The 144,179-nt window shown below is 47.5% G+C and overlaps 2 protein-coding genes and 1 long non-coding RNA gene across 13 annotated transcripts in view; all 3 read right to left on the minus strand.

Moving 5' to 3' along the window:
* Positions 1–2,338: 2,338 nt before the first annotated feature.
* EPHB2 (EPH receptor B2) lies at positions 2,339–119,398 on the minus strand. Of its 11 annotated transcripts, none has more exons than XM_081016043.1 (16): positions 119,013–119,398; positions 93,678–93,742; positions 82,237–82,921; positions 46,718–46,873; positions 45,698–46,033; positions 31,361–31,485; positions 24,239–24,308; positions 23,003–23,111; positions 22,210–22,316; positions 19,666–19,791; positions 18,605–18,852; positions 16,221–16,436; positions 12,246–12,467; positions 10,308–10,501; positions 9,299–9,454; positions 2,339–8,954 (listed from the first exon to the last, which is right to left on the minus strand). In XM_081016043.1, exons 1-16 carry the CDS (start codon positions 119,101–119,103, stop codon positions 8,846–8,848), a joined length of 3,015 nt encoding a protein of 1,004 aa, XP_080872169.1. In that variant the 5' UTR covers positions 119,104–119,398; the 3' UTR covers positions 2,339–8,845. The 11 variants fall into 11 exon arrangements, with proteins under 11 accessions (XP_080872169.1, XP_080872166.1, XP_080872165.1 ...); XM_081016040.1 differs by having other exon boundaries at positions 19,666–19,788; positions 22,210–22,274; positions 24,239–24,401; XM_081016039.1 differs by having other exon boundaries at positions 22,210–22,274; positions 24,239–24,401.
* Positions 119,399–133,455: 14,057 nt separating this feature from the next.
* LOC308482840 overlaps positions 133,456–144,179 on the minus strand; it is a 380,605-nt gene continuing 369,881 nt past the window's right edge. Inside the window, exon 3 of the long non-coding RNA XR_013989449.1 lies at positions 133,456–133,667. This is a non-coding gene — a long non-coding RNA (uncharacterized lncRNA). The remainder of the gene's footprint in view (positions 133,668–144,179) is intronic.
* Positions 143,038–144,179, minus strand: part of C1QB (complement C1q B chain) — a 3,886-nt gene continuing 2,744 nt past the window's right edge. The window contains exon 3 of the mRNA XM_081016284.1: positions 143,038–143,894. Coding sequence (XP_080872410.1) covers positions 143,323–143,894 — 572 coding nt within the window. The 3' untranslated portion in view covers positions 143,038–143,322. The remainder of the gene's footprint in view (positions 143,895–144,179) is intronic.

The raw sequence follows: 144,179 nt of genomic DNA on the forward strand, positions 1-144,179 counted from the left end.
CAGTGTGGATAATAGCCAAGAATAGTGAGAGATGGAGTCCAGCAACATCATGAGAACCACAGCTCCCCCCCCCCCCGCCAGCCCATGAGCAGCACTTCTTTTCCCAGCATTCCTTTCCCAATCCCATCTCTGACATCTGTGCTCATGGTCAGCCATGGGAGAAGCTGATTCAGACCATGTGCATCAGCTGTTGGGAGTTGAGGCCTTTGAAAGGTGCCTCCTTAGAAGCAAAGGCCAGGGCTTTCTTCTCCACACCTTGTTCCCAAAGCACACATTTGTCACCCGCTTTTGCCAGAAACTGCTGATAGGTCACACTTCCCCTCTTCCACTTGAATTAAAGTGGGATGGCACATTCCAATGTAAGTATGCAAAATAAGATTTACCTTGATGAGTGATTTTGCCATATGTCGCTGTGTTCCACTGTGAGTCCGTGTCCTGCATGGTGGCCATTGTTTGGAAGCAAGCCAGCAAGCCCAGATTGTTAACTCACACAGAGATGCAGGGCGCTTTCCTTAGAGGGCAGATGATCCTGATGTTTGTCTGCCTCAAGAGTGATCAAACTGTCTCATCCCACTTAACACAACAGAGCTAGCCTAATTAACACCCAGAGCCATGAATGATGCAACAACCAGACTTTAATTTGTTAATTTTCTCCATTCTCACTGTGCTCTTATAGCCATTTTCTCAAAACAGCCCTGAGCGTGCCCAGGGCTGGCATGGAATTTCAGATTTAATCTATTTCCAGTCTGGTTTATTGAATAATTGCAATTAGAGGGTCCTCCCCTACACTTGTGGGAGTGGGAGCCTCCTCTTGGGGAGCTTGCGCTTACACAACTCAATGTTTCGGTGAAACTTTCCTCAGTCACCTTCCTCCAACACAGGGATTGAAGGTGACTTGCTGCGAGTCGCTGCTTCATGATCCTGTGAATTTTCACACAAGCGGTACAGCTGCAGTGGGGAGAGGGCAGTTTCTAACTCACAAATCAGAACTGTGTTGAAGGGAGGCAGCAAAGTTCTGACTGGTGAGGGAGAAACTTTCAGGCTAAAGAACCAGGAAATGGAGTGCACCTCAGGCTACGGCAGCTGAGTTTCTCGGATGGCTGCCAGAGACCCAGCAGAACCCAACCTTGAGTGCTGCCCAGTGACACAAACAACGCCACTCACCACCCTCCCTGACAACCCCTGACAGCATTTTAGCAATGAAAGGGGGGCAGTGCCACTTTTGAATGGAAGCTACTCCCAGTTCCCATCTACTGCGGCTCCCTTCAGTTGTTGGGGGCAACCAACCCTTATCAGCCCCAACAAATGTGTGTTGGTGAAAAGCTGCTATAGCTTTGTGCGCTCTGTGGCTTTCACAGGCTGGGTTTTATAGACCAGGGTTTCCTAAACTTGGGTCTCCAACTGGTTTTTTTTTTTTGGACTACAACTCCCATCATCCCTAGCTAGCAGGACCAGTGGCCAGGGATGATGGGAATTGTAGTCCCAAAACAGCTGGAGACCCAAGTTTGGGAAACCCCGTATAGACTATCTAGAAACTGGGCATTGTGAGGAGAGGCAGGACTGAGATTTGGATATATGCTTCAAGGTCCAGACTATGGGAAGTCCCGAAAAATTAATAATTATAATTTGGATGATAATTTGGTCTTTTTTATTTTAGTTTTTTTATTTTAATTGGATTATGATTTGATATGTTAATTGGATGTTTTTTATTGGAAAATTGATAAAAATGATTTAACAAAAAAAGAGAAAGAAATTGGGCATTGCATTTTGAGTAAACAATGATGGCAAGATAGCCCCCATAGGTGGGCACCAAGCTTCTCTCTTAAAGGGGACACCACTAGGTGCCCAGTAAGGAAGGCCTTGAGTGGCAGCATGCCTGGATCAGGGCAGTGAAAGGCCCCTTTGAGACCCTTCACCAGTGCCCCAATCCCACCCCCACCCCACCATGCAGTGATGAGCACTAAGGGGCTCATTGCCTTCCATAAAGGGAGGATATATGCAATTCAAATCATATAAAACCAGGGCTCCAGTCTTTCCATTTCTAGCTCTGCCTACTTTTACCTGTGCCCTTACCTGCCTCTGGCATGTGGAAGCTTGCCCAGAATGGAATGTGACCTTCAGGCTGAATTCTAGTCCCCCCCCCTCCCCCAACCTTGGTAGGCTTATGGGGAGTGAGGCCTGCAGGCTCCATCAGGCAGGACTGCCTAAAAGCCAGAGCCATCCCCAAGCTTCACTTCCATTCTGCATGGTTATCCAACGAGGCAGTCGACAGACGGCGAACAAAGAATAAGAGCCCGCCAGTGAGTGCTTCAAACTTTTACACTTCACATTTATTTTGAAAAAAAAGTCTTCTTAAAAATACTCCTACAAAGGCATCGGAGCAGCAGATTTTGTTTCCTTTATAAATACATCTGGTTTATTATTATTATTCATTATTATTCTTTCCTCCCCAGCAACATCAAAAGATGCATCATGGAGCCAGGAGAAGGCCCTGGTCGGAATGGAAGACACCCCCATGTGAGCAGGGCTGGAACGCCACTTACCTATTCACATTTTCTAAAAAATACAAACATGGTCAGGGGAACAGCAAATGTCTCACACCCAAGGCCATGGCCCATGGGCAGGTGGAGACTGCGCAGGCATTCTGAAGTAGAGACCTGTGCAGTAAATGGGTCACCACTGAGCAGGGAGAAGAGGCTTGGAAACTGAAGACGTTGCTCTGAGCCAGAGCTGAGGTGCAGGGCTGCAGGGTAGGGGTGGAGTAGGAGAGAACCCAAAGTGGCAACAAACACCCGGCCAGTTTGGTTTTCATCTTGAGACTGGTGATGGTTGGTGCATGGGGATCTTCTGGGGAAAAAAAGATCCTTTAGCTGTCATTCCTGCATTGCAGGAAGTTGGACCAGATGACTCCAGATGCTGCTGAAGGAATCATTCTTGATGCTATGACTTTTTTCAGGGCTGTTTGTTGCAGTTGACCTCTTCCCTCCTACATCTGCTGTTTTTTCAGTAGTGTTCATTTCAACCTCTTGGTTGGTTCCAGCCAATCAGGAATCATGCACTGGATGCAATGATACTAGCCAATCAGGAATCACAGACTGGATGTGAACTATGGTAGCCAGTTGGAATGAGTGATGGGCTAATGTCGATTGTGGTTAAATGAAACCTTTCAGAGCCAGGGAAGTGCTTCCTGTACTGTTCACAGGGACACATCTAACCTATCAAGCAGCACTGCAAGAAGGGAAAGATCTCTCAGAAACCACCCCCAATGTACTCTCTTTTAATCCTGATACTGTTGTAGGTGAAACTGTCACCTGCTGTTCTAACCCTTGCAGTAAGAGATCTCCCAACTTGGTGGCAACAACAGTGGTGTTTCCAGTTGTCTTTCTAGCAGCATTAGAACACAGGGGCACTGGAAGCAGCAGGCAGGGGTCTTTCCTAGCCCTGCCTGGAGATGCTGGGGACTGAACCTGGGACCTTCTGCATGCAAAGCAGGTGCTCTACCCCTGAGCTACACCCCATCAGCCGGTTTCATCCTTATTGGATTGGGCATGGAACTTAAAAACCAAAGTCTACCCCTGGAACTGGTGATGGGGCATGAATCAAAAGACGTCCAGCTGGAAGAGGACAGCAAGTATCTGAGAACAAGGCCAGGCTGCATCAGTTGCTGCAGGGCCCACCCAGAATTTAAAACAGTAGCCATCTACAGTTATGGCCTTCTAGATGTTGCTGGACTCCCATAATCCCTGACCACTGGCCCTGCTGGCTGTAGGGGCTGATAGGTATTCACCAATATCTGGCTCCTCTTTGCTGATCTGTAGAGCATGGAAGTGTACACAAAACTGAAAGGGGGCACGGACAAGGCAGCCTGCAAGAGCCAGACCAGAGCCTTCTAGCCTGTTTCTTTAGGCAGCCCAAGGCCTCTGGAAAGCCTGTTCTCATGAAAGAAAGGCAAAGAAGATGCTGAGGTCATTGAGTCTTCCTGGAAGTCACAAGAGGGACAGGCTGTAACCCCAACTTATAGGTATGATTCCCCAGTAGAAGGAATATAAACTGAGGATGAACCCAATCTGACCTATGTCTATTCTTTCAGCATCTAATATTTTCTTCCACCCTTTGGGTAATTAATCCATCATTATCCTCAGCAGTGTGAGATGGCACCATAGGGAAATGGCTCCCATGCTACTGGGCATGTGTGAAGGGTGGGGTTGGGCAGCAGAGACCAAGATCTAACACAGGGCTGGGGAACCTGCAGCCCTCCCAATGTTGCTGGGAGCCAATTTCTATATCCCACAACCATTGATCAGGCTGGCAAGGGCTGCTGTATATTGTGAAACCAACAGCACCTGGAGGACTCAAAGCTTTAATGCATAAAAGAAGACCAGATGAGAAGAAGCACCTGGTTCTGAAACCCAACACACAACTCATTTGTTCCACTGAATTCAGTGGGACTGACTTCTTGAGTTGGCGGGTATAGGATTGCACTGCAAGCTGGGTTTTTTCATGGGTAGAGTTTTAAAGCAGGGGTGGTGAACTGGATCTGGCTAATGGGCTGGATCCTTACCTCCCCATCCCACTATGGGTCAGGTTTGGCAGGTTGCAGGCAGCCTGCCCACCTGTCAATCACCTGACATCAATGCCAGGCAACCCATTTTTGCCCATGTGGCTTGAAAGCAAACTGTGTGGGTATAGGCACTGCACTTCACCTGCCCTGATGATCGGCTGATTGATAACAGCAACACCCCTTGCTTCCAGCCCAACCGCATCCTTATCTGCCCCACACCTGACATAAAGTATATCATCGGATGTAGGACATGTGAGCATAGCTTGATCAAAACATCCTAGGGTTTCAAAACCAGAGACTGGTGGACCTAATGAAGCTAGCTAGCAGAAGCTTCTCCACCCGTGTCTTAAACCAAGGAAGTTCCATTCCAGTTCAGTTACTGTTCTGCTTTAAAAAAAAAGAAAATCACAGTGAAATATTTGAGCGTTCTATCAGACTTTTGCATTTAGGAATTGCTTTTCTCTGCTCCTCTCTCCCAGCAGCCCCAAAGTGCTTGCCTTTGATATGCAAATCCTGGGGCCCTACTGAGAAAGTAGGGCTTTCTGACACAACACGCCACCCCTCTCCACTCCTAGCCCTATCACAGTGTCCAGAAGTGCCAGGGCCCGGGGCCTGACGATTTATTGCTATCTTCAACAGAACGCTGCCAATCCAGTTTCAGCTCCAAGATCGCTAAAAAAAACATGGCGACGGCAGAGGAAGGTGGCGGGCATGGGATGAAGAGAGGGTGGGTGCTGGCTCAGCGTGTTGGAAGAAATCAGAAGGGTGACTCAAGCAGTTGCAATGGGGTGATGCGGAGCGACAGGGCAGCTCTGGTGCATTAAAGGCAAGCGCTGTGCACGGAACAGTCCTGATTCTGAATTCTGACACCACACTTGAAATACCTGCAAAATAAGTCTCTCTGCTGGCTTAAGGACAGATAAAAGACGAGTGTGCATGTTTGCGGGAGGGAAGCACAGTCGAGGAGAAAGAGGGGAGATTTCCAGGATCTGGTGAGGTCACAATGAAATATCTAGCATAGATGGGTGAGTCCCATCTCATTAGAACAATGGAAGAAATGAGACGAGTCTCCATCAGCCCCCTTCTCTTGAAATCGTAGTCTGCATTAGGCGTGCTGCGGGTGGACTCTCTCACACACACAGTGAAATGGCTCAGGTAGATGTGTGTGTGTTGTGTTGTGTTGCCCGTCTGCTGGTGAAGACAGCTCCCCTGCCCTCCCTCCCGTGATACCAGCAGCACCCAGTGGAACAAGACTGGGCCTTCGTCAGGAGGGAAGGGTCAGGGCAGCTTTAGTGCAAAGATACGTCAGGTCCTTCCCCCTGTGCAAAGGAGCTTGCACAGAAAAACAGAAGGAAGGCAGCGGAGCACAAAGGCCAAGGCTGGCTCAGGTTCCAGGGGATAGCTTGGTGTGGCCCTAAATGGGGATGGCTTGGAATGGGACACCCTGCCCCACCAACCAAAGGGATGAAAGCTACCCATGGCATTGTAAGAGCTCTTTGCTCTGTACAACCAAGCTACACCTGATTCTGTGATAGCTGTATGGGATTATGACAGATTTCAGGACATTGAAATCTGTTTCTCCCTGCCATGCGCACACACCTCTGGCAAGTCCACAAGATAGTATATGTACTTCTGCCAGCATTTGTATTTATTTATTTTTTAATCAGCCCAGGTAACCTACCTACAGCAGCCCAGTTCAGGAGTAACAGAAAATTGTGGCTTTCTGCCATGCGAACAAGCTAAGGGTTGTATCATTCCTTTTCTCCTTTCCTCTTTTCTGGTCACAAGGAAGAGATCAGATGTTTTTGATCTATTTTTAACCAAGGCACAGTTCCCCACAGTGTCCAAACTCAAGGACTGAAGGTTTGTTTAAACTAGGATTTAAGAACAAACCAGGATCTGAAAAAATGTTTTAGTGCTGGTTGATCTCATTAGCTCTACTTTAATTCTTCATGACATCTGAATACTGGAAACCATGATTTGTTCAAAGCTGAAAACCAGGAGTCACCTAGGACTCTAACCTTATTTTATGCAGCCTCTGACATCTCCAGAAGCTGCCCCATTCTTCTGCCCCATCAGAGTTCCCTTCTTCCTGTTTGTTTTTTTCCATTCTCCCAGAGTTTCCCTCTCCTTCAGTGTAGATTCATTACCATCTGTGCAATATTTAATTGACAAAAAATAATTCTAAGCTTTTATTTGGGGATACGTTTTATTCTGGATTTGTCTTTAGTCTGGATCCCAGATAGTTTTCTCTAAGGTGAAACAAACCACAGTTCTCTAAAGTTTGGATATCATGGGGAATCATTACTACTTTAAAATTAGAAGCCAAAGTTTACAAACTCCTTCTGATTTGCTTGAAAGAGGAAGCACTGCTCATTCATGTAGCAGATGTCTGCACTTTTCCATTATCCCTGAACCAGGCCTTTGTCTCTCGAACCCGGAGAAATGAAAATTCTGTGGAATTATTGGTACTGCTGGTTATCATTACCTTCCCCTACAGAAATAAGAGACCCTGAGCTAAGCAGAGTGACCCTTTCCAACCTGTGACCCCCCTGACAGTGACATGGTGGGTTTCCAAACTATTCACAACTTTCCCTGTTCTTTGAACCTTCAGAAGGACAGACTGAGTCAATGAGGAGAGACCTTCTGCAAGGTTAAGCTCCAACCAACAGTCCTTCTCACAACCTGCCAGAGCTTGGCTGTGGCAGGTCTGAGACCCACAATACCACCCATGTGCTGAGCACCAGCTGGGCTCCAACTTGTGGCTGCCGAGACTGAGATATGGGGCTTTGGGCTGGAGGTTAAAAGTCCTGCCTTGAGCCTTTCCTGACAAGGCTACAGGCTCCCCTGTTGTTGACCTTCCTCCACTTTTGTTTCCAGTCTCCTGAGGATGCTGAAGGACAGTTGAGGGTGAGTCAGAGGACTTCAAGAACCATTGCCCCATGCTCCTCCAGCCCTTAGATGTTTCTTCACTCCCAGCTGAACTTCTCAGTTTAAGGCCCCCTCGGAGCAATTCCCAGGTTGGTATCATTTTTGAAAACTATCACAACATCTCTGCACGAGGTTCAGCAAGGGGTTCCCAATATGAAACAGCAGACAAGCCAACTAACTTTGAGACAACTGCTAAGGGATGACAAAAGACTTAGGAGCAGCCTGGCAGAACAGGGGGAAGGGGTTAGAGTGTGTCCGAAATGCTCATGGCCCCCTGGGAGTGCTCAGCCAGGAAGCTGCCCAGGAGGAGACAACAAAGTGTCCCTGGGAGAGAAGAACAGTGGATTTGCCATCCTGTTTTCTTTTTTCTTTTTGTTCAAACAAAACAACTCGGCTCCCCCCAAAATAATAATTCCCCCCTCCCCCCACATCCCATTGTAAACAAAGTAGAAAAAGATGGAACAACGACAACCAAATGGAAATGCACATCAAATCTACAACATACTGCATGGAACAGGACGAGAGGGGCAGGGAGTTTCCCGCCGGAAGCAGGTCATTGGCAAACCATGAAGCCTTCTCAAATGTCTTGTGCATATTGATATGTAGGAGCTGCCACCGGGAAGTGCAGCACGCAGAGCCTCTAAGAGGCACCGCTTGCAGAAACAGTCCCAGCGCAACAGAGACCAAGACCTCCAAAAGCCCCATGACTTTGCTTTCCCCAGTGTGGGGCAAAGATTCTCTTTCGTACAGAGGAGGAGGTATGGGTGGGTGGGTGGATGGGTGGGTAGGTGAGCTTCGCCCGGATCCAGTCCTTCAGAGGAAAGGAAGTTAAAAAGATGTGTCCATCTCTGAAGTCTGTGACTCTAGAGGTGACCCCATTACATGGGTGGAAAGTTTGCTGGCGCTTGTCCCCTCTTCGGTCCGCAGATCTGCTGGCTGTTGTGGGAAGGGGAGGGCATGCCCAGCAACACTTGTAGGGACATGCAGTTTTGTAACCTCCCCCCCTCCCTGAAGACTTTCTGGTCCACTCTGTGCCCCAGGAGGTCCAACTCGTGCAAAGGAGGGCGAAAGGGTCCCTCTGGATCCCTCCCCAGCTTGCTTGTCTCAGAGCCCTTAAAGAGAAATCCACTGCGGTTCTGTTTCATTTTAAAACATCCTTCTAAATAAGAGTCCTTCCTCTTCCCTTTTTTTTCTGGATTCTTGAAGTCTGCAGCATCTTTGCCCTGTGGCTGCCCCTTCCCTGTAGCTGCCGTCTCCATGGGGGAGCATTAAGACCCGCCCAAGGGCTCAGACACACAGGGACAAAAGGGGAACAGGACCTTGAGGAAGAGGTGTGTGCAAGTACCCAGCTTCTCAAACCTCCACGGACTGGATTTGATTCATCTGTGCTCGCATCACCTGGATACTGTTCAGGATTTTCTTCTGGTGCCCGGCTAATGTGACCCCTACTCGCAGGATGTCCCTAGGAGAGGAAAAAAACCCACAGCAACAACAAGAGAGAAGCATTAGTGGTGGCAAAAATTGGGGGCACTGCACACTATTATAGACTCAGTCATAGGATCATAGAGTTGGAAGGGACTATGAATCTCAACATGTGGTCCCCCATCCAGTTTGAAACCATACTGGACCCTGCTTAGCTTTGCTAAGTGGTCAACCAAATGCCTTCTTGGGAAGCCTGCAAGCAGGACCTGAGTGCGACAGCATCTCTCCCCACTTGTAATTCCCAACAACTGGTATTCAGAGGCATTGCTGAGAACATAGTCCTCATGGCTAGTACTCATCCACCTCTTCTGCCCTGGAACTTACTCCATGTTCATTTGGGACACCACGTCGAAGTTGGTGAAGCCAGCACTGGCAAAACTCTCCTTGTACTGCCCCATCTTGATGGCTTCAAGCCACTCGTCCACGGTGTTGAAACTGGAATAGTCTGGAATGGTGCGGTCCAGTAAGGGGAGGTTAATCCTGGAAGGGGGGGAGATCGCAACAAATGAACAGAAGAAAAGATCTGGATTTGTTTGGCATGGAAGAAACCCACACTGATCATTTTCACAAGGGAAGTGCCGTAGCACCTGCTTTGCCTGCAGAAGGTCCCAGGTGTAATCCCTGGCATCACCAGGTAGGGCTGGAAGACCCTCTTGGTTCAGGGGGATTATAAGACCTGGCCCACATTCTTGGAAACTCTTATGATTCAGGGGCCATGACGTGCATGGTGGAGGACTTCAATGAGGACAGGTCCCAGGCTACTTTCTCGGGGGAGAACCTCCGGTGCTTGATTTGGGACCCTTGTGGTCAGGAAATGCAGCTTGGCCACCACCCTGTGATTCAAAAGACGAGTCTCCTGCAGTGGCTCTTTCTTGCAAAAGGCAACAATGGCAGAAGAAGGCAATGGCCCTTTGTCCAGCCAGGTAGTTTCCTCCTCCCCACCCGGGAGCTGGAGCCTGACACACTCCAGGAAGGATCAGTCTGCATAAGGCTTCAGTTGGCTCTGGCTCTCTATCCAGAGGTCTTCTCTGGCAGCTGCCTTGCCAGGACCCCTTGGAGCTGTCCAAGGTTCTGTAGGCTCACTGCTTGACATGGACTCCTGACAACTGGACAGCACCTGCCTCCCTTGTGAACCTCAAGCATCTTCAGCACTCAACAGTAAAGCACTGCATGTGGACATCCCTGACCCAAAGTGCCAGCTCTGGGAAACCAGAAATCCATTTTAGCTTGGGTAAAATTCTGGAGCACCTTTCCCCAACCTGCTGCCACCCAGAAGATGCTGAACTCCAATTCCCATAAGCCCTAACCCCCATTGTGTGCCCTGCTTTCCTACCCAGAGGAAAGGGGTGCCATGGCTTTCAGGCTGTTTGGGTTCCGGATCATCTTGTCTAAGGTGTTGACAATCTGTCCAAATTTGGGCCTGTGGTTACGGTCCTTCTGCCAGCAGTCCAACATGAGCTGGTGCAAGGCACTGGGGCAATCCATGGGTGGCGGCAGCCGATAATCTTGCTCAATGGCGTTTATTACCTGCAAGGGGGAGAAAAAGCCCACATACATCTTTTTGTCCTGTAGATGCTGACTGCTAGCCAACCGGTGATGGCTAAATGACACCGTTCTCATGGAAACAAATGCGACTTGAGAGTTCATTCACAGGTTCAGCCACAGCTTCCCCCTCCTTTATTGTCTGAAGCGGCTCATTAATTGGCCACGTCAACAGACTTAATCCACATCCAAAGGGAAATATTGCCTAAGCATCCATCGGCCTTGACGTCTGACGGCCAAGGCTGCCGCTCCCGATCCGTAATTGGGGATGTGACAATGCACATTATGCACATGCAAATACACACACATGAAATTGCCCCCCCCGGAGCTCCTCTCCTCTCCCCTCCCCCACCTGCTACGCTACCGGCACAAATGCCCTGCTCGAGACATGAGCGGTTCTCCCCTCTGCTGGTGTTTGCAGCCCAGGTCGAGGAGGCTAATAGGGGGTGAAGTTACTGAATGCTCTGCCCTTGCTGGAAAGATCACTGTCAATTAGCCAGCAATGGCTTCTGGGGTGGAGCGCTCCAGGGCTGGAGGAAGAGCAGGAGCGCAGAGCAGAAGGAGCCCGCCAAGGAGATAGGCTGGGAGCTGCTACGAACTGAGGCAGCTCCCTGAGACAATCATGTTCCTACAGGGGCAGGGATTTGACATCAGACTGAGAATGACAGCAGTCCACAGGCTGAGACAGAATGCCACCCTTGGCTTATGATTATTATTAATACCCGGCTAGTCCTTAGACTGGGACTCAAAGTGGCTTACAGACAAAAATACAAACCACAGATAAATTACAAAAACGTATAAAAGGCCATCATTAAATAATAATTAAACCTTGATAGAATTAAAACAATGTAAGGGGTAAAGGTAAAGGAAAAGGGACCCCTGACCATTAGGTCCAGTTGTGACCGACTCTGGGGTTGCGGTGCTCATCTCGCTTTATTGGCTGAGGGAGCCGGCGTACAGCTTCCAGGTCATGTGGCCAGCATGACTAAGCCGCTTCTGGCGAACCAGAGCAGCGCACGGAAACGCCGTTTACCTTCCCACCAGAGCGGTACCTATTTATCTACTTGCACTTTGACGTGCTTTCGAACTGCTAGGTTGGCAGGAGCTGGGACCGAGCAATGGGAGCTCACCCCGTTGCGGGGACTCGAACCACCGACCTTCTGATCGGCAAGCCCTAGGCTCTCTGTTTTAACCCACAGCGCCACCCGTGTCCCAATGTAAGGGGGGAATCTATCAATATGCAGATATTAAAAACAGCACAGCACTATTAAATGTCCTTTCCTAAAAAACAAAACAAAACAAAAAACAAAAAACCCCCACCTAACTATTCAGTATAAGGCTTAATAAGTCATAACCAGCACTTTGAATTGTCCCCAGAAACAGACTGGCAGCCAAGTGGATTTTCAGCAAATCCCTGCCAGACCTCCATTCAACCTCTGCTGAAAAACCTCCAAAAAGGAGAGCTGACCACCTTCTGGAGAAAGTCTGTTCCACTGTCAAACAGCTCTTACCATCAAGAATTTCTTCTTAATATTTAATCGGAATTTCCTTTCTTGTCATTTGAGTCCATTTGTTCAGGTCCTACCCTCTGGAGCAGCAAAAAACCATCTTGTTCCATCTTCCATGTGACAGCCCTCCAGATATTTGAAGATGGCTACCCTATCATCTCTCAGCCTTCCCTTCTCCAGGCTAAACATACCCTGTTCCACCAGCAGTCCCTCATACTTACATCTTGGTTGGTCATGTCCCAGTACGGCCGCTCTCCATAGGACATCACCTCCCACATGACTATTCCGTAGCTCCACACGTCGCTTGCAGAAGTGAACTTTCGGTACTGGATGGCTTCCGGTGCTGTCCAACGGATCGGGATCTTTCCGCCCTGTAGTGGGGGTGGAGCACAGGGTTTCTCGCTTGGGTTGCTTGCATCAGCCCCAGCCAAGTGGAATGACTGCTAATGGAGTCAGTGGGGAACAAGTAAATAAGAGTTAGCCCTAACCAACTTCTTGTAAGGAGGCTAGTATGTTGGCATAGGTCCAGTTGCACCTGCACTCATACCTGGCAGCAGCGCAGCACCATTAATGCAAGTGCAAGTCTCTCATCCCCTGACTCCTCAGTTGAATATTTCACCGGTTGGTGAAGTGATAGCATTCAATGTGGGCCACTGAGTCCAGGTTTCTTCAAGCAAGCAAGGCTACCACAAACCTAAGAATCCTCTCCATAAGATACTGGTTTTAAAACTATGGGAGTCACTCCATATATGCTCACTTGATCGCTTCGATTGGCAGAACTGGCACCAGCACAGGTGAAGCATAATACCCGTTCCACATTGGTAAGAAATCATTATTTTAATGTGGAAAAACCTACACACTGGAACTCAGTCAGCTGCCTTCATCAGGGCTGGACCACCCATGAAGCAAGGTAAGTGTCAGGGACTGGGCAGAGGAGGAATGGTGGAGACCGCCTCCCCATCCTGACCCTTCCTGGGAGGAGGAAGAGGAAGACAGTATAGATTTACAACAGTGGACTGAGGGAGGTCAAAGCTCAGAGGCAGATGAGGGGGAAAGTTGGGAAATAATGGGAGAGAAGGAGGAGGAGGCAGAAGTGGAGTAACAGCTGACTGACACGGTGTCATTAGAAAGCATCCCAGACCCTGCATCTCCCAGAACCTGGCGAGTCTTAAAAGTAGGAGAGCAAAGAGCTCAAAGACAGAGGGCACATAATAGCACCCATAGAAGTGACAAATGAAGAAGTGGGAGAGAGGGGTGTGTGTGAAGATTCACTTGGGAAAACACCATTAGCCAAGAAGTTGGGTTCAATAGCTTCTCTCTGTAAAGATTGAAATAAAAAAGGATGGTAAGAAACCTTTCCTTGTCTTTATACTTTCCTGAGCAACCAGCCGGGAGCCACTGACAGCATCCTGACAGTAAGGTGAACGCTTCAGGCGGCAGGATCTACAGGGACAGAAGCTCCCAATGTAGATCTTTATAGCCCCCTTGTTCCTGATTTAGACCTTCACTCGCCCCTTCTTCCCTAGTGGGGAAAGGGGTGCCATTTTGCGGTTTGCCTCTGGTGCCAAAATGTACTCTTTCCAGTACCTGCAAGAATTTTTTTTAAAAAAGAGAGGCATGCCTGCACAGACATGTAGAACATGGATGTGTATTTTGATCTGTTGCTGATTTTAGCATTTGAATGTTTTAAAGGGTTGCTTTTGCGCTTTCCACCGATAATTTCATTTTATTCTCTTTGCGAACTGCTTTGAGGTGCTGTTTTTATTTTTACAACCAAGCGGTGCATAAAGTTTATGAAACAACAGTGAATAAATACAATGAGAAGGGAGATTTCGAGGCACGAGAGCAAGATAGAACTCCCATGTTGAGATGCAGTCTGCCTTTGAAAACCAAATACTTGTGGGGGGGCACCCCCTTTCTGCCCTGTTGGTAATGCTCTCCAGTGGCAACAAGTTGGGTACCGCTAGATACAGACATACTGAACGAGGCAGATCTTTGCTCTCCACCCAGAAGGGTTTTCCTCCCCCCACTCCCATATATTTCCTTATTTTCAAGGAAGGTCAGGAAAAATTAGGTTGCCTGTTTTCACTGTACCAATCCAGTTCTGTGACAGCACAGTGCCAGACCCCCACCCAGCGCTGTTTGCACCGACCAAATAAAAAATGCAACGGGAGAGGCTTCATTGCCAGCATCAGTGATGCTTCAACAGCCTCGCTGATCATCAAGGAGGAAGAGCCATGAATTCTTAACACTGCCGTGCTGGGTTTGCGTTAAGAGGCCTTTGGCGAAGGCCATTTCTGTCTGCTGCAGAGAAAAGTCAGATTCCTGTGGAAGGTTGACCCAGATAAGGTGCCCCGTGACCCTTCCGACTCATCTCTATAGAAGAAACTTCTTGTGTGTGTGTGTCTTCTCCCCTGTACATGATTGGGCTGAGTAACTCACGTCACGGGGAGACGTCCCTGGCCTTCCCAGAGTCCTCTGATCCACTGTGCCAACTCTAGAACCAGTTTTCTTTGTGTGTTTATGGGAAACACTTCTTGAATCATTTGCCCCAGAGCAGGGAACCTTTTTGGCCACACGGGTCAGATACTCACTAGGATCGGCCTTGCAGGCCAATTTCGACAGGTGGGGGGAGCCGCCCACCTGCTAACCACATGACCTTACAACTGCGCCATGTGCGAGGTGCTGCTAAATGAGAAGTGTTTCCCACCCCCCCACATCGTTTTAGCAGACCTCCATGGGGGTCTCCCACTAAAGCGATGAGCTGGAGATTCTGAGGCACACCTGTTCCCAGCTCTTTGTGGACAATCTCACTTAGGTCCATTACTCTGAGTAGAACTCAGTTGAATAGCATCAGAATAGAAGGCCCGTGATGAAGCGGTGGCAAGACAATTTCGCAGGAGGGGAACATAGAAGAGAAGAAGAAGAAGAGTTTGGATTTAATATCCCGCTTTATCATTACCCGAAGGAGTCTCAAAGCAGCTAACATTCTCCTTTCCCTTCCTCCCCCACAACAAACACTCTGTGAGGTGAGTGGGGCTGAGAGACTTCAAAGAAATGTGACTAGCCCAAGGTCACCCAGCAGCTGCATGTGGAGGAGCAGGGAATCGAACCCAGTTCACCAGATTACGAGACTACCGCTCTTAACCACTACACCACACTGGCTCTCTCGAGTTTGCTGGATCAGGCCAATGGTCCATCTCACCCAGCATCCTGTTGTTATGGCAGCCAACCAGCTGTCTGTGGGAAGCCAGCAAACAAGATTTGAGCACAAGAGTGCTCTCCCTTCTCCTGCGGTTTCCAGCAACTGGTATTCAGAAGAATTTCTGCCTCCAACTGTGAAGGCAAAGCAAAACCATCATGGCTAGCAGCCATTGATAGCCTTCTTCTCTGTGAATTTAATCCTCTTTTAAAGCCATCCAAGTTGGCCATCACTACCTCTTGTGAAAGTGAGTTCCATAGATTATGCACTGCATGAATAAGCCCTTTCTTTTATCTGTCCCAAATCTTCTGATTTTCAGCTTCATTGCATGCCCATGAGGTCTAGCGTTTATGAGAGAAAGGGGCTGGGGGAGGTTTTCTCTATCCATTTAAGTGTGCTGCATGTTTTTTCTCCCAGAGATTGACCACCCACCTGACCACCTATCAGGGACTGGACAGAGGAGGAATGGTGGAGACCGTCTCCCCAGCCTGACCCTTCCAGAGAAGAAGAAGACAGTTCAGAATTACAACAGGGGTTTGAGGGAGGTCACAGCTCGGAGGTAGATGAGGGGGAAAGCTGGGAAATAATAGGAGAGGAGGAGGAGGAAGAGGACACACTGGGGGGAGGTGACAGCTGATGGACACAGTGTCTTTAGAAAGCATTCCAGACCCCCCCTCCCAGAACCCGGCGAGCCTTGAAAGTGGGAGAGCAAAGGGCTCAGAAGCAAAGGGTCCTCAGCACCACCCTTAGGGCAGTGATGACGAATGAGGAAGTGGGAGAAAAAGGGCGTGGAGAGTCACTTGGGACAATGCCATTATTTCAAGAGGCTGCGTTCCAAGCCTCTCTCTGTAAATATTGAATACAAAGCAGGTGGTAAGCACTTTTCCTTGTCTTATCCACCCCTGGCAACCTGCCACCTGCCACCAACTTGGAAACCACTGAGTTCCCCCTCCATACTGCCTTCACCCCAGAGGGTTTCCTTCCTGTGTCTTACCAGGGCGCTGGTGTAGGTGGGATCCGAGGTGTCATCTTCCAGGAAGCGGGAGAGGCCGAAGTCTGAGACCTTGCAGACGAGGTTGCTGTTGACGAGGATGTTGCGAGCTGCCAGGTCACGGTGTACGTAGTTCATGTCGGCCAGGTACTTCATGCCAGCAGCAATGCCCCGTAGCATCCCCACCAGCTGGATCACAGTGAACTGCCCATCGTTTTGCTGCAGGGTAGAAGAGAAAAGGGCCAGCAGGGTCAAGCAGGGATCAGGATTGGACAAAAGGGGGTTTCAAGGAGAATTCAGGCCACCAAACCACCTGGCTAATCACCTTGGCTCACAGAATCAGAATTGTAGAGCTGCAAGGGACCCCAAGAGTCATCTAGTCCAACCCCTGCAATTCAGGAATCTTTTGCCCAACGTAGGACTCGAACCCAGGACCTTGATATTAAGAGTCTCATGCTCTTATAAATATATTATTTGCAAAAGAAGCTGCACAACTGTGAGCTGATCCCCCCCAAAACGGAGCTTTCCCCCTTTCCTCCTCTAAAAACTAGGTGCATCTTATAGTCAGGTGCGTCTTATGGAGCGAAAAATACGGTATATATAAGTCTATAGAACAAAATATATAAAAAACAAACAGAACTGTGGCAATAACAAAGACAATCAAAAATTTAAAAAGAAATCCTCATGATAATTTATCATATTTTTGGTGTGAATTTGTCCTATTATACACATTTATGTAAGTGGTTTTGACTGAAATACACATTTCTGCAAGCCCCTTTCCTCAATTTAATGCATTTCATAGAATCGTGGGGTTACAAGGGAACCCAAGGGTCATCAAGTCCAACCCCCTGCAATGCAGGAATTACAACTAAAGAATCCCTGATGGATGGCCACCCAGCCTCTGTTTAAAAACTTCCAGTTAAGTAGAGTCCACCACTTTGCAAGGTAGTCTGTTCCATTGTCAAATAGCTCTTACCACCAGAAAGTTCTTCCTAATGTTTAGCCGTAATCTCCTTTCTTGTAATTTGAATTCCCTGGTTTGGGTCCTCCCGTCAGGAGCTGCAGAAAACAAGCTTGCTCTGTCTTCCATGCGGCAGCCCTTGAGATATTTGACGATTGCCCCAGAGACCTGAGCAGGTTGCTGCTCTTCGAGGGTTTTGCACCAATCAGGCTTAGTCAGTTAGTTCCCTATCCAGGAGGAAATCCTGTCTGACGACGTTATCGTCCAATATGCAGGAAACAACATATGCAACAGCTGCTCCTTGGGGAAGGAGGCTAACTTAGTGGTAGAGCATCTGCTTTGCATGCAGAAGGTCCAAGGTTCAAGCCCAAATGACACCTAAAGTAGGGCCAGGAGAGACCTTGGCTTGAGATCCTGAAGAGTTGCTGTCACTCATGTGTAGACTGAACCTGATGCGCCATAGGAAGTGACAGCTTCCTCTGTTTCTATGCTCTCTTTGACTGCACGGCCTGCTTCCTACCACTCAGCTCTTAATACACTTGGTGGAGTGAGAGAATAGAGCAGCTGCTCTCAACCTTGAGTCCCCAGATGTTGTTGGATTACAACTCCCATCATTCCAAGCTAACAGGACCTGCGGCCAAGGATGATGGGAGCTGTAGTCTAACACTATCTGTGGACCCAAGGTTGAGAAAGGCTGGTACAGATTAAGGATCCACATGGGCGGGAGGTAGCAAGGAGAGGGGTTAGATTGCTATTTGTATGATCTTGTACAGCCCTACATGGAGGTGGGTGAGCGATCCATTTGTAAATTATGCTTAATGCGAACAGGGGGCTGTCTCCAACTAAGCCCTACTCAGAGTAGACCCATTGAAGCGAGTGGACCTAAGTTAGCTACTAGCATTAGGAGGAACCCAGAGACTTTGTATGTGTGGATGCAACATTGATTCCATTTATTTTGTTTAGCTGTTAATGATGTTTACATGTGGAATTTTAATTGTATTTTGGTATTCGATTTACATTTGTAATGCTTTTCTTCAATGTTTAAGCACCTGCTTTGCATTCCCACTAATTATGCTGCTTTAAATGTGCTTCTCTGCTCTCTTTTTGTATCCGATTCTCATATGTAGTATTTCATTTTGATATTTTGAAATGTTCAATTTGATCAGTTAAGAAATGTTGCAGGTGGGATAGAAACGATTTAAACGGATAAAAAAAAAGGGGAGTCAACGTGATGACATATTTAGCCCCTTTTCGGCAGATACACAATTCCAAGTGTGTGTGTGTTTGTCTCTGTGTGTTTGTCCCCTGCTTTTGTGCATCTCTCTTCCAGGTCTTCAGAGAGGTTCACAAAGAGGGCAGCTGCTTCCATGAGGAACCTCTCCCCAGTCATTGAACCCACTCCCAGCCCTCCCCATTAACTGCGTACCCGTAGGAAGGAATCCAACGAGCCGTTCTCCATGAATTCAGTAACGATCATGACAGGGGGGCTCTTGGTGACCACCCCCTCCAGGTGGATGACGTTGGGGTGGTCAAACTGGCCCATGATGCTGGCTTCACTCAGGAAGTCCCGCCGCTGCTTCTCGGTATAGCCAGATTTCAGCGTCTTGATGGCCACAAAGCTCTCCCTCTTGCCTGGAAGCTTGAGGTGGCCACTGCACACCTCGCCAAACTCCCCTGGAGTGGAAAACAGGGTGTAGGAAAAAAGAGCGCCCTAAGTTTCTGAGCTTTGGGAGTGGGTGGGGGAGAGATAGTGGTTACCTCTCACTGTTCCCCATTTCCTCGCACCCACCCCCAGTTCAAAAGCAAGGCATGATCCCTCCCTCGGTCAGAGCCACCCACGGGATGGTGAGGCACCCACAGAGACTGGTCCTAAGGCTGCGCCAAGCACCTTCCCTCATTTCTTAGCATCCTTGGATTGTAGAGTTGGAAAGGACCCAAAGAAGCATGTAGGCCAACCCAAGCACATCCCAATAAAATGGGGGCATTTATGCAGTTTTGACAGAGATGGGGAGAGCATTTGGGGGGCGGGATTGTTGAGAAATTCTTTGGCGCTTTTCCTGGTTGTTGATTGTTATTCCACCGTCCAAAAAAGGGAATGTCCCAAAGATAGCAATGTTCTGAGTCATTTTTGGAGAAATGGTGGTCCACAAAAGAGGCGACCAGTTTATGAAGCAGCTGCCATTTTCCTCCAAAATGCTTGTTCTATATCTGAGATATTCTGAATGTGTGGGGTGGGGAATGGCTGCTGCTGAAGAGAGCTCCACTACCATCTAGGGAGAGAGAACCCCATCTCTGCCACCATTCATCCATCAGCTCCACCTGAAATGGCCCCTGTCCCACTCTTGATTTTCAAGATGGAAGTTCAACACTGAGGATTTTCGGCATGGCCCCAGCTGGGTGTGCAACTCTGCCACACCCTCCCGTCGACACACTCTCCCTGTGACAGTTTGGGGTTGCAGCACAGGCAGTCCAAGGGCGGGGACTTACCTGCACCAATCACCTGCTCGATTTTGACACACGAGATGTCAATCTCCTTTGCAAACTCCCTGACAGCCTCATTGGGGTCTTCGTAGGTGAAAGGGTCGATGTAGATCTTCATGCCGGGAGTCACTGCTCAGGGGTGGAAAAGGGCAGAGATGTGTATATCTATCTGTCTCTGTCTCTCTGTGTGTATTCATTCAGCACACTTAAATACCCAGCCCAGCCCCAAAGAGCTCAGGCCAACTGTCCTGTTTCTCCCACTTTACAACCTTTGGCACCCTTCCAGCACCCTTAACAAACTACCCTTCCCATGATTCTTTGGGGAAAACCATGAGTGTTTAATGTGGTTTAACCACAGCAATTTAAACATGCAGTGAAAATCAAGCCAAAGCAGCAAGATGAACCAATTCTCCCCTGTTGCCAACCAGTTCTCTCCCTTCCCATTCTGACCACCACAGCACACTGCCTTTATTGCAAATGTGCAGCGATACCTGGAAGTGTCTGCATGAGTCTGTGGTCAGCCTGTATGAGGAAATGCTTATGCACAACTCAGCTGTGTGCCTCTGGTGGATCAACTGATATGGCATCTATCACGGTGGGATCGTTGCAGGGTCAGGAAACAAGCCCAGGGTAGCAATTGCTCTTATTCTAAAAGGGTGATCCTCGTTTTGTTGGCAGGGTTGAGACATGGGAAGTTCTTGCTGCTGTACGTGCTGGGATTGTGTTTATGTCAATGCATATTGGAATCCAGTGGCTTTTGAACTCGGCACCATCACCGCACCAAAGATCTATCTGGACCCCCAGGTTGTGCTTACTTCCAATATTTATGGGAGATTTCCTTCAATTTAACAAAGCAAGATATATTAATAACTCATTTGCTAACAGCTGCTTGTTCAGTCGTGGCTCAAGGCAGGAAGGACCTTTCTACATACTCCATTACCAACTGATTTCAAAGAGCCTTCTTTACAGGGCCATCAGAGAAATTGACCCACAACTCTGGGTTCTCAGACGAGAAGCAGACCTGATGGATTTTGTGGCTTCTTGCAGCTTATTTAATGACAGTCACACACACAGCAAATCCTATCAAAACATGATTTCATCTTGCACTGTTTTTGATTTTGTGAGTTTTTGATCTGCTGATTATGTCTGATCTTGGATTATTGCTGCCGTACTGCCTCTTTTTGCCCGATTTCCTTTTTATCTTTCGTCTCCTTACCTTATACCTGACCATGCTCAATTCCCCCCCCCCTTGTTGTTGTCGAATTGTTGAAATAGTCTGTTAGTTATATAAAAACAGTTTCAAAATATATTTAAAAAATAAACTGCTTTTATACTTGCTTTGCTATTTGACTGTTCCATTTCCCTCCTTATTGAAAGTGGGGTACTTGGCGATTGCATGTGGAGTAGGGGCTCTAACTACCTGAAGCTAGTATCAAGTTTTCTCATTTATACAGTGCCTGTGTGTAAAAGAAGAAGAGAGAGACACTGTTGGGTCAGACTAGCAGATGTAGCGAGGTCTGGGGAGGAGGTAGCGATGCCTCAGACTGGGGCTCCAAGTGACCAGGGCCCAACACTTGATCCCTGCACCACTAATGCCCTTTCAACTGCAGGTCTGGCCGACTGTGCCCTATACTTCAGAGGTAGTACCAGCCACCCTGAGCTTTGTCAGCTGATCAGCAAAGGCCAATCCCTGGGTGGCATTTAGCTACGTTCTGTCCCGTCCTCCCCCCCCCCCGCATGCATGATGCTGTCCCCAAATCTGCTGAGATTTCAGGAGCCTTCATGGAGAGGGGAAGCAGAGATCATTCCATTGCACAATAACAAAACTTTATATTGATGGAACAATTTGCTTAGTGCTTTGTTGAATTCATCCCCCCCCCCCATCCCGGACTACAACTGCCATGCAATGCCCTGGCCTCAGTGGGTCAGGAAATCATTTATGGTGTGGGGGCTATGATTTCAGCCAGGGGTGGTGGACCTTCCTCAGCCCAAGAGCAATGGTCGCTTCTGGGCAAGCTTCTGGTATCAAGCAAGTCAGTGGTAAGTGGGCCTCTCTGTGGCCCTCTCTGGTCTGTGTTTTCTGTCCCCAGACTGTTCCGAGACACACCTCCATTTCTGGTGCCCAGCTCCATCCTCCACTCCACCCTATATCTCTGTCCTCTGCTCTACCACCAGAAGCCTGGCTCTTATGGAGACCTGGCTGACAGCTAGGGACTTTTTCATGTGCAAAGAACAGCAAAGTGTGGACCTAGAGGCTGGAACATTATTTGGAATATGCTATGAAGGAACTCTTCAGCCTTGGCTCTCCTAGATGTTGCTAGACTACAGGGCCCATCACCCACAGTCAGCATAGCCAAGGGATGATGGGCCTTGTAGTCCGACGACATCTGGGGAGCCAAGGTTGAAGGAGGTGGCTCTAAAGAATGCCTTCAAATGATGGGCAGGGGGCAGAGGTCCGAAGGCACTGAGGCAGACCAGGAAACAACCTCCCCTCCCCTCCCCTCCCCTCACCCCACCTTTGGGGCTTTATGCCCATTGGAGAGTACATACTGTGGCCGCTGGTATAATGCTGCAGCTTGTCGGTGTACTCGGAGTCTGCACGCTCAAATCCTCGTCTTCTGGAAGGAGAGCACCGGGCTGAGCGGGAGGCAGATGGACTAGCAGAGCAGGGGGGCAAGGCTGGGCTTCAGCTCACAGCCCAGAGGCACAGAGCATCTTTCCCGCGCCCCTCCCAGCCTGGAGCCCGCCCCTTCCCCCCTTCCAAGTCCCTCCCTCTCCCGGGAGGCTGCATCTGCACTGGGGTGCATATGGGGCAGCCGTTCAATTTCTACAGAGGCTGCACATACAATCTGCACTGTCTCTGGGGCCAGAGTGGTGCCTGTGTTAAGCATTCACAGGGAAGCAATCTGCACCAGCCACCTCTCTCCCACAAGGTTTTCCGACCCACCCTTGGACCAGCAAGAGCCAACCATCTCAGAGCATTTTCTACTGCTGCTTCTTTTAGGAATATAATAAGCTGCCTCTGTCGGTCTGGCCCAGTATTGCCTGCTCTGACCAACAGAGGCTCTCCAGGGTCCTGCCTGGAGATGCTGAGATTCAAAACTGGGACCTTCTGCACGCAAAGCAGAATGCTTTAAACCTGAGCTAGCATACAAGTGGTTCCTTTCAGACTGGCACCACTTTCCTCTGCAGCACTGGTTTCTCCGTTGTGCATTGTTTGATACAAGAGCTGTGAAACGGGAGCAGCGCAGTGTCTCTTATAATGCCTGCTGGATCTCTCCCAGCTTCCCTCCCTCCGCCCAACGATCCCCTCCTGCCTCTCCCAGTAGCAAAAGCTCCCTACCTGTTGCAAACAAGGACGATGACCACCAGTGCAATGAGGAAGACGAGTCCTGCAGCCGAGGAGCCAATGATGAGCGGCAGCTTCTCCTGGATGCTGGTTTGGTACTCAGCTGTGAGGAACAAGAAAGAAGAACAAGGTGGGGTTTACTCCTCGGTTGGATGAAGGGGGCCCAATCCCAACCATGGTTGGCACTGAGAGGGAGAGCTAAATCACTATGCATGTGAAAAGTGAACCTCTGTAATTTGCACATCCTTAAACAACAGGTGAAGAGAAACACAGCCATCCTTTGAAATTTGCACTTTTCTGAATTTTGCAGTGCAAAGTAACGCATGTAAGATCGCGTATCATAAAATGCATATATTGGTGACCAAAAAAATGTGTACAGGTAACTCACATCTTAGGCAGGGGTTATGTTCTGGTGATGGCACTTATATGCAAAACCATGGATACTCAAACCACCTCCTTGGAACCACTTAAGTATTGATGAATTTTCAAGACGTCTTTTGAAATATCAATCAATCAATCAATCAATCAATCAATCTTTATTACGGTCCAGAGACCCAACAAATCGTTACAAAGCAATGCACAATTCAGACAGTCTACCTCCAGGTTAAACAAGCATTTTGTTCAGACTTAAAGATTCTTGGTTGGACAGTGTTCTCGAAGCCACAAACATGAGTCTGACCAAACTGCGGGAGGCAGTGGAAGACAGGAGTGCCTGGCGTGCTCTGGTCCATGGGGTCACAAAGAGTCAGACACGACTAAACGACTAAACAACAACAACAACAAAGATTCTTTTGAAATATATTTGCTATTGTTTTGAGAGACAATGGAGTGCGCATCTGAGGGTGAAGCCAAATCGCTGTGTCAGCAGCACTGAAGCAACATCCCCTTGGTGCAAGCCTGGGCAGTGCTGTAGAGGTCCTGGGCTGTCCAAATGACAAGACCCCCCTCTCGGCCTCACTGATGTGGTCCAAAGGAAAGCAGAGCAATACGTTTGGCACCAGGTTGGCTGCAGGAGATGCCAGAAGGAGGCGTACAAGGCGCCATCCAGCCATCTTAAGGACTCTACTCCAGATTTGTGTAGGGTTTACTCCATCGCCTTTTCTTCTCCTGAAGATACTGTATCTTGCAAGGCAGTGGAGGATATATATGTATGAAACGGATATGGAATCATGGAGAACTGAGCTTAAGATTCCCTAACTGGCGCAGGGAGTCTTCTGCACCATATCTCACCTTCGGTCATGGTCTGGAAGTACATCTTGCCGCTGTAACGCCCATAGCCTGCCACAGTGCGTGCCCGCACCTGGAAGACGTAAATGGTGCCAGCTTTGAGGTTCTGCACCGTCACAGTGTTGGTGGGGCTCTTAACTGCCGTGGCGTTGAACTCGCTCAAATCCTGCCAGGCAAACAGATGCCAGCTGATAAAACAAAACCTTCTGGGCACCCCCCACCCCCAAGATATATCACCCTGGGCCTCTTCTAGGTCAGCCTTTCACAACTTGGGTTTGCAGCTGTGTTTTACATTATTATATTTACCATACTCATAGTGATTCTATGTCATTTTATATAATTAACACATGCATTTATTTTTGTTAAGTCGCTGTTTTATATGTATTTATTCTGCACCACAGTACTTTTTAAAAAAAAGATTCCAAAATTTGTATACAAATATTTATGCCCATTGGCTGAACTATACTAAGGATAAATATATATACTCCTTGGTGTGTGGAGTGCTGCAGGGCGCAATTCTCTCCCCGATGCTTTTTAACATCTTTATGCGCCCCCTTGCCCAGATTATCCGGAGCTTTGGGCTGGGCTGTCACCAATATGCTGATGACACCCAGCTCTGTCTGCTGATGGATGGCCACACCGGCTCGGCCCCGAACACACTGACCAGATGCTTGGAAGCTGTGGCTGGATGGTTTTGTGGGAGCCGATTGAAACTAAATCCTTCGAAGACAGAGGTCCTATGGCTAGGTCGGGATGGCATGGGGATAAGGGACCAACTCCCTTCTCTTGCAGAGGCCCAATTAGTGCCATTGCCTTCCGTTAAGAGTTTGGGTGTAATCCTTGACGCCTCCCTTTCCATGGAGGCGCAAGTTACAGCAACAGCCAAGGCAACATTTTTCCACCTTCGCTGCACCAAGCAGTTGGTCCCTTACCTTTCCCGCCCCGACCTGGCCACAGTGATCCTTGTGACGGTCATCTCCAGGCTTGACTACTGTAATTCGCTCTACGCAGGGCTGCCCTTGAAGCTGTCCCAGAAACTCCAGCAGGTACAGAATGCTGCAGCGAGGCTCCTCACGGGGTCTCTGCCATGGGAGCATATTCACCCAGTGCTTTTCAAGCTGCACTGGCTCCCGGTGGAGTAAAGGGTCAGATTTAAGGTGCTGCTTTTGACCTTTAAAGCGCTTCACGGCCTAGGACCCTCGTACCTACCGGACCGCCTCTCCTGGTATGCCCCACGGAGAGCCTCAAGGTCCATAAATAACAACACCCTAGTGGTCCCAGGCCCTAAGGAAGTTAGATTGGCTTCAACCAGAGCCAGGGCCTTTTCAACTCTGGCTCTGGTCTGGTGGAACGCTCTGCCTCATGAGACCAGGGCCCTGCAGGATCTGATTTCTTTCCACAGGGCCTGTAAGGCAGAGTTGTTCCGCCTGGCCTTTGGCTTGGAGCCAATTTGATTCCCTCCCTCCCTCCCTCTCTTTCTTTTTTCTTTTCCTTCTCCTCCTGCGATGAGGCTACATTTTAATATTTTAATGTTCCATTATTTTAATGTTGTATTTTATTTTTGTTTTTAAGTTGTAATCATTCATCTTGTTTTTATTATTGCTTGTAAGCCGCTCTGAGCCCGGCCTTGGCTGGGGAGGGCGGGGTATAAATAATATATATATATATATATATATATATATATATATATGAATGATACCGTAATTATACTAACACATGGTTATTCTGTGCTATTTATATAACTGCTGCAATACTGTCTGTGGTTTTGCATGTATTAAAGTTTGTAACAATATGCAAATTATCTATTTATATAATAATAATAATAATAATAATAATAATAATATCCCATCCATCTAGTTGGGTTGCCCTATCTATATCTATATCTATATCTATATCTATATCTATATCTATATCTATATCTATATCTATCTATATCTATATCTATATCTATATCATCTATATCTATATCTATATCTATATCTATATCTATATCTATATATCTATCTATTTCTATATCTCTGTCTGTCTATCTATCTATCTATCTATCTACCTACCTACCCAGTGCTCTCTTTCTAAAAAACATGTTTAGGAGTGCTTTCATTTTGACTCAAGAAAACCACCACTTTATAGTTCAAATCAGGAAAAATAAATACAGTAAATGGACAAAAGTACAAAGATTCACAAAATGTTTAAGGGTATGCTTACCTCTGAGTACCCCCAGAAAAACGCTCTCTCTCTCTCTCTATCATCTATCTATCTATCTCTATCTATCATCTATCTGTCTATCCATCCATCCATCCATCTATCCGAACATCCCCTCACCTGAAAGTCCTTCGACTTTCACGCCACCCTCCTGAAAGTCTCCCCCTAATATTTACATGGGAACAAACATCTGGTGAAGGAGGTGGTGGTTCAGAAGAGACACCCCCCTCCTGACACACTGCACCAGCCCTGATTCTGCCACTCTCTCCTGGCTTTGCTGCGGAACAAGGACAGAGCAAGGCAGAGCCAGGGCACCCGTTTATGCAATATAGGTCAGGACCTATTTATCGGCTCAAAACGGTGGGCTCTCCTCCCCCTCCCCCAGCTCCTGCTGGCCTGAAGGGAACCAAAATATAGGTCATCTGGAGGGAACAGAGGATTAGCCCTTTCCTCTGCAAATTGAAGTGTGGGGTGCGGGAAGGACATTTGTGACTTCATGTAATCATGGAGTTTTAATTAGCTTTTTTCCCTGATACATACACCCCCTCTTTGATACACACGCAATTCCTCACAACTGGGGAATGAAAGAGATTGTGAATCCCCGTCATAAGCATTTCTGTCTGCCAACGATTCTTGCACCTGACTCATTCCAACTGAAGAGTGCCTAACTCAATCTGGTTTAAAACTGCATGATTTTTGTAGAGGAAATAAGTTAAGGAATTCATTGAAGAAGAACAGGGTATTTATAATCATCGCAGGTGTCCGTGGAGGGGATATATTAATGGAAAATGTCTAGTAAACCAGACTGGTTCCTATTGTAGACACAAAGTCAGAAAAGCTAAAGCACAGAATGAACTCAGGCTTGCTAGAGAGGTTAAAAGCAACAAAAAAGGCTTTTAGGGGTATGTTCGTAGCAAAAGGAAGAACAAAGAAACAGTGGGGTCACTCAGAGGAGAAGATGGTGAAATGCAAACAGGGGACACAGAAAGGGCTGAACTCCTCAATGCCTTCTTTGCCTCAGTCTTCTCCGATAAAGAAAACAATGCCCGACCTGAAGAATTTGGAGCAAATGATTCAAGCAGAGGAAACACAGCCCAGAATAACTAAGGAGATAGTACAAGAATACTTGGCTAGTTTAGATGTATTCAAGTCTCCAGGGCCAGATGAACTGCATCCAAGAGTATTAAAAGAACTGGCAGATGTGATCTCAGAACCACTGGCAGTCATCTTTGAGAATTCCTGGAGAACAGGCAAAGTCCCGGCAGACTGGAGGAGGGCAAATGTTGTCCCTATTTTCAAAAAGGGGAAAAGAGAGGACCCAAATAATTACCGCCCAGTCAGTCTGACATCAATACCAGGGAAGATTCTGGAGCAGATCATTAAGCAAACAGTCTGTGAGCACCTAGAAAGGAATGCTGTGATCACCAATAGTCAGCATGGATTTCTGAAAAATAAGTCATGTCAGACTAACCTGATCTCGTTTTTTGACAGAATTACAAGCCTGGTAGATGAAGGGAAAGCAGTGGATGTAGCCTACCTTGATTTCAGCAAGGCATTTGACAAGGTGCCCCATGATATTCTTGTAAAGAAGCTGGTAAAATGCGGTCTTGACTATGCTACCACTCAGTGGATTTGTAACTGGCTGACTGACCGAACCCAAAGGGTGCTCATCAATGGTTCCTCTTCATCCTGGAGAAGAGTGACTAGTGGGGTGCCACAGGGTTCTGTCTTGGGCCCGGTCTTATTCAACATCTTTATCAACGACTTGGATGATGGACTCAAGGGCATCCTGATCAAATTTGCAGATGACACCAAACTGGGAGGGGTGGCTAACACCCCAGAGGACAGGATCACACTTCAAAACGACCTTGACAGATTAGAGAACTGGGCCAAAACAAACAAGATGAATTTTAACAGGGAGAAATGTAAAGTATTGCACTTGGGCAAAAAAAATGAGAGGCACAAATACAAGATGGGTGACACCTGGCTTGAGAGCAGTACATGTGAAAAGGATCTAGGAGTCTTGGTTGACCACAAACTTGACATGAGCCAACAGTGTGACGCGGCAGCTAAAAAAGCCAATGCAATTCTGGGCTGCATCAATAGGAGTATAGCATCTAGATCAAGGGAAGTAAAAGTGCCACTGTATTCTGCTCTGGTCAGACCTCACCTGGAGTACTGTGTCCAGTTCTGGGCACCACAGTTCAAGAAGGACACTGACAAACTGGAACGTGTCCAGAGGTGGGCAACCAAAATGATCAAAGGCCTGGAAATGATGCCTTATGAGGAACGGCTAAGGGAGCTTGGCATGTTTAGCCTGGAGAAGAGGAGGTTAAGGGGTGATATGATAGCCATGTTCAAATATATAAAAGGATGTCACATAGAGGAGGGAGAAAGGTTGTTTTCTGTTGCTTCAGAGAAGCGGACACGGAGCAATGGATCCAAACTACAAGAAAGAAGATTCCACCTAAACATTAGGAAGAACTTTCTGACAGTAAGAGCTGTTTGACAGTGGAATTTGCTGCCAAGGAGTGTGGTGGAGTCTCCTTCTTTGGAGGTCTTTAAGCAGAGGCTTGACAACCATATGTCAGGAGTGCTCTGATGGTGTTTCCTGCTTGGCAGGGGGTTGGACTCGATGGCCCTTGTGGTCTCTTCCAACTCTATGATTCTATGATTCTATGAGGGTCTTTGACGAGCCAACATGACAGTGAAGAGGCATTGAAGATTGGAGTGATCATTCTAGGATACTATGGCAGCAGACCAAGCTGTATTGTAAGTTTTGAATAAAATTTATATTTTAATTTTATATGCATAAGCTATTTATATAGTCAGATAAAAGCTATTTTTAGGACTTGAAATTAGTGAGTTGGCAGCAGAGGCAGACGCTATACCCTTCTGTTTATCTTTTTTGCTGCCTGTTTTTCGAGATTCTGAAAACAGTGACAATCACACTTCCCGTTGCTGGGAACACCATTCATTCATTTATTCTCTCATAGGGCTCCACAGTGAATGCATGAATCATTGCCCTCACTCTCAGTTGGCTTTGGAATCATCATCCCATGGAATCATCATGAAGCCAGATCAGAGCAAGGGCACTAATTTCTGCCCTCACTGTTGAGCTGTGTTGGGGGAACCTTTCTCAGCCTGACAGCCACTTTCCATTCTGGGTAACCTTGTAATAATAACAATAACAATAAATAATAATAATAATAATAATAATAATAATAATAATAATAATAATTTATTTATACCCCGCCCATCTGGCTGGGTTTCCCAAGCCACTCTGGGCGGCTTCCAACAAAACACTAAAATACAATAACCTATTAAACATTAAAAGCTTCCCTAAACAGGGCTGCCTTCAGATGTCTTCTAAAAGTTTGGTAGTTATTTTTCTCTTTGACATCTGGTGGGAGGGCGTTCCACAGGGTGGGTGCCACTACCGAGAAGGCCCTCTGCCTGGTTCCCTGTAACTTGGCTTCTCACAGCAAGGGAACCGCCAGAAGGCCCTCGGTGCTGTGTAGAGGTCACATGACGGTGGTGAGTGAGGCCAGAGGCAAAAGTGGAGAAAAGCAATAAATATAATATATACCTTTGTACAACAGGATAGTTTCTAAACACACCGCTCTCTATCCTGTATCCAGACAAGCAAGAGGCATGCTCAACATTCAAGGACACATTCCAGCCAGAAAAAAGACTCATGAGGTATGAAGCAAGACTGGTGAGGGATATGGTTTGGGGAGAGTCCTGGGGGACCAAATAGAGAGCCGTTGAGGGCCACATATGGTCCTCAGGTTCCTCCTTGTTTGCACATCCCAAATTTTGTTAGAAATGTCCCCCACCTCCAAATTTCATAGCTGCCCAGCAGAATGAGGAGTTTGGCGGAGAGGATTTCAGCTCAGCACTAATCAGGGTGGAGGAGAGAATGAGATGCAATTGCATGTCAAGTGAAGTTTGAGGAGAGGGCCCAGAATGGGTCCATTTCCTTTCCCCCTCCTCAGCTCCCAGTATGAGGCTCAGAAGTGGCTCTCCAGAATAAAACCAATGTTGTTCTTTTCCAGAAAAACGCAACACACACATTGACAGTAATTGTCAGTTTTCCATTTCAAAAAAGAAAAAGGAGAGAGAGAGAGAGGCGTTTTCCCAGCGGGAGACGATTCAAAGCCTCTTCTAATGCCAGAGCTCTAGAGGAACTCGAGAGGCTCACTTCAAAGAAACCCTGTCGGCAGATTCACTAATGCAGAGATCTTACTGGAATTTGAAATCCAGCTCTGTGTCTGGTGCTCAGGTGCAACATCAAAGTGAGATATGGGAGACAGTTTGAAGGTGTATCTTCCCACTTATAACCAACTAGGCCAATTAGGTTTCTTATTGGACCAATGTATTTGACCCAGAGTTCATAGACGCTTCCTCCAGCTCTTCCTCCTCCACAGCTGCCTCATACTCCATCAGACTTATCGGTCCATCTAGCTCAGCGGTTCTCAACCTGTGGGTCCCCAGATGTTGTTAAACTACAACTCCCATCATCCCTGAGCTCTGGCCTTGCTAGCTAGGGGTGATGGGAGTTGTAGTCCAACAACATCTGGGGACCCACAGGTTGAGAACCACTGATCTAGCTCAATATCGTCAACCCTGACTGGCAGCAGTTCTTGGGGGTTTCAGGCAGGGGGAACATCCTCTGTCCTTCCTGGAGAGGCTGTTGAGGACTGAACCTGGGACCTTCTGCATGCAAAGGGGATGCTCTGCCTAAGAGTTGGGCGATAACTGGTTTTCAACGTTGCAATTTTTAACAAGCTAGCTGGTCTCTCGACTGGAACAGCCATGGCAAGTGGTCTGCCAGAGAGTGCCAGCAGTTTGGTCCCTGATGACTCTCCCTGAGGAGAGTTGGATGTATGCCCCAACCCATGCCCCTCTGTCCCCTGGTACCTTCTCATAGTATTGCAGCTCATAATCCAGAATGACTCCGTTGGGCTGGTCGGGCTGTGACCACGAGAGGGTGATGCTGTCCACCGTCCGACTCACCTGGTGCATGATGGACACGGCCGAAGGGGCTGTAAGAGAAAGAGGTCCGTTGCCTTAGCCAATGTGTGATCACTGCCCTGCAGGAAGGGAGACGTTTCAAGGAAGCTCCTCTATATGCTGACGCCACATCAAACGCTTATTGACCTACAAGCAATGGCTCGGCATCTGCAAGTGTCACCATAAGTCACCATAAAGGCATTGCTGGTATCAATCCCGTGTCAGTGAACTGGCATGTCCCATGAGCTCCTTCCCCTCTCTCAACAACTTTCCTGTGGCTGTATGTATTTCCAACTCTGCAAGGAGCTGTCCAGCCTGGACTTTTGCCTTGTTGCCTGAACTTCTTGGGCCGAGTTCAAGGTGTCACTATTAATAATATAAAGCCTTTAACAGCTTGGGACCATTTTTCATGCGAGATCGCCTTACCCATATATACCCACTCGACCACTGTGGAACTGGCACTGTAACCAGCATTCTGCATTTGCAGGAAATAGATATTCTACCATGGCAGCAACTTTGGAACTCCCTGCCTATTGACACCAGGCAGAAACCTTCGCTGTACTCTTTTTGGCACTAACTAAATTCATTTTCGTTCACGCAAGACTACCTAGAGATGGAATTTTGCTGGGTGTTTTAATCTAGTTTTTGGCCTACTGTTGATTTTAATTATTTTTGAATGTTTTAAATAGCTGTTTTTAACTGACAATTTTATTGCCTTATTCTGTTTGTAACCACTTTTGTAACCAGATGGGCGGGGTATAAATAATAAATTATTATTGTAAATTATTATTATTATTACTTTGAGGTTTTGTTACAATAAAGCATTATATGAAACCATACCCTCCAACATTTTCCCAATGAAAATAGGGACATCCTATTCCATAATAATAATAGCAATGATTTTATTATTTATACCCTGCCCATCTGACTGGGTTGCCCCAGCCACACTGGGCGGCTTCCAACATATATAAAAAAACAATGAAACATTAAACATTAAACAAAAACCTTTCCTATACAGGGCTGTCTTCAGATGTCTTCTAAAGGTTGTAATTAACTTATCTCCTTGGGTTTTTTTGCAGGGGGTGGGTCGCATGACTCCATACCCTCCAACATTTCTATGATGAAAAGCAGGACATTTCAGGATCAAACCAGAAACCGGGACAGCTTCTGTAAATCCGGGACTGTCCCTGGAAAATAGGGAAACTTGGAGGGTCTGTAAAACTTGTCAAACAATAATAAAAAAATACCCTTGTGATGGGGTTGGGCTAGTTGAGCACATTCCTATTGACTCCTTCATGCCTTTGGTAAGCGACAGGTACAAAATACCTGCGTAGGGTGTATGGTTGTGGTGATGGATGAATTAACCCCACAGCAACCAAGAGCCCAGCCCCTGAATAGTTTTTGCACTTGTACCTCATTCAAGAGCCCTGTGGTGAGAGCTCATTGGTTGTGTTGTTGCCACAAAGGTGTCTCAGTCATTTCCTTCAAGTTTTGTTCAGAACTCCTGTCTGATCAGGTTGGAATACTGATTCTCCTCCTCAGCAACTCCCTTTACTTCCTATCCTTCACTAACACAGGACAACTTCGTACAGCAGGATGTGATCCAGGTCGGGTGTGGGGGGTGGGTGGGGTGGGGGGTGGAGTTCTGGTGTCTTGGAAATGAACACTAATTTGTGGAAATGGGCTGTGCTATGCTCAGGGCAATTCATTACAATGAAACTGACATGTCTCAGTTGGGAACTGCCAGCCAACTGAGAACTGTGTCAGGCAAATGAGAGAACAAAAGGCCCCTTTTGTAGCGGCTTTGTGGCCCCCACCGGGTGACAGGGCTAGATGGGGAGGGGAAGATTACCTAGTCCTGTTGTTAACTAGGCTGCGTCTCACATGTGCGATGTGTCTGAGTCAGGGATGTTGGCAGAAGTCCAAAAACCCTAACATAAACCTAGGCCACCTACAGCTACCGCTCCACAAAAGTTGCCTCTTAGTTAAAAAACAGCAACATGGTGGCTACCAGGAAGCCGCCACCGTGGGGACACTGAGGTGAGTGAGAGACTGCCTCTCTGATCTTCTGAACATGATGAGTAAGGACATTTGGAAATTTGAAAGCCTGGATTTTCCTCATTCAAATTTCTAGGTAGCGGAGCATTCATGACCATGTTTGTCCTAGGACAAGCATGGAGAACGTTCTTTGATTAAAAATAAAAAAATATTTTTTATTAATTTTTCATTAATAACAATCCAATGGAGGCCACATTAACACAATGCCAAATCACAATACAATCAAAAGAGCCAATTAAACAGTTCCGAATTAAACATTTTTGGATGACTTCCCGTGTTCTGGCTATTAGGAGTTGATGATCCTGCACCAATTCTCTTAATTAGTCCAAGTTCTCCAAGCATGGAGAACCTTCTTAGCAGCCACATTCCTTTTGGGGAAACCTTTTGAGGACTGCTGATGCTGGGTGGGGCCTGGTGGGGAAGTAGGCAGAGCCCACTTTTACCTTCGTAGAGTAGGCTAGGTTCTACACATTCTCACACACGCCCATCCAGACAAGCAAGAGGTATTACTAGTGTTCAAAAACATATCCCAGCCAGGCCAAAACACTTGAGGAGGGTGGAAATTGGGGCCAGGGAGGAGGGTGGCTGGGGTTGGCATGTAGCCTAGGAAGAGTTCCAAGGATCAGATAGAGAGGCTGGATGGCCACAATTGATCCACCCCTGCCCAGGGAGGTTGGGTGAAGACAAGCGCACTTCTGCTGCTATGCGAAAATGTTCCTCTTCCAACAAGTTTTGGGTTGATTAATATCCTACAGCCTTTTAAATGGGTCTATGGGAAGGGGGAGTTATTGTTTTGCTTTAATTATTTACTTGTGTCTTCTTTTGTGTTTTATTCTGTGAACTGCCCTGAGATCTTTTGATGAAGAGTGGGATGATGATGATGATGATGATGATGATAATGATAATGATAATGATAATAATAATAATAATAATAATAATAATAATAATAATAATAATTTGGGAGGCAGTTAAATTCTGAGAGTTCTTTGAAACAGGAGATGTCTTATCGAGATGATATGTGGGTTTTCATAAGTCCACAGTCCCCAATGCATATATTTCTGAGCCCAGAGATAAGAGTTTTGGTGACAACTCAAAATTTCATGAAGACATCAGGAAGAACATAAGAAGAGCTCAGTTGGGTCAGGCCAAAGGCCCATCTAATCCAGCCGCCTGATCTCGCAATGGCCCACCAGTTGTCTATGGGAAGCCTGCAAGCAGGACTTGAGCACAACAGCACATATCCCCACTTGTGAAATGATATTCAGAAGCTTCCTGCCTCCAGCGGTGAAGATACCTATCATGGCTAGTAGTCACTGATATTTGTCCAACCCTCTTTTTAAGCCATCCGACTTGGTGTCCATCACTACATCTTGCGGGAGCAAATTCTCTGTGTGAAGAAGAGCTTTCTTTTGTCTCTCCTGGATCTCTGAACATTGGATTCCTTGGATGTCCCTGGGTTCTAGCGTTATGAGAGAGGGAGAAAAACGTTTCTCCATTGAGAGTGTTGGAAGGAAGAATTCTGAGCATGCGCACACAACCAAGTGTTTTTGAGTATCTCAGAGAGCGACGTGAGCTGAATCACACATCTTTGGAGCTGAAACAGCTTTTCCCTGGGGGTCAGCAAGGTTAGGGGTTGGAGAGCAGTATCATGGCTTGGTTTGCTGGAGTCATGGTGTTTGTGTGTGTGTGTGTGTGTCTTTCCCAGCACATTTGCAGTGACACACTTTGCTTGCTCCTGTCTTCTGCTCTGAGTACCCCGTGACCTGGATTAGCAAGGGTGAGGGTGGCTGGACGATGTGTGAATGGCCTTAGAACAGGGATTTGAACCTGATTGTTATCTGATCTTTTGTTTTCCTGAAAACTGCCCAGCACTGACATTTAAATGCTGATTTATTTATTTACTTTTTTAAAAAACAGAAGCTTGTTTAGGAGAGAAAATGCTGGTCTGTCCAATTCCAGACAAGGGACCACCCCAATGGGCCATTTCTCTACAATCTAATTGGTTCCCTCCACCCCACTTTTGCACAATCCATATGGACATAGGAAGCTGACCTATATTGAGTCAGGCCACTGATGTATCCAGCTCAGCACGGTCTACACTGACTGGTAGTGGCTCTTCAGGGTTTCAGGCAGGGGGGATTCCTAGACCTACCTGGAGATTCTGGCGCATGATCCTAGGACCTTCTGCATGCAAAGCACACCCTCAAGACATGGGAAGCTGACCATTCATCTATCCAGATCCATATTGCCTACACTGACTGGCAGCAGCTCTCCAGGGTTTCTAAAAGGGACACATTTCAAGCCCAATTATTGATTCTGGAGAACGTGGGACCTTCTGCATCCAGGACAAAGAGCTGGCATGGTCCTCCAGAAGCGGCTGAACCCGCCTCAGCCCCAGGCACCATGGCCAATGACCAGAGAAGATGGGAGTCAGACTCTTGATACTCTGCAGCTAGTGAGAAAGAAACTACTGAACTGTGATGCTTCAGGGTGAAGCCATTAGACCATAAGATCTTGCTGGATCAGGCCAATGGCAAATTATTATTATTATTATTATTAGTAGTAGTAGTAGTAGTAGTATTTAAATTTATATACTGTCCTTTATCAAAAGATTCCAGGGCAGTGCACAACATTAAAAACACATTACAGAACATCAGTTATAAAAAAACATAATAAAAAGCATACTGACAGACAGCCTAATAATAAAACGGCCATCATAATAGCGGTTCTGTTTAGTCCAGCATCCTGTTCTCACATTGGCCAGCTAGGTGCCTGGGGGAGCCTGCAAGCAGGATTTGAACACAAGAGCACTCTCCCTTCCTGGAGTTTCCAGCAACTGGTATTGAGAAGCATTGCTGCCTCCTGAGAATAGCCGTCATGGCTAGTCACCTTGGATAGCCCCTCTCCTCCATGAATTTGCCCAGTCCCCTTTGGAAGCTTCCCACGTTGGCGGACACCATTGTTGGCTATTTGCAGATTAGCTGCGCTGCAGAAGGCGTGCTGGGGAGACCACACATTACAAGGAACACAAAAACTACTTTTGCTAGGTTTTAATAACAAAAACAAAAACTCCTTTTACACTAAATATACCAATAAGCATGACCCATCCCCCAGGGTACTGAGAGAGCTAGGTGCTGCTCTTTATATACTATACCCAACAGCTTAATTAACATAACTTAACAGCACCTGCTATACTGCTTCACAGCTGTAAAACTAGGTCACGTTATTTGCTCTGGCCCTTAAAGAAATACACGTCTTGTGGAACAATAATGAACCTTCAAATTTAGAGAGACCATTCAACAACCATTGCTTCCTGATGGAGTGAGTTCCATAGTTTAACTAGTGTGAAGAAGTGCATTCTTTTCTCTGTCCCGAGTCTTCTAATGGGGGCATCCCAAGGGCTGGAAAAAGTTGCTCTGAACTGAACAGATCAGCTAATACAGTGGTACCTCGGGTTACAGACACTTCAGGTTACAGACACTTCAGGTTACAGACTCTGCTAACCCAGAAATAGTGCTTCAGGTTAAGAACTTTGCTTCAGAATGAGAACAGAAATCGTGCGGCGGCAGCGGGAGGCCCCATTAGCTAAAGTGGTGCCTCAGGTTAAGAACAGTTTCAGGTTAAGAACGGACCTCCAGAACGAATTAAGTACTTAACCCGAGGTACCACTGTATGGGGAAGAAGTTGGGGGAAATCGAGGCATGGGGATGCCTCCTCCTCCCCCCACATGGCTCTCCATCCCGACCCCCCCCCCCCAGCTGCAAGACAAGGAAGCAGACAAGCCGCCTCTCTCTTGCCGCTCCTCTCATTGTGGGTGGGTTGGGGAAGGGAGCTGGCGGTGGGGGTCAACTGACATGTTGTCTGGGACGACCCTGGACCACATGCTGGCCATGAAACCACGACCCGTCTCCAGTTTCCCCTTTCATGGCCTGAAACTCTGCCAGCGCCAATCCATTTTCACTGTTCCTCTCTCTCCGTCTCTCCCTCGCTCTGTGTCAGCTGCCAGGTCTGCGGAGCAAATCTGGTCCTCGCGAAGGGGTCTCCCTCCTGCCCACCCACCCCCTGCCCGCAATCAAAGGGTCTCCTTGGGCTGACGGGGCTCAGCCGCCCGGCTTGGGTTACGTGCAGCAGAATCAGTCTCTGATCACAGTAATCCCCGTAACTTGTGTTGAATCACAGGGGCGGCTGAGCCCACCGAAACCCCCTCTCTGTCCCCCACCCCAAGAGCTCCGAGGAATGAGACGGGGCAAGGAGGAAGGACAGAGCAGCTGGGGGTCTTCCGGACTCCCCCCACCCCAGCTCCAAACCTTCACTCAAGCGTTCTTCCCCCAGCATCAGGTTACCGTTGGCCACCATCAAGCCAACGGGGGAATTCTGGTATTTTCAATTAACGTCCGGCAGACACGGCTGTGCTCTGAGGTCAGGGTCAGAAATGTCTCGTGGGAGGGCGGCTGCGTGTGGCTGGGGGGTGGTTGTGGGGGGATAGGGAGGACACACAAAGCTGGACTAAGCAGATTCAGGTATGCAGGCTTCCCTTATCACTGGAAATGGAGCTTTTAGAGAAAATTCCAAGGTCAGGACGGATGGACCTGCTCATTTCTCTGGGTTTTCAAATTTTCCAGGCTTAACTCCAGTTCCTCCCAATTTTGCATTGCTTTTTTTTTTAAAGACTGCATAAAAATTCACCCACATTTACATTTGCATTTTCCTAAAATGCACATTTTTGGGGGGCAAGGCATACATATTTTTGCAAGCTGTTTCTCCTAATTAAAATGCATTCACCATTAGGCACATTTAAGTGCTTTCCTATTCCCAAATAGATGCTGTTGCATACCAAGTTTTGGGCTGGAGAAAAGCATTGCAAAAGTCCAAACTTCCAAGGACAGCTGTTGTTTAGATTCCCCTGTTGCTTCTGGAAGCATGAGTGAAAATGCAAACTAAGCCAATTTTCCCTCCATCCTCATTTCAAAGCCAGAAGTGGAAATAGTATAATAAGAAGAAAATCTTCCTAATCACCTGACTTGTCCACATCAAATGCTATTCTGTCTTCGGGGCACAGAAATGTCACGGCTGTGGGTTTGAGTCTCACGTTGGGCAAAAGAGTCCTGCAATACAACGAGTTGGGCTAGATCACTCTCTTCCAACTCTAAAATTCTATGATTCTATGAAATACTTGGAGTCCCTGTACCTTGAAAGGGAGTTTCAGAGATGAGGGGCCCAAACTAAAAAGGCCCTGTTGCCCATCACCACCCACCTTCTTCCAGATGTGGAATGGCGGGGGGGGGGGAGAGATGGAGCAGGGACAGAGTCTTATCTCAATTGTGATAAGTGTTCTTGAAGGAGCAGGCAAATTTCTAGACATCCTTTTCACAAGCCATACATAGAGGAATCTGCGCACATACACAACCCCACAGACTGCAATCTTATGAAACCCACAGATCGAGCCTTATCTGGGCATTCAAACACCACCAGTGAAAGTGTGGGGAGGGCATAGGGGGTGCCCCTTATGTCTCCACCTTTTGTGTCAGCCCATTCCTCCTTCTTAAGTGGGAAGGACTGAAGGTGGTTTCTGAGCGCTTTGGGATGAATGTTAGCATTGCTATACATCTGGGAAATCCCTAACATGTCCTGTTTTGGGGGGCCTACATGCCCATCCAGGGGTGGGGATGAGGATTTTTACAATTGTAAGCAAAAGTCCAGCTCAGGCTCTGTTTAGGGCTCAGAGGTAGCCTGAAAAAAGCTCAACGACTTTGTTCATCTGGAAATATGGCAACCCTACGAATGCAGTTAAAACCTTCGGCCCGACCAGGTGTTCAGAGACTTCAAATCACAATCAGCTGAGTGCTGCTAGAACTTAGGTACCCAGGCTATTGCTTGTCAGGTGTTTTGGATGACAACTCCCATCATTCCTGGTTATCGGCAGTGGCTGATGGGACTCACAGTCCACAACATCTGGAGGCAAGCCCTGTGTTGGAAGCCCCATTCCTGTTTAGCATGCCAAGGTCTCCTCTGGGCCCAGGGACAATTTGGGACAGGGCTCACACCCTGCTGCCTTCTTCACGTGTTCACTTTGACCACATTACGCATCACATGGACCTCAAAATTTCTGTGCCTGGTGCTTCTTACCAGATGCTGCCCAGCAGCCAAGGCTGGCAGATGTTGTTGGACTCCATCCCCAGACAGCATAGCCAATGGTCAGAGATGAGAACCTAAGGAGATCCTGTTTGATCAGGGCAGTCCAGCCTCCTGTTCTCACAGTGGCCAACCAGATGCCTGTGGGAAACCTGTGAGCAGGATCTGAGCACAAGACCACTCTCCTCTCCCTGTTTGTTTCCCACAACTGCGATCCAGAAGCATTACTCCCTCCAGCTGTGGAGGCAGGGCATAGCCATTATGGCTCGTAGCAATCAAAAGCCCTCTCTGCCTGGAAATGTAAAGAAAAGGACGGCGATTTTTACCACATGTGGTGGTCATATGACAAAATGAAAGATTTTTGGGAATTGATCTATAATGAATTAAAAAAGATGTTTAAATATACTTTCCCAAAAAAGCCTGAAGAACTATTGCTAGGTTTGATGGGAGAGGATATTAAGAAGACGGACCAAAGACTGTATTTGTATGCTACGACAGCAGCTAGAGTCTTGATAGCCCAAAAGTGAAAAACACAGGAGATACCGACTGTAAAGGAGTGGCAGACAAAGTTGGTTGAGTACGCAGAACTAGCAAAACTGACACATAGAATTCGCAGTCAGGAGGAGACAAAGTACCAAAAAGAATGGCGTAAATTTATGGTTTATATAAGTGAGAACTGTAGAAATTTGAAGACGTTAGCAGGACTGAAATAAATCTTATGTCATGGTTTAGTCCTTTATTAATGAAACTGTGAATTAAAGATTGGAATAAGAAAACCTGTGGAAGGGAAGGACGGAAGTCAACAGCTCTATGGAGCATAAAGTAGGATACATGTAAAAAGACTTGATGTTTCTGTTTGTTGGTGTTGGTGTATTTAAAATGAAAACTTAATAAAAAGCATTTAAAAAACAAAACAAAACAAAAGCCCTCTCCGCCATGAATTTGCCCAATCCACTTTTCAAGTTGCCCAAGCTGGTGACCATCCCTGTCTCCTGCAGGAATGAGTTCCATAGTTTAACTATGAGCTGCATGAAGAAGTGCATTCTTTTATCTACCCAGGAGCTTATTCTGGAACTCAGAGGAACTTATTCTGAGCAGAAGTTAGATTTTTCCAGGGGGGATTCTCCTCCAGGGCAAGGGACCTGCTGGAAGAAGGCAGCGTGGGCAGAGCAGCATGCCTCTGCACTCAGAGAAGACAAAAGTCTCGGCCTGCCTCAACCTCCCTCAGCGCCATCATTCATGATCGCTGCTGCCAGACCCTCTTGTTGTTGTTCGAGCGCCATGCTGGATGTGTGTGTGTGTGTCTTTTCCCCCACAGCTTCTGTTTCCAGCTGCTAATGATGAACATCAAGGCTGCCAGGCTGTGGAGAGAGCTTGCGAAAGAATCCTGCCTCTAATTACGGGAGAATTAGCGAGCAGACAGTTACTGTTTAGCGCTAATGAACAGATACATTAAGGAAGGCGTCGTGCCCGGGCTGGGAGCCTCAGCTCGACGCATAATAAGGCCGAGCCGAGCAGAAACACGCAGGGGGAGCAGAGGCAGAGCGGGAGGTTTCCCCGTCTTCCTCTCTCTCTCTCCCCCCGCCGCCTCCACCGCTACCCTCCCTGCCACGCCTTCCCTCCCGCCAAGGTGCGAATGTTCACAGTTGCTGTAATAAAGTCGCAACCACGTTGCTTAATTACAAGGGGTGAGATCTGAGCATGCAAGAGGCAGGCCTGACAGCTCGCCTGCTCTGGCAGCTCGCAGAGGCAGCCCCAACAAGCGAGAGAAATTCAGGAGCATGTCAGAAGTTCGGCCTTTTGCAAATCCCAACATGCACTGGCCAGACCCCCCCACATATTGCTTTCAACTAAGTCCTACTCAGAGTAGACCCACTGAGGGAAAATAGACCTGACTCATATCTATTAATTTTAATGGGCCTAGTTAGGTCCGACTTTGTATATAATCTCAAGGCTTTGATCCTAACACCACTTACCTGGGAGTAAGCCCCACTGAATTCAATAGGGATTACTTCAGAGCAGACAAGGGGTTAGGGTTGTGCTGCAAATGCCAGGATCAGAATTTAAGGTATCCCCAAGATTACACACTTCCCAAATGTTCCAATGGAGTTCTCCAATTTTTATTTTTAATTTTTAAAGGACCAAAATGTGGTTGAGTGGTAACGGTGATAGATAGCAGGTGTCAGTTCACAACCCACCTTTGCCAGCATGGTGTTTTTGAGAGAAAGTGTAGTGTAGTGGTTAAGGTGTTGGGTTCGGCTCTGGGAGACCAGGGTTCAAATCCCCACTGAGCCACGAAACTCACTGGGCGATCTTGAACGAGGCACAGTCTTTCAGCCAAACCTACCTCACAAGGTTGTTGTGAGGATAAAACAGGGAGGAAGTGAATCATATATGCTGCCTTGAGCTCCTTAGAGGTTAAGGTGGGATATAAATGGAGCAAACAAATAAATAAGTGTGTTTTGAGAGGAAATAAGTTTTAAAGAACGTATTTGAATACCTATTTAATTGCAATTTTTCACACACACACACACATCAGGTTAATGCAGAAGTGAGTCAGAATGACTGCTGCTAAAACCTATGTGAAAGTGGGGCTGTATGAGATGCTATTCCTGCTCCAAGTAGATCTACTGAAATTAATGGCTGTGATTGATTTAGGTCAATTAATTTCAGTGGGTCTACACTTTGTGGAAGTTAGCTGGATGCTGGCAAGAGTTGTGGACAATCCAAACGTCCCGGGAGAAATTCAAGTGTGGAGAACTTTGTAACCATTCCTAAACATTTGCACAAACCAGCATAGTGTCATTTCTCCCAGGTGCTCGGTATTCTGAGAATCCCATCTTTCCTGGGGGGAAATAAGGCTCAAACAGACAAGATGTTAGTCCTCAAGATTTGGGGGGGGGGGGGAATGCCTCCTTGGCTTGGCCAGCCTCTACGATACACCAAAGTGTGTGTTTTCTTGAAGCATGGGAATCTATCACCTGAATAACTGTTGTGAGCCTGTCAGTATTTGTAAATGCATGGTTGATTCAGATGTTATGATTAGGATTCTGCACACCTACCAAGCCATGCTATGTAAACAGAGGTGTGGGCAGTGCCAGATTTACATACAAGCTAAACAAGCTATAGCTTAGGACCCCACTCCCTTGGGGGCCCCTAAAAAATTTAAAGGAAAAAAACAACTGGATGTACATTTTCGAAATATAAGATAAAAAAACAAATAAAATAAAACCTACATACAGCAACAGTGTTTTGTGTTGTGTAGGCTCCTATGATGTAAGTAATGGGCCCTGCCTGCTAGCCTGCTCCCTAAAATATCACTATTAATATACTTCTTAATTGTATTTCACTATTAATATACTTCTTAATTGTATTTCAGTTCAACAATTACTTTGATAAAATACATATTTTGTTATGTGCAAATGGCTTTAGATACCTATTAAGGCCATAAATTACCATATAGCATATATTCAACACAATAAACAGCGACAATTTATTGTTGACAAAGGACAGCTGGACATATAAAGGGCCCCATTACCTTCAGTAGCTTAGGGCCTCATCAAACCTAAATCCGGCCCTGGGTGTGGGCCTCTAACGGCCAGTCCGAAGGAGCTGACTTTGTGTCTCGGTAAGGGAGATGAAGAAGACCCCAGAAGATGCTATTTTCTCAGGGGCAGAGTTTTCAAAATATCCACCTCCTCGGGGAGCCGGCAGAAAGGAGGAAACTAGAGATGGCGTTTTCTGCAAATCCCAGTGCCTAATTTATATGCACAGATCCCCCCCCCCCGCACTAATTTCTATCTTGCTCCTTGATCTTGACAAAAAAACCCCTCATTTCCACACACACACATACTCATAATATTACACCCTTATTATGTATGTATACATTCAAGGTTTCTTAAACGAACCAGCACATAAACAGATACACTCAATGAGGCGTATAACTTTATAATCAAACACATATGTATTAATGTTTATAGAATTACGCTGCAGTAATACAGTGGACGTGGTTATTTTAAATGTGTTGGGTTGTAGCTTACTCGGAGAGACAATGCCCCTGTGATTCTGGACAAATAGAAACAATAGAGCGTGTGCTTCTCCAGTGCCTATATTATAGAGACATTCATATTAGCCTCATCTCCCCACTGCTCCATAAGTACTCAGGGCACACAGAACAATTCTATACCTCCCTGCTACAACATACAATTTTGCCAGATTCTGCATAGCAGCACTCAAAATCTGTTGGATGACGATCTGTCCCACAAACTAGATTTACTGCATACTCCTATCTGTAAATTAGCTATAGTCTTTTATATACTAACCTTTTACGCTCTTCCACATCTGTTTAATGCTTCTAATGCTTCTTTTAGATTATTTCAGCTTCTTTTAGATTCTTATAGTCTTTTAGATATACCTTCTGTTTTAATAATTTTTAGCTTTCCAAAAAGGTTTTACAGACATGAAATGATTGTACCCCACCCTAATTATGCTGATCTATGACCATAGTAAAGATTTGATTTGATTACTTAGATTCATTGAAATCAATGGGATTTACCCTGCGCAGGACTAGCATTGGCTTGTACCCTGCACACAGTAGACCTATTGAGGTTAATGAACATTCCTAACTTGGGTTTGTTAATCTTAATGGGTCTATTTGGGGGTATAATTTTGCATATAGTTAGTCAGACTTTTAAAAAACCCAGCAATCTGAGTGCTTACTTGCAAGAAGTGCTTCAAGGCAGTCAAAACTCAATTAGGTCATATAAAGCCATTGAAAACTGTTTTCTCCTTTGAGGATTGAAGAATACATTGGATTATAGAAAGTAGAATAGTTGGGTGTTACCTTGGACTGGATGTTTTGAATATTTTTCTATATATAGCTGACAAAAAGAATCAGAACTTCTGCTTTTTTCTCTCTTGCCCCTTGTCCCTTTTAATATTTTTTTCTTTGTGTTTTTATTTAGATTAATTTATTTTATCTTTGATAGTCTAAAAAAAATAGGCATTTGATACCAACCTTTGTATATCTTTTTCCCCAAAACCTTAATAAAATCTATTCCTCCTCCATCCCTATAAAAGAAACAATTTCTTCTGCAACAGGTTCTGGGGGCTAAAGCATATGTAAGAAACAGATTTGGAAATGGGAACAGAAGCTGAATCTTGGACTCAGGGGGCAAGTTAGGGCAAGTTTCCCTATAAAACTATCTCTACCAGCATCATGGAAACCATGCAGAAGATACTTCAGAAATGATACTTAGCCCCAGTTAAACTTCCATACACCCATAGGCATCCTTATGGGTATCTATGTGCTGGCATGGGTGTAGGGAAAGAGGCAGATATAGGCATTTTGGTGGACATGACCAAAAGTGGCAGATTTTGCGGAACACGTATTTAAATTTAAATAACATTTCACATCAGTATATCACAAAGTCTTCAGAACAGTCTTCTTCAAACCTGGCCCTCCAGATGTTTTGAGACTACAATTCCCATTATCCCTGACAACTGGTCCTGCTAGCCAGGGATCATGGGAGTTGTAGGCCAAAAACATCTGGAGGGCTGAGTTTGAGGAAGCCTGCTTCAGAACTTGCATTACTGGATCTCTGTTTAAATAAGAATCAGGAGTTGGTGGATAAACCACCAATTGGATTTCTCTTAATGGCAGCAAATATGGTTATAATCACATCTTAGACTTAAAAGGTGCAACTTGAACACTTGGTACAGGGGAGTATGGTGTATTGCCCTTATGGAAAAATTGACTCACAAATTAAGACTGCCAAGAGGAACAAAGCACAGAGATACCTGTACGGGAGAATGGCGGAGCTTTGTTTCATTCACAAATTCTCCCGAAAACCCAAGACTGGTTCCAACAGTCTGTACTAAATTGTGGATCACACAATAAGGACCTGTTTTATAGATGTATAATGTTACAAGTTGCCATGTATGAACGGAAATACAGGTTTTCATATTTTGGGGGGAGGAGTGTCCTCCAAAGAAGTAAGTAAATAATAAAAACAAGAAGAAGGAACATGACAATGGAATGGAACAGATCCTTACCAGCTTGGTTGGTGGTGATGTTGACAGAGGCAAACTGGGGCGAGAAGGGGCTCTGGTCAGTGACGCCGTTCACCGCCTGTATCTCAAAAGTATACTGGGTGTGGGCCAGCAGGTCGCTGATGTAGACGCGTTGCTCGGCCAGGCCAAGCTGGCGCGGTGCGAATTGGACGTTGTCCCCGCACCGGGTGCATGCCCCCCGACCCGAACCGCAGCTCTTGCAGATGATGTTGTAGACCAGGTCCTCGCGGCCCCCTGAGTCCCGGGGCGGACTCCACTCCAGCATGAGGGAGGTCTCGTTCACGCTGGAGATGACGGCCTGTGGGGCCGACGGGATTGCTGCGGGAAGGGAGGAAATGGGGAGGTAAGATGGTGCAGGACAGCAGGGACTTTCAGGGCTGCCAGAACTTTCCTAAGGCTACAGCCATTAGAGGCTCTGTTTTGCATCCCAAATGTTTCGCCCTGGCTGGAATGTGTTTCTTCCACTCTGATACTGTTTCCCTGGATAGAGGATACAGAGGCAGGTGTGTGTGTGTGTGTGTGTGTGTGTGTGTGTGTGTAGAAAGCAGCCTATTGGATAAAAGTAGCATTTACACTCATTGCTTCCTGGCATCTCTGGGTAGGCCGGTGAAAGACTTGTGACCGAAACCCTGGAAGCTGCCACTGATACTGAGCTAGATGGACCAATAGTCCATGCCAGGGGTCAGCAAACTTTTTTCATCAGGGGGCCAGTCCACTGTCCCTCAGACCTTGTGGGGGCCAGACTATATTTTTGGGGAGGATGAACAAATTCCTATGCCCCACAAATAACCCAGAGATGCATTTTAAATAAAAGGACACATTCTACTCATGTAAAAACACGCTGATTCCTGGACTGTCCACGGGCCGGATTTAGAAGACGAATGGGCCAGATCCGGCCCCTGGGCCTTAGTTTGCCTACCCGTGGTCTATGCCCACAGGACCCTGAAGGATGAGGTATACCGCCCTTCTAGACTTGCCCCCTCCCCTTTGTGGGCAACTTACTGGTGCATGGCATGTCCAGCGGATCAGAGTCTGAGCGGTAGTAGTTGTTGCGGCAGACACAATTCGTGGCTCCTTCTGACGTGGTCCGGCTGTTGATGGGGCAATGGATGCAGCCCTCGTCCCCCTGGCTGGCTTTGAACGTCCCTGAGGGGCATCCTGGAAAAGGAAAAAGGGGATGGGGAGAATCCTATTAAAAGCAATGAAAATACAGGGAGGTTTGGAAATCGGTGAGGGATGGATGGATCTGCCAGTTTTGATTTCTCTCAGAGTCTCTTCTTCTGAATCTTCTGTTCGGTTCAACACATTTGGGCAGAAATTTGCATTTAGACAAAAAAGCCATGAAAACACATCAGCATTCTAGTGGAAATTTCTCCGAATAAACAGTTCTGCCTAATATGCACAATTTCGCAAGGCTTTTTGTATGACATTTCCCCGAAATATATTCATTTTTGAACACACTCTTCACTGGGAGAGCTGCACCGCAATATTCGGAGACAAAATCTTGAAGGATATTCACGATTTCATTCACGTTTCGGTTTGAAAGCTGCCAGTTTCACATTAAAATGCAAATGGAAGTGAAATTCTCTCCCGTCCCATTGTGGGCCTTGGGGGTGGTGCATGTACATGCTCAGGAAACCCACTTCTCTGAAATGGCAACATTGCTTGCTGATATAGTCCGAAAGATTTATAAACTGCTTAATCTAAGGAGCACACGCTATAAAATTATAGCTAAAGCACGGCTAAAAATTGACAGACTATTAAATAGCCCATATATATATGTAAACTGGTTAATATTGAAATAATAATCTGCACAACTTTTAAAACAAATATACGCAACTAAATTGCTGAAATAACAATAATAAATTAATAGTTTTCAGCATGCATCTGACATGGCATTGTGCAGGTGCCTGTTTCATGTCCAGAGCCAAGGAGTTCTAAAGTACAGGTAAAGGTAAAAGTAAAGGACCCCTGGATGGTTAAGTCCAGTCAAAGGCGACTATGGGGCTGCAGTGCTCATCTCACTTTCAGGCCAAGGGAGCCGGCATTTGTCCACAGCCAGCATCCTGGGTTATGTGGCCAGCTTCTGGTGCAATGGAACACCGTGACAGAAACCAGAGCGCACAGAAACGCCGTTTACCTTTCCACCACAGCAGTACCTATTTATCTCCTTGCAGTGGTATGTTTTCGAACTGCTAGGTTTGCAGGATCTGGGACACAGCAATGGGAGCTCACCCCATTGCGGGGATTCGAACCGCCGACCTTCTGATCAGCAAGCCCAAGAGGCTCAGTGGTTTAGACCACAGCGCCACCCGCTTCCCTTAAAGTACAGGTAGTGGCATACTAAAACATGGACTCCTTGCAAATGTGAAATGAACACAATGTGACGCTTGGAAAAGCACCAGTTCTGAGGTGCAAAGTGGTTAAACAGCAAGGGCGGAATTGGGTAATCTTTGGGAATATGGTGCCCTGAGAGAGGCCACAATTTGGTGCCCCCAAATGGATCTTCTCAGTTATGGGTCTGCTCAATTTGGCGCCCTCCTGGCTCAGTGCCCTGTGCTGGGGAGCCGCCATCACCGCCCTAAATCCAGCCCTGCAAATAGGCATGGGTAGGACAAAGCAATCTGCTAAGGAAACTGATCCTAAGCTGAAGGGAAATGCATCACTTTCTCAAGCTGCAAGCCTCTTTGGTTTCAAATCCCGGATTTATGTGTGTTTTGTGTCTGCATGCTTCAGACCCCCATATTTCTGAACTGGAGTGCCCTGACAGATCCTAGAACTGCCCGTTCTTCTCTCTCTGTCTCACTGTCTCAACTGCCCCCCCTTGTATTTTGTCTGGGGAAAGAGTTCCTTCTGCGTAATCCGAAGCATCGCTCATTCCCTTGACAATAGAGGCAGCTCCAGTAAAAGCTATCACCTTACCTCTTTTGTATCTCTCTCAGTCCCCCACCCTGTTCGCAGAAAGACCTCCTACCACAATCCCATTCTTCAAATATCCAAGATTTAGGATGGAGCTCACAGCAACCCCTCCTCTAATTCTTGTGGCAGCAGCAGCTGGGAGGTAAAGTTGAGATTCTTAAGTCACCAGCCCCCTCCCTCCACAAACTCCAGGCTGTTCCAGAGCAAAGGACCCATCCTAAGGCACGGGAGCTGTGGGCTTTGTCTCTCCTGAAACAGCTGCAAATCCAGCCCCTCTCCTTTTGCTCCAGTCTCCGTGGAGTTTTATGTGTGGGAGGGACATAGCTCAGTTGAAAAGCATTTGCTTTGCCAGAAGAAGGACCCCAGTTCAATTTCACACACACACATCCCCACATCTCCAGGTAAAGGCTGGGGGAGACACCTGCCTAAAAATTCAGACAGCTGCTGCCAGTGTAGACAATATTGAGTTAGATGGACCAATGGTCTGATTTGGTATAAAATGGATTCTGATATTCCTTTGTGTTTGTGTATGTTTTAGAGCTGGGCGATATATCATCCATAACCAGTTTCAAGTCCATATCATGATATTGGTTTCATAATTTTTGACCTGGCAATATATTGAGAATCATGATGGCGGTTCCCCCACTGTGAGAAGTGAGGTTACAGGGAACCAGGCTTCTCGGTAGTGGCGCCTGCCCTGTGGAACGCCCTCCCAGCAGATGTCAAGGCAATAAACAACTATTTTACTTTTAAAAGACAACTGAAGGTGGCCCTGTTTAGGGACGTTTTTAATGTCTGATGCTGTATTGTTTTTAATATTCGGTTGGAAGCCGCCCAGAGTGGCTGGGGAAACCCAGCCAGATGGGCGGGGTATAAATAATAAATTATTATTATTATTAGTTGTGTTTGTGTGTGTGTGTGTGTTTGTGCTATGCAAAAATCACAATGTGGGGGTAACCATGAAGCCAGACAATGCCTCTACATAGCTCCATTGTTATTGCAGACATAGTACATCCCGATGCTTAGATGGTGGTATATCACAAAGTTGAAAACCACATATTGCCCAGCCCAAGTATGCTTGTGTGTGTGTGGGGGGGGGGCTCTTTTATCTCACTGTGGTTCCTGCCCGTTTACATAGCTACAGCCAGGGATGTAGTGTGGGATGTGCCAGAGGGGCTTTGACCCTGGGTGCACCAATTTTGAGGGGGTGCGAACCAGGTGTGGCCTGGTCTCCTCTCCACCTGCCATGGGCTGCATTGGCTGGCCAGGCTCCCCCCCCCCCCGTGTGGGTGGGTAGGTGGCTCGATGCAGCCCCACTTTGCTCCAGTGGTGGTGGTGTCAGTCTGGAGGCACTGAAGAAGAGGGCAGGCTGTGATGTCTTGCAGGAGAAAATTCCACTGTATAACTATGCACCATGTAAGGAAGTATTTTCTTTTGTCTGTCTTGAAACATTCAATATTCTAAAAAAACCCAGAGGCTTTTTTTATTAGGAATTGTAGGTGCTGATATTCCAAGGGAGCAGAAAAGACTTTTTATGCATACGATGACAGCCACACAGATGCTATTAGCATCCCTACCAGAGTCCCTACCAGAGAAGAATGGCAAATTAAACTGATGGACTATGCCAAAATGGCAAAACTGACCGGAAAGCTCAGGAACCAAGAAGACCAAAACTTCAACAAAGAATGGGGGAAATTTATAATTTATCTTGGAGACCACTGTAAGCAGATGAAAATGTTAGCAGGATTGCAACAACCCTTGTAATGTAGCAAGAATTGTGGAGATAATGGAGTTATGTAAAATATGGACTATTGAAAAAGATGCAGTAGAAAAGGTTTAGTAATAGGACCCACAAAAGGGAAGATGGGAAGTTCAGAGATTTGGAGGAATCTTTAAATGTGGATGTGTATGGTTGTATTGTTATAATTTAATATTTGTAAAACCAAATAAAAATTATTAAGAAAGAAAGAAAGAAAGAAAGAAAGAAAGAAAGAAAGAAAGAAAGAAACATCTAATATTCAATATTGGATGACCCCAAGTTCTTCTTCTACAAGGTAAGGATGAAAAGTTTTCTTTCTCTATTCCGTGCATGATTTTATATGCCTCCACCCCGTCCCCTCCTTGGTTGCCTTTTCCCTAAACTGAAACACATTTCCTCCTAAGGCAGCTGCTCCACCCCTTGATCATTTTAGTCATCTCTTTTTTCTGACCCTTTCCCAACTCCACAATATCCTTTTCTGATGTGTGGCGACCAGAGCTGTACACTGTGTTCCAACTGCGGTGGCACCACAGATTTGTATAAACAACACCAACATACAGGGAGGCCAAGGGATCCTTCCAGTTTCCAGTATTTGTGGCTATGGTGGATCCTGCCTCCGAAGTCACGTGGGCTAAGTGGGGTCCTGTGAAATCTCAGAATCCAGCGGGTGATTGAGTGGGAGGTCATATGGCCCTGTGAGACTCCCCCTCCTTCCCTGCAGCCCATCTATTCCAGATGACATCTCCTTGACACATTCCAATAGACCAATAGACCTTGCCCAAGAATGTCTAATTACTGAGGAGGAAGAAGGGCGGTGGTAATGGTGGAAGCCACATTCTGGATCCAAATAAACCAGAACCACCAACAACAAAAAAGACCCTGATGGGAAGTAATGTTTCATCCTTTGATCTCAACATAAATCTTAAGGCTCCCATTGTGGAGAATCTGGGGGGCAAGGATTAGGGTGGATTTTCTTTCTAATACTGAACTTATCCATCTACTCACCTGGTTGGCCAGGTACAGGGAACTCCTAGGGACAAGGGAACTTTGCTCCCCACTCCAATAAAATATTTGAGGAGGCTGGGGGTCCCCAAAGTTGATGGGCACTGCCATTCAAATGGTGTATCTTGCGATCAATTACGTGGGGCAGTGCTTGTCATGGCTAAAAATTGGCCACTGTTTCTTTAATGCTAAAAGAACTAAGTCAGCATGAGTCAGTGGCCTACAATGACTCATGCAGCCTTTCACCTAATTGTGCCTGTATATATAGAGTGGTCAATGTTAGTGTTGGGTGTGGGTTGGTTGGTGAAAGCTGGTAGTGTTGATGTGTGTACAGTTGGTTGGTCGTTTTGCAGATAAAGACTTTTAAGAATAAAAGCAGAAAATACTCTGCGAAGACACTCTTCTCATGGACTCTTTTATGTTGGCAAGGGTCCGAGGACCAGGCTGAGGAGACAAAGGAAGTCAGGACCTTTGCTTTTTCCAAACACTGACAGGGCTTACCTGGACACCCCCCTCCCCAATATTGGCGCCCCTGGTTATTACGTTAGCTTAACATCTTGTAACCCTGGAACCACCTACATAAGGGCAAGTCTGCTGCATCTGACCAATGGCCCACCCAGTCCAGATCCTGTTTTCACAGTTGCCTGTGGCAATTTCTTGGGCTTGTTTTTCTCCTGTGATCAGATGAGGCACTACTGTGCAGGTCAGAAAACTGCCAAACAGGTTTGCAGAGCCCAGAGAACGTTGCATTCGTCATGTTTTACTTATCTCTACCATAAAGTTGTTTCTTCTTCTTCTTCTTCTTCTTCTTCTTCTTCTTCTTCTTCTTCTTCTTCATCATCACCTTTTCCCAGGAAATGCTTGTGACCATTTGGGCTGACAGCCCAAAAGCTACTGGTCCCTGTTCAAGCTGCAGATACTGGTGTGCAAAGCCCTATACAGGATTGTCTCACCCCTAATACATTGTGTACTGTGGGCGAGGGTCTCATTTCCACTCCTTCCAACAGAGGCGTCACACGCTGCCAGCAGTTTGGCACTGAGAACTTTGCACCAGCTCTTGCTTCTGGGCCAAATTCAAGTCCCTGGTTATGTGCCGTTGGCGAGAAGAGTGAGGAATGGGAAGGAGAGCTGGTTTTCATATATGCTTTCTTGAGAGAAGGAGTGAGAGGGAATGAATGTCTCCTGGGCAGGGTCAACATGCCTTTGGAGGTGAGCTTCAACATATTCATAGCAAACTCAGCTAGCCTATATGGTTTGTTTTTTGTTTTTTGCAGGAACTACTTGGCTATAGAACTGCATTGCAAAACTAAGACAAGTGCAAATTCTGAACGTTGACTGAGCCTCAGTTTACACATTGTTTTGGAAAGTGCAAAGGAGGTAGGTTCATCTTTAAACTCAAACTGAATTTAATTTCTTCACCATCTCTACTGTGGAGGGTGGGACATCTACAGACATGAAGGGAGCTGCATTAAGCATAAGCACATTTTAAGAATAATTGTTTCAAGATTTTAACATTATTATTAGGTTTTATTGGTGGCTTTGGCTGTTTTAAACATTGATGCTTTGCTAATTTATATGAACGTTTTATGTCCCATCAAAGAGTTTTCTCAGGGCAGCTTCTATTTCAAGTGCTGCCTTGTGGATCTAGGTTGCCAACTGACCGGGGTGCTGGGGCAGGAATGAAACTGATCTGGCCTGCTCTTCAGCCAAATATTTTTGGAACTCCCTCTCTCCTAATCCTGCCAGCACAGCCACAGTGTCAAACTGAAGAAACTGGCAGCAAGTGTCCTGTCATGCATGGCATGGGAAAAGTGGACAGAGAAAAGCTTTTCTCCCCCTCTGATAACACTAGAACGTGTGAACATCCAGTGAAGCTGAATGTTGGGAGGTTCAGGACAGATGAAAGGAAGGATTTATTTGTGCAGTGCATAGTCAAACCAAGGAACTCTCAAACTAAGGGCTATCAAAAGCAGTTGGAGACAGCAATGATTCCGAATACCAGTTGCTGGAAACCACAGGAGGGGAGACCGCTCATGTGCTCGAATCCTGCTTGAGAGTTTCCCACTGTGAGAACAAGATTCTGGACTAGATGGGCCATTGGCCTGATCCAGCAGGTTCTTCTTATGCTCTTATGTCATATACAGGATGTCCGCCCCCCCCCCCGCAAATATTTAAGAGCCTTCTTTAGAGGGTTTGGAAGTCCAGAGGTAGGTTTGTGTGTGTGTGCTTTTTTCAGCCCCAAAGGGGCCATATTCTCTCATGAGCCATGTTCCAAGGCCTGCACACCTTTGTTTGCTGAACTGGGCTTTTGGAAGAAGAGGGACTGCAGCAGAACAGAAACAGCACTGCTCCCGATAAACACAGGGCAGAATGGAAATAATACCTTCTCCCCTTCCCAAACATGGGTCTATTTTGGAGCCTGCACTGTGTCCAAATTCCATGCTGAATTGGTTGACTTGTAGAAAACCACTTCCAAGGTGGGTCAAAGGCTGCCTCTTTTCTTACTGTTATTTTATCCCTAGAGCAGCAGCTTTTGGCCAGAGAGATGCACACCAAAGTGCCTTCCCCTGGGATGATGGATACTAAAGATGCGTGGTTGGCCCTTCACACTGAAAGAGATTGTAGATGGCTGCCCTTTTGGAACTTGTGGAGACGCAAGCGACCGCTGCTGCTTACCACGTAAGTCTGGAATGGAGAAGCTCTTGCAGCCCAAGGACCAGATTCCCTAATGGACAACCTTCCATGAGCCACACACCAGAGATGGGGGGGGGCAGAGGCAAAAGTGGGCAGAGCAATAGATCTGAGGCTTTCTTTCACACTGTGGCTTGCATTCCAGCCATGCTGACAAGGCTTGTCAGGCAAGAGGTATCATTCACAGTTAAAAGAGACATTGTGGCTGGAAAAGACACCCAAGAACACCCACATGTATGGCCAAAGGAAGAGTCCTGGGGGCCAAACATATTTGCCTGGAGGGCCACATTTGATCCCTGAACCTAAGTTTTCCCCACCTGTGACATAACTAGACTTAGCTGCAATGTACAGCCTTCCTCTCCAAACCAATTTGATTATGTTTCCCCCCTTGAAAATTGGTAAAATCCCACTCCTCAGAAAAAGTGAATGAGGTGGCAATGGTGGGGAAGGCGGGAGAAGCAATTTGCCACAGCCCTCCTCCAACACCATCTCAACCCTAATCTTGATCCATGCAATGGTACCAACTCCATCATGCATTGCCTTGTATAACTTCATTGCAAGCAATGAGAGAGAGAGAGATGGTTGTGCTGCCAGGAAGCTTGCTGATCCAATGAGACGATGGGGAGACCACTGGTCTTTCCTCGTTGCAGACAGCTGCATATTATTCATCCCACATGACCAGCAGATGGGAAATGGCCATTGGCAGCAAACCACTGACCACATGATCTTTCTTCCTCCTTCCCCAAAGTCTGGATTTACCTGGCCCTCCCTTGTTGCAGCATGAAATTGGGCAGCTGGAATAAGTTGCAAGGAGCAAGGTCTGTGCCAGTGAGATTATCCTTCTTCCTACATGGCCTTGATCCTAACCCTATTAAGGATGATTTCCAAAAGACATGGAAACAGGCAGTGATAAACATGACAACAACTCTAGCTCTCATACCACAGAATTCTACTCAACATGGGTTATGGACAAGCTAAAAAACCCCATTAAATAATGTGTGGAAGACACAGAACGCCAAGCAGATCTAGCCAGGTCCCCGAAATTCCTAATTAGTGAAACCAGGAGATACCTCATCGCCCAAATGCCATATAAAACTAATCTTGATATTCCAAAACAGAGAAGGGCTTTCACTCTGACCCGTTGTCAGGCTTTCCCTTCAGCTATCCAGGAAGGCCGTTTTAGGAAGACACAGTACGAGGAGAGGAAATGAAGACCTTCCAAGTGTCCCTATTTTCCAGAGATGTCCCTGATTTACAGAAGCTGACCCGATTTCTGATTTGATCCCAGAATGTCCCGCTTTTCCTTAGGATATCCCTATTTTCAATGGAGAAATGTTGGAGGGTATCTAGTTATCTGACTCCCAACCCATCTGAACGCAGCCCTGTATAGGGAAGTGTTTTTTTTTAATGTTTAATGTTTTATTATGTTGTATATATGTTGGAAGCCACCCAGAGTGGCAACCCAGTCAGATGGGTGGGATACAAATAGCAAAGTTCTTCTTATAATTATGGAATGTAAGGTAAAGGTAAAGGGACCCCTGACCATTAGGTCCAGTCGTAGCTGACTCTGGGGTTGCAGCGCTCATCTTGATTTACTGGCCGAGGGAGGCGGAGTACAGCTTCCGGGTCATGTGGCCAGAATGACTAAGCTGCTTCTGGCAAACCAGAGCAGCGCACGGAAACGCCGTTTACCTTCCCGCAGGAGTGGTACCTATTTATCTACTTGCACTTTGACGTGCTTTCAAACTGCTAGGTTGGCAGGAGCAGGGACTGAGCAACGGGAGCTCACCCCGTCACGGGGATTCAAACCGCCGACCTTCTGATTGGCAAGTCCTAGGCTCTGTGGTTTAACCCACAGCGCCACCTGCATCCCTCATTATGGAATAGAATGTCCCTGTTTTTGTCAGAGAAATGTTGGAGGCTATGGAAATGCCCATGTGGCTCTGGGCAACTGGAAACAACAGAACATGCATTTTTTCACTGCCAATTCCATACAGACATAGGAGCTAGGTTCACCCTGCCTATACAGTAGTACCTCGGGTTACATACGCTTCAGGTTACAGACTCCGCTAACCCAGAAATAGTACCTCAGGTTAAGAACTTTGCTTCAGGAGGAGAACAGAAATCGTGCTCCAGTGGTGTGGCGGCAGCGGGAGGCCCCATTAGCTAAAGTGGTGCTTCAGGTTAAGAACAGTTTCAGGTTAAGAACGGACCTCCGGAACAAATTAAGTACTTAACCCGAGGTACCACTGTACTATACAAATTCCCAGGATGTACATAAAAACTCTGTATCTCCCTACTACTCCAAGATGAAAACTCAAATGTCACATACTCAGCTGCTAGATTTTGTGCTGCCATGATGGACATCTGTCAAAGGATGGTTTGACAGCAGGACCTGTGCTGCTTCACGCTCCCTCCCTTATAGCCGCTTTTAGCTGCTTGTCTTTTGTTTCTGTTTTAAATTGATGTGAGTTATAATCACTTTTAACTGTTAGCTTTTATCTCTTTCCTCTTTAAGTCTCATGTGCTTTATTTCATTCGCATGTTTTTATCTTATGCTGGTCTGCGACCGTAATAAAGTTTGATGGTGATGAAGGTCTGTGCCAGCAGGGGTGGGGAGTGAGGAAGAAGCAACTCCCAGTATCTCTTTAGCATTTGGTTAGAAACCTAAGAATCCCAGCTGCCTGTTCAAATGAGAAATGAATCTCCTAGCTCTCATGATTATTATTGCCGACAGCAAGCCCATATGCTGAATCAGAGGTGGCAAACCTTTTCCAGCCTAAGTGCTGCATTTAGCATCTGGACAGCCTTCTGAGGGCCGCATGGCCGTGATGGGCAGGGGCAGAAGTAGGCAGATGAGGTATATTTTTACCTTTGTACAGTAGGCTTGTTTCTACAGACATTCCTACCCCTCTCTCTGTCTGGCACCCAGGACAGGGAAAAGGCATGAGTTCAAAGGTGCATGGCTTAGGAGGATGCATGGCCTGGGGAGAGACTTAAGGGCCAGGTGGAAAGGTTTGGAGGGCTTCCTTTGGCTTCCATGCCCAAGCTTCCCCACCCTGGCATTAAATCAAAACACAAATCAAACAGAAAAATTGGGTGCTGTTCCCAGATTTCCTGCTGCATCCCCCACCTGCCCTTCTTCATTTTTTAAAAAAAAACAACTTTACTTATAATGTTGCTGGACATGCTTCAAAATGCAGTGCCAAGGATATCCTGCCCAGCCACAATATGCTCAGACCTAAATTTGCATCTACACATATAAACCAGCACCTGCAAAACAGTGTGCCTATACATGCTTATGGGATGGTGGCCTGCATTTTTCTAAATGTCCAGTGATGAATTTCCAGCCAAATCCCAAAATTAATGTCTGGCATAGAAGCAACTTACTGAGAATCACTTTCACGGATTCTCAGCCATTACTATAGATCATGTTCTCTATTGCAAACCTTTGGCTCAACCACTGTGCTAATGTCCTTTTCCATGTGGCTGATTCTTCTCTGTCTGTTTCTCTCTCTCTCTCTCTCTCTCTCTCTCTCTCTCTCTCTCTCACACACACACACACACACACACACTGCACACATGATTTGTAGTATCCTTTGAAAGCAGAATTTTGGAAGAAGAGCAAATTATGTAAGATATATGCATGACTGGTTTTTTTTAGTAAAAAAAATTCTGGACACATATAATGTCATGGTTGTTGTTGCAACTGTTAGTAAAGTCACTTAAATAATACAGATGGAGTCCAGAAAGAAATTAAATCCTGAGCACACTTTAACAAGGGAAACTGAACCAAAACTGAACCAAAACAGTGTAAAATTTGAGGAGAACGGAACAGAGAGGTTTTGTCTTTCTTATGTCAGGCCTTGTACATAGCAGGGAGACATTCAACTGAACAAACAATGGGGAAACTCCCTCAGAACTACGCAGCCAAACAGGGCACATTTCATCTCAGCAAACATCATGCCGCTCCATCTGGTTGCTAAGCAACACCTCCTCCACCACCCTCTTAGGGTGAATTGACCTGTTGATAGCAGAGCTGACCCTTACATTATAAACTGAATGATCCTTCTAGCTGCTCCCGCCTCCTCCCTTTGCACGGAGAAGAGAAACTTGAAGCTCGATGAAGCTCTGAGGTCAAGGTCTGGCTCATGAGCCAGATAACAGCAGCGAGAAACCTTTCTTCCATATACCCAGATTTTAAGCAATAGCTTTCAAGTCGGGCCTTTCCCATCATTTCTGAAGAGCTTTCCACATTTGCGGTTATGAATTCCAGAAGCAGAGCATCACGCTGGCTCCGTGGACCACATGGGCTGCGGTTGGGTCCCTGCCATGTGGCTCATGCTTCGCTGTGTGCTCCCCACATCTGTGCAGCTGCGCTGTGGCTCCAAATCTTCCATTTTTATCCAATGGAGCCTGGAACAGGCGCGGTGGGGGAAGGGGCAGGAGAGAGAAGAAGCTACTCATTATTATATGTTCCAGGTCCGAGAAGTCAGGGTTTCAAGGAGAAAAGTGCAAAGCAAGAGATTCTTTCCCAAAGCCGCCTGAGAGGTTGGGCAGGTTCCTTCTCATCTCCCAAGCAAAGCTACTCTGCTCTTTAGAATATATCTATGGGTGAATCAATCCATTTCATTATGTGTGTGTGCGTGTCAATTTTATTTTCAGTTTATCAGTCTTACATCATACAAGCATCAAATAAAAATATGAATATTCTCTTCAATTCCCCCTCCTCCCTTTCGTGGTTCCTTCTGTTGAGAAGCATCTCCTTTCTAACTCCATTTTTTAATTTACTCCTTTACATTTCCTCAATCAATAACCTTGACTGTGAATTTTAGATTAATCCTGCTAATGGGTTTAATTGTTAACAATGTTTTTTCAAATAAATGACACATTTCCCCCCCATTCTATCTTAAAAGAATTTCAGTTTCTCGCCGTTTCTCTCTTTTTCCCAATCTTAAATTCAACCCTCCACGTTTCTGCATCATTATTTTTTTTTTTAAACCCCCTGTAAGTTTTCCTGTGAAAACCCCTTGGCATTTTAGTGTGAATTTTTCCTGACACATTTTTTAATGCAACTTTTCCAATAGACACATTTTGGCAAAGCGTATTTCCTCTAATGCTTGTATTTCCCCTAATATAACACATTTCTGTATGTTATTTTCACTCATCATAGAAGCAAAGTGTCGAGTCGGAAAGGACTCTAAGGGCCATCTAGCCCAACCCCTTGCAATGCTGGAAATGCATGTGTTTTGACCAACACCTTCCCCCTAGAGCGGGCGTGTTTTTTCTCTCTCTACTTACTACTTGGCAAGAGAGCTGCACCGAAAAACCTTGGAGAAGCGCACAGCAGTGTGTTTCAGTTTGCATCCTGCTCCGGAAAGCACAACTTAGGCAGGCTCGCCTTTCAATGCAAACTCAATTGAATTTCTTCCCTGCAGTACTTATGTAAGGTAAAGGTAAAGGTAAAGGTAAAAGGACCCCTGACCATTAGGTCCAGTCGTGACCGACTCTGGAGTTGCGGCACTCATCTTGCTTTATTGGCTGAGGGAGCCAGTGTACAGCTTCCGGGTCATGTGGCCAGCATGACTAAGCCACTTCTGGCGAACCAGAGCAGCACACGGAAACGCCGTTTACCTTCCTGCCAGAGCGGTACCTATTTATCTACTTGTACTTTGATGTGTTTTGAACTGCTAGGTTGGCAGGAGCAGGGACCGAGCAACGGGAGCTCACCCCGTTGTGGGGATTCAAACCGCCGACCTTCTGATCGGCAAGTCCTAGGCTCAGTGGTTTAACCCACAGCACTATCCGCGTCCCTCAGTACTTATGTATTGTGTCTCAATTGGGGAGATGGTTCTCCACCACAGTGCAAAATCTAGGAGGTCTCATTCCCATCTCTTAAAAGTCTTTATAAGTGGAGCTTTTGCCCTTCTTCCTGGCCCGATTCCGGAGACAGGGGATAATTCCTGGCCAGCTGCTCTCCAGAAGGAATCCCCACATCTTGTGAGTTTGTGGGGCTTTGTATGAACTGTTCCTTAAAAGCTTGCATCTATTTCCTGGGCCTGGCCACTATTAAGCAGAGACCAAAGTCAGAGAAGGGAGTGGGAGACATCAAAGTGGAGCTGATGAAAAGCTGGATCTCCTCCCCGCACTCGCCAGACTATATCATAAACCCTTCTTGATTTAACTAGTGTTAAAACAAAGATAATCTTATCTCGGGGGGCTTTCTAAAAGAGAGACGCACGGCCTTTAAAAGGATTGTAAACCTGACAGCATGCCACCCCCAGAGACCAAGAGCGGTTTGGATCTAAAAGGAAAAATGAGTAATTTCACAGAGGAAAGGGCCCTTGCTAGGAGTCTGCCCCTGAGACAAGGCCGAGTTAAGAGCATGAAGATGGAGAGAAAGAGAGTCTGCAATGGAGCAACATGGTGTCAGGAATCAAAAACTATGTTCTCTAACTGTCCTAATTTAACCCATCTTCTTCCTGGCACCTCTTCTTGTTTTGCCCCTTTGCTTTGTCTTCTCGCATTGGGGGCTGATGCCCACTGGAGCTGGAGGGGCAGAAGGCAGGGGAGGTCAACAGTAGGCGCCAGCTCAGGCCACATTCAAACCACACATGTGAAGTGCACAGATGCCACTTTAAACAGTCATGGTCTTCCAGACCCTCCAAGTGTCCCTATTTTCCAGGGATGTCCCTGATTTAGAGAATCCCTGTTTCTGATTTGATCCCAGAATGTCCCACTTTTCCTTAGGATGTCCCTATTTTCATTGGAGAAATGCTGGAAGATATGAAGTTATCCGACCCCTGAGCAGTCTGATGGCAATCCTGTATACCAGGGGTGGCCAACTCCCAAGAGACTGCAATCTACTCACAGAATTAAATACAGTGGTACCTCGGCTTAAGAACTTAATTTGTTCCGGAGGTCCATTCTTAACCTGAAACTGTTCTTAACCTGAGGCACCACTTTAGCTAATGGGGCCTCCCACTGCCGCCGTGCTGCCGGAGCACAATTTCTGTTCTCATCCTGAAGCAAAGTTCTTAACCCGAGGTACTATTTCTGGGTTAGCAGAGTCTGTAACCTGAAGCGTCTGTAACCTGAAGCGTATGTAACTCGAGGTACCACTGTACTGGCAGTGATCTACCCCCATTTTTGGGGAGTTCAAGGCTAAGCTGTTGGCCATTTTTGGGAAGAAAGGGGAACAGCCACTTGCCAACAGGTCTCTGGGGAAACATACAGCCTCACTGAGTTAACTCCGTCTTCCATTCTGCAGGTCGTGCAACAATGGAGGGCGGGGATGGATTCTCTTTTACCAGCACTAAGGAAATGGACCCAGCAATCGACTGCTGTCTACCAAAACCTCCTAGGGATCTATCAGTAGATTGTGATTGACCTGCTGGACATCCCTGCTGTATACCAAAGGGGAAAAAATATAATATTTAATGTTCTATTATGTTTTTATATATGTTGGAAGCTGCCCAGTGTGGCTGGGGCAACCCTGTAACATGTGTGGGATATAAATAGTAAAATTATCATTATGGAATGGGACGTCCCTATTTTAATCGGAGAAATGTTGGAGGATATGGGCTTCCCCCAACGATTTCTGGAAGTTGTAGTTCATGACTGGTGTTGCGTGTTGTTAGGAGGCCCCTACTCCTCTCCAAGATCCACAGTTCCTAAAGTGGTCTAACAGTGATAGAATCATAGAAGTGTACAGTTGGAGGGGTCCACGAGGGTCATCTATTCCAACCCCCTGCAATGCAGGAATATTTTGCCTCATGTGGGGCTCAAACCCATGACGCTGAGATTAAGAGTCTCATGCTCTACCAACCGAGCTATCTCAGCAGACAACACCCCAAGCATAATTTAGCTGGATGCAACCCTATGTTCCCATGATCACTAACTCTGCAGCCTTCCTGGCTTTCGCTCTCAACCACTCTGCTGCGTTCAGGGATAAGTGCACTAGATCAAACTGTTCCATGAGCCCTTCAGGACTGACTCACCTCAAAGCGATCCACATGGCTTATCTCTATGGCACAAGAAACTTGCTTTAAAAGGGGAGGGGAAAGGAACATAAGGACCTTCTGGGACCTTCTGCACTCAAAGCAGATGCTCTACCACTGAGCTATGATCCCAGACTCTCCAAGTGTCCCTATTTTCCAGGGACAGTCCTGGATTTACAGAAGCCATCCCAGTTTCTGATTTGATCCTGGAATGTTCTGCTTTTCCTAGGATGTCCCTATTTTCTCCAAGAGTAGGGAGTCATCCAACCCCAAGCCATCTGAAGGAAGTCCTGTATAGGGAAGTTTAAATTTTTGTGTGTGTGTGTGGTCTAAACCACTGAGTCTAGGGCTTGCCGATCGGAAGGTCGGCGGTTTGAATCCCCGTGATGGGGTGAGCTCCCGTTGCTCTGTCCCTGCTCCTGCCAACCTAGCAGTTCGAAAGCATGTCAAAGTGCAAGTAGATAAATAGGTACCACTCCAGCAGGAAGGTAAACGACATTTCTGTGTGCTTCTCTGGTTTCGCCAGAAGCAGCTTAGTCAAGCTGGCCACATGACCTGGAAAGTCTGTCTGTGGACAAACGCCGGCTCCCTCGGCCAGTAAATCAAGATGAGCACCACAACCCCAGAGTCATTTGCAACTGGACTTAACTGTCAGTGGTCCTTTACCTTTTTTATATATGTTGGAAGCTGCCCAGACTGGCTGGGGCAACCCAGTCAGATGGGAGTATTATTATTATTATTATTATTATTATTATTATTATTATTATTATAGTACCTTGGGTTACATACACTTCAGGTTACAGACTCCGCTAACCCAGAAATAGTGCTTCAGGTTAAGAACTTTGCTTCAGGATGAGAACAGAAATCGTGCTCTGGTGGCGCGGGGGCAGCGGGAGGCCCCATTAGCTAAAGTGGTGCTTCAGGTTAAGAACAGTTTCAGGTTAAGTACGGAACTCCGGAACGAATTAAATACTTAACCCAAAGTACCACTGTATTATTATTGACACCCCTATTTTCATCAGGGTATGTGGTCCTTCCCCAAACTGAACTTCATTAACTGAGTGTCCCAGGACAGAATGTACACATCTGGAACCCTGGTTTGAGGAAGCAGCTTGTGGGGAAGAGGACTTATAGAGTGGTCAGTGACGCATTGCCAAAACCAAGGAAATGCATCATCAAAATAGGGGGCAAAAGAGGACAGGGATCTGCGTAAAACTGGCCCATGTACAAGCTATAAGCCTGGAAATAATAGCTGTGTTTTAAATAGAAATCCAATGCATAGAGGCTAGAGCGTTGGACTTGGACCTGGGAGACCAGGATTCAAATCCCTGCTTTCCTTGAGTGCTTGTTGCCTGGCTTGCCTGGATGATGCCTGGGGAGGTCCATGTATTGGGGTTTCGTGCAGATGCCTTTGACTTTTGCAAGACCGACTGTATGCAGGTAAAGGCACATCCCTTGCCCTGCCCACTTTTTTGCCTCTGACTCCCACCCATGCCCAGCATGTAGCCACTGGAATGTTGCTCTCTAAGGCAATGTGGCCCTGGGGCTCCATGGCCATTAGACAACACCGATTTGAGAAAATCAGGACGTCTTTACTGTGCCTTATTAAAGTGCTTGGAAGCTGCTTTGAGCTGATTTTACAAAGAAAAAGCGGGGTATACATTTTTAAATAAATAAATGCGGTAGAATGGAAGGATTGGAAGGATTAGCGGGGGGTAGGGGGGTTAAGCCTGCCTCCCCACTTCCTTCTTCTGCAACAACATTCCAGTTGTTGCGCTTCAGCCCCTGATCCCGAAATTAAATTAAAACCGTGACAGGGACAGTTGATTAAAGCAGAATGTGAGACTAATTAGGGGTTCTGACACTGGAATTGTCAAGATCAGTGCTGTTAATTAGCTGCTCGTTAATGTCAGCTCCCTGTACTATACGGGAATATTTAGTCACTTTCTGTAAGAAAAACCGTCCCGGGTGAGAGGGTGAAGGGGGAATTCCTACAGGGGCTTTTAGCTCAGAAGAAAGGGCAATTGAGGAACCTTGCATAAAAGTCCACTCATGGCTTGCATACAAATGCAGGTCACAGAAGCCCATCGGACGTTTTCCGCAGAGCAACACAGCACTGGTGTGGGAGATATTTGGTTCCACTCACATTTATGGGCAAACCTAATTCGCACTTTCCAACACAGTATGACAACTAACACATCATTCAAATTTAACTTTTGCACCACACTTTGCTGGTCTGTGTCTGAGCTTTCCCCTCTCCCCACCAGCTTTCTCCAGGAAAACCCACTCTTTAGTGTAGAATCGGAGCAAAAGGAGATTCGGGGTTTTCATGAATTGCTGTTTGCTCTGAATCAGGATTTGTGTGGAGGAAGGAGAAGGGGGGGGGGGATGGACACCTGTCAGACGTGGACCTGACCTATGCCTAGAAGTGTGGAGCAAAAGTAACTGTAGATGAGCCCTGAGACATCATCATCATCACCATCATCATCATCATCATTTATTTGCACCCTGACCATCTGACTGGTTGCCCCAGCCACTCTGGGCAGCTTCCAGCATATATAAAAACACAGTAAAACATCAAACCTTAAAAATATTCCCTATACAGGGATGCCTTTAGGTGTTTCTTAAATGTTATGTAATTACACAGGGCGGGCGCTACTACCAAGAAGGCCTTCGGCCTGGTTCCCTGTAGTGTTACTTCTCACAGTGAAGGAACTGCCAGAAGGCCCTCGGAGCTGGACCTCAGTGTCCAGGCTAAACGATGGGGGTGGAGACACTTCTTCAGGTATACTGGGCCGAGATCATTTAGGGCTTTAAAGGTCCATACCAACACTTTGTGCTCAGAAACATACTGGGTCTTTCAGAACTGGTGTTATATGGTCCCAGCGGCAGCTCCCAATCACTAGTCTAGCTGCCACATTCTAGAGTAGTTGTAGTTTCTGGGTCACCTTCAAAGGTAGCCCCACATAGAATGCATTGCAGTAGTCCAAGCGGGAGATAACCAGCGCATGTACCACTCAGGCGATACAGTGCGCAGGCAGGTAAGGCCTCAGCTGGCATACCAGATGGAGCTGGTAGATAGCTGCCCTGGACACAGAATTAATCTGAGACTCCATGGGCAGCTGTGAGTCCAAAATGACTCCCACACTGCACACCTGGTCCTTCAGGGGCACAGCTACCCCATTCAGAACCAGGGAGTTCGCTACACCTGCCCGCCTCTGCCCCCAGAAACAATATTTCTGTTTTGTCAGGATTCATCCTCAATCCATTAGCCGCCATCCATCCTCCAACCGCCTCCAGATAGCAACTCTTGGAAATATTCATTTCTCCCAATTTTGCATTGCAATTCTCCAGCCAAGTGATGTGTACAGAAATACATATGCTGGGGTAAAGTGTGCATAAATTAAATAGCATACAGAATGCATACAGAAATTGCATGGCAATATATACATATATATTGCTCTTCCTCCCCTCCCCGCCCCCACCTTTCCCAACACACTGAAGGTGCTAATCCTGTTAATGAAAGCGCATTGGCCTCCGCAAGATGCTTCTGCCCAAACTGGGGAAGTGGGTCACGCAGGACAAGGGGAAGGGTGCCTGCGTGTGTCAAGCCCTCTGCTGAGATCAGGTGCCTTGCTCTCTCCCCTGTGGGGTTAAGTCTCCATCGCTATGGCAACCGCACAGCTTTCTCTTGGCCTCTCACCTTGCCCCATCGGGAGTGCCAAGGGAACAGATGGGGAAAGGTCTGTGGTTCTCCCCACCACCACATGCATCAAATCGGCCCCGTAGCCGAGCAAAAGCTGTTCTAGGGACAAGGTCTGTGTGGGTCCAGGACATTGAGGGTTAAAGCCAGAGAGGTCTGGAGCTGTTTCTTGCTGCTTTCTCGATACTCCCTTCCATCATACTAATACAGAGCTCAGACGCCACACCTCCATTCGATTTTGGTGAACAGCCAGTGGGAGTTTTATCAGCAAACATATCTACTCAGAAGCAAGTCCTATTAAAATCCAATGGATCTTACTCCCAGGGAAGTGGATTTAGGGTTGCAGCCTCAATTCATCAGTTTCCCAAATGCAGTACAGTGGTACCTCGGGTTACATACGCTTCAGGTTACAGACACATCAGGTTACAGATGCTTCAGGTTACAGACTCCGCAAACCCAGAAATAGTACCTTGGGTTAAGAACTTTGCTTCAGGAACAGAAATTGGGCAGCGGTGGCGCAGCAGCAACAGCTGGAGGCCCCATTAGCTAAAGTGGTGCTTGAGGTTAAGAACAGTTTCAGGTTAAGAACGGACCTCTGGAACGAATTAAGTACTTAACCCGAGGTACCACTGTAATAACATACCAGAGTATTAGTAAAGTTCACTATCACGGACTGGCTGGATGCGGGGGGGGGGGGGGAGGAACCAGTTGGGGAACTCCCAGGGGACGAAGGCCCAGATCCAAGGGACTGGTGATGCGATGGCAATGAGTGATCTGAGGGAGAAGGAACAGACTGGGAGGTGGAGGTGTTGGAAGCTGAGGAGGCAACGGGGTTTAGTGAGCAGGAGGAGGCTGTGGAAAAGAGCCATCCAGAAGCAGAGGCTGGAGAGGAGGTGGGCCAAGAGGCAGAGATGAGCCAGGCTGGTGAAGGAGCCAGAGCATCTTTCTCTCCTGCTGTGACAAGCTCCCCTCCCCCTGGTCTCCCAGAACCAGAAGAGGTATGAAGAGGGTAGAGCAAAGTCAGGCACAGTGGCAATGACTCAGACTGCTTGGGAAGGACCTGGGTGAGGAGAGGACTGAGGGAACTGTGGGAAGACGGGGACCTTCAGTCCCCACAACTGCCTCATAGGGGCAAGATCTACCAGGACGCGTTGCTGTGCTCACTAGGCCTGGCCTCCTGAGTCAACCTTGTTTCCTTGAATAAAGAGTTCACTTCACTGACGCCGTGTGATTTATTGCTGACCTGCTTCTGGCACTGGCCCTCATTCTTGGGACTTTTCCCACACATCCCTCTCTCCAGGCTGCACCCCTCACTGCTGCTGCTCCAGAATGCCCTCAAGTGTTTTCTGGCTGGCTGGAACGTGTCCTTTATCCATGCTAATGGCTCTCACTTGCCTGGATCAAGATGTTATGTCGCCATGAGTAGCGTGGCTCAAATGCAATCCACTGTGAGAGTCTCCTCCATTACTCCACCCATATTGGCCTGTGGTCTCGCCCGCTTTTGCCTCAGGTGACACACAACCCTCACATGTGGCCCTGAGAAACATGTTCATGACATAATGCAGCCCTTTAAGTGAAAAAGGGTCTCTGGCAGTTTCTCTTTGTTGAGTGGGATGGAGCTATGAATGGCAGCTGGAAGATACTTTATGCTGAGGGGAAAGGGATGCAGTAGGGATGCATGTGATGAGTTGATAAAAATACATTTTATTGGATAGCAAGTTTCTAACACCATTAATAAAACAACACTGGTTTCTTCTTTAAAATTATCCGTCTTCGGGACGCTGAGTTCAGTAATGGACACAGTTAAGAATCTTGCATATTTAGTGTGTCTTCTGAACTGGCAGTGTCCTGGCTCTGGTCCAATGTTTACCATAATTGTGCAGTTTCTCTTATAATTTGTTGGTCCCTCGGTGATTTTTGCTGATTAAAGCATTTTTTAAAGTTACTGATTAAGCATTTGCGAGGATATCGCTATGTGCCAATATTGCAACACAAGCCGTCTCGCCCAGCTTCCTCCCCTCCGACAACAAGCAAGCAAAACATCCGATCTGGAGTCCTCCTTCGCTGGAAAAATGGCACGTGTTGTCCAGGTGTCTCACTGTACCGGAGACAGGAAAAGTCCCATAATTTAATTGATGAGTACAGAGCGTTATGTTTAATGTCCTGATAATGTGTGGCAGTTCCAAGATGTCTGGGATATTAGGAAGCATCACCTGTGGTTGGGTGATAAAGATATTAAATTCTTCTCTAACTGAGGGTCTTTCTCTGGATATAGATGTATGTAAAAATGGATTCTGATTTTGCTAAGTGCTTTGTCTGTGCATGTGCCACGCCACTAAGAAACAACTGAGGTGTGGGGGGGCACTAGGGGGCGCATTGGAAGATGGCCGACAATACCATCTCTCCGACCCACATGGGGTAATTAAGAGGCTGTTATGGGAGTAGGCAGCCTCCCTTGTTGCCCCAAGAAAATGGGGAACACTGCCCTTGCCTGCTGTGCCCATAAATCACCCCCTAATTCGAAAGAAGGGGGTGAGGGCCCTAGGCAGAATGCCCCCGTGTGGACCTCGGCTCTCCTGGACGCTGTCTCTGATCGCGCACTAGCTGCAGCAATTTGGAATAATTAATTACAAAAGAAGCAAATGCACATATTTCAAGTGAAGAAGGGGAGTGAAGTCTGCTAATTTATGTCAGTGTTACCCAACCTTGGGTCTCCAGCTGTTTTTGGACTACAATTCCCATCATCCCTGACCACTGGTCTTGCTAGCTAGGGATGGTGGGAGTTGTAGTCCAAAAACAGCTGGAGACCCAAGGTTGGGAAACACTGATTTAAGTGACCTCTGCGAAAGAAGACGACGGGTTGGAGAAACAGGAATATTTTACGATGAAGATACACCAAAGGCTGGGTATGTTGACAACGGGACTGAATGGGGGGGGGGAACCTTTTTTACTTTCCTTCTATGTGATTTACAAGAACCCCTCCTCATTAGAATCGTTGGTTGAACTGTCCCAAGCAGGATGATTAAGGTCTGTGTGGAGATAAACTTTAACCAAAAGCATGCTTTATGGAGATCGAGAAGCAATAAGAGCTTTTGGAATGGCGGAGCAATTAATTCGGAGTCGCCATCTTGCCAAAGGATTTATAGCCGAGAGAAGGAACGGACTTGTTTTCGGACTGCATTCCTGGTGAATCTCCTTAGAGGTTTTGAGAAAGGAGGCAGATTGGTGAAGATTAATGACGCTAAGACTGTTTTGATGTATGGAAGTAATGTTACATGGAAAATGTCTGGATATGGCTACTGGATAAAAAAAAAAAAAAATATCCACGCAGGATTACAAACTGTCTAACCAGCTTGTGGAGACTATCAGAGGTCACAAAGAGAAAGGAAAAATATATGAAAATAACAACAAGAGATGTGGAAAAACAAGAAGAAAGGACTGGATAGTACTGTGAACATCATAAGGTTAGATTTGTGGACATTAAAACAGCAGTAAGAAGCAAGAAGTTGATTGGATCCCCTTCAGAACTTGAAATATGGGTGCCTCCAACAAAAATTTAAAATTCGGCTGTGTAATTTGGAATTTATGTAATTTGGTTTGGTTTGATGTGATTGGTCGGTTAATAAAAAATTATTCTTAAAAAAACAAAACAACTGAGGTGGGATGGAATGACGGGAGAGCTGAAAAGGCATTATCTTTGCACAAGATCACCTCATTTCAAAAAAAGGGGACTGCCCTCTCCTGGGCTGCCACTACCCAGAGCCTCTGGGGGTGAAGGGACTACCAAGAGGGCCCTCTCTGTTAATCTCAACCCTTGAGAGGGTCTGTAGGAAAGGAGGCAGTCTTTCAGATATTTTGGACATGAGCCATTTACTGAGCCCTTCTGCATGCAAAGCAGATTCTCTTCCACTGAGCTACAGTCTTTCCCCGATAAACCCAAATTCCCCCATCACTCTCAGTGTGCAGAGAAGGGACAGATGACCAGCTGTGCCATTTGAAATATCCACTGCTTATCACAGCTCGAAGGAGCCATTTCCAGCAAGCTAAGAAGTCCCTTTCAGAGGCCAGTCTTGCTCATTTAAAGCTCGCTACCTAACCACAGGCGCCCTGATAAAAACACACACACAAAAAGATATATTTCCCAGAGACACCTCCTGGAAGATGCTCAGGCTTAGCGCGGGATGGGTGTCCACCAGCAGCTGTCAGGGCAGCTGTTGCCAATTACACAGCTACTATTATTTATACATCTGTTTCACTGCATTCATATCCTGCTTCAATGTTGAGGAGCTCAAGGCACCCTACGCGGTTCTGTCCCTTCTGTTTTTGTCCTCGCAACGGTCCTGCGAGGCAGGTTAGGAGGAGGGCACACAAAGTTTTTTTGAAAAATAAATAAGAAGCAAAGGATATTTGGTCTGGGGTCCAGTGCCCCCCTCCACTATGATCCCAGTCTAGATCTGCTGGCCACCCCCACCATGCTTGCTACTTGCATGGGGATAGAAGTTTCCTTTGGAAGGAATGGGCTCCCCCAGTCAAAATAGCAGGCATGATGGAGCAACTCCAGATAGGGACTACAACAGAGGACAAAGGGTTAACCACCATCACCCAAAAAACCCACACACATAGGTAGACAGTAATGGAAATCTGGAGTGTCATACACATATCAGAAACCACAAATTGCCAATTTTTTGACCAAAAAAAGTGGGGCAACCAGTTGCTGAACACTTCAATTCTGAGTGTCACAGCCTGTTGGACTCATCAATAAATGCTATAGTCGTGCCAAAAGGGAGATCTTGTGGATGAACATTCCTGACACTTTAACAGCACATGACCACAACCTACAGCATCACTTAGCATTCCCACCGTCAAACTGCCACCTTGGAAACACCATTATTTGAGCAATTGTCGAAGGCAGAAGCCGAAATGTTTTGTTGAAAGGATTTGAAATTTCTGATACATGCAAACAATCAGAGTCTGCACGCTAGCACGCCGCATGTGACGGATATCGTAAGAACAGCCCTTCTGGATCAGACCAATGGCCCATCTAGTCCAGCCTCCTGTTCTCACAGTGGCCAGCCAGATGTTTTAATAGGAAACCCGCAAGCAGAAGCAGGGCGCAAAAGTCCTCTCCCCTCTTGTGTCTTCCAGCAACTGACATTTGGAAACATCGCTGGCTCTGGCCAAGCAGGCAGAGAAAAGTTGTCCTAGCTAGTAGCCACTGATGGTCTTTATCCTCTGCAATTCTGTCCAGGCCTATTTTAAAGCCAGTCAGGTTGGTGGCCATCACTGCCTTTTGTTCCATAGTTTAACTTATGAGCTGTGTGAAGAAATACTTTATTTTCTTTGCCCTGAATCTTCCAGCATTCAGAGTCATTGGATGGCCCTGAGGTCCACTCTCTCACATCTACCGTATTTTTCACTCCATAGAACGCACTGGCCCATAGGACGCACCTAGGTTTTTTTTTTGGGGGGGGGAACAAAGGAAAAAAATATTCCCCCCCCCCAGGTGCGGGGCTGGGGTGAGGGAAGCCCGAGCTTCCCCTGACCCCAGCCCGCAGAACAGGCTGCTATCCGCAAGCCGTGGGAGAGCTGTGTGAAGTCGCGCAGCTCTCCCACGGCTAGCGGAGGACTGCGCAAAACCCGAAGCTTGGGGCGTGCTGAGCTCAGCGCGCCCCAAGCTTCTGGGTGCTGGCAAGCTCTTCACTAGCCGTGGGAGAGCTGTGTCTCCCACGGCTAGCGGATAGCTTCCTGAAGCCTGGAGAGCGAGAGGGGTCGGTGCGCATCGACCCCCCTCGCTGTCCAGGCTTCAGCGAAAGCCTGCATTCGCCCCATAGGACACACACACATTTCCCCTTCATTTTTGGAGGGGGAAAAGTGCGTCCTATAGGGAGAAAAATACGGTAGTTTGTCCCTGAAAGACCTGGGGTCAGTCTTATTTCCAGTCTGCCCCATCTGGATTCTGAACATTTTTTGCATACAGTCTACCCTAAAATCCTCATTTTATAGGCAAAAAGGCACCATCTTTTCAAAGGCTGTGCACACACCAGCCCCCTTGTAGCCTGTTTGGACCCTGTTCCACTGTCAAACAGCTCTTACAGTCAGGAAGTTCTTCCTATGGTTTAGTCGGAAGGTCCTTCCTTGCCGTTTGAATCCATTGGTTCGGGTCCTGCTCTCTGGAGCAGCAGAAAACAAGCTTGCTGCATCTTCCATGGGCTATTTGGGCTATTTGAAGATGGCTGCTCTATCACTTCTCAGCCTTCCCTTCTCCAGGCTAAATATTCTCAACTCCTTCCACCATTCTTCATAAGGCTTGGTTTACAGACCCTTAATAATCTTGCCCACCCTCTTTTGCACATAGCTGTCAACTTTTCCCTTTTTCTTGCGAGGAATCCTATTCGGAATAAGGGAATTTCCCTTAAAAAAATGGGAAACGTTGACAGCTATGCTTCTGCACACATTTCAGCTTCTTAATATCCTCCTTAATTTGTGCTGACCAGAACTGGACACAGAGCCACCCTCTGACTCAAAGGGCTCCATCAGAGATGCTGTGGTGCTCAAGCATCTTAACTTAAGCACCTTTCAGGGATGGCGAAGCTGGCAACTGGGACAGGACCTGCTGCTTCTCAGTGAGGCCCGGTTCAAGGCTAGCTGTCACTGAAGCAACATTAGAGCTCAGTGTGGTTCAGACGCAGGAAGCTGTCTTAGCCTGACCCATCCAGCCACTACCATCCCCACCAAACTAACAGCATCTGTCCAAAATGTGAGCTGGAGAAAGGCCTTTTCAGATATCCTACCAAGATGTTTTAAGCAGAGTTGTTAAAGATGGAACTGGCAAGTTTTCCCTACATGCAGAGAACTGGGAGAGAGGAACAGAAGTGGGGGTGGGGAGGAAAAAAACCTATCCCAGATCTTCTTCCTGTGTGGGAAAGGGGGGGGGGTGGATGTGAAGTGCCTTTCTGCCACAGCCTGGCATCCTGCAAGGGGCAGGAGGCCAGCAGCCAACACAACCAGCCAATCGTGCCAGCCATGCCAGTGGGGCACAGATTCCAGCTGCCTAAAGTGGTTTCTATGGCAACGGGCTCAGTGCTCACAGCGGGGCTTAGGAAATGCAGTCAGACAGAGACACACATACACAAAACAGAGAGCTGCTGAAAGCTGGTTGGAGGGGCATTTGCAAAAAATGAGGCAGGAGAAGAGTGCAAGGCCCGGCTGGCCTAGGGAGGCTTTGACCTCCAATGAAGGAAAGCCCACGACCTGTTAAAAGCCCAGCAGAAGGCAGAAAAGTCTCCTGCCAGACCTCTACTGGCAAGGAGTTCCACAGGGCACTAAAGGCTCAGTCCCTGGTAAAGACCAACTGAGACTCAAGGACAGTGTGGGAGCACAAAAAGGGGAGGTTTCAGTGTTCAAGGAATCAGGTGAAATTTAAGGTACTTTGGCCCCAAGTTGTTTGAAAGGTTATTGTGTGTTGCTATTTCATATAAAAAAATAACTTGTGCAACTTTTATTTACTATTATTTGCTCAATTTTGGTCGTGCCCCCCTTCAGAAATTCTGAATATTCTGACTTAAGTTTGCCAATAACCACACACAACAAAATAATGCACGGGTGCGTGCATTCATGACAATCCATCCCCCCCATGACCCTATGAGCTTCTTTTATGGAGATTCATAAATGGAGATGCACACAGAAAGAAAGCAAGTAAGAAAAGCAGTTTCAGTTTAGAGAAAAGGGGGGTGGGGACACATACCTCATCATCATCATCATAAATAAAGATGCCTGGCAGTCTACTCTGCCATTCTATTCTGGCAGTTGGTCAATAACACACTGCTAAAATGAGGTTGCTGAAATCTAGGTTATAACAAGCAATGATTCTCAGGTTAATTCACAAAGCCCTAAATCACCTTCTGCAAAAATTGGATATGTGCAGCTGCGGGTTGTGGTTCTAGGCTTCCACTGGGCTGAGGGACCTTAGTTCACCTGCTTCACCTGCCTCAGGTTTGCTCCCTGGTGGCTCCAGCAAAAGCAGGGCCCATCTGTCCATTGTAGGACCCCAGTTCCCACCAACCCCAAGTCAGCACAGCCAATGGTTAGGGATGATGAGAGCTGAAGTCCAACAGCACCCTAACCATCTTAATCAATACTGGGATAGACGACAATGATAGAATCAGAAAATCTTAAGAGTTGGAAGGGATCCCAATGTTCATCTAGTCCAACCCCTTGTGATGCAGGGATCACAGCCACTGCTGCTAATGCAATTTCAGGATGAGCACTTTTGCCAATTAATGTTCTTTCACCTTCCTGGCGAAATTTGAATATTGTATCGTGTAAGTAGCTTTGAGACATCTTGTGTGGTAAGCAATGGATAAGTGTAAGCAATAGTGACAACAGAGTTGCATACAACTAGGATTTAGTCAAAGCAGTCCTCCTGGAATCCATTGGACCCAGTGTGCATTGATTTAGGTGTAAATGCTTCAAGTAGGACTAGCTCTGGCTACAACACAATAAATAGATGGACAAATTGTATCCATCTTGGTGTAAAGAAAGGTTTCCACACTACAACATTACAGCTAAACTTCTTTCTGGCTTTTATTCCCAGGGCTCTGCACTGGTGCCTGATACAAATTCTGAACATTTTAGGGCACGTGCAATTTGAGGTTGGGTGAGAGACAGCCGCATAGGCAAGAAAATCTCTCTCTTTTACAAACAGACAAACCCGAATAGCCATGCAAATACACACACAATTGTGCAGGTGCCCCCGGTTTCTCACACATTAAATGTGTAAATATTTCAGACAAGGTTACAAGGGAAGGGAAGGTGCTGCTCTGGCTTCAGCAAAAGCCAGGAGCTCCCCCTGCTACAACCCCAGCCTACATTCTCTCCTGATCTAAGAGGGAGGAAATATAAAACTCAACCCCAAGCCTTTGGTTTTATTCCAAGGCGAACCTCGTGGTTTCTCCCTCCGCCTTGTGGGTTGTTCTGCAGTCTTGCAGTTTGCTGCTCAGTAAATTTCTACTGCATCATTTAAACTCAAGTTTTGTTAGTTTTTAAAGCACAGACACACACAGCCTAGCTAAGGTAAGCATCTACTTCTGCCCATCCATCAAGTTTATGGATAAATCCAACGGTTGGCCTTCTTTTCCTGAGATTTCTATTTACACCCAGGGTTGCAAGCATGGTGCCATCCAGTTGCTTTGGATTTCGACTTCCTTCAGCCCTTACTTCCACAACCAATAGCCAGGGATGATGGGAGTTGCAGTCCAAAACTTCTGGAGAATGCCACGTCAGTGATCCCTGACTAACACAATTTAAGGAAAGTCTCAGGCAATGCTGTGCCAAAAATTACACCCTCCCAACTTGGCGAGCATTCTCCATCGATTGATTAGGAAAGAGGGGCATTCAGGAATTATCAAAATGGAGAGAAAATATTTTAAATAAAAAAAGAAGCCATAGAGGCCTGAACTAGAGTGTGCTCCCAATCCAGGGCCCAGACCAAATAAAGACAAGCATCTTTTTTTCTAAGCAGGAAGTTGGCTTGGGGGCCCGCATCTGAGACAAGGAACATGGGTTGTCTCCAGCTAAGTCCTTCTCAGCACAGACCCACTGAACCTGCGTGAGCCATGTCCATTAACGTCCGTGGATGTACTCAGAGTAGGAGTCACATTGGACACAATCACAAGTTCTGGATTAGGACCCTGTGGCTGCTTTGGGATCCACAAAAAAGCAGCCGGTTTGAGGACACTCTCTCTCTCCACACACATAATGTGACAAACATTATGCATAATATTAAAGATGCATTTTGTTCCCGACTCTCCCCATCATCCAAACCAGCTGAAAACAGAACGGAAAGTTTAAGAGCCAGCAAGGGAGGCCTGCGGGGAACCGAGCATCAGCAATCTTGTAAGAAGCAATAAGAAAAACCAAAGAATGACTCACAACTAATAAATAAGACTTCCAGGAGTCGAGGAGGGGGGCTGTGCATGTGTTTTAAAAAACCATTTAGTAGTCTCTCATTGTTTCCAAATGTATTTAACGGAGCCTGCTTCTTTCTTCTCCTTTTGCTGCTCAGTAACTGAGGGTTTTCCTTCCACCCCGCAAAAGTGGCAGGTCTACATGAAAGACACCCTCTGTCACAGAGGACTGAACACGGGGGGCAAAGCAAAGCGGAGATTTCTGCTTTGGGAAGTGAAAAGTGGTTCACATATTTTGAAAAAGTGTGTGTGTGTGTGTATGTGTGTGTGTGTCTTTTAGGGTAAACAGCCCAGACCTCCTCCTTATGCAGCAAGGGTGAGTTTTAATCTTCTCCACAAGTGGGTTCTGTAAGACTATCTTGCAGCATGACCTTACTTCCTACCACAGTGGTACTCAAAGCGGTGGTGGACCACCACTGCTGCAGACAATATTGAGCTTTCTATGTACTCCTCTAGTGATGCAAGCTGGGGGTGGGGGGTTGAATGGGCAATGGGCAATAGCTCCTTGAATGGAGACTGTGGTCAACAAGCAAAGTGAAGTGGATAGATCAAGGGAAGCCAACATAGTGTCCATAAAATGGTGTTAAAGTCCCATAAGATGTTGTTAGACTCCCATCAGCCCCCAGCCAGAAAATCCAATGGCCAGGGATGATAGCTCAGGGTTGATAGAACACACACACAGAGAGGCTGTAGTTCAGCAGCAATAGAATCATAGATTTGTTATTGGAAGGGAACCACGAGGGTCATCTAGTCCAATCTCCTTCAGTGCTGGAATCACATCTAAAGAATCCCTGCCAGAGGACTATTCTTCTTCTTCTTCTTCTTCTTCTTCTTCTTCTTCTTCTTCTTCTTATTATTATTATTATTATTATTATTATAATTTATGTACCACCCTATACCCAGTGGCCTCAGGGCGGTTCACTCAAAAGATCAACATAAAAACCATAATATATATAATCATCGGCCCAGTATACCTGAAGGAGCATCTCCACCCCCATCGTTCTGCCCAGACGCTGAGGTCCAGCGCCGAGGGCCTTCTGGCAGTTCCCTCATTGCGAGAAGCAAAGCTACAGGGAACCAGGCAGAGGGCCTTCTCGGTAGTGGTGCCCGCCCTGTGGAATGCCCTCCCATCAGATGTCAAAGAGATAAACAACTACCTGGCATTCAGAAGACATCTTAAGGCGGAAGTTTTTAATGTATGACATATTAGTGTATTTTTGGTCTTTGTGGAAGCCGCCCAGAGTGGCTGGGGAGACCCAGCCAGATGGGCGGGGTACAAATAATAAATTATTTTTATTATCAAAATCAAAACAACAACCCAATAACAACTCCCAAAAAAGAGCTACATTTTAAAGGGGCATTGGATAGGACTATCCAATGAAGGCGAGTCCACCACCTTCTGAGTGAGTCCATTCCACTGTGAAACAACTCTGACTGTCAGAAGGTTCTCCCTCCTATTTAGTCAGAATCTCCTTTCTTGGAATTTGAATCCATTGGTTTGGGCCCTACCCTCTGGAGCAGCAGCCCATTGGATATTTGAAGACTGCTATCATTTCATCTCTCAGTCTTCACTTCTCCAGGCTGAGCATACTCAACTCCTTCAACCATTCCTCAGAAGGCTTGGCTTCCAGACCCTTGATCGTCTTGGTCACCCTCCTCTGCACACGTTCCAGCTTGTCAATGCCCTTCATAATTTGTAGTACCCAAAGATGGACACAGGACTCCAGGTGTGGTCTGACCACGGTGGAATAGAGTAGGACTATGACTTCCCTTGAGCTGGACACTACGATTCCATTGATGCAGCCCAGAATTCCATTGCCCATTGCCAGTCAAGGCAGATGATACTGAGCTTGGTGGAGCAATGCTCCGTATAAGGCAGCTACCCATGTTCATACATCCTCTCCCATTCAACATTGCACAGAAGGAGGAGAGATGTGAAGTGCACATCACGTTGCAAGGCTGCGGAAGTCAAAGCCCTTGGTGCTTGCCGAAACCTCTTCCTTCAACACCACCGTTAAAGGTACAGGAGCCCCATTCTTCATCTGCAAACACACACACACACACACACACACACACACACACACAGTGCACCCAACCCTTCTGGGTCTTTTTCTTCTCTTGTGCTGCTGCAAAGCTTTGGTCTCCACCCGCTACTCTCTCATTGGTGCCTGGACTGCGATGCCGATAATAGAGGCGGCTCTGTGTGGCTGTGGCGGGGGTGGGAGGGAGGAGGAAGCCTTCTGTGTGCGTGTGCGCGAGGGACACAAAAGCACCCGCAGCTGTGTGTTTGCAAACAAGGCGGCCGAGCCGGGAGAGGGCCTGAAAGCAGTAATTGTCTTTAATTAAAGGAGCTGGGAGCTATCTCAGGCGGCGACAAAAGGCTGCGAAGCAACTCTGCTGCTCGGAGCTGCTGCGGATGGGTGTTCGCAGCAAGGCGGGGAGCAGAGGTGGGCCGCCCACCCCCTACAAACACACACACACACACACACCAAAGGGGCCCAGAGGGAAGAAACCCCCTTCCTTCAAGGCTGGCCGCGTCTCCCAGAAGGCAGACCACCCCAGCGCTTGGCAACTCAGGTCTGACGCCTGCCAAGCCATTCCCTGGGGGCCTTTTGGGCATTCCTGAACAGAGAGAAGCACCCTGAATGAGGACTGCAGCCAAAACCTGAGCTGGCCATGATCAGAGTCCAGGGACCTGCCTCTTCAGCCAGTGGTGGGGGACTGCAGGCCCAGTTGAATGTGGTCCTCCAAGCCTTTCCATCTGGCCCTTGGGACTCTGCCCAGGCCATGCCTCTTGCTGGCCTTGATCTATGACCTCCTCAAGTACCTGGCTGGAAGGTGTCCATAATGACTCTGGCTTACGTACATAGAGGTGTGTCTGTCTCCCTGTATTGTCTGTGTCTCTCTGTGTGTTTGTGTGTAAACCTCTGAAATCTTTCATGTCTAGAATGCACCCTATAGTATAAAGGTAAGAATTTCATCTGCTGCATATGGTTACTGCAAGGTTGCCCACTCATGAATGCCACCCTTGGGCCAAAGGAGGCTCCCTACCCTACCCTGGACTTGACCACCAGCATCCAGACTGACAGCCAGCGCCAAAAATTATGGGATGGCTGTTTGACACATGAACCGGAGTGGCAACAACACAGAATTGCTTCTCAAGAGACTAGGTAAAGGTAAGGTAAAGGGCTCCTGGATGGTTAAGTCCAGTCAAAGGCAACTATGGGGTTGCGGAGCTCATCTCACTTTCAGGCCAAGGGAGCAGGCGTTTGTCCACAGACAGCTTTCCGGGTCATGTGGCCAGCTAAACTGCTTCTGGTGCAACACAACACTATGACGGAAACCAGAGCACACAGAAACACCGTTTACCTTCCCGCCGCAGTGGTACCTATTTATCTCCTTGCAGCGGTGTGCTTTTAAACTGCTAGTCTGGCAGGAGCTGGGACAGAGCAACAGGAGCTAGCCACCGTTGAGGAGATTCGAACCACCGACCTTCTGATCGGCAAGCCCAAGTGGCTCAGTGTTTTAGACCACAGTGCCACCTGTATCCCTCCTCAAGAGACACCTAAGCCAGGGATTGTCAAAAATCTTCCCTCTAACGCTTCTCCAGCTACCTTCCAAGGCTGGGGTGGGCCTTGCCATGTTCATATGGATTTATTTCCTTATACTATGTAGCATCCCACATCATCCTACTGATGGTCCTATTAGCACGGAAGATGGAATCTTTCCATTCAAGGCCCATTCAAGATGCTGACTTTAACCAGCTTGCAAATTGCAAGACTTGGCTATGAATGGAAATAAAACAAATGTGCAGGCGGTAATTCTGCAGCTCCTGTGCTCAAGAACTGCTTAGGACCTACCCATCCAAGCTCTGTGCCTTCTGAGCCTCCCCACACCCAGATGAGCCTCCAGAACACCCAACAACTTTGTGTTGTATCCGCATGGTGTTCACTTACCAAAACACAAAATGTGACTGCACATCAGGTGAGTCTGTGGCGCCATACTGACAAAGTGCAGAGGTTAATTCTCATATAGAAATACTCAGATTTCCTCAGTTCATATTATTTAGAATTGTGCGTGCATTGAAAATGAAATATTTGTCTTGCCAGGCGGAAAAATGTTTCCGCAACCCATTCCGTGGTGTGATCAACAACTGGGATAAAGACCCAACACAGATAAAATATTGAGGGGCTGAAACAAAAACCTGACCTGGCAATATTACCTGGTGCAGGTTGCATTGTGAGTCACTTTAGACTATCCTCTTTTATTAGAAGCCAGTATGGTGCAGTGGTTAGAGTGTGGGACTAGGACCTGGGAGACCAGGGTTCAAATCCCCACTCAGCCATGAAACTCACTGGGGGACCCTGGGCCAGTCGCTGCCTCTCAGCCTAACCTACCTTGCAGGGTTGTTGTGGAGATTAAATGACAAGGGGGAGAACCATGTTGGCCACTTTGAACTGAAAGAGGTGTGATATAAATGCAACAACAACACTGTTTCATCTTCTCTGAGGACATGGGTAGCCACTGAATCAAGTTCTGTATCGAGTACCTGACGACCACCACAAGATGAGATGGAAAGTCCCTTCTTATCCCTTATCCCCCCTTTTTTATATCATTTTTATGAAGTCTCCAAAAACATTTCAAAGCATTTATCAGCATATACATTTTTTTAACATACAAAGTTTCTCCTTGACTTCCTACCCCTGCTTTCCTGATGCTTGTTTTTTACTCCTTTTTAATAAAGTGTGCTTTATAACGCACACATTTTTATTACCTAAACCCGCAGCCATTTGATCTTTCAATAATCCACTGCTTATATTTCAAATCCTGCCTGCGACTTCCTATATGGGTGATAATTTGATACATAATTCATCAGTGACCTCTATTCTTCCTTAAACACTTTGTCATTATGTCCTCTTAATCTGGCAGCTAATTTTGCTATTTCACCATAGTTCATCAGTTTCATAAGCCATTCCTTCTTACTTGGTCATCCTTTCCCTTTCCAGTTCTGTGCATACAAAAGTTCTAGCAGCTGTTGTCACATGCAGTGGTACCTCAGGTTACAAACTTAATTCATTCTGGAAGTCCATTCTTAACCCGAAGCATTCTTAACCCGAGGCATGCATTCCCTACATCGGCCTTCCATGGCCCCAGAAGTGGATTGCGTTCATATCCCAGGGCAAAGTTCATAACCCGGGCCACCTACTTCCGGGTTTATGGAGTTTGTAACCCAAAGCATTTGTAAGCAGGACTGTTTGTAACCCAAGGTACCACTGTGTCTAAATAAGCTTGTCATCTTTCTTGGGAGCTCTGTCCCCATTATTCCAAGTAAAAAGGCTTTCGGGATTTATTAGTTTAAACATCCTTTTCAATTCATTATTTCCCATATCAATTATTTCCCAAAAGCCCTTTGCCATTTCACAGGACTACCCCATGTGATAAAATGACCCTGGCATTTTCAGCATATAAAGGTAAAGGTACCCCTGCCCATATGGGCCAGTCTTGACAGACTCTAGGGTTGTGCGCTCATCTCACTCTAGAGGCCGGGAGGCAGCGCTGTCCGCAGACACTTCCAGGTCACGTGGCCAGCGTGACAAGCTGCATCTGGCGAGCCAGCGCAGCACACGGAACGCTGTTTACCTTCCCGCTAGTAAGCGGTCTCAATTTATCTACTTGCACCCGGGGGTGCTTTCGAACCGCTAGGTTGGCAGGCGCTGGGACCGAGCGATGGGAGCGCACCCCGCCGCAGGGATTCAAACCGCCGACCTTTCGATCGGCAAGTCCTAGGCACTGAGGCTTTTACCCACAGCGCCACCCGGGTCCCTTTTCAGCATATACTTGCTACATTTTTGTGAGTCCTCCCCACCATCTCCCTTTGACCCAACAGCTTTTTAGTGAACCAATTCCAAATCGGCCGTCCATCGCAAGGTGTCAGGCATGGAGAGTCCTCCCCTCCCTTCAGTAACTTCACCGATAAGAATTAACGAGCAGTTGATAGATTTATAGTCCTTTTATTACAGTGTCATGTTGGGAGCACAAATACACAGCTCTCTGCAAGGAGGGCAGTTGGCTACTCTAAATCCTCCTTCTGACTTCCACAGCATTTTGGGCGCCAATGGGAAGTTCCTCCCTCCCTCTGACTCCTTTGCTGTCTGATACATTCGGACCTCTGAGTCCGTGGTGGTGGTGGGGGTCCCTCACACTCTCCAGTGACATTTCAACTAGCTGCTCCCTCCTGTCTGGTTCTGTTGTCATTATCTCATAACTAGATAACTCCCCGCTAAGCTGTTCAGCTCCTCTCTCTCTCTCTGCTTCTGAACACGCTGTGGCCAAGAGGGGTGACTCTTCTCCCTCCAGTTCTCCCTCTTCAGACCATTCCCTGACACGAGATGAGGCAGATAATCCCACTCCCTCTCCCTTTCCTTGCCCCACGCACCCACCACAGAGGAGCCACATGGCCCCTTGATGGAAGGTCATCTTACCTCTGCAGACCGTCCCGTTCTCCACCGATTCGTAGCCCGCCTTGCACATGCAGCGCCCGATGGGGACCAGCCACTCCCCATCCCCGTTACAGTACAACTTGATCGGTACATCCACTTCTTCAGCGTTGGGGATGCAAGTACCCCGAGCTGCTACCAGTGACGTGCTCTCGGCCCCCGAGAGCGTCTCCTGGAAAACAGCTCCGTTCTGGATAATGCGAGGGCACTTGCGGTAGAAGACGCGGACGGCGATCAAGGACATGCAGCCCCCGTAGTCCTGGAAGGCCAGGTAAAAGCCATTCTTGGAGACGGGCCCAAAGCTGCGCACCTCAGTGTTTATCTTCATCACGCGGCCCCCCAGGTCCACCTGGGAGAAGCTCTCGTCTGCCGCAATGGTGTCGACTTTCACCCAGGGGTTCTCCATCCAGGCGGGGAACGTCTTGGTTGCGGCGTCATAGTCGGACTCGTAATAGTAGAGGTTGAAGGTCTCCTTGCAGGACCCGGGGACGTTGGGGATGCTGCTACAGTCCCGGACCGAAAACTTCATCTCCACGTGGATGCGGTGGGCGCCCCTCCTGCGGATGAACTTGGTCCTCAGCCAGTTGTTCTGGCTGGATTCAAAGACGTTGCACACCTGGTAAGTCCGAATCGTGTTCATGTTCTCGTCGTAGCCACTCACTTCTTCCCACTGCAGAAGAGGAAAAGCGGAAAGTCAGAGCTTGGCACGCACAGCCCCGAAGGCGTGGGGCAAACGAACAAGGCAGCAACGCCCCAGGGTTTTAGCTGAGCAGGTTGTGTGCCTTCTCAGGGGTGTCACTAGCCCTATTGCTCAACCCCCCCAGCTGCCCAAGCAGCTACAGCACCAGATGGTGAAGGGATGATAGAGAGAGAGAGAGCACAATATTTTTGTTTTAACTAAAAATGCAGTAAAACAGCTACAATACACATTTTGATACAACTGAGAATACAGCACAAAGCAATTCATCATGCGACAACAGCAGTTCCAAAGCAGCTCAAAAAACCCAGCCACGATGCGTTGATTAAAACCTGAGAAAATAAAGTAGTTTTTTTAAATAAATAAAAAACCCACCTGCCTATTTTATTTGAAGCAGGTGCTAGGCAAATACAGTTTCAGGACTCCACAGTTTTAATTAATTTACTTATTTTGTAAAAAATATTGAAAACCACCACTATATATATATAATATATATATGGGTCGTGTGCGATAAAAATCATTATAGAACATTTTAAAACACACAATGCCAGAACAAAGGAATTCTCCCAAAACAGCTCAGCAAAACCAAAATGCTTTCAGCGGGAAATGGAATATCAGGATTGCAGGTACCTGTCTGATTTCAAAAGGAACAGTGCCCCAAAAGCGGTGGTTGCCGCTATGCTGAAAGCCTTGGTTCGCATAGAAATGGAATGAATTTGAGATGATGGTGGGAGAGTCAGGAGGGCTTCTGGAGATGACTGTGGCACTGTATAAAGGACAAGGTGGTCCTTCAAGTCACCTGGTTCTAGGAATTTATACAATAGCAGTAACACCTTGAACTTAGCTGGTAACATACTGGTAGCCAATGCAAAGATTGGAGCAAATAATACTTTGCATGGCTACTCCATCCGCTCAGCTGAAAGGCAAGCAGCTATGGGCTCCTCCCCAAATTTGTTCACTCATGCTATAACCTCTGTTACTAAGAGTTAGTGCCTGAGCTTGCTTTTTCCTCCTCCCTCCCTTCGCTTTTCCTTTTGTGCCATGTCTCTTAGGTAGTGAGCCCAAAGGCAGAGGTTGTCTTCTCACTGATATCTGCATGCCACTGTATGAGTGGGGTAAAACACATCGTCATCAAATAATACATTTGTTAGCTAAGTAAGGACAACTTCCTGCACATTCTGTTCCTTAAAAATCCTGCGTCTGGAGGTAGAAACAAACAAGATTTCCCTTTCAACCCCCCCCCCCCCCAATGCTCCTGATTCATACAATTTAAGGCAGGGAGAGGCAACGTGGGACATATCTGGCTTGCCTCAGCTTCCCCTCTGGAACTGCTTTCATCCCTCTGCAGCCCAGAGCTACTGACACTCAGGTGAGTTACCGCATGGCAGCAGAGCGGGAATTCTCTGTGGGTTAGATATAGCCCACAGCCTAATGCTGCCTCTGGGCATCTTAACAGGGTCTAAAAAAAAAAAAAAAAGATGCAGAAAACATCTTCGGAGAATAATGTGGAATGAAAGCAGGGATATCCCAGAGGGAACAGCTCCTGCTCAGACGCATAAGCTGTTCTTGTCTCGTAAAAGATGAACAGTGCCTGGGAAAGTTGGCCGAGGCTGTAGGGATATAGGGATGTAACTCAGCGGCAGAGGATCTGCCTTACATCCCAAAGGTCCTGAGTTCAATCCCTGGCATCTCAAGGTCAGACTGGGAGATACAGGGAGAAGTTGAATCCCTCAAGAGATGCTGGTGGTCAAACACAAATGAGCAACATGGATCAACCATCTGACTCATTATAAATCAGCTCTCCGTGTTTCTAGGGTAAAATTGCACCCCAAAGAGCTATTTCTACATGCAGTGGGGCTGCTACTCAAATCTGTATAGCAGAGGCAAGGGGCCACCCAGGCATCTCTAGCTGGTCCTCAGGACTCCCCCAGAAGGCCATGCCCTTCTCTTCCTTTGAACCACTCTTCAGAGTCCTTGCTTGCCTGGATAGAGGGCAGAGAAAAGCGTGTGGGCCTCTGTAGAATCACAGAACTGTAGAGCTGGAAGGGACTCTGGGGTCATCTAGTCCAACCCCCTGCAATTCAGGAATGCTTTGCCGAACATGGGGCTCAAACCCACGACCCTGAGGTTAGGAGTCTCGTGCTCTAACCACTGAGATAGCCTACTGTTCAAGGGTGAAATTTATAGCCATTGCTCTGCTTGCTATTGCTGCTTTCCTCGTCTCTCTCTCTCTCACACACACACGGTAAGTGGTCCAGAAGGGAACATGGCCGTTGGGCTGAAAGAGGTCCCCTATCTCTGCCATGCAGCCTCAAGAATCCTAGAATTGTAGAGTTGGAAGGGACCCAGAGAATCGTCTAGTCCAACCCCCTGCAAATGCAGGAGCCACAGTTAAAGGCTCTCCATCCTCTAGTTCTGCTGCAACCAAAGGTGCAGAGCCAGCGCTAGACATTTTGCCACCTGAAGCCAAGGAGGAGATGTATGGAAGCCAACTGGACAGGTAGTTGCAATTTATTTCGACACTGGCAGTAGGATAGTATCTTCCACCCCACAAGTTTCGTTTTGGGTGTGCGGGGCAGGATATGCTGCGGAGAATATCCAGCTCAGTCCTCCAATGGAAGGAAATTGTTGGTGAGGAGAATTTAGGAAGAACAACTGGGGAACTTGCTGCTGCCACCCACCAAACATCTACCACCTGAGGCAGTCACTTCCCTTTGCCCAAGGGCAGAGCCGGCTCTGCAAATGTGTGCAGTCCACCTTACTTTGCCTCTCGACCAGGCTGCATTCACACGGCAGTTTCTTCCATTCTCCTGGCATTTCCCCAATTGTTCATTTCCATGTTGTGTCTGAGCTTTCATACGATGCAACAGCCATTTCTGGAAACAGAACTCTCTATCCGGCACAACTTCCATGTGATTTGCTTGCAGAAAAGAACTATATTTGCAACGAACACTCCTGTGAGTGGCTTTCTGTTTCTGTGAGTGGTTTTCACATTGTGACAAAGCTCAGATATCGGCCTGAGATTGTGGGAGGCTGCTGTCCATGGGTGGCACTGCTATCACCCATGGTCTGGAGTGCCTAAGATCCCTGCAAAATCTTTTTTGTAGTGCAGATGATGGGGTGAGAGGAAGACGTGATAGGCAGAAGTCCTGCCATATCGCTTTCAGCTCCCTTAGACCAGTTGTAGGGAACCTTCTCCTGCTTTGTGGGCCAAATTTGACAGGTGGGTGGGGCTTTCCACCTGCCAATCCCCTGATGTCACAATGATGTCAGGCGATGGGGGACTTTTCAGTCCCCAAGTTGGACCAGACATGGGGCTCGTGAGGGAGTTTCATGCAGGGAACCTCCTTGCACAACCAGGGCTAGAAGAAAACAGGATTTGGTTCTGCCTCTCCACCCCTGCCTGAGACAAACTGTCTGTCTCCATCCTAAGAAACAATTGCATTATTCTTTTCCCTCTCATTTCTGCTCAAAACATGTACCTGTATGGCCGATGCTTACCTGCCAGTTGATGCCGCCTTCTTATGGGACATGGATTTCTGCAATTTTCTTGGCCAGTATTGAATTTTGAAAATTATAGTTCTCGGGGAATGAGATGCTGTGCACTGAACTGATAACAACTTGGTGTGAAAATGCACTTTCTGGCTGAAAGTGGGGGTGTATATTTTTGGATGACAGCTGCCAGACCTTGAAGAATCCTTAGGGAACCAGCTCTTTGAGAAGAACACATAGGGGTGGAAAGAATCATACAATTGTCCAGCTGGAAGGGACCTCCAGGGGTCATCTGGTCCAACCCCCTGCAATGAGGGAACCACGGCTAAAGAATCCCTGGCAGCGGCCACAAACCTGTCTGTTCTGGTTTCTCTCAGTTTCTCAGAAACAGAAACGTTTGTCTCGAAGCTTGTCATAAAAAAAAAAATGCAAATATGGGGGGGAGGGGGAGGGAGGCCCTTCTGCGACTGACAGGCCTCGCCTCTGATCAGAGAAAACGCCTTTACCAGGGATCCCCGACCACAGTGCTTTGGGGGAGGGATGCTGAAGCGATGTATCCATTTGCTCCTGTCCAGTCTGTTCTGTGTTGTTTGCTAGTTCTGCTTGCTTGGGAAACGCAGGGCATCAAAGCCCTTCTGCCTCTGTGCCACATGTCTGCACATCCTCTCCTGTCAACTCAGCTTTGCATTTTCACCCCTGCCCCCCTGGGCCCCCGGTCGCCTGCCCTAGTGACATTTGGTTCCAACTGAGAAGAACACAAGCCAGCAGTGGGGGGGGGGGGGATCACAACTCCTGGCACCTGAAATACATGATACTTTCATGATTCAAGGCCATTTTTGGGAAGGGGATGCCTTTTTGTTCTTTTTTTAAAAAAGCAACTTAATAATAATAATAATAATAATAATAATAATAATTTGTTATTTGTACCCCGCCCATCTGGCTGGGCTTCCGCAGCCACTCTGGGCGGCTTCCAACAAAGATTAAAAATACATTAAAATGTCACACATTAAAAACTTCCCTGAACAGGGCTGCCTTCAGATGTCTTCTAAATGTCAGGTAGTTGTTTATCTCTTTGACATCTGATGGGAGGGCATTCCACAGGGCGGGTGCCACTACCGAGAAGGCCCTCTGCCTTGTTCCCTGTAACATCACTTCTCGCAGGGAGGGAACCACCAGAAGGCCCTCAGCGCTGGACCTCAGTGTCCGGGCTGAACAATGGGGGTGGAGACGCTCCTTCAGGTATACTGGACCGAGGCCATTTAGGGCTTTAAAGGTCAACACCAACACAAAACAGAGGTGTCGACCCTGCAGGGTGTCAGGCATGAAGGAGAGTGATGGTGCCGGGTCTGCCTTCTCGTGGGAAGATGATGTCACAGGTCAAGGAGGTCTTGGCCTTTTGCAGTTTTCCCATTCCACCTGCCCTTGCTTCCTGCTTGATGCTCCACCCCTTGCCAAAGGAGCGGGGCGAGTTGCCCATAGGGATGGGGCGCACTATGGGGCCTCTGGAGTCTGCTTGCCTCCTCCCACTCAGCCGCCCTACAGCTGGGGAGGGGGAGGCAGCGGGTGGACCGTTTGGGCAGCTCGGATCCTGTGCATGTCCAAGCCACCACATGTCTCCCAGGAGAGACACGTGGCTCGGGCACGCTGCAGGCCCCGCGGTGAATGCCGCACGGCATTTTGTCACCCCCCTCAGTGGTGACACCTGGGGCAGCCTGCCCCCACCACACACCTCTTCACCCACCCCTTGCCAGCCACGGATTGGTCTGCACCACCTAACAAGACTCACAGGAATCTGTGACTGTCTGAACCTGACTTATTTGATGCCAGAGTCCCTCAGAATGAGCTCAATTTGGCTCAGGACTCAGCCAAATCTGGTGCACACCGCTCCTTTAAAGATGCCTAAATATAAAAGCACTCCTAGGCTGATTTATCTATGTGTTGTTCAGTTTCCTGATCCACAGACACCTGTCTCCAGTTTGCTACTTTCGTACAAATTCCACACTAAGCGCATCTGAAGCATTAAGCGATTCCTCTTTAACCATCCCCAAACTGTAAAGGCTGTCCTTGCCCGAGAACCCCGGCAGCACTCCGTCTGAAATTTGGCAGGATCCGTCCTCTCACGGGAGGCTAACAAGCATGCAGATATCATTCATTTCTGCCAAAAATGAAAGAGGCTACAGATGGCTTCCTTTAAAAATAATAATAAAATAGAAAAGGTTCCCATCACAAACTCCCTGGACCTATCTGCCTGCAATTTGGTAGGCTTCATCCACTTGTGTCGAGCAACTCTATCCACAAGTGTCATCAAGTTCCGTCAAAAGGGAAACAAGTTATAGCCTCTCCCACCCAGCCATTTTTCATGTGATAATTAAAAAAAGAGGGAGGCACAAGCTTTACTTTCATTTTTCTAAATTGGGATTTGGGTCTGAACCGAATTGGGAAATTTTCAAAGTGCTGAATTGGTGTCCGAGCCAAATCTAGTAGTTGGTGTACACAACTCTGTCCAATTACAAGAAAATAAGATTTAGACACAATATTAGGAAAGACGCCCAGATGGCACACACTGTTTGACAGTGGAGCAGATGGTCTCACAAGGTGGGGAATTATCCTTCACTGCAAGCAAAGGCTGGGTGGCCCACCTTTCAGGGTTGTTGTGGCAGGGGATTTCCTGCATCAGCGGGTCAGTGGTGGACTAGATTGGATGACCTCTGAAGCCTCTTCCAACTCTACTATTGTTATTTATTTATTAAATTAGTATACAGCCCTTCATCCATAGATCTCAGGGTAGTTTGCAACATGATAAAAAAGCACAAAATACATAATAAAAACAAGAACAAACAAACCAATACCCCCCAAAAAAAACATTTAAAAGGGTGTAGGGTGTTCATCATCCAATGGCCTGGTTAAAGTTTTCACCTAGAGCCTAACAGTATATTTTAACTACTCTATCCCGAACTTAAAAATGGAAAGTGTAATGCTGGTGGTCAACAAAAGAGGTTTAAAGACGCTCTCAATGTAAATCTAAAAAAATGTAGTATAAACACCGACAACTGGGGAACACTGGCCTGCGAGCACTCCAACTGGAGAACAACCTTGACCAAAGGTGTCATGGACTTAATAATAAAGGATTAACAAAAAAAAAAAAAAAAAGGTGTCATGGACTTTGAAGATGCTCAAACTCAGGGTGAAAGGGAGAAATGAGCTAAGAGGAAGGCATGCTGGCAAACCCTCACTGTGATCAACTCCCACCTGGAAACCTATGTCCCCATTGTGGAAGGACGTGTGGATCCAGAATTGGCCTCCACACTTACGGACTTTCGGACTCACTGTTAAGACTTACGGAGTCACTGTTAAGACCGTGGTCACGGAAGACAATCTTATTCGGCTATGAGCGATCGCCAAAGAAGAAGAAGAAGAAGAGTGTATCATGAAGGCACCAGCCCAAACTCCATGAATCATGCCTTTTATTTAACCCCTGTGCCCCACCCCAGAGATGGACATTTCTGCTGGTCCATCAGAACTCTTCATCAGAAATTAAAAGGTAAAAGAAGAGTTCTGGAGAAGCCTGGCCACAGCAACTTCCTGTGATAACTCATCAGAACAGGAGTGACTCACCTGCAGCCCTCTAAATTGCTTCTGAACCACAACTCCCATCATACCCTGCTAGTTTGGCCTGTAGTCAGGTGTGATGGAACTTGTAGAATCATAGAACTGTAGAGTTGGAAGGGACCATGAGGATCAGCTAGATTCTAGTCCAACCTTCTGCGATGCAGGAATCACATTGAAATAATCCCTGACAGATGGCCATCCAACCTCTGCTTAGAAGCATAGAATTACAAAATCTTAGAGGAACTTCTGGTTGCTCCCACCCCCTGGAAAACAGGCGTACCCATGAATACCAGGGACAAAATAACAGGAAATGTCATTGGTACCTTGCTTACATGTTTCCAAGAAGCTTCTGGTACCAGCCACAGGAGTTGACATCCACCCTTTCATGGAAAGTCTGCTTAGGTTCTGAGTAGCTCCTGAAACCTGCTGTGTCTGCACTTCCCGAGTCTGAGCAGAACCCAGAAATTGTTGGCTCAGCCTGTCTCCCTTCAGTCCCTGCTTAGACCTGCTCCCCCTCCTGCCTCTGTCCTCCTCCCCTCCCCTCCCAGCAGCTGCTCTCTGCTCCAGACTTCCTCTCTGGCTAATTGATCCCAGCTCATACCCTACAGGATCGCTGTGGCAGTTCCTGCCAGGTGAATTCCATCACCATGACCCAAACGGTTCAGGTTTACTGGCTACTGGCTGGACTCCCGACGCTAATAGCAAGGAAAACAGTTAGCGTTCACATAGCATGAAGCAGTCAAAGCGTTCTGCACACACATTAGCTCTGCAGATCCTGCAACTAATCTGCAAGGAAGCGAAGTGCTATGATTTGCCCCCATGTTACAGATGGGGAAGCCCGAGTCTGCAAAAGCATCCCAGCATTCCAGGGGGTTAGACTAGATGGCCCCTTAATATCCCTTCCAACGCTACAATTCTATGGTTCTGTTATTCCAAGCCCAAAGGCAGAAGCAGCACCCTCTCCTTTATGTCCCAAGAGCCAGCACCAGGGCAGTGACGCATTCGTTCACCCCTTGCTTGCTCGATACATGTGGCCCCTAAAAGGTAAGATAAAGGTAAAGGACCCCTGGACGGTTAAGTCCAGGCGACTATGGGGTTGTGGCGCTCATCTCGCTTTCAGGCTGAGGGAGCCGGCGTTTGTCTGCAGACAGCTTTCCGGGTCATGTGGCCAGCATGACTAAACTGCTTCTGGCGCAACGGAACACCGTGATGGAAACCAGAGCACATGGAAATGCTGTTTACCTTCCCGCCGCAGCGGTACCTATTTTTCTACTTGCACTAGTATGCTTTCGAACTGCTAGGTTGGCAGGAGCTGGGACAGAGCAACAGGAGCTCACCCCATCAAGGGGATTCAAACTGCCGACCTTCTGATCAGCAAGCCCAAGAGGCTCAGTGGTTCAGACCACAGCACCACCCACGTCCCTATGTGGCCCCTAAAAGGCTGCCAAAGAGGCTATTTGGCCCTCAGGCTGAAAAAGACTTCGCACCCCTGGCCTAGCTGGGTGCAGGCAGTAAACTGCAATCATACCGCTTTGCTTTCTCCTTGTTGGTTGGCTTAGAAAGCAACCCCAGAGGCCCCCAGGTGGTTTGCGCCTGACAGAACTATAATTCCCAGCATGCTTACCAAACTAGTTCCCAGGGTTCTTTAGTGATGTGTCTTAAATGTGCTTCAAATCTACAGTGTGTACACAGCCCATGCTGTTGAAGAGGGCATTCAGGGCCTTTACGAGTTTAAATAAAAGCAGATCCACGTGAAAACACATCGAAGGCTCAGTTAGCACACATGGCTTCCCCTAAATAATCCTAGGAACTGTTGCTTGCTAAAGGTGCTGGGAATTGTAGTTCTATGTGTGTGGGAACTACAGTTCCCAGGATTCCCTGGAGGCATTTGCCTTGAGTTTCCTTAACTAGCTTCTTTTCTAACTCCCAGCATCACTAGCAGTTTTTGCTTTCTATCCTTGCAGCTTATTTGATTGACCAGTTGCCGGTTGATTTGGGTTACGCATAATATGCTTATCTTTAATTTGCATTTGATTCTTCCAGCGCAGACGCCTTCAGTTCAAAATGACGGGTCGTATATGTGCATATTTTCTTTTAAAAAATGAAATGCATCCTCTGGAAAACTCCCTGCTTCTGATTTGCTTGTTTGAAACGGGTCTGGCTTACTGTAGCTGCTTGCTAGGTTACATCTGCAAGCAGATTGTGTGTGCGTGTGTGTTGAGACTACCTGGGGGAAATAAGCATTTCCTTGGATTCAACACCACAAACGCTTTATTTGCATGCCCCCCCCCCCAAAAAAAACCGTATTCAAAGTGTGATGCCTAAACATCAACTTGCTTCCCGCAATGGCATCCAAAGTGTCCCCACCCTCAATTAAACACCTTTTTTTAAAAAAATAAATAAATAAATTGCCATGAATTTAATTAATCAACTAATTGCGTTCATTAGCACTGTCAGCCTTATCAGAATTATTATGTGAGAGTTTGTGGCATTCCGACGGAAAATTACCTAGGCATTTTCCTCGGTGCAATTCGCAAATGAGCAGAGAGCATTTGGAGCCTTCTCCTTATACATATTACATGGAGGGTTCTGAAATTGGCTTGGGGAGGGGGGAGCTTTTCATCAAAAACCTGCAAATCTTCTCCCTCCCTCTCCCTTGTCAATATTGAAGAGGCTCAGCGGTAGATTGCATGCTTTGAATGCAGAAGGCTCTAGGTTCAATCCCAGACACCTCTGGTTTAAAGGATTGGGTTGCAAGGAGTGGGAAAAGCCTCTGTCTGAGATCCCGAAGAGTCGCTGCCAGCCAGAGTAAGCAATATTGGGTTGGATGAGCTAATGCTCTGACTCAATATAAGGCAGTTTGTCAGGAGGGCATGTCAAAGGTTTGAGGTTCAATCCCCAGATCAGGGAAGCAGGATTCTCTTCTGTCGGACAGCCTGTGAGTCAAACAGTTGGAAGTGGCATTAGGCAGCTACCAGTGTTGCTGTCTGTCGTGCACTGCATGCTTTGCATGTTTGCAACCCTGTGAGATAATTCAAATTGTATCCACCGTCTCCCACCACCAAGTCATCGCACAACTTGCAACCCTGAAGAGCCACTTGAAGCTAGCCCGTTTCCCTCTTTCTTGGAGACCAATATAGAAAGTTGTCCCTGACCAAGCAGACCTTTCTCACGTCTAAAGATGGGCATACATTCGATTCACATTTATAGGCAAACTTGCCTTGTTCACACTTCCTGCATGCAAACTGAAAAACAGCTGCCCTTCGAAATTCACACTTCTCCAAATTCTGCAGTTCACCTATCCGGCCGAGGAATGCGTACAAAAATGCAAAACACTGGGATGAAAATACATATATCTGTGAAAACGACTTCCAGAGGTGCATTCGATCAGGGGAAATTGTTTTGCCAAAATGTGTATATTAGGAGAAACCTGCACAAAGTGCTGATTAGTTTTCACAAGGACTTAAAAAAAAAAAAGCAAATTGGTGTGGAAATGGGGAGAACTGAGTTTAAGATTGGGGAAATGAGAAACGCCAAAACTGATAGGTTCACACATCCCTGCTCATGTCAGACTGACGAAGCCCCTCTTCCCCACTCCGGTTCCTGTGCCTCTTCCCCACAAACTCACCCCTGATGGTGGATGTACTGTCCAGCCTAGCTCGGCCGTTGCTGTTGTGGAGTCCATCAGTGTTTCTGCAGGTGAACAGAAAAGAAACAGAAGTCAGAGGTCACCTTCTCAACCAGCCCAAGCTTAGAGTTGACCCCATTTGGTTTCTGACCCTAGAGCTAAGCACTTTAGCAGGTGGTGCTTCCCCCACCGGGCTGATGTTGCAGGAAAATGCATGCCAATCTTACCCAAACAACAGAAATGAGATTCCAGGTTACAATCCTAACTCTGCTTGCCTGGCAGATAAGTCCCACTGAATTGGATAGGACTCACTCCTGAGCAAACGTTGGTTAGGAACGCACTGCTAAGTTTCCCACGGAGTTTTGCCACTCCCAAATTGTCAAGTTCTTCGCTTGAAATATATATCAGAATGAATAGTAATTGAAGCTCAGCAGAAGATCTTGTTCCAGATGCTAGGTATCACTCACTCTGGAATATATTTATCATGGAGAAGATTAGGCATAATTTGAGATTTGACAAGGACTAGAACTTCCAGATACTTTTTAGATAACTTGGCATTCCTTCATTACGTAAACAATAGAAGCTTCTTTTCCAAGCCTGCCATATCTGGAAGTACATTTGATATTATTTTTATTATTTTTCATTTCATTTCTGTACCGCTTTACAGTTTGAAGGAACAATCTCAAAGTGGTTGACAACACAGTCAAACTTCAAATCAATCAATCCAGACTAAAGCATCATTGAAGAAAGTCAGATATAAAGTATATATTCAAAGCAACAAAATTAACAGGAAACAGAAACATTATCTGTATCGGTGTCTGTGTGTAGACACCAGCCTACTGTACAAATGGTAAAAGTTACATTTCTTCCTTTGGCCAGTTTAGCCTCTGGCCCATCCACCACAGGCAAGCGGCCCCCAACAGAGGGAGATGTGGTGGCGCTGTGAGCTAAACCACAGAGCCTAGGACTTGCCGATCAGAAGGTCGGCGGTTCGAATCCCCGCGACAGGGTGAGCTCCCGTTGCTCGGTCCCTGCTCCTGCCAACCTAGCAGTTTGAAAGCACATCAAAGTGCAAGTAGATAAATAGGTACTGCTCTGGCGGGAAGGTAAACGGCGTTTCCATGCGCTGCTCTGGTTCACCAGAAGCGGCTTAGTCATGCTGGCCACATGACCCGGAAGCTGTACGCCGGCTCCCTCGGCCAGTAAAGCGAGATGAGCGCCGCAACCCCAGAGTCGGTCACGACTGGACCTAATGGTCAGGGGTCCCTTTACCTTTACCCCTGCAGTCAGGGATGACCGTGTGGTGCCAGAAGCAGTCATCCTTTGCACCCGTGAGAATCATAGAGCTGGGACTCTCAGGCTCTGCTGTTTCCTCTCACCTCAGCAAAGAGCAGAGAGGGGGGCTGGAGGGGACGTCAGGGTGCGAGCCAGGAGAAGGCACTCGACTGCCTGCCCTCCTACGGCAGGACGAGAGAGCCAGGGATGCTGGGGGAGGGGCTCCTTTTGTGCCGTTCCAGCCCACGTCTGTCTCTGCAGGCCGGCACGCTGTGCCTGGCATTTAAAGCAAATCCTCCTCGGCCGATGGGAACGGGCAGGCGCAGGCCTGGCTGCCATCCCGGCAGGAGTCTGTGCCACTCCCCCCCCCAGGCCCACTTAGCCAAGCCAGCCCGACCCGGCCTGCCCACGTCGATGGGCTTTTCATTAAAATGTCTGTGCCGCCATGGCTGGCTTCCCTCCAGGCCGAAGGAGATGCCAGGGCTGAATGCCGCTCTGGCCTCCGAAGGACCAGGGCAGGCGTATCTTCGATAGTAAAAAGTCCAGCTTTCCAAGCAGGAGTAGTGGATTGGCGGCGGGGGGGGGGGGGACATTGGCAAGGCATTAGCCTGCCCAGCGTGGGGAGAAACTGTGAGGCATCTCCCAAGGCCCAAGTTGTTGTGGGCAGCATTCCCAGACGTGGGGCTGGGGTGGGGGCAGCTGTGGAGGCTGGGGGAATTCGGAAATCTTTTGTGCCTCCATAAAGGCAACCTCTCCTCCAACCGTCCATCCCCCCCCCCTTTATTCAGGTGAATTCTTCCTCACCCCCTTCTCTGGCTGAGGAATTCACCAGGGGTTTTCGGGTCTCTCCCCCCCCCCCCAGCATCATTACCTCATTAAATAAGCGTCCCCATTGACATCGGGTCTACCCCCTCCCCACGAGCTATACTGAGTGGAATTAATTGCCCAGATAATTAAATGCTTCTTTTTTCCCCTCCCCCTTTTTCCTTTTCGCAGGCCTCAAATCTTTCAAGTGCAAACGGCGGCCGCGCAGACACCAAAGTCTCCACGGCACACGACCTGCCACATCTCGCCACGCCGAGGCACCGGGTGTGAGGCAAGGCCACACACAAGGCAGAAGGGTGGCTTCAGGGCTGGGCCCTGGAGCTGCAGGTGCAGATCCATGGGGATCTGCTCTGCCGAAATGGCAGAGAGGAGAGTAAAGTACAGTGGTTAGAGCTAGGCTTGCCTAGTCCCGCACTCCCATGATCCAGTCGAGGAAACCTCATGGACAATTCTTAGAAGGTGAGGTTCATAAGAATGTCATACACGCCTGCAGGATCATACATGCCTGCAGGATCTGTTGGAGTCAGAGTAGCGAAATCGCAGTTAAGAACCTAAAATCATATATATGACTGACACCCTTCTTTGGAAATTAATCCCATGTCCAGACTTTAACATTCAAAAGCTATACAGTGGTAGCTCAAGTTACGGACGCTTCAGATTACAGACGCTTCAGGTTACAGACTCCGCTAACCCAGAAATAGTGCTTCAGGTTAAGAACTTTGCTTCAGGATGAGAACAGAAATCGCACGGTGGTGGTGCGGTGGCAGCGGGAGACCCCATTAGCTAAAGTAGTACCTCAGGTTAAGAACAGTTTCAGGTTAAGAACAGACCTCCAGAACAAATTAAGTTCTTAACCCGAGGTACCAGGGTACTTGCAAAATATTTGAAGCACTATGTACACTGTATACTGTAAGCCGCCCAGAGTGGGCGGGTATAAGTAATAAAATTATGATGATGATGATGCCACTTTAAACAGTCGTTGTTTCCACGGAAGGATCCTGGCAGCTTTAGTTAACAAACAGTGCTGAGAGTTGTGAGAAGGCCCTTTCCCTCACAGAGCTACCATGGATCTGCAGGTGCTACTCCCGGGTATCTGGATGTGACCGAATTCTCTTAAAAGCTTGGTGAAATGAAAATGTTTTGAGTACGTTTCAAAATAGAATAATTGTAGGTGCCTGTCTACAATTCAATAGAAACAGCATTCCAAATTACTGGTGCCACTGAGCTAAAAAGCTTTGGTTTGCATACAAAGTAGAGGAATATGTGAATAACTGTGGGAAAGTCAGGCCTGCTTCCTCAGATGATTACAATAATGTGGCCTGTGTTTAAGAGCCATGGTCCTAGACCCTGAGGGCTTTATGCCCTAATTCCATTAATTATTACTGTTAATGGCACATATAGCCCACTTTTTCCTCCGAAGAGCTCAAAGTGGTGCACATTTAATCCCCGCAACAACCCTGTGAGGCAGATTGGGCAGAGAGCCAGTGATAGGCCTATGGTCACACCCAGTGAGCATTATGGCTGAGCAAGGATTCGAACCCTGGTCTCCCAGGTCTTAGTCTGGTGCTCTAACCACTACGCCACACTGGTTCTCACTAGCAGTAATATTGGCTTGGTGATGTTCCAGCAAGCAGTGAGGCGCTTTCAGCACCAAGGGTAATATGCTGATGTGGAGCTACTGCAGCCAAAAGGTCTGCTCAGTAAATGAGGACTCCACCCAGGGTCTTTGAGTCCTGCAGGAAGTTCTGCAGGGTGTACATGCACCGACCTTGACTGCCCAGCTCCAGACAGATCCTGCTTCCTGCTAGGAAGCTGCTCAGGGGGTCAAAACCTCATGAAGATGAGCCAGGGCTGGGAGATATCCTGCCATACCCTCTCTGCAATTATTTGCTCTTGGCCTTCTGCATTTCCCCAACAGCCAAGAGCACCAGATTTCGGTGTTTTAACTGACAGGCTGCAAAGCAAGCAACTGTTGCCAGCTCCGCACGGGCTTCTACCCAAGAAATGGCTGGCGAGGAGGACAAGTGAGAAGGAAAAGGGACTCCGTTTTGGGATGCTCTGGCAGCAAGAGTGTGCGTATCAACGGCACAGGGGAGCGCTAGCAGCACAGCAGCGGGTGTACAAGCATGCAAGTAAACAGGATGCCAGGCTTGGTGGTGCTTTTGTCTCATCCAGCAAGGCTCTCCACGGGTGCTTACCATATTTTTTGCCCCATAGGGCGCACCACCCCATAGGACGTACCTAGTTTTTTTTGGGGGGGGGGAATAAAGAAAAAAAATTATTTCCCCCCCAGGCATGGGGCTGGCACGGGGGAAGCCCAAGCTTCCCCCGACCCCAGCCCCCAGAACAGCCTGCTATCCGCAAGCCTAGGGAGCCGCGCCGGTCTCCCCAGGCTTGCGGAGAGCTGCGGGAAGCCCGGGAGTGCAGGCAGCTCTGCGCAACCCTTGGGAGCCCGGCGCGAAGTCGCGCCTGTCTCCCAAGGGTTGCGCAGAGCTTCCTGAAGCCTGGAGAGCAAGAGGGGTCGGTGCGCACCGACCCCTCTCGCTCTCTAGGCTTCAGCGAAAGCCTGCATTCGCCCCATAGGATGCACACACATTTTCCCTTCATTTTTGGAGGGGAAAAAGTGCGTCCTATAGGGCGAAAAATACGGTACTTTCCCCTACAGTGGTACCTCGGGTTAAGTACTTAATTCGTTCTGGAGGTCCGTTCTTAACCTGAAACTGTTCTTAACCTGAAGCACCACTTTAGCTAATGGGGCCCCCTGCTGCTGCCGCACCGCCGGAGCACGATTTCTGTTCTCATCCTGAAGCAAAGTTCTTAACCCGAGGTACTATTTCTGGATTAGCTGAGTCTGTAACCTGAAGCGAATGTAACCCGAGATACCACTGTATTTTTAAAAGGCATGCATGTATCCTTGCATGCGCATGCAGATTGTGCTCAATCACATGTGCAATCCCAGTCATGTGCAGCAGAAAAACAACAGTGGGCAGTCAGTCCAAATGCATGCTAGCATCTCTGTACCGCAAGGAGAATACACATGACAGTAGGATATTCCAAGGTAACTTTTTGATTAAGTTTGTATTTAACAGCAAATCTACCTTATTCGCATTCTATAAAACACAGCCACCCTTCAAAGTCCAAATTTTGCCATGCAGTTCTCCAGTCAAGAAAGGTTTACAAAAATGCACACACTTAGAAGGAAAGGCTATATTTGGGGCTTTTTATGGTGACAGCAGTCACAAAATTAAGAGACGCCTGCTTCTTGGGAGAAAAGCAACGACAAACCTAGACAGCATCTTAAAAAGCAGAGACATCGCCTGGCCAACAAAGGTCCGTATAAGTTAAAGCTATGGTTTTCCCAGTAGTGATGTATGGAAGTGAGAACTGGACCTTACAGAAGGCTGATCGCCGAAGAATTGACGCTTTTGAATTATGGTGCTGGAGGAGACTCTTGAGAGTCCCATGGACTGCAAGAAGATCAAACCTATCCATTCTTAAGGAAATCATCCCTGAGTGCTCACTGGAAGGACAGATCCTGAAGATGAGACTCCAATACTTTGGCCACCTCATGAGAAGAGAAGACTCCCTGGAAAAGACCCTGATGTTGGGAAAGATTGAGGGCTTGTAGGCTTGTATGTTTCCCCAGAACATGCAGTACAGGGTGACTGACATTTAATCCCACTGCATCAACCCTAAGATGAGGCGGGGCGGGGGCGGGCTCTGTATGAGTAGGAGAAAAACCCTACAGCAGCGGTTCTCAACCTGTGGGTTCCCAGATGTTGTTGGACTACAACTCCCATCATCCCTGAGCTCTGGCCTTGCTAGCTAGGGGTGATGAGAGTTGTAGTTCATCAACATCTGGGGACCCACAGGTTGAGAAAGGCTGCCCTACAGGAAGGTTTGCATCCCAACTCCTGCCAGAGGTACAGATTTTTGCGGTCTAGCCTGCTCTGCTCTGATTCCTCAGAGCCAGCCGCAGAACGGAGAACAGCTGTGCTAGCAGCTAAAGCAGGCAAACTGACCTAAATCTCCACTGAATGAGCCCAGGCTGGCCTAGTATCAGAGCAGGGAAAGCAAAGAAGTCCTTCCAAAACCCCGACCATCCCAGAAGGGTTTGAAGAACACTAAGAGAGCCCTGTTAGATCAGGCCAGTGGCCCATCTAGTAGTTATCGAGAGCCTTCCCTTCCATGAATTTGCCACATCTTCATCTAAAGCCATCCAAGTCGATGGCCAGAGCCACTAATGGCAGAGCAACTCATGCAAATTTCACCCCTAGCTTGTACACAAACACACACACACCCCTCTTAATCTTCCATCCAGCAGGAGTCCTCATCAGAGTCTGGGTATATGTTCCAGCCAGTCAGAGAGACCCAAGGTGGGTGTCTTCTAGCAAGGTCAGTGAGGGGTGTTACCTGCGGAGAGAGGGTGTGGCTGGGGAGGGGTGTGTGGCCTGAGAGAGTCCCAAGGGCCAAGTGGCAAGGCCTGGAGGACCGTGTCTGGCACCCGGGACTAAGGTTGCCTATCCTTATCCTAGAGAGATGCTGCTGATTACTGTGGACCAGTCTTCCCCAACCTGGAGCCCTCCCAATGTTCTGGATGACAATCCCCACCCCATCAGTCTAATAATAATAATAATAATAATAATAATAATAATAATTTATTATTTGTACCCCACCCATCTGGCTGGGCTTCCCCAGCTACTCTGGGTGGCTTCCAACAAAGATCATTAATTTCAGTGGCCAGGACATGAGAGTACAGGGAAAACAGTAAAAGAATGACTGCAACACATTGATTTGCATCAAGCAGCCTTACTGCAAGAAATTGTAGAGATGCACATGCTTTGCATATATTCCTTAGTGGAAGATCACATGTATGCCATGCATATTAGTTCATTTGAGTTTGCCATTCATAAGAATGCAAGGAGAATTCTGCTGGATCCATCTAGCACAGCATCTTGTCCAAAGGCACTCACAGCAGCTTGGTTCCCATGCCCATATGTTTCATTCAGAACGTGTGTATCTTAGTGATACTCCCTTAATCCAGCATTGTTGCTGGAGACTCAAGGGCCTTTGATGCCTTTTAATAGCTCTTCCTGGGTCGCTCCTGGACAGGGATAGGATTGGGGATGGTGTCTCATGCATTGATAGCCTCAAGCTGGAATGTGTGCAAAGGAGGACAACCTAGATGACCAAGGGTCTGTAAACCAAGCCTTATGAGGAATGGTTGAGGGAGTTAGGCATGTTTAGCCTGTAGAAGAAAAGGCTGAGAGTTTATATGATAGCCTTCTTCAAAAAAAATGAATGGGAGATGGAGCGAGCTTCTTTTCTGCTGCTTCAGAGGGTAGGACCCAAACCAGTGGATTCAAATTATGAGCAAGGTGCCGCTGATTGTACTCACTCCAAAATCACAATGCAACCCTGGCAACCCTCGCTCTAAATTAATGATTTGTTGTATAGGAAAGGACTTCCTTTCATCTGTCCTAAATCTACTGCTCATTCATTTCACTGAATGCCTGAGTTATAGTACGTCAAGGGAGGAAAAAAAACCTTCTACTTTCTCCACACCATGCAGAAGTATATATATTTCAGTGACACAGGCACCCTTGCCATCTCTGAAAGCCTTTTGATGTATTGCAAATTAAAAGCATCATCTGCCTCTTGAACTTGAAACAGGGCTATGTAGAAATCTTAAATAACAAAACTGGGTCTCTTCTACATACTTCAAGGTGAAACCTCATTTCCCCCCCCTTTTTTTAGTATAACATGGCTTGATTGAAACACCTGTGCATCATGCAAGGGGTTAGGAATACCTGACAATCAGAGGGTCAGGTAACATGAGCAGAATCTGACCCTGCGAGGCACACACACACACACACACACACACACACACACACCCCCTCTCTGCAACTTTAACCCACTTGAGAGAAAATGCTTAGCAATGCATGAGCTGCATTTAATGCAGGCTTGGAAGCTGGGTAGAGAGTAGGGTTGGGCAAAAGATTTGAAGGAATCCAGAATTGGAAACTTCTGAAGGAAATCAGCCCTGAGTCCTCACTGGAAGGACAGATCCTGAAGCTGAGGCTCCAATACTTTGGCCACCTCATGAGAAGAGAAGACTCCCTGGAAAAGACCCTGATTTTGGGAAAGATTGAGGGCACAAGGAGAAGGGGACGACAGAGGACAAGATGGTTGGACAGTGTTCTCGAAGCTCCCAGCGTGAGTTTGACCAAACTGCGGGAGGCAGTGGAAGACAGGAGGGCCTGGCGTGCTCTGGTCCATGGGGTCACGAAGAGTCAGACACGACTAAACGACTAAACAACAACAACAGAATTGGAAACTGAAGCAAGGTCTCTCCGAAGCAACCCAAAGTGAAGCAAGGATTCCAAGGAGCTTAAGGGTGCTTCTGTGATCTGGATGTAGATCAAAGAAATGTTAGAAAGTGTTAGAAACAGTGTTAGAAACTCAGATCTATAAGCTAGGCGCCAACTGGCTCCTTAAACCACAGCTGCCAAAACGGAATGCCTAGTTGCCCCCTTTTAGGGCCAGATGGCAGGAAAGTCACGTTTTTCAATACGACTTTTTGGTTCCTGAAATTCATTCTGATTGTGTAGATGAAACACCACGAATAGAATTCTACAGTGTGTGTTGTTAGTGTTAGGCAAGATCAAAGAAGAAGAAGAGAAGAAGAGTTTGGATTTGGTATCCCGCTTTATCACTACCCGAAGGAGTCTCAAAGCGGCTAACATTCTCCTTTCCCTTTCTCCCCCACAACAAACACTCTGTGAGGGGCTGAGAGACTTCAAAGAAGTGTGACTGGCCCAAGGTCACCCAGCAGCTGCATGTGGAGGAGCAGGGACGCGAACCCAGTTCACCAGATTACAAGTCTACCCTCTTAACCACTACACCACACTGGATCTCCAGGTATGCACCTCCAGATGGTGGAGACATCAGCCACTATCCTGGTGCCAGGGTATCTCACTTAGCAAAATGCACCTGGCCACCAGTGAATTTTGAACGCTGGAAAGGAAGCATGTTAACGAATTTGCCTGAACCATGTGGCCTCTATATCCATGGACAGGAGGCAGGGAAATGCTTGCTAGCCTCGCTCCCAATGTCTGTGAACATTGCTACATATGCTCAATCTATAACCATCCTGATGTTGAGCAGAGAATATCCAAAGGCAGCTTCTACTTGTTTTGCGTGAATGCCAGTAGAATTATCTATGCGGTCAAACATCCGAATAAAGATGGATCTCCAGTCATGCGAGGTGTTCTACTTGCATTCAGATGAACATTAAATAGATCTCTCCTGCAGACCTTCTCCGCTCAACACGGGGTTGGTTGGGAACCAAGGAAGGCTCTGTTTTCCATCCCAAACATGAGATGAATGCATGGACATTAGCAATTGCTGCTTCCATTTCCATTTTGGGGGTGTCAGAATTTTCCAACATTCATAGGAATGACGTGTGCAAGATTGTCACAGGCTAGAGCTAGGCAGATCCACCTCTCTCTAGTGCCCTAAGGAACGAGCTCGCTGCTGCGAAAGAAGTGCTCTTGTAGATGAGGCTGGAGGAAGGAGAACCATTGCAGAAAAGCAGATTCCGTCCACTGAATTCCCCACTGCCATCAGGAAGAGCCGGATCTACCTTGTGTCAAAGAGGCCCAGTCCAAAACTTTCACCAATAGAGGGGTGAACGAGAGGCTGTTTCCAAACACGGAACGGCATGAATCATCCACATTTTCGAATCCCTGCGCTAAAAGAAATGTGCAGCGTAAGGAGGCAGAATGCAGCACCGGGAGCATATTCAGTGCTGAACAAAAGCATTAGGTGGGGAGGCTGGAGCGCAGAGGCAAATGTTCCCAACCCCGCTGAGGGCGAGCACAGTGAGTCTTGGCTTTGCACATGATCTTCGGCAAGGGGATTCCCACTTCCAAAGTTGCACATCTCTCTCCCCCCCCCAAATATGCCCAAATATGGTGTGACGTGTTTGATCTCCAGCTCTGTCCAAAAACGAAGGACCCTGAAACAGACAGCACTGGCAAGCTGGCTAGATTCGAGAAGGGTGTCCAAATCCCAGGATTTTCACACAAGATGTTTCTCGGCACACTCTCCCCCAGTATTTTCTTTCATTCTTACAAGGCAACTGCAACTAGGAATATCCAGTCTCTGCATCCCTCCGACCATGGCAGCAATCCTTCCAGCTCAAACAGAACATGACAAAACAATGGGCATGCAGCAGACTGCGACAGTTTATATAAGAAGAGCCTGCCAGGTTCAAGGCAAAGGGCAATCCAGCTCAGACTCCCATTTCCCACTGCATCAGGCAATGATGATGTAGATATCTTACCTATCATTTGCCATAAGGTCCCAGGGAGGATGACCGTATAAAAATACATCAGGTTGCTTCCGATGTTAGCTCTGCTCATGCTTGAAGTTGATGGGCATGGCATACAGGTCAGTTCATTTCAACAGGTCTACTCTGAGTAAGTCCGAATTGGGTACAACCCATGATTAACATCTGTTAAAGCAATTTGCAATCAGAAGATTGGTCCTAAAGATGTACATATAGAACCAGTGAATCATAGACTTGTACAGTGGTACCTCGGGTTAAGTACTTAATTCGTTCCGGAGGTCCGTTCTTAACCTGAAACTGTTCTTAACCTGAAGCACCACTTTAGCTAATGGGGCCTCCTGCTGCCGCTGCACTGCCGGAGCACGATTTCTGTTCTCATCCTGAAGCAAAATTCTTAACCCGAGATACTATTTCTGGGTTAGTGGAGTCTGTAATCTGAAGCGTATGTAACCTGAAGCGTATGTAACCCGAGGTACCACTGTGTGGTTGGGATGGATCCCAAGGATAATCTCGTCCAACCCCCTGCAATTTAGGAATCACAGCTAAAAAATCCCTGGCAGAGGAGCATCCGACTTCTCTTTAGAAACCTCCAATGAAACAGTCTACCACCTTCTGGGGTAGTCCATTCCACTGTCAAGAAGTTCTTACCATTAGAAAGTTCTCCTGATGTTTAGTTGGGATCACTCTTCTTGTAATTTGAATCCATTGGCTTGGGTCCTACCCTTTAGAGCAGCAGAGAGAAATTTTTTTGCTCCATCTTTCATACGTGTGTGTGTGTGTGTGTGTGTGTGTGTGTGTGTTAAAGGTCAGAGTAAAGAGGTCTCTTCACATAAGACAAACACTGTATGATAAGGTACTGGACTCACCACTGTGAGGAGGGTATCCCACAGTTTAACAGCTGCCAGAGAGACCGTCCTCTCCCAGGCCACAACTTCCTCCAAACTTCCAAGGGCAGCGGAACTACCAAGAAGCCCCCACAGATGCATCTTGGTATCCCACAAGCCTGGAATGAAGGCAAGGGTCCTCAGTTGTCCACAAATTCTGGATATTATGACCTCTGAACATGACTGCATGGCTACCAGGTACTACCAAGGCTCCACATCTACAAAGTAATGAAAGGGTTGTCCTCCATCCTGCAGTCTTGCCCACATCAAGGTTGCAAACCCCCCAGAATTGATACTTTGGGGCACCTGAAAAAAACAAGCACTTGGGGTCTTCATGCCAACAGTACACACAAACACTCTGCCCCCCTGCAAGGGACAAGACAAAGCAATGAGTTCTAGAGATGAGTTCTGAGGTCACGTTCCAGGAGTCTGTCATTGTGGAGAGCCCTCCTCCCACACTCTTATCCCAACAAAGGCCACCAGAGCAATCTCCATCCTCCAGCAGAAGCCCTCAGCCAAAAAGAAAGGTCCTTCGGCTGCTTAATGGACCCTTTATAGAGTCTTTTTACAGGGAGGGCGGGTAACATAATCCCAGCCTCAACATTTCTTTTGACTGCTCTGCGAGGTTTCAGCTGTGATTCAACTGTTGGCAAAGTCCCACGACCCATAAAACACACACAGAGAGAGCCCAGCACTGCAGAGGAAGCCCCGGGGTATAGCAATGAACTCAGTCAAAGGCCACGTAACCAGGCTGATCTGGGGGATGGCAGGGGGGCTCAGCTGCAGATCCACACTGCTTGGATGATGAGGGGTGGGGAGTGGAGAGATACTCCACTCCAAGGTTCCCCATAGCCCATGCTATTCTGTCCAGAAGAAAACTGACGGCTACATCGCTGCTCTCGCTATCAGAGAGAACTGACATCTCTGCAGGGGGAGGCACCCTCTTTTAATGGGATGCAGGGCACTTCCAATGGGGGGGGCAGAAGAACACCAGAAGAGCCTGCTGGATCAGGCCAACGGACAACCTAGTCTGGCACCCTGTTCTGCCAGTCGGATGGACTCCTGTTCTAACATGTGTTCATTAGGAACATCTGCAGATCAGCAAGAGAGCTGAAGCACTGCATGCAGAACAGCTCAGGGGCAACCCCCAACATAGGAAGCTGCTTTTTGTAGAGTCAAATTACTGGTCCGTCTACCTCAGTATTGTCTACACTGACCGGCAGCAGCTCATGAAGATGCTTCCAGCAGAAGCGCTTCCCAGCCCTACATGAAGATTTAACCTGGTACCTTCTGCATGAAAAGTAGATTCTTTCCCCCCTAGAGGTAAAGGGACCCCTGACCATTAGGTTCAGTCGTGACCGACTCTGGGGTTGCGGCGCTCATCTCGCTTTATTGGCCGAGGGAGCCGGCGTACAGCTTCAGGTTATGTGGCCAGCATGACTAAGCCGCTTCTGGCAAACTAGAGCAGCGCACGGAAACGCCGTTTACCTTCCCACCGTAGCAGTACCTATTTATCTACTTGCACTTTGACGTGCTTTCAAACTGCTAGGTTGGTAGGAGCAGGGACAGAGCAACGGGAGCTCACCCCGTTGCAGGGATTCAAACCGCTGACCTTCTGATCAGCAAGTCCTAGGCCTTTCCCAATACCTGGTGTCAGGGGTTCAGGGACAGAGGCACAGGGTAGGCAGGAGATGGAGAGCGATGGGGATGAATCCCAGGACAGCGAGGAAGAGGATGACAATGACTCAAGAGATTCCATGAGTCTTTCCAGCGAATCAGAGGATTCCCAGAAGGGGGCGCCGGTGGTCAAGGCCAGGGGAGCCCCAGGGGGGACTTGTCAGGAGCAGGGGGCCAGCGGGGGATCCCAAAGTGGCAGCTGGGCGTCAGGACCAGCCTCCCCGCCAGAGTGCAGCGAAAGGGGTGGAGGTTCCAGTGTATCAGGGGAGGCGGCTCCGGCAGTAGAGAAAGGAGGGAGGTCGGAGCAAGCCACCCTCCCGGAAGGGGAGGGGAGTAGTGAAGTAGTGAAGCGTAGCTGTCAAAAGGAAAGTTAGAGGTTGGGGGCGCGCGCCAAGTTCAAATGTAGAGGCGCGCGGAAGTACAGGGAGCCCGGAGGAGGGGCCAGGTCCCAAAGCCCGCAGGAGGGGGCAAGAGCAGTCTGATTCCGCGTCGGAGGAATCCAGGAGGGGCGAAACCCCAGCGGGCAGAAAGACCCTGCGGAAAAGGAAAGAGAGAAAGAGGTGGAGCAGCGCAAGCCTCTTAAACTGGTGCAGGGTAGGGACAGATTCAGAAGGGACTTCAGCGATCTAAGCCTAACAGACGTAGGGCTGCGCGCCTCGGATCTGAAGCAAACAATGAACTACAATAAACACTTTTGTATATAAGAAAAGAAAGGCGTTGGTCTTTTGTGAGCTGAGACTTGAGGCAGCCCTGACACCTGGGCATCTCCAGGTAAGGCCAAGAGTGCCCCCTGCCTGCCTGCCATTATCATAAATACATGACCTGCTGTGCTGTATTTAGAGAGCAAAGTCTACAGGTACTTCACCATCGCAAATGTCTTTTTAAGCCATTCTGATAACTATGGTATTTAGGCACGTCTGTTTGTAGTAAGTGCAGTTTTCATTTTTAAATCAGGTTATTTAATTCTTTTTAAAAGCGTGTGAGAGTGGAGGGTGAAGGAGAGAGAGAGAGAGAGGCTGGCTATAATTGATTTTTTTTAATTAAAAATCCAATTTTAAGTTTAAGCAAATCTTTCCTGTAATTATTGCTCGAAGCATCCAAAGTGTTTTTGCCCTGGATTCAGGCTTGCTGGTGTCCTCATTTGCCAGAGCACTTCAAGGTCAATATCAATCACGCATTTAATGCATAAATAGAAATTGTTATTAATAGTGTTGATCATCACCCTAATCACAGCCACCACCATCTAGCAGGGTATCTAACGTACTGAAACAGGGATGGGGAACCTCAGCTCCAGCAGCCAAATGCGGCCCTCCAGGCCTCTCTATGTGGCCCTCAGGCCTTGCCAGCCACACCCCCTTCTCCCAAGGCCACACCCCTCACCAGCCCTGCTTTCTTGCTTTTCCCTGGCTGGAATGGGTCCTAGAACTCTGACAATTCTTCTTGCTTGCCTGGAGGAAGGATAGAGAGGCGGGTGTCAGGGTTTACAGAACCTTGCCTACTATACAATGGTTAAAATTCACACCCACTTTTCCTTTTAGTCCTGCCAACCCCTGGCAGGTGGCCTCTGGAAGGCTGCCCAGATGAGAATCTGGCCGTCAGACTAAAAAAGCTCTCCCCACCCTGTACCAAAAGGCCACCTCTCTCAGTGCCCATTTAGTCTCTTCTTGAAACCCTTCAGGAAAGTGAATCGCGCAGGCTGCTTGGCTGATCTTATCACTTCGAACATTCTGACACAGCTTAGCCCAGATCTGTCTTCCTTGTCCTACCTTTGGTGGATAAAAAAACAACAACGATTCTCCCTCTCCTTTCTGACATGCTTTTAAATATTTGAAAGGGGAGCGAGGAGGGGGAAAGAAGTCAAAGTGCTTTGTATTCTCCAGATTTGGCAGCCCCAGACCTGTCTGCTTTCCCTCACAAAACTCACCTGGGATCTTCCGCCACTATTTGATGGGATGCTGGCAGATGCCACTGAGGACCGTGGCTGCAGAATGGACTTTCAACAGGGGCTGAACAATAAGGGCTCTTCCAAGGTTGCAATTGGACCATAAAGAAGGCTGATTGCCGAAGAATTGATGCTTTTGAATTATGGTGCTGGAGGAGACTCTTGAGAGTCCCATGGACCAGTGGCGTAGCGTGGGGGGTGCAAGGGGTGCCGGCCGCACCGGGCGCAACATCTGGGGGGGCGCACTCGCCACCTCCAGAGTCGCCGAAGAGCCTCGGGGCTCAGCTCCTTTGGGAGGAGGGGTCGGGCTGGGTGACCAGGGGGAGTAGCAGGCGCTAGCAAGGAGGTCCGGAGCCGGAGCCTGGCCAGGATCGGGCGCGGGATGGGGCGCAAGAGGGAGGGGAGAGTCGAGCCTGTCCGCCCCGCGAGGACTGCTGCGAAGAGGCGGGAGGGAGAGGAGGCCCCTTGGGAGGAGCGGGCAGGTGCTGGGGCGGCAGTGCCGGGCGGGGGCCGAGGGGTGGGCGCCCCCCTGCGCGGGCATCGCCTCGCTGCCGCCGCGGGCTTGGCTGGGCGACCGGCCGAGGGGAAACGCCAAACAAGGCCAGGATCCAGGCCCCCGCTCTCCTTATTTGGCGCCCATTTCCGGCTCCCGGGTGGCCTCCTCCCACCCGCTCTCGCTACCCGTGGAAAGAGAGACGGAGGAGCAGCGGAACCCGCAGCCTTTGCAGGCGCTGCCGGCCGGGAGAGGGGAGCGCGGAGGAGCCCCGCGGGGCCTGGGCCCGGCCAGCCGAGGGATCTTGTGGCGAGGAAGGAGCCCAGTCTGCGCCCTCCTTCCCCACAGAGCTGCAGAGGGAAATCAAGGTTCTCCTGCTAGTTTCTCTTCTTCTCTCCCCCCCCCCACTGCGTTACAACCGTGCCCCCCCTCTCGGTGCACATAGCACGATTGCAATCTCTCTCTCACCCCCCCCCCCCAAGTTAAACTAATGGAGCAAGCCAGCGCCAAAGATTTGTAGAACTGTGAATACCCGGCCCAGGCAGCAGCAAGAAGCTGGCAGCGGCGGCAGGTTAGGGGTTAGGGGCGCAAATTACTTGCCTTGCCCCGGGTTAGGGGGCGCAAATTACTTGCCTTGCCCCGGGTGCTGACAACCCACGCTACGCCGCTGCCATGGACTGCAAGAAGATCAAACCTATCCATTCTGAAGGAAATCAGCCCTGAGTGCTCACTGGAAGGACAGATCCTGAAGCTGAGGCTCCAATACTTTGGCCACCTCATAAGAAGAGAAGACTCCCTGGAAAAGACCCTGATGTTGGGAAAGATTGAGGACACAAGGAGAAGGGGACGACAGAGGACGAGATGGTTGGATAGTGTTCTCGAAGCTACCAGCATGAGTTTGACCAAACTGCGGGAGGCAGTGGAAGACAGGAGTGCCTGGCGTGCTCTGGTCCATGGGGTCACGAAGAGTTGGACACAACTAAACGACTAAACAACAACAACAACAAGGTTGCAATCCTGAACACAATAGGACTTACATCTGAGTAAGCATGCAATACGATTGTGCTCTAGCTCAGCAGTAGAGCATCTGGCTTGGATTCAGAAGGTCCTAGGTTAAAGCCTTGGTCTCACCAGGCTGGGGGAGTTCTGGCCTGAAGGCAGTGTGCTTTAGTGGTTAGTGTGTTGGAGACCAAGATTTCAGTCCCCACTCAGCTATAAAGCTCACTGTGCCTTCCACATATTATTATTATTATTATTATTATTATTATTATTATTATTATTTGCACTGGTATATACCACTCTTCATCCATAGATCCCAGGGCAGTTCACAGCATAAAAATACAAGATAAAAATACAAAACAAAAACAAAAACAAAACAAAACAATAACCGCCCCTCCCATAAATGCATTAAAAGAGTATATGATCATAGAATCAAAGAACTGTAGAGCTGGAAGGGACCGTGAGGGTCATCTAGTCCAACTCCCTGCAATGCAGGAATCTTTTGCCCAACATCGGGCTCAAACCTATAACCCTGATATTAAGAGGCTCATGCTCTACTAATTTAGCTATCTGTCAGGGACTGTGCTGAGGAGCACTGCACTGAGGAGGAATGGCAGGAGCTTCCCCCTCCCTCTGCTCCTGCTCTTCTGAAGCTACTGAATCTTCTCAGGAGCAGGAGGACAGTATAGATTTGAAACAGTGGCTTAAAGAGGGGTATAGTTCAGAAGGCAGAAGCTGGGAGATACTGGATGAGGAACAGCTAGGAGAGGAAACACTGGAAGAGAGAGAGTTAACAGATTCACAGTCATTGGACAGCATTCCTCCGCTCTCCCCAAGGTCAAGAAGAGCTCAGAAAGTCTCAGAACAGAAAGCGCAGAGGGTATAAGCTCGGATGACAAGACATAGGAGTGACGTAGATTAACAGGGACGGAAGGGGTGTGAGCCTTAATTGGGAGCACCGCCATTCCTAGGCAGATGCTTTCCTTTGTCCCTTATTTATTAAAGGAACTAACCTGTAAGAATTTCCTTCTGTTTGATCTGCTTATTTACAGGGGAGGAAGCTGATTCCCAGAAGCCTGACACTATCCTATATGTATTATATCACAGGGTTGTTGCGAAACTAAAATTTGGGGAAGAGAACCATTTCACACCACTGTGGGCCCCTCGGCGCATGTAAGGAATTAAAAGTTAAAATAAACCTTGGATAGTTGCTGCCAGTCAGAGTAGGCAATACTGACTTAATTGAACGAGCAGTCTGAATCAGCATGAGGCAGTTTCCTATGGTGGGAAGGGTCAGCGCTCTGTGGTAGAGCACCTGCTTTTCACACAGAAGATCCCAAGCTCAGTCCTTCTCATATGGCTAGGAATGTCCCCCTGTTTGGAACCCTTAAGAGGTGCTGCCTGTCAGTGTAGACCATACTGGACTAGATGGAGCAATGATCTAATTCACTTGTGAGGCAGTCTCCTATATTGGGAGGAATGCACAGTAAAATGCTGGTTACTTTTTGCTTTTTTAAACACAAACTAATGCAGAGTGATGGAGAACCGGACATAAGATTGGAAAAAAAAGGAAACCGAGAGACACCAACATTGACAAATCCCATCACAAGCTGTGAAGCCTCCTGCCATGTCAGTGACAGCTTTGCTCCTTCTTGAGCCTGAGCAATGGACCCTGGACAGCTCTGGAGCTCAGATGTTGCATGCAAGCAAATCCTTGCTGTTTATTCTTTTATTGAATTTGTAGCCTGTCCTCTCTCCCCAAGGACCCCAGGTCGGTAAACAGATACACAACTTAAAAACAAAATGCAAAAACTATCTGAAACATTCCCCCCCCCCCCAAAAAAAAACCCCATTTATAATGTGCTCTTCTGCCACTACTCTGTGAGCCCTCCTATCACGACTTCATCCCCTCTGACTTCTCATGTCTCGGGGGTCAATTTGTAAACCGGCCCCCAGCCTGAAAAACAAGTCACACACCAACTCAGTGAATCGCCTTTCGCTCCTGGATCTGAAGTTGAAGCGAAGCAGGCATGAAGCCAAATGTGGATAGATAAAAGTTTTTTCCCCTGTGCTAGAACTCGTGGACATCCACTGAAGCGGAATGTTGGAAGAGTTGGGACAGAGAAAATAATTTCGTGCCGTTAATCTGTGGAACTCGCTCCCCCAGGAACCAGTGATGGCCACCGATTTGGATGGCCATAAAAGAGGATGGGACAAAATCATGGAGGAGAGAGCAATCAAGGGCTCCTAGTCGTGATGGCTATTCTCTGCCTGCACGGTTAGAGGCAGCAATGCTTCTGAATGCCAGCTGCTGGAAACCATGAGAAGGGAGCTGGAATTCTGCTTATGGGTTTCCCATTAGGACATCTGGTCAGCCACTGTGAGAACAGGATGCTGGACTAGATGGGCCACTGGCCTGACCCACCAACAAGCTCTTTTTGTGCTCTTATGTTCTCATATATCTCCTTACACTCCGTCTCCAAGCTGTTACGAACAGCCAACCTTTCAGTTTCAACATAAAGCCCAGTTTTCCCTTCTCTCTTCCTTCTGAACCCCAAATTCAATTTGATTAACATCCAGCCAATGGAAAACTTCCGGAGAACTTGACATTTTGTTCACAATTTTGTGACATTTTAATTCAGGGATAAGGAGCATCAGGTCTGGTGACTAAATGCAGCCCTCTGGTCCTCTTCCTCTAGCTCTCTGCACTCTCCCAAACCACCCCTCCTCTTCCCAGTCCACATCTGGCCCTGCTCTACACCCTCCAGAGTGTTTTTGCCTGGCTGGACTTTGTCCTTGAACTCTAATGATGCTTCTTGGAGGACATAGAGGGAGGGCTGAGAATAGCTAGGGTACTATGCAAAGATAAACCTTATATGTGTTTCTCTGCCCACTTCTGCCTCTGCCCTGTCTGAGAGCCAGTGTGGTGTAGTGGTTAAGAGCAGTGGACTCGTAATCTGGTGAACTGGGTTTGATTCCCTGCTCCTCCACATGCAGCTGCTGGGTGACCTTGGGCTAGTCACACTTCTCTGAAGTCTCTCAGCCTCACTCACCTCACAGAGTGTTTGCTGTGGGGGAGGAAGGGAAAGGAGAATGTTAGCCACTTTAAGACTCCTTTGGTAGTGATAAAGCGGGATATCAAATCCAAACTCTTCTTCTTCTCCTCTTCTTCTACTGTTGATATGCAGCCCCCAGAAGGTTACCCAGAAAGGTATGTGGCTCTCAGTAGTTAGGGCTAGAAAAGACCCCTGTCTGAGATCCAGCAGACCCACTAGGTAGACCAATGCTGTGACACAGTGTAAGGCAGATTTCTGGGCAGATTAACAGCATCCAAAGCTCAGTTGCATGCAAAAGCTTTTGAGTTCAATCCCTGACATTCCCCCAGTAGGGATGGACATTGGACTATAATTCCCATCGACCATTGGAGATACAGGCTGATGGGAACTGGAGTCCAACAGTCTGTCTGGAGGCCACTCCATTTGCATCTCCATCATCCCAAATGTAGACAACTCTGAGTCAGACAAACCAACGACCTGACTCAACACAAGGCACTTCCTGATGTTGCAGTGCAAGAATGGCATACCCTTTCCTGGCTTCCCATCGTCTGTTGTCTCCCTCCTGCCTATTTTTAGACTGTAAACTGCTCAGAGGCCTGGACCTGTCATCTCATTCTTTCTCCAGAGCAACTTACGTGGATGGTGCTGTCTAAATCACCGGCATCATCAGTGCTGCCGGCCTATCAGGACTCTTCCCTTCACCCCGTGACCCAAAAGAGAAACACCCTCCTGTTGCCACCAATGACAAGAGGTATTCTCTCCCCCCCCCCCCCATTCTTGGTGGATGTGAAAAGGGAAGATAAAGAGCAGGAGAAAATTCTCCCTCCACTTCCTATTTTAAAAACAGTAGATCCTGTCACCAGATGCAAAAGGAACTTTCCCTTGTTCACCTTCCACGAATAAAGAGGACTCTCTCTCTCTATTCCAAACCTGGATGTGCTGATCTAAAAATATTTAGCGTAAATATTTTAGATGCAGGTTGTTGCATTTCAGATGGAGACCTTTAGTGCCATCGCAGATGCCACTGAAGATGGGGTAGCTGTCACCAGCCTCAGATGGTTCCAGATTCAAATGTGGGATTTAAATGTGCACATGCGATCACGCTCTTGTCTTTCTTTGACATTAACATTTCCCTGTTTATGTCTAGCAGTGGGAGATCTCCCACGACTGCAGCCAGGGCCACTCTTTCCCTGCCCATCTGTTTCTTTTGTGATTCTGCTTGGCTCTGCAAAGCATTATCTTTGAAAGCATCAGCAATGCACACACCACAGGCCAGTCGAGTGTTTCTGTTTCATTTTCTGTTTCTCAAAGCAGCCTGCTTTGCTTCTATCTGGGGAAGAGATCTGTGTCACGGGATGCCTTCTCCAGACAGATGGCATAGGATTAGAACCCACAGCCCTTCATTCAAGAACGCCAGTGCAAATATCCAAAGCACTCAGCTGGGAAGGTCCCAGGAGAGACAAGCTTAAGCCTAACAGGTATTACTGGTTGGTGCTTTTGAGGCAGCTTAATTCCTTCTCTAAAGTGGGAATGAGGAACTTCCAGCCCTCCAAATGATGGGAGCTGCAGCCCATCACCATTTAGAGGGCCACATGTTTCCCGTTCAAGTTCTACTACTGGTGACTGGGAGTGGCCGCCGGGACCACATAACACCAGTTCTGAGAGATCTGCATTGGCTCCCAGTACGTTTCCGAGCACAATTCAAAGTGTTGGTGCTGACCTTTAAAGCCCTAAATGGCCTCGGTCCTGTATACCTGAAGGAGCATCTCCACCCCCATCGTTCAGCCGGACACTGAGATCCAGCGCTGAGGGCCTTCTGGCGGTTCCCTCATTGCGAGAAGTAAGGTTACAGGGAACCAGACAGAGGATCTTCTCGGTAGTGGCGCCCACCCTGTGGAACACCCTCCCTTCAGATGTGAAGGAAATAAGTAGCTATCCTATTTTTAAAAGACATCTGAAGGCAGCCCTGTTCAGGGAAGTTTTTAATATTTAATGCTGTATTGTTTTTAACACTCGATTGGGAGCCGCCCAGAGTGGCTGGGGAAACTCAGCCAGATGGGCGGGGTATAAATAATAAATTATTATTATTATTATTATTATTATTATTATTATTATTACTACAACTCCCATCATCCCTGGTCACTGGCCATGCCAAAATTGCAAGTTCAATCCCCATATGAGACAGCTGCACATTCCTGCCTAGCAGGGGGTTGCACTCTATTATTCACTACTATAAATGAAGATGAAATGTTTTGTGCGTATGATGTACAAAGGAAGCTGCCATTGGTCATTGGTTCTCCTAGCTTCACACTGTCGAAACTGATCGGTGACAGCTCACCAAAATTTCAGACAGGGGTCCCGTCCCAGCAATCCTCATATGTTTATTTGTTATTATTCCAAAAGAACCCAAGGGCCACAAACAGCAAGCGACAAAACCATAATTATAACAACAACAACCTTTAACACAATTCTAGTTCAGACAAACGCTGGGAAGAGTTTTGGGCTTAAAAGGATAGCTGGAAGAGGAAACTGCTTGGAAAAGGCACCAGAAACAGCACCTGCCTAATATTCAAGGACAAGGTGTTCCAAAGGGTCAGTGCCACCACACTAAAGGCCCCGTTTCTACATTGTGAGGAACAGACCTCCTGAGTAGATGCTATCTGCAGGAATGTGGTGATCAATCAGGTTACATAAGGGGTGCACCTAACCCTTGGCTAGATTTGCCAAAGGATTGAACCTGGAACCTTCTGCATGCAACACTGATGATTTACTGCTGAGCTGAGGCCCTTCCCTTAAGACATAGAAAGCTGCTAGACTATTGATCCGTTTAGCTCAGTGTTGTCAACTCTGACTAACAGCAGCTCTGAGGGTTTCAGACAGGAGTATTTCCTGTACTTGGGCACTTCCTGCAATGGCAGTATTTTAGGTAACCAAGTTCACATGGGGCGGGGAAGGTGGTGGGAAGCAACAGAAGTCTGGCTTTGACAGAATCTTAATGCCGAAATTGACACAGGGGAGCTGTTATCAGATCTCCCAAGCTTTTCCCCCCCGTTCTTTGCTTTAGTGCTTTATATAAATATATATAGCCACTGGGATTCCAATTTTGATTACACCAATAGAGCTGGGGAAAGGGGTTGTTCACACTTTCCTCCGTGCTGCATGCTGGCTCTAAATCACACAATCTCTCTCTCTCCGCTGCTTCTGACCGAGCATCATGAAGAAGAGCCTTAGCTAAGCAGCAGAGAATCAGCTTTGCATGCAGGAGGTCCCAAGTTCAGTCCCTGGCATCTCCAGGTAAGGATGGGAGAGCGTGTAGTAATGGGCTGGATGGACCAATGGCTGGATTTGGTAGAAGGCAGCTCCCTATGTTCCTAAACCCATTGGGGGTGTGTGGAGGAAGGAGTCTTGGGTTTGGAAACAAATGAGAACAGCCACTCCATAAGCTGCTTCAACAGAAATCTGAACACGCCCCCTCTCTCTAAAGCTAAAAAATAATAATATTGGTGGCTGCATTCATAGATCTCCAGCATTCTGCTTGACGCTTGTGATCCATCCACACACAACTCAATATTTACATCGTGGTAGATTCCGTACACACACACACACACACACACACACACGTTGAGTATTTTGTTGCAGAGTATTTGGTTTAAATGGTTTTAACTGGGGCAGGGGAATTCTCATGAGGACTAAAAGTCGCATCATCTGGAACCCATCCACCTGCTCCAAAAATTCAAATCAACAGGACAGGATCTGAGAGTACCCTTAGAAACCCAAAGAAGTCATGGCTGATGAATCTGGAGCTACAAGACAACTAGAGCATATGGAGGCTGCATGGAGGGGGGCTGCCCCCCAAGCAGGTGTTTCTCCATTTTTTAACCCTCTTTCCCAATACCTTGAACTTCTGCAAATACATAAAAGCCTGCAGAACCCCAAATATTGCAACAATAATCCTGCTCACAAATCAAGTGTGACGTGGTCAGCATTGCGACGAAAATATTTGGCACCTGTGGTTGCCACCAGTTCACCACCAGGAAGTTGGGGGAGAAAAAAGTCAAAGTTCCAACAGGGCAGTAGGTGGCTCCCAAATCATGAAGCAAAATGTGTGCCTGCCTCAGTCTTGGACGTGGATGGGGGTGGGGAATGACACGCCCCTAAAAGTGACTGTTGCATGTCTTGGATTTGTGCTTGGTGTATCCCTGGGAAAGAAGACCACAGCACATTGTGCATGGCCAAGAGTTGGGCTTTTCACTTAGCACATCGTACTAGAGCACCAGGTGGTAACTTCCAGGTCCGTCTGGGCCCACATCTAGCAGGAAATGGAGAAGGAAGTTGGGTGCTCTATCTCTGCAGAGACAGAATAGGGGGAGGCAGAACCAGCCCTGCGACTTGTGTCTCAAAATGGCGTTGCACAAGCAACATTCATTCGCGGTGGTCAGTGAAAGCAGTCCATCACCCCCTCCAGACCACTTCCTAGCTGTGTGACTGCAGGATGAGGTCCATTCATGCATCAGCCTTGCTGCCATGAGCCCAACCCATTCACAAACACATACGCACAAGCACCAGGTAGGGCAAAACCTGTGAGATGAGAACACCCACCACATTTCTGCTAGAGGGTCAGTGAAGGCAGCCCATTGTTACTCCACCTTGCAGAACATGATCGGCTCCTGGTGGCCACTAAGGGCAGCCCACCTTGCTCCTGCTCCCCCCCCCTCCCCAAATTTCTGGCCAACTGTCACAGGATGAGGCTGTTTGTGTGGGGACATCATTCCTGCTAGTTAATGAGGACCACCCTGTCCTCATGGAAGATGAAAGGTTGGACATGCAGAAGGTTCCAAGTTCTATTCATGGCACCTTCTCATAGACCTGGGAAGAGCCACTACCTGGAACCCTGGAGAGCTGCTTCCAGTCAGTGTAGACAATACAGAGCTGTATGAATTGATGCTCTGACTCGCAGCTTTCAGTGTTCCTGTTTAGGATAGGCCTTCACAGGCAAAAGGTCCCAGCTTCAACCCTTGGCATCTCTAGAAAAGGCTTCCTGCTGAAACGCTACAGAGCTGCCACAGAGTGTGGGCAATATTGAGCTAGACAGCCTGCCTCTGCTTCCTGTGTCCCTAAGCACCCCAGGTGACAGCCACCTGTCAAAGGATGTCAAAGGATGAGGCAACCGCCCAGGCACCATTCCCGCTGGTGCGTGAGGGCTCCCCTATTCTCCTCCTGCAACCCAAAACGAGACCGCAAGTTCCAGCCTGGGCTGCGGCCACCTCCCAAGCATCGTGCCCGTTCCCTTTCCATTCCCACACCAGCACAAAAGCCCAACCACGCTCTGGAAGCAGAGCCGCGCCAACGCCACGAAGCGAGGCAGCTTTCAAAATCCAAATGGCAAAGCCACGTTGGAGGAGCCACCGTAGGAGAAGCTACTGCTGCCCAGCCCAGCCCAGCCCGGGCCGCCCTCACGAAATCCTCGTAGGCAACTCGCTGGCCGGGCCTCCTTCCTCCTCCCGGCCGCTGCCAGCCAGGCCAGACCGGGCCAGGGAGCGGCCTCTCAGCGCGCCCTGGACTCCGGGCTCCGGCGCGCGTTTGCCAAGGCAGCGGCCGCTTCCCAGAGAGCGCCGCCCGTCGAGGGGGGTTGGAAGCAGCAGCCGGAGCCGGAGAAAGAGCGACGCGGTGCTGGCTCTCCCGGTCCGAGGAAGGGCTCGTGCTGAGCGGCCTCGGCTCCCCTACCCTTCCCCCTTCCTCTCGCCACCTTCCCACAAAAAACCCCCGAAAGCTGGCCGTCGCGGGGCGCCCTTCCCGGCTCAGCATCCTCGCCGTCGCCCGCTCGCACTCACCTTCCACGGCGGCGGCCAGGCGCAGCAGCGGCGGCAATAGCAGGAGCCCGAGCCGAAGCAGGAGCGCACCCGGGCCCGGCGGCGGCTCCATGGCGCGGCGCTCTCAGGGGCTCTAGGCGGCCATGGAGCTCCGAGGAGAGCGGCGAGGCCGGCGGGGGGGAAAGAAGGAGGAGGAGGATCGGGGGCTGGAGTGGGGTAGGGAGGAGGATCGGGGAGGGGGCGCTGCCTGGCTCGCTCGCGCCCCGCTTGGACGCTCGCTCGCTCACTCGCTCCGTCCGCGACCGTGTCCGCCTGGCGCTCTGGGAGAGGGAGCGAGAGCCGCGGCTTCTGGACGGAGGCGCGCTGGGCTGGCCGCCTGCCTGCCTGCCTGCCTGGAAGGCTCGGGATGCTGCAAAGGCAGGCGCGGCGAGGGGAGGGGAGCAGAGGGGAGGGGGCGCGGGGAGGAGACTGGCGGGGGGAGGGGGCGGCGAGCGAGGGGCTGCTGCTTCTGCCGCCGCCGCCGCTCCGCCCGCTTGCCTCGCCAGGGCCGCGCCAGGAGGCCGGCGAGCGCGAGGACTTGGGCACGTCGCCGGCCTTTGCGCCCTGCCTGCGCGCTCTTGTGGATTCCGCTCTCGCCGGGGATTCCGCTCTTGCCCAGCGCTTCCCTAGAGCTTTCCAGGATAGAGAGGGTTAATCCGGCATATATGGGGGGGGGGAGCGGGGCGGAGAATTGGACGTGTGGCCTCAGAAGCCTCTGTGCACATGGAGATCCGCTGCGAGGGGTGTGAGATGCATCCGTCCTGCGGCCATCTCACTCACCGCATCCCCTAGGGGGATAGGCTAGCTCTCTGGCCCTGAGTGGCTGCTGCTAGTCCCCGTTGCGGAATGGAGCCGCCGTGTTCAGGAGCAGTCTACCAGATGACGGGGAGTACGGGCTTCTCAGAAGCTTTACGGCTGGCCAAGGTGGGCTGCGGTTTAGATATATGTGATATCTCAAGGGTTGTCACATGGAAGAGGAAGCAAGCTTGTTATCTCCTACTCTGGATGGGTAGGACAGGAACCAATGGTTTCAAGTTCCAAGAAAGGAGACTCCGATTAAACACCAGGAAGAACTTTCAGACTGTTCGACCGTGGAACAGTCTCCCTCTGGAGGTTGTGGACTTTCCTTCTTGGATGTTTTTAAGCAGAGGTTGGATGGCCACCTGTCATTGATGCTTTAGCTGAGATTCCTGCATTGCAGGGGGTTGGACCAGATAACCATTGGGTCCCTTCCAACTCAACGATTCTATGAGTCTATTAATCCTGGGCTGACTCAGGCATTGTGAAATAAGTGAAACTGACCACCTTAAAGGGAACCTGGCTGTTAAGTCCAGAGTCTATTAATTGTTACTCTTCACCGCTGTCGGGTGGAAAGAGGAGGCTGGACCACACATAGGTCTCAGCCACCAAGGTTCACTCTAGAGGAGGGAAGTCCCTTCAGACATTGTGGACTACAACTGCCATCCTCTCTGCCCATTGGCCATGCTGGCTGGGGCTGATGGGAGTTGAAGTCCAGCAACACTTGTCCGAGGGAAAGACACCTAGCAACATGCAAAAATCACTTATGTGTTTATTTGTAGATTCCCCACTACCACCACTTAATGTAAAGACTTCATGTTTTTATGATAAAGCAGAACAACATGCAATAACATTTTCTTTGGAAAGCTAGATTAAAAAACAAGATGTAACTTTGTCAAGTCAAGTCAAACTGAGTATGAAAAGCTGCCCATTGAAATCAGTAGACCAGGAGTAACCGGAAAGTATTATTCTTCGTGCAGTACATAACTGCTCATTGCAGCAAGAAGTGGAAATGGTTGCCTCTGTGTTAGATGGCTTTACAAAGACATCAGACACTTCCCTGGAGTTGGAGAGGTCTGTCAATGGCTTTGACAGAGCCTCCAAGATTAAGGAAAGTCTACCTCTGAATACCAGTTGCTGGAGAGCAAGGATGTGAGTCTGCTGTCACCTTCACACCCCTTTTGTGTGGGCTTCTCAGAGGCACCTGATCAGCTCCCAGGATGAGAGCCTAGGTGAGCCTTTGATGTGATCCAGAACAGGCTCTTCTGATAGCCCAGGAAGTAGCATCTTCCTCCCATTCTGGTTGGCTTGTGGCAGGAACAGGAGGTGGGGTTCATTACTCGCTGCCTTGAGATTTGTCGCTCCTCAGGGTATTGATCTGAATTGTTGTTGTTGTTAATAATATAGCTCCCTTCATCACAATCTCTTAGGGCAGTTCACAAGATAACTTCTTATAGAAATTGGTTGTACCACTTGTATTGGAAAAGGAAAGAACACCTTTGGCGGTTGGTTCCCCTTGGGACCAATAGGCAGAAGGAGGCAGGAAGCCCAACAGTGGACAAAGGCATTGCCACCCCCTGATTGGTTATAAGTAAGAAGATAGTTTGCTGGGATCTGACAGAAGACAGTCAGAGATGGGTGGGGCATTGCCCCATTCACCCCATTGGCTCTCCCTTCACTGCTTGTCATCTTCTTGCACCCTCCAAACATTTGTTTAGAGCTTTGTTTCCAGAAGAACTGTGAATAGGCAAAAGAGTCTGGGATGCCCCCAACAGTGTTTTGCCCAGAGCAGACCCACTGCAGTTAATAGACAGAAGTGAGCCATAGCCATTCATTTCAATGGGTATACTCTGAGTAGGAGCAGCACTGGGTACACCCCTCTGTGTTTGCCAGCAGTTTCCTTCTTCCAGCCCTGAAAACCCTTCACAAGGAATCGCTTCCAAAATATCTCCCAAAGTGGGTTTTCTGGCTGTTGAGGGTTGAGAATAAAATATTGAAGGGGGCGGGGTGTTACTAGGTGCTAATGTTACCCACTTCGGGGCTTCATTTGCTGAGAAGTTATTGATTGGTATTTTTACCTGAGCTTTCTGCTCAGTTAAATCTTTGTTGTGCATTAAATGAATGGTTCATTGTGGGTGTCTTCCAGTGTTATATTGACACTGTCCATGCATTTGATTCAGTTTATGAATTACTTCCTACAAAACAGCACAAAGCAATTTAATAATAAACAGACACGTGTGTGTACGCACATGCGTGCGCGCGCGCACACACACACACACACACACACAGTGTCATGTATAAAAACACAACTAAAACAATTTCATATATATATATAAACAAATCAAGTATAGATATAGAATGGATTTGGGGGTTTTTAAAGAAAAAAATCTCCACTTAAAAGGCTTGTTGAAAAAGTAGCCATGTGAAAATAAATTATACTCAGAGTAGGCCCATCGAAATTGATGAGCCTAAGTCAGTCATGTCTATTAACATCCATTAACATCAGTGAGTCTACTCTAAGTAGAAATAGTATTGGATAGAACCCAGGTCTTCAATAGGTGACATTTATTGAACTCTTTATTATGTTTCATTGTTGTTGTTTTACTGTGTTGAGACTTCCTTGAAATTGTGAACTGCTTTGAACACAACAAATTTCAACAGGGACAAATTTGAGGTACTACACTTGGGCAGAAATGACCAGATGCCTAAATACAGGGTGAAGGACACCTGGCTTGACAGTAGTACATGGGAAAAGGATCTGGGGTTTTAGCAGACCACAAGTGTAACAGAGTCAACAGTGGATTCAGCAGCAAAAAAACCCTAATGTAATTCTAAGCTGCATCAACAGAAGTACAGTGTCCAGATCACAAGAACTAATAGTGCCACTCTATTCTGCCTTGGTCAGACCCCGCCTGGAGTCTGGTGTCCAGTTCTTCTATTCTTCTGTTATTGTAGCTAGGTGGTTGAAACAGGGGTGCAGATCCACCTCTCGCCATGCCAAGTAACCCAAGCTGAGCAGAATTTATACCTGTTTGCGTTTCCAAGTGCTGGCAGCAGATTGATGTATTACTCTTTGTAGCAGTCGTGAGTCTGCAAATGTTCACTCCTAGCACTTTATGGAACGCGACAGGGGCTGCTCCCCACCCCTTTATAATTGCAATGCATCAGCATAGCATTTCATAGCAATACAGTATATGGGAAGCAGCCTGGAAACTTCAGCTGCTACTTTGCTTCGCACACAAGCACATTCAGGGTTACTATTTGATTGTTCTTGCCTGCGAGGAGTGCTGTGTGTTCCTGTCTGCAGCGCTGGCATAGAATGCTCTATCAGCAGGAAGCTGCCTTGTACTGAGTCAGGCCATTGGTCCATCTAGCAGAGGCGGAGCTAGCTGCTCCAGCACCTGGAGCGGTGCACATGTTGTGCACCCAGGGGTGGGGAGAGCACCCCAGGGGGGCGCCACCCGTGGCGAGCATCCCAGGGTGGCAGGGTGGCGATGACACCCAGGGCGGACCACACCCACTGCACTGCCCTTCCTCCACCAGTGCCATCTAGCTCAATACTGTGTGCACTGACTGGCAGGGGCTCTCCAAGATTTCTGGCAGGGAGTTTGTCCCAGATTTGCTTGGAAATGCAGGGGACTGAAGCTGGGACCTTATGCACCAAGCAGGGTGTTTTTCCGAGCACAATTCAAAGTGTTGGTGCTGACTTTTCAAGCCCTAAACAGTCTCAGCCCAGTATACCTGAAGAAGCGTCTCCATCCTTATCGCTCAGCCTGAACACTGAGGTCCTCCTCTGATGGTCTCCTGCTGGTTCCCTCACTTCAAGAAGCGAAGTTACAAGGAACCAGGCAGAGGGCCTTCTCTGTAGTGGCACCTGCCCTGTGCAAAGCCCTCCCATCAGATGTCAAGGAAATAAATTTAATATAACTTTTAGAAGACATTTGAGGGCATTCCTGTATAGGGAAGTTTTACATGTTTGGTGTTTTACTGTGCTTTATGTTTTTAATTTGTTGGAAGCCCCCCAGAATGGCTGGGACAACCCGGTCAGATAGGCAGCATAAAAATATTAGTATTAGTATTGTAGTGTGAGCTCTCTGACAACCCATTCATGGGTCTATGTTGTCTAAGCATGCTCAATCAGCTTTAGTTCACAAAACCAATCTTTGCAGTGGGAGTGGGGAGGTTGGCTGGGCCACTGAAAGAAGCATAATTCCTTGACAGTGTGAACAAACTGCTAAGCGTCTGACGACAGTAGTTGACATTTGTCCATTGCAAAGGCAGAGTTTCACCTCTTTCACTGCCACACGCCCTCCAAGACTTTGCAGGGGTAGCCCCCTTCTTGCACAGTCAGGGAAGAGTGCCCAAGGCTCCCCCATGGCATCCTTACGCACTGCTGAAGGCGCCGCTCTGCTTGCTTTTATCCACTTGCTCCGCAATCTCCTCTCCTCTGGCAAATCAGAAGCCAAGAGAGTCTAATTGTTTCTCTGGGTTAAAGACATACTACAAGCAGACAGACAGGCAGACAGGCACAACATGTCTGATTCCAAACAAACAAACATAATATGCCTCAGCATATGTTTCTCACAGTTCAGAATGAAATGCACCAGCTCCGGGGGTGTTCATTCTTGTGCATTTCTATGCGCATCTTGCTAAAGACAAGATGTGTTTCAGAGAGAGAGAGGATGCTCCTTCAGATTATCTGTTCTTAAGCCTGATTTGCTTACCATACTTTTCCATGTATAAAACTAGAATGTATAAGAAATCCAGACCGTGGGGAGCCCCCAAAAATTAATAAATACAATTTGGACTATAATTTGATCTTTTTATTTTAGTTTTTTTATTTTTTTATTTAAGTATTATGATTGGATATTTAATTGGATGTTTTTTATTGGAAAATCAATAAAAATGATTTTTTCAAAAAAAGACTAGATTTTTTTTATTTAAAAATTATGTTCAGAATTGTGGGTCCTCTTATACATGGATACAATATCCCCCCATTTTCTCAATTTGGAGTCCTCAAAAATAAGAGGCGTCTTATACACGGGGGCATGTTATACACAGGAAAATACGGTATGCGGTGGTTAGACCATGGGGTTGTAGCCAGTACCTGCCCTACTCAAGGAAGCCCCACTGAAATTAATGACTATGTCTAGTTTGATAGACCCACTGAAATCATAGAACCATAGGATTATAGAACTGTTGAGATGGAAGGATGACCCTGAGGATCATCTAGTCCAGTATTTCCTAAACTTGGGTCTCCAGCTGCTTTTAGATTACAACTCCCATCATCCCTAGCTAGCAAGACCAGTGGTCAGTACAGAAATAGGCAGCTGACCTATTTGGGGAATCGAACCTGCAACCTTGGCATTATCAGCACCCATTTGGCGATCACTCATAGCCGAGTAAGATTGTCTTCCATAAACACAGTTTGCTCTTAGCAAATTGAGCTGTGAAATGAATGAATGTTATGGTCATTCAGTTTCAGTGGGTCTACCCTGAGTTAGGCTAAAATTGGCTACAACCCCCGTGGTCTAAGCACCGCATAAACGTTGTGCAAGCAAATCAGGATGAATGCTCAAGCTTGTTTTCGGCAGGTTCAGAGGGTTGAAACCAGATGAATGGATTCAAATTACAAGGAGATTCACACCTAATACTGGGAAGAGCTTTCTGATGGCAAGGGCTGTTGGGCAGTGGAATGGGCTTCTTCGGAAGGTGATAAACTCTCCATCACTGGAGGTGTCTAAAGGGAAGCTGGATGGCCATCTATCAGGGGGGTTTTGGCTCTGATTTCTGCATTGTGGGGGTTTAACTAGATGATCCTTGGTGTAGCTTTCACCTCTAAAATTCAATGATTCTATGACCAGTGGTCAAATAACCAAGAAAGGTTTGAGTAAGCAAATTAGAATGAATGCTCATTCAAGACCGGGCATAGGATTGTATTCAACAAAGGTTTACTCATAATACATCCAGTGAAATAAATGAACTTGTGTAGTAATGGAAGAATCTGTCCATTTTGGCCCTCTCACTATTTCTCCCCCCCCCCATATTAAATTCAGTTATCTGTTTTAAAAAAAATAAAATAAATAAACATAATTTTATCAATCTAGATTTCCAAGGTAGCCTACAAAAGAGAACCATAAAACAAATATAAAACAGATCAAAAACATCAAAAACAAAAGCAGTTATTGTAGCAACAGTAAAAATACAAAAAACAATAGATATAAAATCAGTTAAGTTCAGTTATCCACATTTTGCAGCATAAAAAACTCCCCAATGAAAATCCATTAGCGTTTTTGTGTGAATTTCTCCTATTAAACACATTTTTGTATGCACTTTTGATGTCTGATGCATTTTTGCGCATTATTATTTTTACCAACACACCCAATTTTATGCACATTTCTCCTGAATTTATGCCTTTAATAATTGTTTGGTTGGCTAACTGCATAGCAGAAAGTGGATTTTTGCTGTGCGAATTTTGCATTATAGCTGTGTTTCGGTTTACATATTGTTTTGAAAAGTGCAAATATGATAGATTTGGCTTTAACTGAGTCCTGGATTGGATTTCATCCCTACCTCTGAGTAAAACTTAGGTGCAACTAAATCTTCATTCAGTTAGATACTAAGTCCAGTCTTCAATCAGCATCCATCCTAATTCGATTGTGGGGGGTTACTTCTTGTTAATCATTCTCTGAACCCACATTTTCCATTTCATTTCATCATCATCATCATTATTAATAATATACATATTACATACATGAAAAAATACAGTTATACAGATAATACAAATTACTGAATACCAAAAAAAGAGTAATAATAAGAAAAAATACAAAAAAAAAAAAACATATCGGAAAAGAAAGGGGGGGGAGAATTAGAAAAAAAAATAAAAGTCTAAAGAAAAACAGAAAAAGTTGACTTCTTTCGACCACTATACAGTTTATATGCTCTCATATCTTTAGCTGTCTGTAATCACTTTGCACTTAATGGAGAGACAATTTGTTTACCTGTGGAATTTCTAGTCTAAATTAAGCCATTTATAATTTTGGGAACTAAGTTTCTTCGTATAATTTATAAGGACTATATGAAGAAACTCGGTTCCCAAAATTATAATTGGCTTAGTTTAGACTAAAAATTCCCTACCACTTCCCTCCCCCCAGCCCACTTTTTAAAATGAACTCTTCCCAGACCATACCCCTCACCTGCCCTGCTCTGCAATGACCCCTGAGAATTTTTGCCTAGCTGGAATGTGTCCTTGAACCCTGATAGACTCTTGCTTGGCTGGAAAGGTGACATTTGTTTTCATTGCCCCGCCCACCTTTGCCTCTGATCCTGCCCATCATTGGAATGTGGCTCTTGAGAGGTTTCCCAGAAGGGAATCCGGCCCTCAGGCTGAAAGGGGTTCCCCATTCCTGGGCTGGAGTATTCCGACCTGGTCTAAGGCAATATCCTATATATTCAGTTTGTACCGTATCTCCATCCTACAGGATTTCACGGGCCATTTCTCCCATTCCCTCCTGCAGAGCCACCTTAGCAACTTCAAGGAGCGAACAGAATCACCTCTTCACGCAGAGGCCATCAATAATTACTGCGCTGACATCTTTAGGCACCTGCATTCACCCCCCCCTTGTGAACGGTGCAAACTTGCCTGGAGCTTGGATCCAGTTCTGAGTGAGTGCACACAGCAAATCTTTTCAGCCAGAGGGAACTGTCTTAAGGAATTCCTCCTGCCTCCCCCTGCTCCCTGCATTCAATTGCCCAGAGGAAACTTACACAGAGACATGCACACATACACACCGAGAGAGAGAGAAAGGGAAGGGGGTGGCAGAACGGTGTTTGGTGACAGATCTCAACTTAGCAGTGACCGGCAACTGCTGCTTCTCAGCTGCTGTTAAGAACGTATGGAAACGAGGAATCTGCCTGACACCGAGTCAGACCATTCCAACATTCACAGTCCTGCATGAAGATGTTGGGAATTGAACAACCTCCCACTGGAGGTTGTGGACTCTCCTTCTTTGGAGGTTTTTAAGCGGAGGTTGTTGGGCCATCTGTCATGGATGCTGTAGCTGAGATTCCTGCATTGCAGGGAGTTGGACTAGATGGCCCTTGGAGTCCCTTCCAACCCCACAAGTCTGCAAATCCATTGGTCCATCCAACTCAGCAATTCAGGCAAGGAGAATCCCCAGCCCCCAATGGAGACGCCAAGGATTGAACCCGGGGCCTTCTGCATGCAAAGCAGATGCTCTACCACTGAGTTACTCCAGGTAGGGCTGGGAATGCCCAAAACACTGGAGTAGGTCAGAATATTTTGTCTGCTAGGTGCATGTTTTGGGGTGCACACTTCCCTCTAATTATATGCAATTTGGTGCATCTTATCTGGCAGGAGAAATCCACTGCAAAAATCAGAGGACCGTGGATTTCAAAGAATAGCTGCATTTCTGTTATTGCATTGTTTCTTTTCTTTTTCTTTTAAACAATTTTTATTAATTTTCTTTTCTCAAAACAAATATCCAATATCATTGCTAAACATACACTTTCCAATTTCCTCCCTCCCTGTTGACTTCCCTCAACTACCATTTCTGGTTTATTACGTCAGATGATACATTCTGCTGTTTATATACAATATTATGTTATCACGTTGTTGTACTTCTCGTTCTCTGTAAATAAAATTGCAAATGTTTATTGAAATCCTGCCAGCAAGACCACTTCTTTCTGTTGCTTCTGCAAATATATTGCAAAGGGTTCCCATTCTTTTTTCAGAGTTGCTATTGTCCTTTTCATGAAGTTTGTCCATTAACTTTGCTAACTCTGCATGGTTCATCCACTTTTCTTGCCATTGTGCTTTCAATGGTACTTCTCCGGTCTTCCAGTTTTGAGCTATTAAGATTCTTGTTCTCGCATTGTTTCGGGAAGTCCGATCTGGGTTGGTTCACCTTAAATTGTGAACCAGATCCTCCATCCTGAGCCCTGGATCACTAAACACTCCATTCACCCTGCTGCTTCTCAGAGAAATGTGCAGTTACCTTTTAATATCCAGTCTTTCTTCCATCATGCATCCTCAAGTGGCCTATATTTGTGTCCCATCCAGTCTCTGCCCCTGGCTTTGGCAAGGTTGCTGTGATGTTTCCCTCTAGACCATGGGAGTAGGAGTGCTGGACCTTGAGATCTTCACATGTACAGGTAAGGCTGGCAGTGTTTCATGTGGGATGGAGTCCTCTCTCTTCTGCGGGTCATCAGTTTGTCACTTCTGCCCTCTTGCCTCACTTCAGATGGACGGTGACTGAATGCAGCCTGACAGGTGAGCTGCTCATTCATTCAGCTTGATGGATGGCATGCCATGTCTCCATCCCTAAGCTCACCTGCAGAGCAGCAGGGCTGTGGACGCAGAGGATTTCACAAAGCTGAATCAGGAGGGAGAGGTGGCCAGGCCGAAAGGTGAGGGGCAACATGTCAGATCCTGCAGTGGTCCAGGAAGAAAGGAAGGAAGAAAAGTCCACATCAAAGCTGTCGCCGCCTCCCTCACCTCCAGCATCTTTTCTGAAAATCCAGGTGTGTCGAACCCACCTCCTCTGACATGCCAGGCTTAGCACTTCCAGAACCTGTTGGGTGGAATTTAAATTATTCTCATTGAAGTTTCTCTGCTTAAAACCACCGGTCATCATCACCACCGTCACGAAAGCAGAGCACATCCTTCTTTTAAGTCCCTCACTCCCTGAACATACATAAACAGCACAAAGATCTCCAAAATGAAAAGATCTCCAGAAGGAGATACAACCCCCGGGCTGTGGAAATTTATGCCTGGGTTTGTGTATTTGTGTGTGTGTGTGTGTGTGTGTGTGTGTGTGTGTGTTTGCTGATGTAGCATTTTCAAAAGCCTTTTTATACGTTTTGTTTCATCTTGATCTGCTAAAGGAAAACAGATCTCATCAAAATAATTCCTGTCAGCAATCCTTTCCAGACTTTTAGCCAAAAACCTATTCCTGGTGGAGGTGGGGGAGGGAGCAGAATGGGAAACACAGTCTCTCTCTCTCTCTCTCTCTCTCTCTCTCTCTCTCTCTCTCTCTCTCATCTGTCTATCTATCTCCATTGATCTATGGTATAACTCCACCTGCTGCCATTACCTTATCTAAATATCTCCTGGGCAATCCTTGGAAGATGAGATTCCCCTACCCCTCAATATTGAAAAACCCACCTCTTCTTTATGAGATTCCCAAGGATGCTTTCTTCATTTGTGATGAGGGATGAGGGAAGAAATTCAATTCAGTTCACACTTAATGGAGCATCTACCCAAATCACTCTTTCGGAAGCAATAAGTGAACTGAATTGTAGTTGTCCTTCAAAATTCAGGCCTCTCCCAATTTTGCAATGACGTTGTCCAGGCAAGTAACCCATGCAAAAATGCATTTGCTGGCTAAAATCCATACATTCTTGGGAATGGCATATGTATATTAGGAGAACTTAGCACTAAAATGACCTTTTTTAAAATAAGAAGAATTTGCTAATTGATGTTAAAATGTGAAGGCTGGGAAAAATGAGGAACTGAGTGCTTTTGCCACACCAACTCTTTAGCGTTAAATCAGAGCAAACACCAATCCAGAGAAAACCCAATTGATGTTTGCTCCAATTCAGCAGTAAGCAGCAGGTTTTCCCAGGCCAGGGAGATGCAGCAGGGCAAGCGGAAGTGTGGCTATGTCTTTAGAGGCAGGATGCCTGTTATGTACTGATGTTCTCACCCTGGGCCAGCAGGGGGATACTGTAGATAGTTATGCAAATGAAGGATCGAAAGTGACGATCACTGATTGGATAGTTTGTATGCAAATGAAGGATCGAAAAGTGACGTTCTGTGATTGGATAGTTTTAGAAAGTTGCAACAGTTGCAATTGTTCTGGAGCTCTATATAAGCAGGCTGACTGAGCTCCTCAGTTAGTTCTGTTCCAGCTTACAAATAAAGAGCTGCTTTGGAAGAATTGCTGTGTCGTCTGATATGTTCGCCCACAACCTAACAATGCCTCTGGATACTGGTTTCTGGGAATCACAGGTGGGGAGAGTTGCTGTTTCACTCAGCTGCTGTTTGCTGGCTCCTCTTGAGCATCTGCTTGGTCCCTGTGAGAACCAGATGCTGGACTAGATGGGCCACTGGACTGATCCTGCATAACTCTTCATCTGTGCCAAAACTGAGTTGTTATTTTTTTTGCCTAACAATGTAGTGAATTAGAACCTGGCCTACCAAACAGCCAAATTGGGGGAGAATGTGGCCAAGACAAGAGAGATGAGCATCCAAAAGGTGAGGCATGTTAGATGTCATGCCCAACTTTCCAAGATCTCTGGCCAAAATGTGCTCCATGGTCTGTTAAGAGTTGAGTTGAGATCTTGTGAACTGGAGAGACCAGGAACTGAGCCATGGAGCCATGAGCTACACTAGGGTCCTCTCAAGTTCCTTTTCTGACAGCTGTGCGCCGTTCTAACTCAGGAGTGTGGAGCTCGTGGTCTTCCAAGTGCTGTTGAACCACAGCTCCAACAACTCCTGGTCCCAGGAGGGCTCTTCTTATGATCTACCCTGGACTGCAATAGGCTGCCAGCTTCCAGTGTGCCTTTCACTGCTTCCCCTCCTTCCCTCCAACTCTCTGCTTTCTCCTCCTGTTAAAACAACCACTTCCCTCCACAGCTCAGCCTCCTCCCAGCCTGGCTTTCATTACTGTATGTTTGCTTATCTAATGCCACGACTGAACAGAGACACAGGAACTCACACACTTGCGGAGTCTCCTTGAAATTACTCAATTGCTTCCTGGCAAGCAATCCAGGACATCCTCTGCAAGCTACAGAGTCACCACGAAGGTGTGATCCCCAGCCCAGCCTTGCCAAGCAGGGTTGGAATGAGCATCCTTAGAATAAGAACACCAGAAGAGCCTGGCTGATGGATCAGACCATTTTGTCCAGAATCTTGTTATCTCAGTGGCCAAGCAGATGCTCATGGGGAGACTGCAAGCAGCACCTGAGGCCAACAGCCCACTTGTAAATCCTTCTGCATGGAGTTCCATTTCACTGAGCCATGGCCATTATCCCCCTTCATGGAGAATCAGGCTATCAGTGGCTACTTGCCATGCTTTCCTTCCAATGTCAGAGGCAGTATAGCCCTGAGGGAAAGCGCGGCAAGTAGCCACTGGTAACCTGATTCTCCATAAAGGGGGATAATGGCCATGGCTCAGTGAAATAGCACTTCATGCAGAAGGTCCATTAGTTATCATCCACTAATTTGTCTAATTTGTGGTGCTGTGGGTTAAACCACAGAGCCTAGGACTTGCCAATCAGAAGGCTGGCGGTTCGAATCCCCATGACGGGGTGAGCTCCCGTTACTCGGTCCCTGCTCCTGCCAACCTAGCAGTTCAAAAGCACGTTCAAGTGCAAGTAGATAAATAGGTACCGCTCTGGCGGGAAGGTAAACAGCATTTCCATGTGCTGCTCTGGTTCGCCAGAAGTGGCTTAGTCATGCTGGCCACATGACCCGGAAGCTGTACACCGGCTCCCTTGGCCAATAAAGCGAGATGAGCGCCGCAACCCCAGAGTCAGTCACGACTGGATCTAATGGTCAGGGGTCCCTTTATCTTTACCTAATTTGTCTAATCCCTCTCACAGAGCTACACTTCTCAAAGTGGCTTCACCCCTCTTCCAAGGGAACACTATCTAAGGAAGGCTGGAGTCGTAGTCCAAAACAGCCTCCGGAGGGTCGCAGGATAACTACCCAAGCAGGAGCCAAGTCAGAATCCTTGGCAATATTTCAGAAACTTGTGTTGGAGCCTTCTGAATTTGTAGCTGCTTTTCTGATTTGTTTGTTTGTGAGCTGGGGGTTAGGTGTGTGTGCATGTGCAAGCATTTCACTAGTTTTCTTTGAAGGAGTGGAAATGCTGGGGACATGTTTCTGGGAGCGCTTGTTGTTTCTGTAGCCCACCAGAGTATTAAGCTGGTTGTTAGATACCTTCAGTGCTTTTCTTCTGGAAAAAAAATAAAGGTGCCAGTACTCACAATGAAGTTGCTACAGTAAATGAAACACTTTTTTGCCAAATCCTCCCTCCCCAATTTTATCAAATCCGCCACTAATAAAAACAAATTTAATACAATTTTTCCAATAAATAAATAAATATGACTTCCCACCCTCTGTTTTCGGCATGCCCATAATTTCATATTGTTGCTGCATGGTTTTCCCAATTATTTCTAATTCACATTCTGCTCCCTATAATTAATATTATATTGCAATCATTTTCCATTATTAAGTGCCATCTTTTTAACCAGGGCTTTTCTTCTAGGGCAACCTTTCTCAACCTTGGGTCCCCAGATGTTGCTGGACTACAACTCCCATCATCCCGGAGCTCTGGCCTTGCAAGCTAGGGGTGATGGGAGTTGTAGTTCAACAACATCTGAGGACCCAAGGTTGAGAAAGGCTGTTCTGGGGGGGGGGAGGTGCCAGTACTGTATACACTTGAGTACCCCCAGTAAAAAGCACTAGCTAACTTGATCTCGAGTTGTGGGGTGCATGTTTGGGGGCAGCACCTCAGCTGTCCTCTAGGACCAACCCAGTCTGGCAGTGCCCACCGCTTGGGCTTTGAGAAATAAAAATAAAATAAAATAAAATAAAATACAGTGGTACCTCGGGTTAAGTACTTAATTCGTTCTGGAGGCCCGTTCTTAACCTGAAACTGTTCTTAACCTGAAGCACCACTTTAGCTAATGGGGCCTCCTGCTGCCGCCGCACCACCGGAGCACGATTTCTGTTCTCATCCTGAAGCAAAGTTCTTAACCCGAGGTACTATTTCTGGGCTAGCAGAGTCTGTAACCTGAAGCATCTGTAACCTGAAGCATCTGTAACCCAAGGTACCACTGTAAAATAAAATAAAATGATAAAATAAATAAATAAAATAGTTTCTGCATCTGGTGGAAGGAACATTTCTGTGCATGAGAGATTTACTGGGTTCCTGGCCATCTTTGTGAGCAAAAGGTGCAAAGAGACCCCCACCATACCCTGAGCGGAGAACAGTGAAAAGCAATTTACACCCCAGGACCTATCTCTTCCCCCTCCCCCTGCTTCCCTCAAAGGAACTGGGACTATTATGCCCCCCACACCCCTCCTCCCCCCCACACCTTCCCCACCCCCTGGGAGAACTGTATTTATTATTTACCCCTGGGATCAGCAGGGTGACGTGGGGTGCCCATTCTTCTCCTTCCAGCCCGCTTTAGTTCTTTGAATGCCCTGGGCTTGTTTTTTTGTTTCCCGTGGGCTGGGGAGGCGAGCTCCATTGCGCTGCTTCCCCCTCGCCCGGGACTCTCTCCCTCTCCCTCTCCCAGCAGATGGGCAGCAACAAGAATACGCATACAGTCAGACCCCTAAGAGGATTTGCTTCAGGCCCCTTTTGAGCGCAAACGGGGCCTTTTGTGAGGCTCTCGGCGGCCGTGGGATGCCGCCGGAGCCGCGGGCTTTTCACTCTCCCGTCTTCCACTCCGAGAAGAAAAGAATGCTCCCATAAAGGCCGTGTTTGTTCAGCTTGTTTAAGGGGAGCTGTAAGGCCGGGCTGAGGGACCAGCCTTGACAGGATCACCCCCTTTTGAGAAAGGAGATGGAGAGGGCCCTCCCGGGAGAGAGAGGGGGAGAGAGAGAGAGTCTGTGGCTGAGCCGAGCAGCTTAGCTTGCTTGTGGGAAATAAGAAAAGGGTTTCAGTTGCCATTACAATGCTCACTGATCCCTGAATCCCAGCTACTGTCCCGGCATGCTAACCTCGCAGTGTGGGCTGGGGGCTCAAGATCTCCTGGGAGAGGGGAGAAGGGGCCGCAGTAAGCAGAGGTTGCCAAGTGTGTAAGGCCAGGTAAACATTGACACTTCGGCTTACTTCTGAGTAAACACACACACTTGTGAGCTCTGGCCCTTAAGGGGTGATGTGCTGGGAGCCCAGTGCAATGGTAGAAAAGAAGTTCAATTCAGTTGGCATTGCAAAAAATTCCCCAACCTGCACTCCTCCGAAATGCAGCCATCCTTCAGTGTTCGCAATCATCTGAATTTTGCAATTCAGGTCTCAAGCCAAAGGAACACATACAGAAATGTGCAAGGTTGAAAAAGGCTGCACGTGCTTGTAAAAATGGCATGCAAAAATGAATTCTATGGGGAGGGTGGGATGATTTTTCAAGAAAAGGTATTAGAAGAAATGGCGTACAAATGTACATGTTGGGAGAAAGTTGCACAAAACCACTGGTGAATCTTTGGATGGACTTTTTAAAAATGGAATGTACAAACTGATGTGGAAATGTGGAGAAATGAACTTTTAATTGGAAAAACAAGAAACTGAGAGAGACCAAAAATTGCCTCTCTCTAGCCCAGAATTGAAGAGAAGCACACTTGGGCCTTGCTCTTATCAGTACTGGAACTCATCCATTGAAGATGGATGCTGGGAGATTCAAGACAGATGAAAGGAAGCGGTTTACCACACAGTGGAATACTCTCCCACAGGAGGCAGTGATGACCACCAACTTGGTTGACTTAAAAAGTGGATTTGACAAATTCAAGGAAGATTAGGCTATTAGCAGCTACTTACAATGATAGTGGCACTGTGGTCTAAACCATAGAGCCTAGGACTTGCTGATCAGAAGGTTGGCAGTTCGAATCCCCATGACGGAGTGAGCTCCCATTGCTCAGTCCCTGCTCCTGCCAACCTAGCACATTCAAAAGCATGTCAAAGTGCAAGTAGATAAATAGGTACCACTCCAGCGGGAAGGTAAACGGCGTTTCCGTGCACTGCTCTGGTTCGCCAGAAGCGGCTTAGTCATGCTGGCCACATGACCCAGAAGCTGTACGCCGGCTCCCTTGGCCAATAAAGGGAGATGAGCGCCGCAACCCCAGAGTCAGTCACGACTGGACCTAATGGTCAGGGGTCCCTTTACCTTTACAATGATAGCCACGTTCTCCCTCTGCTGTTAAAGGCAGGATGCATCTGAATACTGAATCCTAGTTTGGGCGAACATGTTACACTCAGGTGCTGCTTCTATTCGACCACTGTGAGAACAGGATGCTGGACTTGATAGTTCTCCTTTACATGATCTTGTAGGCAGGCTTTCATTATGTTCTTACTGGTGTGCCAACTTGAAAAAAACATATTGTGGGGGCCCAGGTAAGCTCTGCCCCACATAATTTATCATATGACACAGTGCGCATGCACCATTTCAATGTGCGCACGCACCATCAACATTATTTCGGTGGGACTCAGCCCCTCAAATATTTTATTGTCAGGGCCTTAGCCCCCATGGCCCCTAGGAGTTGGCTCCTATGTGTTCTCATCAATGAGGAGAGCAACAGTCCGTGGGATGATACATTACCTACCTCCTAGGGAGAAAATCATGGGAAGGAGGAGATCATCCATCGGCTAAAGCAGGGGTAGCCCTCTACATTTCGCTGAACTTCGACTCCCATCATTCCTGAGCATTGGCCACAATGGACAGGGCTGTTGATAGTTGGAGCTCAAAATTAAGGTTACCAGATTTTTTCAATGAATCTGGGGACACTTTTCAACTTCAATGGCTTTTGTATGGGGACTGATTGGTAAGTATGGGGACTGTCCCCAGGAAAAAGAGACGTCTGGTAACCTTACTCACAATCTCAAGGAAGCAGAAAAGACTATTTATGTATGTGACTACGGCTGGATGGATGTTATTGGCCCAGAGATAGAAAAAAGATAAAGTCCTCACCAGACAAGAATGGAAGATCAAATTGATGGATTACGCTGAAATGGCTAAGATGACCGGAAGAATCAGAAATCAGGGACACCAAAATTTTAATAAGGAATGGGGGAAATTTATAACTTATTTTAAAAACCATTGTAAACAGTTAGTAGGATTGGAATATCACTTGTAGCTTAATGGTGAATTTTGGACACAAAGGAGGAAATGATTTAACAATAGGTCTCACAAAGGGGAGGGGGGAAGTCCAGGAGATTCCTTGGAATCTTGTTTTTATGTTGTGTGTTCGATACTGTATGTGACTGTTAACTTTTAATCTGAAAAACCAAATAAATAAATTTATATATATTATAAAAAAGATAGTTGGAGCTCAACTGGAAGGCACACACTGGTGGTGGCCTTGGGCTACAAAAGGAACAGTTGCAACATAGGATCAAAGGAAACTACATTATACTCAGTCAGACCGCAGGACAAGCTAGCTCAGTATTATCAATGCTAACTGGCAGAAACTATGCAGGGTTTCAGGCAGGGCACATTTTCAGTCCTAACTGGAGATGCCAGGGATTGAACCTGGAACCCTTTCCATGCAAAGCAGATGCTCTACCATTCCTCCACTGGTGTTTCTGCAGGGAGTTTGCTTCCTCCTTCCTTCCTGCTCCAAGTATCAGATACCTGGAATTTCAGAGGTGAAGGGGGACAATGCTCAGGTCCCCAACCAGTCAGAGGGACAATGTGGGTGTGAACAATCATCAGCATCTTAGTGCAGATTTCTCCTAACATGCATACAGTATTGTTGTATGCAGTTTTGCCTAATGAGCACATTTTTGCAAAGCATATCCCTGCACCCCCCACAGAATGCAATTTTCACAAATATATGCGTTTTTATGCACACTTCTCCCTAGTGCATGCATTACTTGGCTGGAGAAAGGCACTGAAAAATTCAGAGAAGTGTGAATTTCAGAGGATGGCTGTTTTTCATTTTGTGTATTGTTTTGAAAAGCATGAATTAGCTGCCAGGTTTGCCTTCAAGCGTGAATCAAATTCCTGCCCCATCCCTAGTGACCAGGAAGAGGAAGTGGTAGTTCTGCTACAGATTCAGGAAGTTCCTTCATTAACAATATGTAGGTGCCAGATAAAAACTTTTATATTTACTAAGGTTTTCAAGCAATGGTTCTGAGGCTTATTATTTAGGGATCAGTCAGTTCATCTTCTTCTTGACTGTTTCCTCCTGTTAGTTGTTTTGAAATTGAATAATTGATATTCAGGGCTTTTAAAAACAAACAAACAAACAACACGTTGTTTTAGTGTTGTGGTTACACATCACTCTAGGTCAGTGGAGCTGGTAAATTGTTTCTATAAATGGAAATGAATGTCTCTGTCTAGAAAAAAAAAGCCTCCACCAGCATTTCTGGGGGCCTTCTATTAAAACAGAATCATACCATTGGAAGGTACATAAAAAATAATCTAACCTGACCCCCTTTAAATACAGGAAATCTGCTGCTAAAATATCCCTGATAAAGCTTCTGATTCTACTCACAATGTACACAGGTACAAGCTGCCTCTTAACATGTGCAGGTGATTGTGCAAATGTGTGCACACTTACTTGTTTGCATGGCTCAGCTCCTCTGTAAGCATGTACACAGACTGTACACTCCTTGACTTCTACATATGAATAACTGTACGAGTATACAGCTGCTCAAGTATTTGTTTGTGTACACAACCACACAGGTTGTGCACTTGTTGAATGCAACATGTGAGCACCCCTCTTAAAAGCCTCACACTACTTTCTGGGGCAGTCTGTCCCCAATAATTGTTCCAGTAGGAAGTTCTAATGTTTGGCTGCTTTATAAGCGGGATTTTAAAAGCTGTATTTTAGTGTTTGATTTTTCATTTGTAATGGGGATATATCTATATCTATATCTATATCTATATCACAGACTATGTTGCTTTTCTGTTAATTGCGCTTCTTCACAAGCGAATCTTTACTGTATTTGATTTTCGTTTGTAATGGGTTTTTTATATTCTGCAAAGTTACGTTTGATGTTTTAAGGATAGGGGGTTTACAACTTTCTTTCATTTTAACGTGAAGCAGTGTTAGAAACAATTTAAATCAGGCATGGATTAGCTGGATCTGGCTGGCTGGCTGCCTCCTTCCTTTCCCCACCCTTCAGGGCCAGCTGATAAATTGACAGGTGAGAGTGGTCAGTCAGCTGATAACTTGGAGGGGGCTGGCTTTCAAAGTTGGTTTGCAAGCAGTTTCAAAACAAGCCACTTGCAAACAGGCTTCAAAGCAATGGCAACCTGATGTCAGTGAGGCAGGTGGGAGGGGTTCGGTGAAAGTAGCTGAGAAGGCCAGATTAAGACCCCTGCTGGGCTGAATTACTTTTGTGGGTTTGTGGGGTGTGTGGGTCCTGCTTTCAGTCTTCCTACAAGGCATTGGATTGACTGCTGTGAATCCATCGATTCGGATCCTACCCTCTGAAGCAGTAGAAAACAAGCTTGCTCCATCTTGTGTCTCTAAGAACCTGTCATGGTCCAGTCTATGTCTGATCGAAGTCCCGGCTGAGGACGTCAGGACTGGGGGCAAGATGGCAGGTTGGGAGCAGGAACAAGAGTCCAGAAGCCAGGGGTCCGATGGTCAGGAAGCAGGGAGTCACAAAGTCAAGGGTCCGAGGGTCAAGAAGCAAGGAGTTCAAGAAGCGGAGGTCTGAGGATCAGGAAGCAAGAAGCCAAACGCAGCAAGGCAGGAAATTAGTTGCTCTGCCAAAAAGCCGAAGGGAAATGCTGACCTTATATCCCTTCTCAGCTCTTGCCACCATGTGCAGTGAGTTACCAAGTGGCCTCACCTGTGTGGCAGCACCTTGCCTCTCCAGAACAAACTTAGGAAGGCTCAGTCTTGCGAAGCCCTACTGGTCACAGGGGCTGGCTCCTGCATGCACTCCTGACAGAACCCTCATAGTTTAAGGGTGCTGGGAAGAGCGACTGGTTGTTAAATGGAACTGGGAAATGTAGCCATGTCTCCTAACAACTCTCAGCACCCTACATGGGATTGCCTTGATTGTTTAACGCGGTACAATGCTGCTTCATAGTGCGGATGGAGCCTCAGCAGCTGTGGTCTGGTCGACGAAGCACCAAGGCTCAGATTTCAACAGCGTCGCAAGATTCGAACCTCACTCCCCACCTGTTGGCAAACCCATCCCTGTCGCTGCAGCCGGTCTGGCTGAGGGGAGGGCACATTTGGGGGGCCACACGGATCCTGCCCCATCCAGCCCCTCCTGCAAGGACAAAGGAGGCCATTTGTACAGAGAGGGAAATCCAGCGTGGTGATGTGAAGGCCTCAAAGGAAACAGAGCGGAAGAAGTTGGGGCTGACAGCAAGGCATGCTGGGTAGGGATGCCTGGAGCTGAACGCAGGCCAGGCACTCTGCTCTCTGGCCGTCCCCATGGTAACCTCGGCCTAGGGAGAGCAGCCACCCTTTATCCTGCCTTGGCAGCCGTGGCAGATTCTAGGTCACAGATGGCCTCTGCCGGTGCAATGGGCCTCGGAGGCTCCCAGTTGGCAGTCAAAGCTCTGGCCAGTTAGTGATGCAACTGGGCAGCGTCAGGCGGTTTGTGTGTCTGTTGAAGGGCAACCTGATGCTGAAGTTCTCCTGGTGGTCCTTCCCTTGTTTCTCCACAAACAGAGAAGCAAAAGTTCGGTGGCCTGGCAGGGCAGGCCTATCCATGCAAGCGATGGAGTAGTCGTGAAGGATGTCTGGCGTTCCTCCCCTCCCCTTCCCCAAATACCCCCACTGGAAGCTGATTTTGGCCAGGACCGGCTTTCCTTTTCGAAGATGTTGCTTTCAATTTGGCAGGATTGACCTCGGGGCAGGAGGTGACAGGCAGCAGCACGTCAGCGGCGGTGGCTGGCGAGGGCTGGTGAACCGCCTCAGGGACAGGACAAATATTTTATGAGTAATTTAATATCTGGAACACACAGGCGTGCTCATTCCCAGAGAGACAACGCTCCTTAAGACCCACAAAGCCTGCTTTTCATAAGGAAGCGGCTTGGCGGGCGAGTGTGTGTGTGTGTGTGTGTGTGTGTGTGTGTGTGTGTGCAAGGGAGTGTGTCGTCCCTGGATTAACCCCTCCACGTCCGTCTTCGCAATCGGCATGCACAGGAAAATGGGAGATGATCATGGCTTTGGCCCCTCTCTCTGCAACCTCCCACCCTGTTGTCTCGTCCTGGAACCAAGGGATGAGACTGGGCCGAAAGACACCCCCCTGAACCCCATTGCAAGAGAGCCTCTTTCATTCAGCCCTTTTGAAAGGAAGGCTCCCCCAGGAACAAACAGCCTTACATCCCAAGAAGTGAAATTCGGAAAGACTCTCCCAGTGAGGGGTTGATAAACCTGTCAATTTCTGTTTCTCTGCTTCTGTTTCCCCTCTCAATCTCAACTTACATTTTCCACATTTCTGCAACACTTTGTATTTTTTTCTTAAAAAATCTTTATGAATCTTAGCGTGTAGTTTCAAGATACATATTTTAGCACAATTTTAGCACTTCCACTAATATACAGTGGTACCTCAGGTTAAAAACTTAATTCATTCTGGAGGTCCGTTCTTAACCTGAAATTGTTCTTAACCTGAAGCACCACTTTAGCTAATGGGGCCTCCCGCTGCCGCTGCGCCGCCGCCGCACGATTTCTGTTCTCATCCTGAAGCAAAGTTCTTAACCCAAGGTACTATTTCTGGGTTAGTGGAGTCTGTAACCTGAAGCGTCTGTAACTTGAAGCGTCTGTAACCCAAGGTAACACTGTATGCATTTTTGCATGTTATTCTTATTAATGAATGCCTTCTTATGCACACTTCCACATACGCACACCCCATGCTTTGGTTGATGAACTAAATTACAAAATTCGGAGAGCTTTGGATTTCGAAGGAGAGATGAGTTTCGGTTTGCATGCTGCTTCAGGAAGTGGAAAGCAGGCAGGGCTGCATGGAAATGTGAACCAAACCCAATTCCTCTCTCTCTCTCTCTCTCTCTCTCTCTCTCTCTCTCTCTCTCCCTCCCCCCTTCCCTGCTGGTCCAGAGTGGAGCAGCTCTTTAGCCCTGATGACCAGAAGAACAATGATGTGAGAAAAGGGATTCATTGCAGGCAGTAGCGCAGAAAGAGGAAGGGAGATGAAGCGAGACCTAAGCCAGGAAAATGCCATCCCCAGCAACACCCCAGGAGTGACAATGGTCCCATCTGCACCATACATTTAAAGCTGTATCGGATCACTTTAAACAGTCATGCATGCTTACCCCAAAGCATCCTGGGGACTGTAGTTTATTAAGGGTTCTGAGAGTTGTTAGGGCATCTCTGTTCCCCTCCGAGAGCTACCATTCCCAGAGTGGTTTATTGATCCCTCTTCCCAGGGAACTCAGGGAATTGTGACTCTGTGACGGGATTTCTAGGCCGTGTTGAATGAGGATGAAAGCTGATATACCCTGTGCATTTTTACTAGGAAGGAAGTTCTACTGAATTCAGTGGGGCTTGCATTTTAAAAACCATGCACACCGCTTTGAGCTCCTTGGAGAAAAAAGTTGGCATAGCAATGCAATAAATAAACAAATAAATAGATAATGTGACATCAGGTATGGGGTTGGTGGGTGTGGTTTGAGAGAAATGGCCTTGTAAGCCAAATTGTAGAACCTGGGTTTGTGTGTGCAGGTTTGTCCAACAAACCAGACATTTCCCACCCCTGAACTAGAAGGAAAGGGAGAATAGAAAAATGTGAAGCTGCATTATATGGAGTGACACCTTTGATTCATCTAGTTCAGTACTATCTACACTGACTGGCAGCAGTTCTCCGGGATTTTAGCCACAGTTCTCTCTCCACCTGGAGATGCTGGGGATCGAAGTTCAAACCTTCTGCATGCAAAGTAGATGTTCTACCACTGAGGTACAGTTCTTCCCTGAAGGGGAGTGTGTTTGGGTCAGGAGCTTTGGAGACAGAGTTTGTGTGCTGGGCCAGCAGTAGTAACTCCTTTGGTGCCAATCATTACCAAAGCCAGAGGTGATCTTAGTTACTTTTTTAAGCTTCCCTTGGTTCTGAGGTCAATTTTAATGAACCTCTGAAAGTTGGTTTCCAAGCCCCTCTTGATTGAACTTTGCAGACGTCCTTATCCAGAATAACATCACATTCAGACCTTTCAGAGAAAGGAACTGCAAAAATGTGCTTCCCACGAAATTCACTAACTGAAAATGAGGGGGATCAGGGGTTTTTTGGGAGGGGGGAGGAGTCGATTTTGTGACAGCTCTAAAAGAAATAAAGGCTTCCCCCACCCCGGCCATAGTACTGTTTATGTCAGGATCTAGAGTATATAAATTCCTTTTCTTGGAAACTTTCTTCCTGGCCAAGGCTTGCTAGACAGCAAGTGGGGTCAGTTATCCCTAGGTATCTGCTGCCACCTCGTGGTGACCAACAAAGCAATGCCTCTCATCCTTCCTGATGCAATCAACAATAACTCTCCAAACCAAAGCACAAGTGATTGTTTATTTGTTTACAAAGTTACCGCAGAGACTTCTTGTGATGGAGTTTTTGGGGGGGATGAGGGGGTTTGAAAAAGGTCGAGTGGTTATTGAAAGAACCTATCAATGATCACCCATTAAGGCTGCACCATTTCAGAGAGGCAAGGGCATTGCAGTTCCCATACCTTGTGCTCCATCCCTGGCCGGCAGTTTCTGAAGACCAGACCTGCAGCAGAGGGTGGAGTCTGGTGGAGAGAGCAAGCAGGAAAGCAGGTCCCCAGATTCCTCTAGCTAAATGGGGAAGAGTAAGAACCCGGAGAAGATGCTGTCTGCCCCTTCTGTGCCCCCAATGAGCGAGTTCTTCTCTGTAGGCTCTAACCAGACCGACTCGCCCCTTTGCACTTGGAGAACCACACCGCCCGTGGTGACCTGGAAGGCATTGTAGACGTAGTCACAGAAGGCTACGACCCTCTCTCCCCGGCTGCCTTGCCCTTTCTTGATCTGGACACACAGGTTGCCCCGGGAGGTTACGTGGTAGGTGAAGTAGTAAATCCCGGTGATGTTGGAGACAAAACGCCCATAGCGGCTCTCGTAGTGGCCATTGATGTTGGTGTGGACACGGTCGAAGCGGATGGGTTGTGCACGCCGCGGCAGCATGGAGATTCCCCGGGAGGCCGAGAAGGCGGATTTGAGCGAGGTCTTGTAGTCACCAGATTCTCCTTTGGCTCCTTGCGGGCCAGGAGATCCTGGGGGGCCTTTGAACCCTGCTGGTCCTCTGGGCCCAACTTTGCCAGGGTAACCAGGCTCTCCTGGCTCCCCTGGTTCTCCAGAATCTCTGTTTGCTTCAACACCCCCAGGAGGACCTATGAGAAGTAGGAAAGAGGAAGGCAGAGGTGTTAAGTAGAACTGTTTAATGTATGTTGAATTGGAAGACAAATCTATAATGTGCCTCTATAGCACTGTGAAGCATGGCTAGAAATTTACATTGAAGCTGGAGAAGAGTCCGACAGGTTAATCATTAATGGAGTTGTAACATGGAACTGTATTTTTGTGCTTAAAGTCACAGGAAAGGGAGAGTATTACAGGTCTATGTGTATGCTAATCTGTAGGCATCTGTCTTGGGTGGAGTGCTCTCTTTGTTCCAAGCT

Source organism: Podarcis pityusensis (genome assembly GCF_964106645.2).
Source record: "Podarcis pityusensis genome assembly, chromosome: 8".
Taxonomy (NCBI): Eukaryota; Metazoa; Chordata; class Lepidosauria; order Squamata; family Lacertidae; genus Podarcis; species Podarcis pityusensis.

Excerpts from the sequence above, each read along its gene's own strand:
- EPHB2 (XM_081016033.1), bottom strand. The coding sequence starts at position 119,103 with ATGGAGCCGCCGCCGGGCCCGGGTGCGCTCCTGCTTCGGCTCGGGCTC. Across the intron at positions 22,317-23,002 it reads ATCGTCCTTGTTTGCAACAG|TCCATCTGCCTCCCGCTCAG; the intron begins GTAGGGAGCTTT and ends CTGCTCTGCTAG. Across the intron at positions 19,792-22,209 it reads GCATTATACCAGCGGCCACA|CAGTGACTCCCGGCATGAAG; the intron begins GTATGTACTCTC and ends TCCACCCCTGAG.